We start from the raw sequence: 144,179 nt of genomic DNA on the forward strand, positions 1-144,179 counted from the left end.
AGGAGGAGGAGGAGGAGCTTTTTCTAGGTACTTACACTACTAGACCCCTCTTCCAGAGAGCAGACTGGGACAATTATAGTCTCTAACTCCCTGATGGTTGAGATCATTCAAAGCAAAATGGGCCATGGGACGCTGGCTGCTGAGGCTTCTGCTCACACTGCTGCCCATGAGCTGACATTCAGAGCAAGCCTCGCAATTGCCCACAACTGCAAAGGGATGCAAAAGACACAACTCTGATGAAATGTTGGAAGGGCAAGAAGCCATCTGAGAGCAGCAAAGACAGCAGGAAACTATAAAATTCTCTATGCCAGTTGATGTTACTGAGCCAGGATGCACTGCCCGCCGCCATCTTCTCTCTCCTTTATGAAGAAGCTCCTCGCATCCAGAACATCCCTAATGCTAAGAAAGCTGGTGTGCAGACCTCTCTCTACACGTTTCATCGCCTCAAGGATCCACTCCCACACGGTGTCTTCGAATTTCACACTCCACCCCACTGGCTCTCACTGTGAGTTTTCACGTCCCAATCAATGCTCGTTGAGGTGGTGTAGAGCGCGTCGTCGGAGAGAGTCACTTCACAGCTGACTCATCATGTTGTGTGCCTGGATCCGTGGCTCAACAACAGATCACGGGCAGTACAGAAAACTATACCTTAAGTTGTCACAAATTGCTTACCTGGGTAGCTTTTCTTTATCTGGATGAAAATACCATCTGTCGCTTCCTCAGCACCTGTGATGTGGACCGCATCATCTCCTACCCTGACGGCAGTTCTCTGAGAAATGGAGATTGTGACAGGAGCTTCTAGAGTGATACAGGACACTTAAGCAGCTTGTCAGAGCCACTAAGTGGGTGGCAGAAGTCCCCCTTGCTCCAGTGCCACCATGCGCCCTTTCACCTTTCGCTGGGCAGCAGACTCAGCTCTCTGTCTTCATCAAGAGGATCCCTGGCACTAAGTGCATTTCCATCACTGGCTCCCCTTCAAGGGCACACTTATCCTCTGTCATAAAACTGTGCGTGCCACTGAGTGTACGGACAGCATGGGATAAGTTCCACAGACCCTGAGACGTAAATCTGCACCATGAGGAAGATGCAAATTACTTTGCAGTGTGCAAGCCTTTGACGTCTGTGTCGATAAACCAAACCATGACTGCAAAACGCACAAAGCAGAACTACCCATTCAGCCCCAGGCCAAGCCAATGCCCACTGTGGAGGGGGAAAAAAGTCTCAGGTGTGAATGCTGTGTTATTTCTTACTGGCCTCACAGCTACATAACATGAGGCCTTTGCTGTTCAGTCCCGTGTGAGCTAATAGGGACCCTGGAGGCAGTCTACCCTGCTCAGCTAGAAGGGAAATCATCACACAGAAGATTCAGCTCCACCTGTCAATTCTGGTTCCAAAGACAGACAGCCCTTTCTTTCCCCTCTGCTCAGTGGCAAAGCCTCTCTATGCAACAGTTTTTGAGAGATGGATTAAGACTGACATCCTAAGCACGAAAGCAGAGGGGGTTACAAGACAGGAAAGTAAAGAAAAGCAGATTCAACATGGGAAAAACACAAATTACCATGTTTCTAAAAATAAGTTAACAAGCAGGGGCTGGGAGAGAGTCAGTGAAGTGCCTGCTGCATGGAGACCTGAGTTCTGATGGCACCAGTGACCCCAGCACTGGAGGGTGGAGCCAGGTGGATCCCTGGAGCTCATTGGCCAGCCAGTCTAGCAGGATGGGTGAGCTCCAGGTTCAGTGAGCAACCAACCGTGTCTCAAGAAGCAAAGTGGAAAGTCGTAGTGGAAAAAAATGTCAACCACTGGCCCCTATATGCACATGTACTCATGCACACCTGTGTGTGAGCATACACATGCATGCAAACACACACACATATGCAGAGAGAGAGAGAGCGCGCGCGCAAAGGATAAGCTAAATGGAGAACTATTTGCAGTTTAGGCAATAGTATGTCAATAACATTCACATAGATGGACTCATACACATGATCTCCAACACACATCTCTTCATAAAGGGAAAAAGCCTTCACTTAACAACCAGCCATGGGACAATCCTAAAATGATGGCCTTGACTGGTAATCACAAATACAAATTAAAATTAAAATTAGGGAGCCATTGTTTTCACCTAGTAGATCCTTTGGGGGATTTGGGGAGGGGATTTGGTGGGGGAGTTGCTATGTGGCATCCTGGAAGCACTGTGCTGGTGCTGGTGTGGAAGGGGAAATTCCAGGAACACAACTTGCAAGAGATACCCAAAGCCCTGACACCATCTTCTGCCATCCTACCACTCACTTCTGGGACGCTGTCCTAGAAAAAGCATCAGAAGTACAGAATAAGAGACTTACTCCAGAATATTTCATATTATAGACAAAAGAGAACAGGAAACATTGGGCTAAATAAGATATGAGGGGGTGATATGATAGAGTATTAATTACCCTATTTTCAGGAATAATTGATGATATCAGAAAATGCTCATGCCGATCAAAAAAGTCTCTGATAGTACTGACAGCTTAGGCTGTCTATAACTTTGACAGCTTGGCAGCATCAGACAACTAGATCTTTCTGCAAAGCTACAGCCAATTTGTTGGCTTGTTTTTAAGAAAATGTTCTAAATATGAAAGTTTAAGTAAGTCATAAAAGTTCAAATATGGGCCTAGAAAAGTTCTGAGGACATGAAAGTCTATGCAAGTTTTGAGGGTCTAAGAATGTTTTAAAACATATAAAGATCTGAGTATATGAAGGCTTATAAGCATTGAGGATCTCAGAAAATGATTTAAGATATAAATCCAAGTTGTGAAGATACAAATAAATGATTTAGATTACGAGAAATGTTTCAGATTGCTCTACCCTTCTATGATATAAAAATTCAGAGCTTACATTTAATAGGGTTCTGATAAGCTGGTAGAGCAGTGACCACCTACTGTTCAGTCACAAGCTCAACATTTAGATTTATTTTGGTTGTCATTTAAATATATAAACTTAAAAATGATTCTCATCCAGCCAAAAAAATTCTCTGTCCAATTTAAACCTGGCTCTCTGGACAGAAGGAAAATGCACATGCTTTTAACATAAATCTGTAGTTCTTGCTAGGACTCAAAAGAAAGGTATGGGTTCACTTCTGCTGCTTTACAAAAACCCATCACCTGCTTTATCTATGATATGGATTTCAGTACAGATTGATAATACTAATGTGTGTAATTTTGTAAGATAATTCATATAGGCCTCAAAGAATTAAAATAGTCATAAAACCTGGATCTACTTCACAAAGGTCAGGAGGACTCCAGATAAGTACAGCTTAATTTTTCCCCACTTGTCTATTCTGAAAGATGATATTTTTTCTCTCTCCTGGTCTTGGGACTCCTGCTCTTCCCAATTATTACTAAGAATATGGGCCTAAAGATTCCATAAATTCTTAGCTTCTATTCCCAGTTTAAGTATATCTCAACAAGCTTCCACTTGCCTGGCAGACACCTCCAAGCTTCAGTGGCTGACTACACTGCTCTGGATAGCTATGAGCTCCACACTTACTAAATGCTGATGTGGACCAGCCCAATCAATGTGTCCGTTCCCCATCTCTACAGCAGGGCCAAATAGCCACATGCTTCTGATGAATCCCCATTGCCCAGCTGTTGACTAGCCTTTCAGGATTTTGGGAGCCCTGACAACAATACCCCAATGCCAGCTCGAAGCAGTTCCAGAAGAGAATACATTGTCCCATGATCCCTACCCAGAATAGGCTGAAATGCTGGGTCAAAAAAGAAACTCCCAGGCATAGGGAACAAAACAGTTAACTATAATGCCCGTTGACATACCAGAAAAATAGATTCAGAGTTGTCAATCGACCCAAAGATCAGAACTACGGAGCCTTGAGAATGGCAATAGATACAGATGTCGCTACCCTAGAAAAATTTGTTACCTAACAGTTCTTAGGTCCCAATACCCTTAACCCTCTGGGAAGACAAGACTCATGACTGAGTCCTGTCATTGGTACTTGTGAAGAGGGGGATGTGGAGGAACTCAAAACAGCTTGACCACACAGCTGCCATGACAGGCAGGGAGGCCCAGACAGAGCTTCTGGCAGGCAACCCTTGGACCCAGGAAAAGCACAAGCTGACCCCACCCAGAGAGGCCTGCATCTAAGAGGAAATACCTAACATTCCAAACATTCTCTATACCCCTAGATAAATGTCAGCCAATCAGGGTCCTGAACCCTGGAAATCCCCTCACCCCAACCTCTCCTGTGATTAAAAAAAAAAAAAAAACCCCACCCTGCCTGGGCTCTGGGCTCTGGGCTCTCACTGCTTTGTCAAACAGGGAGTCCAAGCTCCAGGCTTGAAAATAAAGGCTCTTTGCTTTGACATATGGGATTCATTCAGTCTCAATGGTGGTCTTTTGGGGGTCCCCACAATCTGGACATAACAATTTTCCTCCCTTGTTTTCGGAAGACAGGGTAGCTCACTGGCCTGGGACTTGCCAAGTAGGCAAGACTGGTTACCCAGTGAACCCCACTGATCTGACTCTTTCTGCTTACCCCAGTGCTGGTATTAGAAGCAAGAGCTACCCTGCCCTGCTTCCTATCATGTGAGTTCTGGGTCTAAAACATAGTTCCTTGTCTTTCCTGACTGATCCATCTCCTAAATCTCAAAGATACTTTCTTATACTATGGCTACCATGTTTCTGGAAAGTCTGGCCTTAAGTACCAGCCATAGTCCTGATAATACCTAACTCCTTAGGCTGAAGAGTGTCCCATGGGGGCCATCACAGGACACCTGCACAACAAAACAGCCGCCCAAATTGGATAGCTGAAGAGCCAGCAAAGTTAAATTATCATGGGTAGTCAGTCCATCTGTGGTCAGGAAGAGAAAAGGCAAGACAGCACTGTGCTTTCCAAGAGACCTGGCCCTAGGGAAAATCGCATCTGAAGATAAGACTCATCTCCCTGCTGGGCAAAGCTCTCCTTATTTCGAAGTCACAACAAAGAGATCAGAGCAGGTTTCTGTCTGCAGGAGCGCTTCAGGCTCTGGGGTTAAGGGAGAGAGCGGACATAGAGAGTGTGGGATACAGGCCAGCTCTCTGAATGTCTTTCCTCCTCCTCAGCCAGAAAGAACCTGGAGAGGAGGCAGCCAGGGAACAAACAATTGGGAAAGGTCTAAAGCAACTGGGGTCCGCGGTGCAAAGCCAGGAAGCAACCAATGAGCCATTCACAGAAGACAAAGAGAAGAGGTCAGCAGAGCCCTCCAACCCTGCTCCGGAGCACACATCATTCAGTTCGATCTTCCAGGAATCTGCTGACACACACAAAGTGTTTTTCCATGACTTTCCATGAAGGAGAGGAAGGGGCTGAAAAGCAGAGCAAACCACAGGAAGTCAGGGCCTCCGTTCCCACGGGAGTGCTGGGCGCCATCTGCTGGTCGGCACAGGAACCACACACGCCTTTTGAAGGAGGAGGAGGCTGTTTCTAAGAAGTGGGCGTGTATGCAGAGAGGGAAACGGAACCCTACTTATCGCGGGGATCCAGCTCTGCCACCCATGAACGTGGTATCCCCGCTATGTAGGAATCATTCTGCAATGAGAATCGGAAATCCAAAGGGGATGGTTAATGCGCCAAGAGCAAGAATGTATGTACTGGTTGCCACAGCGATTACCTCTCCTCGTTCTGAATTCAGCAGCTGGAAGAGTCCCTGGAACATCAATTGCTGAATGAGTGGCTGAATAGGGCTTGAGCAACTGGTCCCTTTGTCATCGGTCTGCAGGAATCCAACAGAGTAGGAAAACGTAAATGCAGAGATGTGAACAGTAGCACAGTGGCAGACGACACGACGGCCATCCCTCCTCCTTTTTCATCTACAACGTGACAAGCACTTCAAAGCTCGGGGTTGATTTCACTCCTTTCTGACCCCTGCCCATCACTCAACTGTCCTAGAAGAACTACAGAAGGGAGAGAGAACAGATCAAGCTAGCTAGGCAGGTGTCATACTTCAAAGATTCTTGAAAGCAGTCTGAGGTGACTGGGGACAGGCCACCGCCGAAGGTTGTGAAGTGGCTTTGAGAATGTAATACTTTACACCAGCTGCCACATTGTCTCCCGGCTTGGAGGAGGACACTTGTTGTCTCAAAAGTCCTGTGATAGCGCAGCACACCTAGCCTTTGTTGGGTTGTATTAACCCTTCCACCAAACCTCTCCCCAAATGCCTTCCCCAACCCAGAGCCTGTCTGCACGTTGGTCCTTCTGCACACAGACAAAACTGCAGCCACTGCCTTGGCTGTGGTGTCTCTTCACATCAATAGAATGGTGACTAAGACACCTGCCCATCCCAATTAGCAATCAAGACAATCCTCCAAAGATATGCCCATGGACCAAGTGCTCCAGTACCTGATCTCAATAATTTTCTCATTAATACCTCTTCCTGGGTGGTTCTAGGTTGTGTAATATTGACAAAAGTAACTAGCCGACTATGGACCTGAGATTTTTCTCCTCTGTCCTAAGACTCTAAGTCCTGCATTGCAATGTCCCCTCCAGGAAGGGAAGGGGACATCAAACATTGCCGAGCATCAGCAGTACACCTATGGCTTTACCTGGACTACTCTGCTCCTGGGCAAACATTTGCATTCTTTGCTGACAGAGAAAGAAAGAAGCTCCCAGAAGGAAGGCCAGTGGCCCAAGAACACATGGCGGCCAATAGGCTCTCTCCAGACTTGTGGGTCAATGGCCCTGCCCCCTGACTGCTCTACTCCCTGAGGACTGGAGGTGAAGACCATAGGCTGAGCCTCTTCTTGGAAGCTTGCTCTTTAAATGACTCCTTTCCAACCCCTAGTTACATGGGGAATGACATTAACTCTGTTGAGGGTTTGTGGGTACTTCTGCCTGTTCAAAAGCATATGGTAGAGAGGAAGGCTGCGTATCTATTGTTATGCACTCAGTGATAACACATGCTGTGTGCCCTGCAGGACCATGAGACTCTGCCTGTTTTATGCTAGGCACATCACAAGGGACAGGGGACAGGGGACAGTGCTGCCTGCACCTGGACCAGAAGGCAGTTAAGGCTGGTGGTTAAGTATGCTGCTAGTTTTAATAGAGCTCAGAAAAGACATAAAGGCAAGACTGCATTCTGCCACCTGTGAGACCAAGTTTCAGCCTAGCGAGCTCTTGCTCTGCCTTCCCGGCCAGCTCTGTCACGGTCCTCACAGAAATGCCTTATGCTATTAGTCTGAAGACTCCTGGGACTACAGGGACCTAGGAGAGTCCTGGGGCATGATTCTCAACAGAACACACAGTCCAGCCACACAGCAGGAACACCCAACCCCAGAACAAAATCCCAGCTGTAGTAGAGACATTGGCACCTGTACTTTTCAGAGTATTTATCCAGTACAAAGAATCAGGCACTGGAACTCCAGCAGAAACAACAGGGATAAAGTTACCTGGCCACAGGTAACTTATTCGGCCAGGGAGAAAACAGACAAAGTAGAAGGAAGGATGGATGGATGGATGGATGGATGGATGGATGGATGGATGGATGGATGGATAGATAGATAGATAGATAGATAGATAGATAGATAGATAGATAGATATAGACAGACAGACAGATGATAGATAGATAATGACAGACAAACTGAGGAAGAAAAGCCATCAGTGGCATCAACCACTAGTGAACCCTGAAGGCTACAAGACCAACCTGCCAGGCAAGATGTGCCCACGGGAGCAACAACAACGTGAAAGCTAGGGGGTCAACAAACTACTTTCTGTTTGGATCTGAGCCTGCTACAGAGGAAGGAATTCATGCCTGCTCCTGCAAACATGGTCAAAAGCCCATGGCTTGGGAGGTCACAGGCCCTGAGAAGGAACCCACTACTATTGTCACTGAGTGTACACGGTATCAAACTTCCCTGTCCTATTTATATGTGTGCCCTTAGAGAGATGGATGAGTGTTGCTCTCAACCTCGGCCAGAGAAGCATCTTCTACAGAGGGCATCTGTTAAATGCAGAGTCAGATTTGGCTAAATCACTGAGAATTACGTCCTCATCCATATACGGGACATCTATTCCCACACCGTACCCCACCCAAGACAAGACTCAGCAACACTGCAGAAGAGATGATGTAAAGAATGCAGGAGCCAGAGAATAAGGAGTGCTGTGAAATGCTGCCTTCCAGACACGATACAGCTATTGCTTCTATGACCTCACTCCATCTAGGGTTACCTTCACGAGAAAGACTGTACAAGATCAAGCCAGCAGCATCAGTCAACATTCCATCAGGCCGCACTAGTTGGGCTCAGTGGGTTAAAAAAAAAATATATATATATATGGGGAGAGATATGATATGAAGACAGTGGGAGGCAGGCATGTTGTGAGGTGGTTTTCTCGGAGGAATGAGAGGGAGTTTGGGAAGTAGATGTGATCAATGTATACACATTCAAAATTGTCAAAGACTCAATAAGAGGTTTTCAAAGAAAAAGAAAAATGACAGGCAGTCTCTAAGACTCAATGGCACCAAAGCCATGTGCATTTGACAGAAATGGACTTGGACTTGTGAATTTTTTTTTTTTTTTTTTTTTTTTTTTTTTTTTTTTTTTTTTTGCGTGTGAGATGCAATAGGAAGCACTCTCCATGCTGGGCAGGGGCCGTGATCCACAGTTCCAAGTCAACCCTGAGATCATGAGGAAAGCACTTGTTCAACAGTAGACTGGATGACTGGTACTCTGAAGGTTGGAGACATTTCATACATTCCCCTTCATCTTAGGACATTTTCAACCAACAGTTGTATAAAGATGAAACACACTATAAACTGAGAATCATCTGTATATATGATATAAGTCTCCAAGTCTTATGGAAAAGTCACATTGCCTACAGAGGGGCAAGAAGTGTGGCTGCTACAGAGTGAGATGCTGAGAATACAGCCACTCCAGGACAGGTTTCCAGTCCCCTCTGAGGAGCTCAGGCTCATCTGCAAAGCAGTGTCAGGTGATGGATGTCCTCACTGGAGCCTACGTGGGAGAGGGAACAGGTGCTGCAGAGAGAGGGGCTCCATATTCTCCCTTCCCCATGGGCGGGCCCTGAAGGAAGTGTCAGCCAACAGACCACTTGGGCCAGGTCATTTCAGGCAGTAATCAAAGGTCCAGTGCCCAGGGAGATACTAGACTTTAAGAGATGGGCTGGCCCTGTATGCCAAGTTTCTAGGGCTACAACATACTAGAGATTAAACAACAGAAGCTCCGCATGTCTTGGTTAACATCCACATCAAGGTGTTGTCAATCTGGCTTCTTCTGAGCCCTCTCTTGCTGCCCTTCAATAGTTAGCATCTCACTGACGTAGGTGGAAGTGTCTCAGAACCTACCTGCCCCTTGTGGTCAGGACAAATCTCTCATACCTGTGGTGCGCAGCCACTTATAAAATAATCACACAGAGGCTTATATATTAATCACAAACTGTATGGCCTATGGCTTTAGCTTATATTAGCTAGCTCTTTCAACTTAACTCAACCCATTCCTGTCAATCAAAATGTTGCCATGTGGCCGTGGCATTACTGGTCTGCAGGCATCTTGTTGTTCCTTCAGTGGCAGCTGGAGTCTCTCCTGACTCCGCCCTCCTTATCTCTGTATCTCTGCTTCAATTTCCTGCCTTGCTGTAAGCTTTCTTGCCATAGGCCAAAACAGCTTTATTTACTATCCAATGGGGACCCCCCCCCCATATTCATAGCATACAGAAAGACATCCCCCAGCACACTGCATCTTCTCATGGTCTTTCCTTTGCACACTCATCTGCCATCATCCATATTTCTTCTTACAAGGACACTTGTCCATTCAGACTAGAGCCACATGAAGGGCCTTCTTAGCCCATCCCTTTTGTAAAGGCGGTGTCTACAAAGGCATTCACACCCAGAGGTGTCAGGGAGCTGAGAGTTTTGAGGAGACACAATTCAGCCACACCACCTGCCATCCGATCGTGGGGTTCAAGTGCAGTCCTTGGCACAGATCACATACTCAGACCAGTTGACCCTGGGGGGTCTATGACTGACAGGCTGAATCTCTTCCATCTAATTAAATCACTCCCCACCATCCCTGAGCCCATTTCTCCACCTGTAAGATAGAGACAACATTACCTCAAGAAATGTGAAGAGATACCACAACCATAGGAACTCTTATAAAGGAAAACATTTAATTGGGGTCCAGTTAAATACAGTCCAGAGGTTTAGTCCATTGTCATCATAGTAGGAAGCATCACAGCACACAGGCAGACATTTGTGCTGGAGAAGCAGCTGAAAGTTCTACATCTGGATCCACAGGCAGCAGGAAGAGACTGCCACACTGGGCCCAGCTTGAGCATCTGAAACCTCAAAGCCCGCCCCCAGTGACACACTTCCTCCAACAAGGCCACACCTCCTAATAGTGCCACTCCCTATGACCAAGCATTTAAACACATGACTATAGCCTATATCACACTTTCTTTCTAGAATTTTTCATGAGTTACAGATCACTTCCTAAGTACCAGTGATCATCACATGCCTTGAGGTAGCAAAGAAAATCTATAAAATGAAGAACACTTCTGCAGTGGGAACATGTGTCATGGTTTGAATAGGAAATATCCATGAGGGCTCATGTGCTGAGGGCTCGGTCCCCAGTTGGTGATGCTCTTTGGAGTGATGGTGGAACCTTAAGGAAGTGGGAACTAGCTTGAGGAAACAGATCCCTGGAAGGGCAACTTTTAAGGGTGTACCCTGACCCACCCTTTCCTGTCTCCTTCTCTTTGCTCTACTGATAGCTTCCACATGTGGTTCTGACTCACCACAGGCCCAAAAGCAATGGCGCTAACAACCCTAGACTGGAGCCTTTGAAAACCTGAGCCAAAGGGAGGCCCATCCTCACTCCATTTCATTTGCTTTTCTTGGAGATTTGTCAAAGGGAAAAAAAAAAAAAAAGGTCTAACTACCACAAATCTTAGTAACACCAAACCCTCACCTAAAGTCTCAAATTGTCAGCATCTCAGGAGCCACCCAGTAACACACCAGTGGGTGCATCGGGGAACATCCACATTCTCAGAGAATGCCATTGCATGGCACTGGGGGCTAAAAGGAGTAGGTTGGGGATGGTGAGAATTCAGACACCATGGCCCTTGACCAGGGACAGTTTCTTCTGGACCACCCTCAAATTCAGCCCCTCCAAGAACAGAGGGACAGGCTTTGGTGGCACTCACTCATCCAAACATCCATAGAGGCGCAATGAGGCCGAGCCATTTTCTTGTTGGTAACAGTAGGCATGCTGGCCTACTCCCTTGAGCCTAAGCTTCCACATCTATAAAGAAAAAAAAAGATATAATTTAAATTTCAAGATGGAACTGTGAAGACTGTGACAGATAGAACAATTAAATGGGATAACTAAAGAGACAAGTTAATTACAAATCGACACACACCAACATGCAAGAGCTGTTAAGAGTTGCACACTTTGTTAGCTCCTTCCTCACCAAAATAAAACACCTGAGACACAACTGTAGTGAGGAGGTGTATACAGAGACACAACTGTGGTGAGGAGTGTGTACAGTACTGGGGATCAGTCCACCATGGCAGACAAGCCAGGCCTGCTGCGGTGGTTCCTCTGAGGTGTTGGATGCACAGGGCAGCAGCTGTTTACATCTTGACAGACCATGAAGCCGCACACAGGATGGGAGCAGAACCCTGCCCATAGCCTCCAAAGGCCTGGCCCTAAGAGCCTACCTCCTCCAGGCCAACATCCCAGACCTCCTAAAGCAGCAGCACCTCCAGTGGGGGCCAGGCATTCAAACACGTGGGCCTGCCCTGGAGGATATTTCAGACTCAGACCATAAAACACTCAATATTCCATAAATGAAACCAAATTTCATAACATGACTCTATCACGTATTTCTTGTATGGCTTTAGTTGGGACATGGAGGGTGGGCTTGATTTTCATCTGAAAGCTACACACAGATCTTTTGGGGGTTGGGGGTTGAGACAGGGTTTCTCTCTACTTTGAGAGGTCAGTTCCATAGTTTGTCACACACAGATCTTAACAGCAGTCCCATCATGGCTGCCAGACCACATCAGAGATATGACACCATCTAGCCGCCATGTGGCGCTCTTCCAACACAATGTCGACCTCCTGTTATCTCTCTCCCACAAGACTGGGGGGTGCTGAAATAGAGGAGACTATGTGATGGCCTCTCACGGCAGCCCCAGGGAGCAACCAAAGCAGTGTTAAGAATGACCCAACAAAGTTCAAATGACTACCCCCTGATAGATGCTACATCCATGAGCCAGACCAGGAGCCAAGTCTTAGGGCCCAAGATAACTGTTTGCTGGCTCAGTGGGCCAGCCCAGAAAGCAGACCTTCCCAGCTACAAACCTGTCAACGGGAGCTGGGAATGCTTCCCACGGGAACAGATCGCCCTTCTCAGGCCATAGGCACAGTCCCAGCAGAGCTGGGCACAGAGCGCAGCTGGAGGCCTGCTGAGCCAGCACACACTTACCCAATTGTGTCAGGAACCAATGGAGAAACTGTATCTGCTCGGAGAGGCTCCACGCTGCCACCCACCCTGCTTTCCAGGTGCTGCCCCGGGGGAGCCTTTCCAGGGACTGTTCAAGACAAGGACATCTCTTCAGGGACGTCGGGACCTTCCCACGGGTCTCCTGTCAGCTTTGCTGAGGGAAAAAAAAAATGTGGGAATGTAATCTAAGTAACACCATACCCTGTGAAGCCTTGAAGGGATCTCCAGGGTGATTGTGTGTGTTTTGTTTTCTCTGGGTAAGGTCGGTCGGTCTGTCTGTCTCTCTGTCTCTGTCTCTGTCTGTCTCTCTGTCTCTCTGTCTCTCTCTCTCTCTGTCTCTCTCTCTCTCTCTCTCATCCCTTCCTCTCTTCCCTCCCTCTCCCTTCCTCCTCTTCTCCCTCCCTCCCCTTCTCCTTCCCTTTTTCTCCCTCTCCCTCCCTTTCTCCCCTCCGTTCTCCCCCTCTCCTTCCCTCTCTCCCCTCCGTTCTCCCCCTCTCCTTCCCTCCTCCTCCATTCTCCCTCTCTCTCATCCATGGGCATCCCACATGTCAAGACAATAAGCATAATATGTTCCTTTCAAAGGGGCCTTAGCATTCATTTTAACCAGGACTCAAACTTTAGACTCTCAGGAACTCTCACTTCCCCGGACATAGTAAAACACAGCTGCCGTGTGCTCTGGTGCAGGGATTCTGAATTGCATTTCTAGAGAGTTCCCAGGTGAGGGTCAGCGTTCGCTCAAGGTCACTCTATTGGCACCACGCAGAGAGAGGGTAAGGAGGCCTGAACTGAGATCTCCTGCTGCACGGGTGAGGTCTGAACTCAGTCAACTGTGGTTCAGCTAACTGTCACCGTGACTACATGCTGCCTGTGGCTCTCTGTAGATTCCCACCAAGAGACAAGAATGAGCTGGAAGACAGGGCAAGGATTGCCAAGGACCTGCCCCAGTGCGTCCCAAACGTCTCATTAGAACAAAGAGCATGTGCAGTGCTGAGGACCAGGCTACAGTCCTTCCGACGAGAGGGGAGCAGCAGGGACCAAGGCGAGCTGCCTTTAGAGACTCTGCAGAAAATGGGAAACAGCAGGATCCTGGGGACTCAGGCTTTGCACGCTGGAGAAGTACAAGCACAGTCGGGGTGCTTCGAGCCAGGACAAATAGACGGGGTGCATCAGAAACAAGAGTCCTCCCAAACACCTGGCCCGGAGTAGATGCTTCAGGACATAAAGTACTTCACCACCCACACCTCCCACAAGCTAGAAACCACACCCAGCTACCAACAGAGCCCATCCAGTTAGGGTAGGGACCATCCCACATCTGTGTGGCTCTTTCTGACCAGTGGGTCCTCTTGGCCACGTAGCAGTATGAACATCTGCTCCAGGAGCCGCAACATCTGCAGGGCATCCTCCACCCACCACAGGGCACCAGCACGTGGGAAGGAGCAGCCCACCATGCCGTGCTTCTTCCTGTGTTCAGTCTGTCTGCAGGTCAGAGACTGCAAAGGGCTGGTCCCCTCTCCAGGGACAATACCTGGTGCCTGCCTTCCATTCAGATCCCTGGTCCCTTGGACACAGGGCCTCCATTCCCCTACCTGGAGAGCAGTTTGAAGAACATGATTATAACAGAAAGTGACTGTTAGTTGCTCAGCAAACACACACTCGCTGTCAGTCATGACATCACCCTGGCCCAAGGTTGGCACTGCCCCCTCTGCACTTTCTGCAGGAATGGGTGATACTTGGGCAAGTGTCTCAAATGTTGAGACAAGTTCATGCTAGTACTTCTAGAGTCAGATGAGAATGCCAAGCCATGCCACCCACGATCCTACATGGAGCAAATGGTGACAGTACCATTGCTCTTCCTGGATACAGCACCCTCATATCCATTCCATGCCAGTTAAAACCTAAAAGCCTATATGCAATGTGTCCACTGTGACCCCCACCCCCATTGAAGCCAACCACCCATCCCAGTGGTTATGAACACACAACTATAGCCAGAATTAAAGAGTCTATAGGAATCCTAGGCTCTCCGCCGTGTATAGAGTTTAAACCTGTAAGATGAACATGCCAATCAACATTCTAGCATGGAGGGGGGGAGGAGTTTGCAAGCCCCCATCCCTAACTGAGGACCTTTGGACAGTTGATGGTTCTGAGTGAAGGAGAGCCAGTTTCTTTAAGGACGTGGCCCCCTGATCAGTCACCCAGACTCCATCATCCAGGGGATGACCGCACACCCAGGAGTATGCACAGTGCAAATTGGATTCGTGGACTATTAATAAAAAAAAAAATAGGACATGAAATTGGGTACGGTATGAAGATGGGTCTTGGAGGAATGGGGGTCAATATGATCAAAACTATATTGTATGAATTTCTCAAAGAATAAAATTTTTTAAAAAGCTGAAATGAGGCTGAAGGAGCTAACTCTCAGAGATAGATTCAGACACTGTCTGCCTCAGAAGGGCATTTCCTAATATCAGAAAGGCTACAAATAAGAACATAGAGTTTGGTAGACCACCCAGGTACACCGCGGGTTCCTCAGATGCACAGATGAGAGATGTTTAAGTTGTTCACATGCTACTATAACCTTTTGGAGGGAACATGGGTGAGTATAAAGTTAATTTGTACCTAAGTGTGGTCTAATCATTTAGACTACAGCAAATGGGTGTGGACTTTGTTTTTCCCTAACTTGGCTTTTATCTGTGCTTGGTCATGCCACAAAATAGTAACAGCAAGTACTTAGCACTGTATTCAAGTGTGTCCAAACTTCTTCAGCCGGCACCACAACTGACAGGCATCAACTCTTGCGTAGAAAGAACTGAGAGGCACACAGTGTGCTCACAGGCCACACCCTTGGCCCCCAGGTCACTGCTATCAAACGCTGTCTGCCCTCCCTAAGGATGCCCTCCAGAGTTCTCAGGACCGGCTGTCACAGAAAACCATAATTAATGCTTTCCTTGTTGGTCTCTCTCCCAACACCCATGCCCAAAGCCTGGGAGGCGTTCACTGCATGCTCACTAGCTATGCATTAGCTTAGCATGTGCCCAGTACAGCAAGCCTTCCCCACATGTCAAATAAACAAATGCATGAAGAAAGGTTTGCTAAGAATAAATCCAGAGGTCAAAATAAAATAAAGAGGAAGGAGTTCTACTATTGAGTGTGTGTGTGTGTGTGTGTGTGTGTGTGTGTGTGTGTGTGTGTGTCTGCATATGCGTACATACATATTCAGCCTAAGGAAAATATACATGTATATATAAGATCATTTTTAATCCCCAAGATAAACCAATGAAGAGACACCTGCTCCACTTCACAGATGAAACTGAGATTAAGCAACAAACACAAGGCTATTTATAACTTCATATTCACCAATATTTGTTTTAATGTGAAAGATTTTGAAGTGGGAAAAACTACATTCGTGGGTATTTTTCGTAGAGAATTCTCCCAGGTTATCTGTCTTTCTGGGTATCTCTCGGCTGTCCACTTACTCTGTCAGTTCTAGAAAGTGGACAGTAGGGTGAGTAAGCCTTGTCTATGGAAATGAACTTTGGCTAGTGGATAAGCAGTCGGTTACATGTAGACGTCCCTTGTTTTGCATGTATCTGCAAATTCCTGCCCAATTCCTGATTGCCTATATTTGTATTACTGTTTGAATTCTGCATAGAACAGAATTCATTTTTGCATTTTCCTCGTTTCCCTGTTAACACAAAGCACCCTTGGCATGCATTAATTAAACACTTTCCCAAAGTCATGGTTTTACCTTTATCTTCATTGTAACAGCACTTAGGATTCAAACTCAAGGTTATTGGTTCTTTCTGATTAATTAATTATACACACACACACACACACCCATACTGATCACAAGTTCTTTATCATTAAATTCTCTATCAAAGACAAGCAAGCTAACCTTGGTTTAAAAATAATAATAACCTTGAAAACAGGTTAAGGGTATAGCTCAGCATTAGAGCATGAGCTTGGCATGCTTAAAAATCTGGGCTCAATTCCCAGTGCAAACACACACACACACACACACACACACACACACACACACACACACTACACGAATTCAAAAGATCTTTTAAAAATTATATTTTTCTGTCTTTGAGAAAGGCTGACTTCAAACTTGCCATGTAGCTGAGGGTGACTTTTGACCTTTGAACCCTCCCTCCTCCACTTCCCAAATGCTGGGATTACAGGTGTGTGCCACCACATCTAGGTTATACCAAGCTGGAGATTGAACCCAGGGGTCCTGTGCCTATTACACAGGCACTCTGACAACTGGGGTGCAGCTCCAGCTCCCCAAAACTGTATTTTTTAAACACTGCCTAGCAAGAAGTAAATCAGAAAGCATCCCGAATGATGCGGTGGGTCAGTCATTTGTGACAGCCTTGGATTCCCGGGAGAGCATGCGTCGTAGTCTTTGTTTTATTTTGAAGATCTTTTCTGTGCTTGCCTGCCTGCACCTCTGCCAGATCCAAGAGGGCCTGAGTCCTCCATCTTCAGCTGCTTTTCAGAGCAGGCTGCCACATGGGCAGGGCAGAACAACATGTCAGATTGAGCTGGGTTAAAGTGAACAAAACCTGAGTTTAGCCGCGGATGTCTATCCAGGAACGAAAAAGAACATGCCTCCCCATATATGGGACCCAGGAGATGGTCTTTCAGAGGCACACTGTGCAAAGGCCTGGAGAAATCCTTGAAGATCTTCCCTGTGAAGACAATAGGGGCTCTCTAAAGCGGGAAAGACTGCAGCTGAAGTTAGTTGACCCTGAGCTAATAGCCCCAGTCTCAGTCTCTCTCTCCTCTCTCTCTCTCTCTCTCTCTCTCTCTCTCTCTCTCTCTCTCTCTCTCTCTCTCACACACACACACACACACACACACACACACACACACATGAGCACGCACACACGGGCACATGCATGCATACATATGCACACACACACAGGCACATGCATGCACACTCACACACACACACATACACACTCACAACACGAACACAGGTGCACACACACACATGCATACCAAGACCTTGGGTTTGATCGACAGATAGCTTCTGTGACCATGAACCCCTCAGTGAAAGCCCCAGATAACAGCTCCTAATACTTTTCTGAGGTTCTACTTAACCATCTCTCCTGGTTAACTTTACACATCACTTTGAATTAACTATGATATCCAGATGTGCATTTTGGCACCCATGTAGATGTCGCAGTGAAAGTAGTTGTCAGTGTGACTTGAATTGGCCAGGTGCCATGATGCACTCCCATCATGCCACCAGTCAGGAGGCAGAGGCAGGTGGATCACTGAGAGTTCATGGCCAACTTGGTCTATGTAGCGATTTCCAGGCCAGCCAGAGGCATATAGAAACACCCATTCTCAAAACAAAGCAAGCATCCCAGTTGGTAGACTTGGAATGTAGCTGGGGGCCCTCCCCCAATCAACTGAAAGTCTTAAGAAACACCAATGGAGAAGGAATCCTGTCATCAGAAATCTCTGGACTGAGGGGAAACATCAGCTCTGCCCTGGGTCTCTAGCTGATCCAGACATCAGATTTACATCCATCAGAGAAGTCGGGAGCCGTCTATAGAATTGGATTTGCTGGGATGCCAAGGATCAACAGAAACGTCATTGCTCATGTTCAGCACAAACCTCTCTGGGGAGGCTCCCACCTTGCAGATGAAGGAGGGGCATCAGAGGCAGCTGCAGTGAGGGGCCTCTTCTACTCTGGGCTAAGTAGCTCTTTTACTTCCAAAATTATCGGCATCTTCAACTAAATAAATAAGAAACCTTCCAACCTTAAAGTGGCCGTTGGGGTACAACCTTGTAAGCCCCCTAGAATGTGACAAAACTAAAAAGAATTAAAGATAACCCACTACAACTCTTTACAAAGACTAATGAAGAGAACAGGATTTTAGCTTGTGCTAGAATAACGCCGACCACAGACTCCCAGGCCACCCATTTTGATCAAATACAGACCAGAATCTCTCACCAGCTTCTGGACAGCAGATTCAATTGTACACGTGTGCCTATGAGCTCAGCTGTCCCCTCAGGAAAGGACATCAGCTGTGAAGTCCCTTTTAACTCTAATACTTTATGTGTGTCAACAAAGGCTCCAAAAAAAAAAAAAAAAAAGGACAGGATATTAATTTAATTAACTCCAAGGTCACACTGAACCCCATGCTGAATACTCACTCCCATTTTCTTCACCCTATAAAAATAGTTCAGCCACATAGTCTAAAACAGCCCTATGGTAATTTCCCAACGGTAGTACATACTGCTCTCAACCATAACACCAGAAACTCCCCATTTATTGACTTCCACGTAAGAACAAGCCACATAAGCTGAAGTCTAGAATGCCTTGTTTATTGTATTCATCGTTAAGAGGCTCATGGCGCCCATAGCTCTCAGGTGGGTCTCTTGGAGCTCTGGCTTCCTGCCCACCTTCAGAGGAAAGATACCGTTCCTTCCTTCGGCACTTGAGGGGCAGCACAAACCCACTGCCAAGTCCCATGGGTCCCACTTCCCCTGACAGCCTCTAGGGTCATGGAGTTATCTCACAAAAGTTAGAAACTTTAAAAAACAAAAAACAAAAAAAACATCACCCGGCCAAATGATGGTGGCAGGAAAAATTCCTAGTTGACTTCAGCCCCCAGACAAACCATGGAACAGGCATCCATGGAACAGGGGAGGAAGAAATGGCATGAAACAAGTTAAACAGTCGTGATCTCAGCCTCAATGCCAGCATGTCTGGCCAGCTATTGGGTCCGTGCTTCTGTAGACATCAATTGAGCCGGAAAACTAACCCTCCAGGTAGACCACGGAGACAGTGGCCAGGCCATTGCTCTCCAAACACTGGCTGTCCTCCTCATGACAGCCTGAAGTTGACATCCCTGCATTCTACAAGACACTCCTGTCTGTCTCTTCAAATAAGTCTCTTCATTTCTGACCCCCTCAGCATTCTTGGCACCCCCACGCACAACCCAAGTATTGGATCTGTCTCCACTCCCTCCTGTTGGCCAAGCACAACATGTTTATTTTTAGCTTTCCGTTTCCTGATAATTCCATTTTTATTTTCTGATGGACTTGCCCTAAGTCCCTTCCCCAACCCACAAAGGTCTCTATCTTTCTGTAGATAAAAATCCATCATACAGCTGTGGTTAAACCCACAGTCTGGGTCTTTCAGATCCATAATGACAAACAGGGGTTTCTGCTAGAAGTATAATCCAGCAAGAACTGAGGGCAGGAACCTTGAGCAGAGACCAGTCAGTACTGGCTTGCTTGCTTCCAGACTCAAGTTGAGCTACCAAGAATTTATACACCCCCCAGGTCCACCTACCTAGGAATGGCACCACCCACAGTAGACTAGTCCCCACTACATCAATCGGCAGTCAAGAAATTGCCCCCACAGACATGCCCATGGGCCACTCTGACAGAGGCAATTCTTCAATTGAGATTCCCTCATCGTGGGTGTCAAATTGACAGCCCCAATTAGCCATCAAACCAATTTTGGCTAATTCTGGCAGTGCCTTTGGCTGTCTCTGTTTACCAGGCCCTGCAAAAACACCCCCTTGCACCCCAATGTCTGTGTGGGAAGCCTGGAGATGACACAAATTCCTCCTACTTGTAGTAACAACAATTTCTTCATGCCCAAATCGCTGCCTCCACTCCAGCCCTCAACCTCCCCGTTTCTGAGCTGCCTGGTAGCCTCCAAGTAAACATCCTTAACCATTTCCAACACTCCTCTGTACCCCTACTCAATCATGAGAGATGGTAGCTAGAGTTAAGAGCACTAGCTGCTCTTCCAGAGGTCCTGAGTTCAATTCCCAGCAACCATATGGTGGCTCGCAACCATCTGTATTGGGACCTGCCTCCCTCTTCTGGCACATAGGGAGTCAGAGCACTCCATACATAATAGATAGATACATAAATCTGGAAAGGAACAGACTATCTGGCTATCACTCAGAGCTGTGGTCCCTGTGCCCAGCTGACATCCATCTCCAGTGATCTCAGATAACCCCATGCATAGGTCTCATCTCCACACTGTGTCGTTCTTCTCCTGGGTACAAAATACCCACTCATCACTCCAGACTCAATCCAAGTGGCCCCTCTCAGGGTCAGTTTTCTTTCCCGTGTTCCCCACCCTCAGATAAATGTGTCCTCCTTCTGTGGTACCTCCCAGCATACAGGGGTTCTGGTTGCTACTCTTGACATACCTTCTGTCCTTAGAACTGCCATGGTCATGACACACAGCAGGCCTTCGAGGCAGGTTTCCCCTTTCAAATGTCTCCTTTATTGTCAAGTGTAACTCTAAAGCATCAAACACCACGCAAATCAGCATCAGGGTGATTATTTAGCACTCCTTACAGGTGTTCTCAAAGTTGGCCACCACACTGACTAAAGGTGCTCATCCTGTAGGATGACCAGTGGACGATAATACCTTCACAACCTGGTTCGCGTGGAAACAGGACCCTAGTGACCTCTGCCCACCTCCCCACGTTTCTCTCCTGCCTCTGACATCTCTTTCCTCCCCAACCTCCTTTTTGTTGTTTTCTTCCTTGATCCTTTTATTCCGTTGGCTTCTTCTAAGAGCTGTTAATCTGCCATTTTCCCTAACCCTAAATAACAGAGTCACGTAGTTCTCCAAGAGGAAGAAGTTTATCTGAAGGCATGTGGTAGAGATCCCACCTGGTCCTCTACACTCTTGCACTGCTCCCTGGGGACAGTCTTCCCCTGCCCCCATCTCTGAGCCATTGATTCTGCACTTGTTTCTGAGTAGTGTAAACACACTATCACATTTTAGTAGCCAAGTGTAGGCATCCTGTCCTATGACAAAGGAAGTTCTGTCGTACATGCTCCTTATTCATCCCCCAGCCTCCCACTATAGAAATGCCCGCTGTGCTTCTATGATTGCCATTTCCCAAGGCTTACTATTTTTCCAAAGTATTGCTGATTTCTTCCCTATCCCCCAAAAAGTGCAAAAAAAAATTAACAACAACGAAAGAATCTTAGTGTCTGTCTTAGATTTTCTATTGCCAAACACCATGACCACAAGGGCTTACACTTCTGCATCACTGTTCATCATTGGAGGAGGTCGGGACAGGAAATCAAACAGGGTAGGAACATGGAGGCAGGCACTGATGCAGAGGCCATGGAGGGGTGCTGCTTACTGGCTTGCTCTCTATGACTTGCTCAGCCTGCTTTCTTAGAGAAGCCAGGACCACCAGTCCAGGAATGACAATACCCACAAGGGGCTGGGCCTGCCTCCATCAATCCCTATGTTAAAAAATGACCTACAGCTGGATCTTATGGGGGCATTTTCTCAATTGAGGCCCCCTCCTCTCAGATGACTCTAGCTCGTGTCAAGTTGACAAAACAGCATTTCTGACATCATCAAATATATTTCACCTCCCTTTTGTTCCTGGAAATCTTCCCACTGTGGGGCCAACTTGGGTCTTGATGCTGTCTTTCTGGGCCTCTTCTCTGTCTTCTGCTTTGAGCAGAGACCCGTTTCCCAGACTGGTCCAGGTGCACCGTCCTGATCCCCTGGTGGTATTTTATAACAACGCTCACTTCTCACCTCACAAACATACTATTCTACCCTTCTGAAGACATCAGCCATGATGTCTATGATATTTTCTGGTTCCTGATCTCAATAATAATGATGGTAATCCCCTCAGTGCTGCTTGCTTTGATCCCTGTTGGGAGACTTCCTTTAAGCATTCAGTAACGCCTCAGGGCCTCCTGTGTGTTTGTACATAAGAGAGTTAAGCTAAAATGTTGAGGTGCATGTCTGTGGATGTGAGTCTATGTGTATAGAGGATGGATGTGGGAATGTACATGTGTGTTTATGTCTGAGTGTCTATATTGTGTGCAGTGGTAGATCTGTGTGTATGTGTTGTGGGTGGTATGTCTCGGGAGTGTACATCTCTGTATGAATATGTACATGTGTCTCTGCTCCTCCAGACCCTCTCACAGTATCTCTGCAACCCTAAAATCCTGAGGGCCTTGGGGCTTGATCCTGAGCCCCTGTTTTCACCCATCACCCTTCCCCAGCCAGCTCTGGCCTCCCCTAATCTCACAGCACTAATCACTATCTTCTACTGGCTGCTCTCAGTGTCTGCCTGTGGTCCAGACTTCTCCCCTCAAGTTCAGACCTATCTACCTAACTGATTGCTCAACATCTCCTCCATGTCTAATCATTCTCTCAAGTTTACTACATTCCAAAGAAGTCTCGACACTCCTCCCTGCCCCATAATCCATTTCTTTGATTGTCTACAAGGCCTTACCCAGTCAAGGTCCCGATTCCCTGAACCACCTATGCCCTAGGTGTGCCCACCACTCCTCAGCTCCCCCCCTCTATGGCCACCTTGGTAAACAGGCTGCCCCAGTGCCCTATGGGAAGTGGGATGCTCACACATCCCTGCAGCCAGCCTACTTCCTCGTGAGTCACAGCCCTTATCGCCACAGGATGCACTGTTTATTGATTCATGTCCCAACACAATAGAACACTCTGAAGACAGACAGAGGTTTTATCTGGTCTGTTGATTTCATTGTTGGTTAATCCCCAGTACCTAGGACTACCCTTAGCATGCAGAATGTTCATGAAAACACTCTAGATTGAAACTTTTCACATCTCAAGTTAGGTTTGCAAGGTGTATGTCAGGGGTTCCAATGACATATATAATACCTCATGCCTTTCTGTATGCCCAGGTTATACACACACACACACACACACACACCTACTGGTCAGCACCTACCGATGACAGCGTGGCTTCAGTTGACTAAGTACTCAGAAGGAGGATTTGCTCCTCCTGGCTCACGGCTCACGGCTCTGCCTCTTTTAGGAACCCTGCTTCTGAAAGGCCGTCATCACTGTGTGTTACTGACTTGGGCCTGTCCTAGCTGCCAGCTCTGGGTCCAGAAGACCAGCTACCAGAGAGAATGCAGAGCAAGCATCACCTGACATAAACCTGTGTGGTGGTGCTTCCTGTAACCACCCAGGGACAGAGGCTAGTACCAAATGCCTCAGTAGGACCTGTGGCCCACTTAAAGGCAGAGCTGACAGCCCAAGAGTGGAAATGGGGATGGCTGAGACTGGGACAGACCATTGTGGACATGGTCAGTAACCTGCCTAGGGAAGCTAGAAGTGACAGATTTTCAGTCTAAATTTTCAAAGCTCTTTACAGTCTAAATATCATACACAGCTGAGTGTCTGGAGCGGTGGTGGTTCTCAACCTTCCCAATCATTAACACAGTTCCTCATGCTGAGGTGACCCCTAGCCATAAAATTACTTTCATTGCTGCTTCCTAACTGTAGTTTTGCTACTGTTAGGAATTGTAATGTAAATATCTGATATGCAGGATATCTGATAAGAGACCTCTCCCTCCCCCTCAGAGAGGTCGCGACCCACTGTTAGAGAATCACTGGTCTACAGCCTCCTAGGGCAAGTGTCGAACCTAAGTGTCTACATTTCACCTGCAAAGTTGCGATCCACGCAAGGACTAAACGCTGCTCGGAGACTCAGCCTGCCAGGAACATCTGCCCTTGAGCCCAAATCACCATCACCTAAAATGCCTTCTCCCCTCAGATCAGGAATTCCCCTTCCCTCCCCATCATACTCCGATGGAGTTAGCATGTCCAGGTAGATGAGTCCCTGCTGGATGTGGACTGTTGATGGTGATCGGTTGTTGGGAACAGAGATGCTGGTCATCTCCTGAAGACTGTGGTCCTGCCTGCAGACCTCCCACCCACCCCCCTTTGTGCTCCCCAAGATACCCCAGACCAGACACAAAGATTTGAGGATGTCAAAAGAGAACCGCAAACAAAGAGAGATGGAACTCCAGGTAGAATACACCTGTGGCTGTGGACATGAAAGGGTTGGCGCCTGAGATGGGTCTGTTCTCCCATCTAGATCCTTCTCCTTTCTTCAGTTCTCTCCTGCTTCAGCCAAGAAAGGCCAGCAGCTGTCAGCAGCAAAGCTCTGAATGTCAGAGCACCTAGCCACCCTGGGAGCTGACTACCCATGAAACGCTGTCTTCCCCAGGACCAGAGTCCCTTCCATCTTGTGGCTCTGCCCTTACAGACCTTTGTTTCTAGTTAATGAATAAAGATGGAGATGGGGGATGTTCAAAACTACACCTGTTTACTGCTTAAGCCCAGAAGAAAAGCAAGTCACCACTGCTCATGTTCCCACTGGCCAAAGGCAGTGGCTGGGCCTGGAATCAAAGGACAGGGCTGGGAAATCCAGTCCCCACAGCAGCGGCTTCTTAGCAGCAACTGTACATCACGGAAGGAGAGCAGGCACTAAGTGGTTCAACCAGCCATTTCAAGCATACCACCCAGGCTCAGGGTCTCTGAACTCCATCTCTGTCCCCTGGCCCAAATGCCCCTGCCTTCAAATGTTTAACCACTGGGTATCAGAACCTGAATGCATCCTTTGTACTGTTACTCTACTTAACACATCAGTCACAGGAAACAAAAGGCAGAAGAGGGGAATGGCGTTCTGTCCTTGCCCGGGCTCACACTCTAGTGTGTCCAATTGGCTGGTCTGGTTTGTGGCTCTCTGGCTCAGCATCTTCCAGGAGTGTGTATGTGCCATGGGGCGTTCCCATTGCCTGGACTCTGCTCTCCACCCAAACATAGTTGGGCTCTTACAGATACTGTGGAGACAAAATGGGTGAGCTCTGCCTGCTGAGAGGAGCCAGGTCTGGTTCACATTTGCTCCTGGTCAAAACAGGAAGTGCTTACCCCGGTTTCCAAACTGCACATCTCTCAAACAGCGTTTTTGAAAATCAGATGCACTGCGGTTAGCACAGTGATTCAGCCCTGAGCACTATGCGAGCGAGCAATGCTTCTAGCATTTCTCACAGCCTATTGACCTCTCGTTGACCCCACTGCAAGATGCTTCCTGCAGGTCACAGGCAGTGTGGCCGCCACGCCGGTACAGCCCAGTTCACCCCCATTATCATGGTGGCTGCACATCCACTCCTCTAAGGGCCTGGAAAAGCCATGCTTCGCCTGCAGTCGGGGCACGACTCTCCAAGACAGACACTGAAGACAGCTTTGCTTCTGATGCCTGCTCTTTCCAAAGTTCACAGTGCTGCATGCTATACAGAGGCAACCCTAAACCCACCAAGTTTCAACTGCCAGGCATTAGTTTCCCACTGCTGTAAAAAAATAAAAAATAAATAAAAATAAAAAAATTAATAAAAATAAAAAAATTCTGATGACAGACACTGCTGCTCCCCCAGGGACAAACACAGGTAGGCCTCCCATGAGGTCAAAGTCAAAGCTGTTGCCGGTTTCCTCTTCTCCACAGATGTCCCTTTTCCCCACAGTGGGTTTGAGCTTTCTGAGCAGCTTGGTGTCACAGAGGGAGGAGGTGAAACTGATACCACCTGAGGTCCCCACTCATCACAAGACCTCTCCTTCGGGGACCTCGGTGAATCATGATAGATCTTGTCTTAGGGTTCATGCCACCATGACTATAGCAACTTGTAGGGGAAACAGTTTATTCAGCTTACACTTCCATATCAGTGTACATCAGAGGAAGTCAGGACAGGAACTCAGACAGAGCTGGAACCTGGAGGAGGGAGCTGGGACAGAGAGGCCATGGAGGGGTGCTCCCCATGGCTTGCTCAGCCTGCTTTCCTATAAAACCCAGGACCACCAGCCCACAGATGGCCCCACCCACATAATCTTCAATCAAGAAAATATACCATAGGCTTGCCTACTAGCCAATCTGATTATGGTATTTTCTCTTCCAAAATGACTGTAACTTATTTCAAGTTGACATAAAATAATAATAATAAAAAAACTAGCCTGCACAGACCTGAAGAATTTGAGGCTGCTTAGCTATCACACAATTCCTGCTACAGATATCCATGGGAATGAAAGGTAACCAGGTTAGGTTCCCCCATTCCCAGAGAAAACTGCCATCCATCATTTCAGGATCCACTAGTGCCTGTAAGATTCTTCACTGGTACTCACTAGATGGCTCTTGGATCAGGTAAAAAAAAAAAAAAAAGAAAGAAAGAAAGAAAGAAAAAAAAAGAAAGAAAGAAAAAGGGCAAGTTAAAGCTATCTGTGGATCCCCAAAGATGGAACAGCCTACACATCTCTTTTGTTCTTTCCGGCAGTGTGGAGATGAAACCCAGGACCTATGAACGCAAGGCAAGTGATCTACCAAGGACGGTCTCCAGGCCCTACTCAGTCCCTTTAACCGATTAGACAGTCTACCTTCAGCGGGCGTCAGCAGCTGCGCCTGTCCTTGGGAGGTGGAACTCTCCCTCGGTGGGAGCACTCAGTTTTGGCCCACAGGATCTGGGTGCAGGTCCACTTGGCATGGAAGGAGCTGCCCACTCCTAGGTACCAATACCATTACAGGCTGTGTCCTAGCTTCCTTTCTGTTACCATGAAAGAGACATTCTGACCAAAAGAAGCTCAGGGGAGGAAAGGGCTTACTGGGCTTACACTTCCAGGTCATAGTTCATCACTGAGGGAAGTCGGGGAAGGAACCCGAAACAGGAACTTGAAACAGATGCCACAGAGGGAGGCTGATTAGCTCTCCACTTCACTCGGGCTCATGCTCAGCTAGATTTCTTTTTCCATTTTGAAAGACATAGTTTCACCCAGGCATGGTGGTGTATATATGCCTTTAATCCCAGCACTCGGGAGGCAGAGGCAGGCAGATCTCTGGGAGTTCAAGGCCAGGCTAGTCTACAGAGTGAGTTCCAGATACAGTCTCACAAACAGAAATAAATGAATAAAAAATAAAATCACTCCAACTGGCCTGGAGCTTGCTATGTAGACCAGACTGACCTCAGAAATTACAAAGATCTGCCTGCTTCTGCCTCCTGAGTGCTGAGATGAAGGCATATGCCACCATGCCCGGCTCTCAGCTATTGGTTTACAACCCAGGCCCACCTGCCTAGGCTTGGGGCTGCCCACAAGGGACTGGGTCCTCCTTCATCAATTAATAATAAGGACAGTCCCCCACAGACATGCTCACAAGCCAAGCTGTTCCTCCCAGAGGACTCCAGGCTATGTCAAGTTGACAATCAAAGCTACTTTAGAGTAACTGGCAAGCCCCTCTCTCCTCATCACGGTGTCAGGGAGAGAAGGAAGTCTCCATCTTTGGTGGTAAAAGGAGATATCTAAGAGTCCCAGTTCAACTTCAGAGAGAAGCCAGTTCAACAGGAAAGTCAGGATTCGGGGTCCTGTTTAGCTCCCATTATTGCCCCATCCATCTGTTAATCCTGAAGAGGAGGAAGAGGCACAGACAGTCCAATCAAACCCCTCGGCAGGCAGGTGGTTGAAGTGAGCATCTATAAAGCCAGCACTCCTACAGTGAGGTGGGGGCTGGCAGGCCAGCTCGCCTGGGTGCAAACAAGGGACAAACAAGATGGGAGGTGAGGACCTGCACCCCAGGTTGTCCTAGAACCTACACACACACACACACACACATCATGGCTGATGCACATACCACAATCACACACATGAACACGTGTATACACAATCACATAGATGAATACATGTTCACACACGACACATGCATACACAATCACACACATGAACGTGAGTGTACCCACACAATCACATATGTGAATACACATGCACCCACAATCACATACATGAACACATGTGCACAATCACAACATCACATGCATAAACATACAAAAAAAAAAAAGACCTTTTTTTTAAGTCCATTATCAAAACCGGTGCCATATTCACCCACTTACCCTGGAATGACCAAGCTGAGGAAAAGGCTCAGTGAAAGAACACTGGCCTCACATACACAAGGCCTGGGTTCCGTCCCTAGCAGCAGAGGAAAGAAACCATGACTGTTCATCAATAGCAGAGCATCCACACAAACAGGGAGTGAGACTGTCCATCCGAAGTCTTGTAAAGGTTGGTGTTTAACGAGGACAATGACTTACATGACGGCCCACCCTACACCGAAACTGAAGAACCAAGCGAGAAAGGAAACATCAAATGCATCTCTTATAACCCCAAATTTAGCATCATTTCTCAGGCCCTCGTCTACTTTTCAAAACGTCACATTAATGCCAATTGCGACTCTGACCACTATAGTCTTCTCTGCTCTTGATTTTAAATGCATTTGGGATTTATTATTGTGCACAAAAAGAATGAGAGCAAAAAACATTTTGAAGTTGGGGGTGCAGCTCACGTGTTAGGGTCCTTGCCTACCATGCATGAAGCCCTGAGTTAGATTCCCAGCTCCACGTATGTTGGATGTGATGATCTACGCCTGTCATGGAGGCGAAGGCAAAGCCATCTTCATGCACATACCAAGTTCCAGTTGCAGACCAGCCCGGGCTCCATGAAACCCCATCTAAAAATAACAGTAATCATCTGAGCTGGAGATATGACAGCAGTTGCAGAGGACACCAGCTTGATTCCCACTGTTCACGTTGCACCGCTCACAATCACTTGTGACTCCAGTTCCAGGGGGATCCAGTCCCCTCTTCTGCCCTCCACAGGCACCAGGTACTTACATACAAGCAATCAAAACACTCATACACATAAAATAAAATCTTTAACAATAGTGGTGATGATGGTAATTTGATTCAACTCTTCAAACTTAAGGGGAGGCAAGAAACGGCTCCTTAGTATTTACCCACTTAACCCCATACTGGCTTATCCTAAGAAATGCATGCACGCAGGGCCCATGAACTGACTGCTGGGGAAGGTCCAGGTGAAATACACTTTGTTATTTAATCAGTTCTATGAGCATCCTTCTTTCTGCGCTGCTGTAGTGAGAACCCAAACTTTGGTCCAGTTCACTCAACTAGGGGATGAATCAACCCAATCAACTAGCACTGCGGGTTGTTGTTGTTGTTGCTGATAACCCTGAAAAACAGATCAAGGAGACAGAGAGTTCTAGACGGAAAGGACAAAGTCCTGAAACGAATGTGTGACTTGAAAATGTAAACCATTTTCTTCTCAGCTTGGCTCTGCAGACCATCTCGGAAAAGGATGTTTTTACACTCCGAGCAGCAACGAGACAGGCTGTGCCTCCATTTACATATCTTTGTTGCAAAATGAATGTGACTTGTTGGGGTTCCAGCCTCACGGAGAAAGCGGTGGGCTGCGGTGCTGGTGGTTACTTTCCGAGGTGAAACTTCAAACCATCGCTCTCTGGCGCACAAAAGGCAGAATGAGTCACAGGAAGAGGCCACTCGCTTGCAAAACGCATTAAAAGTAATGCAGGCTGAATGGACTTCCTGCACCAGTGAACAGATTGCTGGCAGCGGGACAGGATCCTCCAGGTTCCCAACCATTTCAGGGAGGAAGGGACCATTAGAAACCCGGGCACATCCACCTCTGCCCTGTTCCCTGTGCTCCCGCTCTGCCCAGGCTGCCAAGCCAGTTGTCTCCTCCCACGCCTGTGGCTCTCATCTGAGATTCCCCAGGAAGGCAGAACTGACTGGATGCCTCCTACCGTAACAGGTCACAAGGACACCTCGTGACTTAAGCGAGTACCTGTGGCTGAGTCTCCAGGGACCTTAATAAGAAAAGGTGAGCTGTTCTTTGCAGAGCCTTCTCCAGCTTGAGCAGGGTGGGGTGGAGCCGACGTGAGGCCTGGGTGGACAGCATTCCTGAGGTAGCCAGATGAAAGGCAGATGTGAGCACAGGCCTGGGCCGCGTGATCCACAGCATGTGCATGCATCCAAAACCCCATAAGGACTTATTAAATTGTATCTCAGAGGCCCATGCCCAGTTAGGGTCACCAGGACTAGGTAAGATCCCCAACATTCACGTTTTTAACAAACCCCCCTCATCCTCTGGGGCCAAACTAGACCTAGAGAACTACAAAAAACGGATTTTAAATCTAAACAGACAGACTGTTCGGCCTCCAAAGCCCACTAGGATTTGGGCCTCAGGTTGAAGACATCAGTACTCAAACAGCCCCCTGAAGTAACTCCCCTGTCTCTGTACAAGTCCAGTTCACAACCTGGCTGCTCTCCAACCTACATGTAAGGGAGGGGCCTTTTTGTCAGAGCGGATGCTTCTTTGCAAGGCTGTTTGGCCAAACCAGGACCAACTGTGCCCCCCGGTGGCCACGGGCTTCCACTGACTTTCAGGGTCATTGCCATACTCCGCTTTCCTTGGGGACCAAGCCTGGCTCGCACCACAAGTGACGGCAACTGTCATCTTTGATGCGACAGGGTTGAAAGAGGAGTTGCAGATGGAAAGGCCTTGCTGGGGATGTAGAGCAAAAGAAAGAGTGTGCTTGTGTAGCATGCCTGACGCCCTGGGTTCAATTCCCGACACCAGAGAAGCCAGCCATAGTGGTACATACCTGTGATCCCAGCCCGTGAAGGCTGGAGGGACAATGATCAAAGTCATCCCTGGCTAAAAACAGAGTGCCAGGCCATCCTCATGGCACCTCATCTTTAAAATAAATGGATGCGGAGACGACAGCTCCGTGGAGAAGCACTTGGCTCACACGTGAGAGGAGCAGCGTTCAGATCCTCAGAACCCACACAAAATCCAGGCGGAGGTGGTGGCCACCTGTAACCCCTGCAATTCACAAGGCAGAAATGGGATCCTGGTGCAAACTGACTAGAAAAGGGAGACATTCCAGGGTGTGGGAGCCCATCTTTAGGTTCCTTGTGGCTTTACCCAGCAGGTCTGCATAGAGAGGATGATTGGACCACGGGCCTGAGTGCAGGTGTCTGAGATGGTCCGCACTTGGCTGTGCTGGGGGGGGGGGGGGGGGGGTCTTTTGCTCCACCCCTTGGCCTCTCTATAAATACCCTGGGGCAGAGACAGTCAGGGCCCATTGGAAAAGGTTCTAGACCCTCTTGAGTCTATCCTTTATTTTCTGTTTATCTTCACACTATAAATCCTCTTATCTAATATTTCCTGCTGCTCTCCCTCAGAAAACTCTGGGGAGCTGTGGGGTTGGTGGCTAAATGCCCCCACACCAGGGGGCTTTCACCTCTCCTAAGGTCAAGGAAATGGGGCTCAGGGTTTTCCCACTTCACAGCCATGACAGAAAATGCAGAGGGACCAAGTGAAGTGGGTGAGTGGGGGGTACAGGACTCAGCTCTGACACTGGGACATCAGTTCTTCTGAGGCACACTTAGTCCCGGAACTTGTTTCAAACTGGGCCTCCTTAACTTCCGTCTATGACAATTCCAGTCCAGGTCTGCACATTATCTTCCACAAAAGGGCACTTTGTGCCCCAAAGCTGATGGCTAAGACCTGTCACCAATGTTCTTGGCCCCTGATGCAAAACAGAGGCCTGTTACTCTTTGAAACCAAAACATCAAGCACTTCAAATGCGCAGGTGATCTCAGCTTGTCACTGGGAAAGCCGAGGCAAGCATCCGGAAATAGTTCTGCCTGCACAGGGGTGTGAGCTGTGGGACACAGGAGAGCCTCGGGTGCCTCTGTGGGGTGAGGTGTCAAAGGGCAAAGAACACATATGAGTGTCTTACAAATTTATCCTGGTTTCTACTCCAGGTAAGAGCGTAGATGCTGCAGTCAGGTAGAGCGGATGTGTGGAGATGTTCGAGGGTTTATTCTGCTGTGTAAGATGCATTGAGTCTACAGGCACTCAAGGGGCTGCTGGGATTTGGACTTCATGAGGCAGCCTTGGCTTTTATTCAGCAGGACCTTTAACACTTAGGGATATACTTTTCCATCCACTCCATGAACACTAAAGGCAAAGCAGCAATTTCTAGGAAGCCTCCGGCTGTTACTAGTGCACGATGTTAACTATGGATAACATAGGATATGGATAACATAACTAGGATATGACCGTCTTCAGCTTAAACAATCGAACTAATCAAGGGCTTTGATGGATCCCTTCAAAACGAAAAACAAACTAAGGACAAGTGTCTGAAAGAGGAGAGCAGTGGGTGTGAGATCAGGACATTCCACATGGAAACAGTGACTAGGGGGCCAGGACCTGCAAGGCTCTACATACTGAATCTTCTGTGCCTCCTTCCAGGCCGGGAGAGAGCCTGCTTCTGCCCAACAGGCCTCTCAACTTTACAATCCAATGCAGATTGTGCAAGAATTGTCTTCTTTTGTGGGAAGAACACATCCATATCTCTCCTACCCATCTCAGGGATAAACAGGGTTGGTAATGATAACCCGCATGAACGCAAACAACAGAAAAAGCGCTGATTCCCAAAGTGAAGGGTTTGTAACCCTCAGGATTGTTTGTGTGTGTGTCCCCGTCCATTTGTGTGCAGGCCCTTGGATGGGTGTGCATGCACTTGTACAGTCATGCATTGAGAAGCCAGGATCTCAGGTATTGTTCCTCCTCAGGGACAGTCCACCATGCTTATTGAGACAGGGTCTCTCACTGGGATCTGGGGCTTACGGATTCCTCTAGGCTGTCTGTCCAGCCAGTGCCAGGGATCCACCCATCCTCACCTCCCCCAGCACTGAGATTACAAGTGCACACTTCCTCATCTGGCTTCATCCATGGATGCTGGGGAGAGAACTTGGATGCTCACGCTTGCATGGCCAGCCATCTCCCTGGCCCACAACAAGGGCTGTTTCCAAGTTAAGGACTAAGTACTGTAAATGAGGACACACCAGGACAAAAAAAAAAAAAAAAAAAGTAAAAGCACCTTAAGAATATAAAAAAAAAAGATTTAAAATTCATATGCCTGATTTTCAGAAGTCTTTCATCCATCTCATTTATTACAGAAATTTCTAGTTCTGCATCAAGCACAACACAGTGAAATATTACATTGATTTTCATCATTGCTCCGGCATTCACAAACACACAGCCAATGTTATAAATAAAATATATTGAAGTAGTGATCAAACCTGAAACCCAAAGGGGAATCTTCTGTGAAAACAGAAGTACGTCTCTGCAATGTGCCAGGGTCATTCTCCTTCATCGTGTGTGATCAACATCTGAGGACCTATCACTGTGAAGTGAGTCACTCATTCCCACGAGCAATTCTGAAATGTGTGGTACTAATACAGTATTCTAGCATGTGACCGTGGGGCCCCTGGGTTATAGTGCATGTGCAGATAAGCCAAGGGGAGCGAGCCCGGGGGCAGCTCACATTCGGATCTCAGGTGGGCACCTCACTGCGGGTGTTCCTTCACACCACTGCCTGGACGGGGCTCAGGAAGAATGTCAGAGATCTTAAGTGTGGTTTTTGTGTAAGCTGTGCTCTGTTTCAGGGAAGAGTGATTCAAAACCAGATCCCAAGCCAGGTGTGGTAGCTGTGGAGGCAGGAGGGAGGATTGCTGTGTGTTTTGAGACCGGGTTGCAGACCAGCCTGGGTTATAGAAACAGATCCCGGCTCAAGCTGGCGTCGCTTGCTCTCAGAATGCCACTTGGAACAGAGGACGGCAGGGGGCTCCTGTGCAGGCTGCCGGAGCTCCTCCACAGTCCACGGCAATCAAAAGACACTCCAAACACCCCAGGGGCAGGGTTGACACGGCCTCTGAAGACCACTAGAGAACAAGCCACACGCTGCCTAGGGCGGGACTATGCCTAATTGCTCTCCTCAGTGCCAGAGGGAGCCTGCACACTCCAGTCCGTGGTCCTCCATCGTCTGCGGTCCACAGCAGATGCGCTCCCACTTCGCTGTCCATTCCTGTGAACTGTGACCACATCCGACCCTCACAGAACCCAACAACTACAACGAGAGCAGTGACTCCAGGGTCTCTTTCACAGAAAGAGTAAAGGTCCGTTGTTTTGTTTGTTTGTTTTTTCACCCTCTTTTTTTTTCTTTATCTTTTCTTTTTTCTTTTTTTTTTTTTTTTTTTTGTCTCCTCTGACTCAAACAATGAAATTTAAATAGGAAGATCTTTCAGGAGTAAAACACTCTTTAAAAAAATAAAACTTCCAAAAGTAAAGCAAAATCTTTTTATCAAAATACTTCTTTCATTTTTCACATTGTTCTCTGAGACGGTTCAACAACTACCCTCTATCAGCTTAAAGAACATCACTCAAATTACTCTTTTTCCCCCTTAGACCGAGTGGAAAAAGCTAAGTTAAACGAATGATTCGGACATTCCAGAAGATCGGTGTGTGACATACACAGAATAAGGCTCTTTGGATTGTCTAGCACACTTGACTTTTAATGTGCTCCTGACAGCTGCATTCCTAAGGATCTGGCTAGGACGCTCACAACAGCAGCGAAATAAAGTTATTTCTGCAAAGAAAATCATTTAACCTCTGGAAACCGCGTTTCTTAAAATCACTGGTTTCTTTAGCGGCATCATTCCTGTTTGGCCTAAGTGCCGTTCCAGTCCTCCTTAGCGGTGCTCCCTGGCTGGCGGTGGCACGCAGATGGAGGACACCACAGACGCTGCCCTAGGGACTACCATTTTAATGTAAGGCATGGCAGTCAGGAGAACTAGACAGTGCGCTCCAAGCAAATGGCTGCTGCAGATGTGTTAAGGCATAAATAGCCCAGCCTTGAGCTGTGAGGATGGGAGGAGATGCGCCAGGGGCACTGGCCACCTTTAACCAAAGCAGTTCAAGAGCTCATCACCTACAGTGAGACTAAGCCAGCCATGCTGCAAGGGACTGTCTATAAAGTCAAAGCCTGAGGGCCGGGACCCAGCAAGGCCCAGGTTCCTTCCCTCTGGAGCACTCAGACTCAGAGAGGAGCCCATCCCTGTGTGTGGAAGGCGGCACAGATGTCACTGTCAATGGGAATGTGCCCCTTATGCTACCAACAGCTGTGCACATCCGAGTTCCTAGGGCACACTGATCCTGAGACAGCTGGCCGCCTCTGCTAAGGGGTCAACACCCATCCTGCACATTAACTAGTTGCTGGCCCAGGCTGGAGAGTGCAGCCCTATGTATGTTAAACCAGACAGAGGACTGCCTTGCACACTACTAGTGCAACCAACCCTCATGCAGCACACGTATGGGATGAGTTGCAGCCTCCATCCACCCTCCACGCTTAGAAATGTCACCCAGGGCGGGCGGGTCAAGGGAGACATGCTCCTCTCTTGGGCGGATGGCCGCACACCAGCCTTCCCAGCAGCTCCAGGGTCCCCACAACCTAGCCTTTAATGCTTGCTCGCATCAGGCTGAGGCTGAATGTACGTCCTGGTTTTCAAAGGGTGGCAGTGGTTCTCTCCAAAAGGTGAAGTTACTGAAAGTGTCGGAACAGGGGAAGTCAGAGGAATGGCTTCTCTTCAGCAACGGGAAGACGTGGTCAACCACTTCACAGAGCCTCACGTAGCTGCAAGGTAAAAAAGGCAGGAGGATCACTACCCCTGGAGCCACGGCAGCTACCTGAGGGCAGTGCCAGGGCTACACTGCAGGCTGGGGAGGATCCACGACCCCAACTCCAGTGAGGAGCGTAGAGCCAGTCTAGCCTTATGAATTAACTGAAGGGAGAGGGGGAGACAGAACATCCAGAGAAGAGATGGCTCCCAGGAGGAGACAGCCTGACTATGCATGAAGAACAGACAACAGGAGCGGAGGTGTGGGGATGTACAGAGGGAGATCAGCATGGTCAGGGGCATCTATCTGCCTGCAACCGAGACCATGTGTGGCTGCCTGCCATGGAAGCCACAGGTAGGGGTGCCTGCCACGGAGGCCACAGATGGGGTGCCTGCCACGGAGGCCACAGGTGGGGGTGCCTGCCAGAGGCCACAGGTGGGGGTGCCTGCCACGGAAGCCAAAGGTGGGGGTGCCTGCCAGAAGCCACAGGTGGGGGTGCCTGCCACAGAGGCCACATGTGGGGGGTGCCTGTCACGGAGGCCATATGTGGGATATTGGGGAGGAACCACAGACAAAGCACATCTTTAGAACAGCAGAGACACCACAGCCACAGTGAAAAGATTCAGGGTCCCGGGCTTCTCAGGATGCTGATTTGGCATCACTCCTGCCCCGTTCCAGCTGGGTGATCTCAGGCAAAGGCTCTGAAGTCTCTGCACCCTGACTCCCTCTACCATGAAGGAAGGAGAGCATCACAAACAGGACACAGGCAGGGATTCGGTAGTGTGTACTGGAAACCCATTCAAAGGCAGATCACCTCCACTTCACGAAGAAGTCCCTGGCCATGGCCTTACTTACTGTGTGACTCTGGGCAAGTGTCTTGCCCTCCCTGAGCTTCCAGCCCTTCTTCCTCAGTGTGTGGGACTGGACCACACAGGAGTCTCCAGCACTCCCTACCTCAGGGCACTTCCCCTGTCCCCAGGAAGATGCTGCCTACCACAACCTACTGCAGAAAGAAAGCAGTTCCACGTATGGACCTGGAAGCCCTCCAGGCTCCTCCACACAGTGATTCTGACATGCCCAACCCTCTCCCACACAGCCCCTCTCCACTCCCTCGTGCCAAGAATGAAAAGGTGCTTTCGAAATCCGAACTCCTGGAGTTAGCATGTTCTGAGGCATGAAATGACTTATTCAATAAGGCTGCGTGTGTGTTTAATAAAGGGCCTCCAACGGACTCGTGAGAAACAGTGTGCCTGCACAACGCAGGGAACCTCTCTTAGTATTATGCTAAGAATTATGTCTTTCCTGGGGATTAAAACAAACAAACAAATTGTTAAAATACCTCCTGACTTGAAGGCCTATTAGCCTGAGGTTTGTGGCTATGGGGGTGGGGGGGCTCCCCGCAGGGAGCTGTCCCCTGCCAGGCTGCAGAAGCCACCAGCGTCAAGCTGGCAAGGTTCCCACGCCCTGGCAGCTGCGCCTGCTCGGTCTGGGTGGCCGTTCCACCCTCCAGGCACGGGGTTCCCTGGAGCAAGGACAGTACATTCCCTGACTGCGAAGGAGGGGAGTTCTGACCTCGGTACTCCACCCAGGGGGGCTCTATCACTTCAAGACGGTCCACAAGGTCATCCCAGCCTCCAAGGCACAAGCACCTGTGTGGCTAGAACTGGTCATACCCAAGGGCCTGCAAGATGGCGCAGCAGGTAAAGAAGGGCTTGCCTCAACAGTCTGGCAGCCTAAAGCCAAACCCTGGAGCCCACAGAAAGGTGGAAGTAGCAAACAGCCTCCACAGAAGTTGTCCCGTGACTGTCACATGTACACTGTGGCACATGCATGTACTTGTCTGAGCATGCATGCGCGTGTGCACACACACACACACACACAAACATGCACACACATACACACATAAACATGCACACACATACACACACAAACATGCACACACACACACAAACATGCACTCACATGCACACACACAAGCTCACACATACACATACACAAACATACACACACATACACACACAAACATGCACACATACACACACAAACATGCATACACATACACACAAACATGCACATACACACACACAAACATGCACACACATGCACACACACAAGCTCACACATACACATACACAAACATACACACACAAACATGCATACACATACACACAAACATGCACACACATACACACACAAATTAATAATAATGAAAAGGAAACATCATACCAAGTTCTGGACCTTGGTATACATGCTTCCTAAAGATGAAAGAATCATCTCAGAGAACATGTCTCACCCAACAACACATCTGACCTGCTACAGGATAGGAGGGTGTGGGCTCCATCTTCTCCTCTCCCCACACCTAGAGAGCTGCTTGAGGACCTGGCCTGTCTAGGAAGCCAGGAAACCAGGAAGCCAGGGCTCCCTCACATCTGGAACTGTTCTAGTCAAGCTGGACTCTAGTCCAGCTGGAAAAAGAAAAAGAAGGACCATCTCCAAAGTGAGAAGTGCCCTGGCGGTCTGTCTCCCTCCCAAATCCAGACTGGCCTGGAACTCACGACAGACACAGCCCACAGCAATTCTCCTGCCTCTGCTTTCCCAGGGTGCTGGGATTACAGTGTGAGTCATAACCATGCCCAGCTCAAAAAGCATGGGAGGCACTCGCAAACACCAGGAGGAACCTCGCAGCCCACTCCTCAGATCCACGGCTCCAGCTCACGTCAGTGCTGTGCCGCTCACGCCAGAGGCTGTTTTCCAGGTTAGCACAGATCACATGAAAAGACACAAAGCCATGGACGAGGCAGAGTGGTGGTGCCTGCCTAGGCTGACATACCCAGTAGGGCTGACATGAGAGACCCATGTGAGATGAGGCAGAGCCAAGAGTGATGTTACATGTACCACACTGCCTCACTCAACACAGCAAACCAGCCAGGTGTGGCGGCGCGCCCTGTGATCCCAGTACTGGGGAGAATTGCAACGTTCAAAGCCAGCCTGGACTCCATGGCAAGATCCTGTCTCGAACAAAGCCAACAAGAGTGACCCAGGGACTGAGAAGGGCACCTCTGTGCTCATGTGGCGTGCCCAAGGCCTGGGCTCCAACCCCAGTACCATGGGGAAGACACCCAACGACTCACTTGGGTTACGTTCCAAACTGACATTCGAACTCGGCCAACTGAAGGTCTAGTTTCTGAACTCATTCAATTCCGTTACCCAGATGACTCCAGCCTCTAGTTTAGGCTTTACACTCTGAGGGGTCTGACTTCGCTCTATTGTCCAAAAACTAAACTGGAGACAGAAGACGAGGAGTTGAACTCCATTTGGGGGGAATTAAAGATTAAAACAGGCTGGGGAGATGGCTCAGTTAATAAACTGCCTTCCTTCATGAGAACTTGATCCACATAAAAAGTCAGGTGTCATACATGCCTGCCACCTCAGGGCTGGGGCGTTGGACACAGGAAGGTCCCTGAAGCTCACTGGCCAGCCAGACTAGCCAATGGGTAAGCCCCAAGTTCAATGAGAAACTATGTCTCCAAAAATAAGGTCAAAGTGATTGAGAAAGACACATGACACTGACCTCTGACCTCCACATATATGAACACATACAACGGTATGCTGCATGCATGTGTCCACACACACATACACATGCAAAGATTAAAACAGAGACAGCCATGGATAAAAAGGTCTGCAATGGACGGGGATACCGGCTCCAGGACAGTGGGGGAGGGAGGGGTCCAGTTCCTGGGGAACAGATAATACTCACGAGCTGATGTTGGTCTTGGCGTGTTCCTGCACCAGCTCGCCCTTGGGGTTGACAGTGAAGATCCTGTTCAGGGACACTCCCACTTGCTTGTAGGAATACACATCCTATGTTTAGAAAAGGTGATTTAATATGTCGGGAGGGCAGAGTTCACTGCACAAACAAGCACACACCGTGACCTTTCATTGAATGTCGCATTACCAATTTTCACTAACTGGTGCTTCATCTCAGGGGACTGGGGACCCAGTCGGCTAGTTTTCTTCCCTGGGCCTCAGTTCCTTCAACTCCTCAGGAGCTGACCTAACCTGCCACGGCCCCTGCAGTACTGGCCGGCGTTCCTCAGGTTTATTTTCTAACCTATTTTCTCATTCCGAAATAATCTGCTACAGGTTTCAAAAGCAGAAATTTCCAGTTGAGTAGTTAATACCCAGCTATATAATATAGAATACAGAACCTTCTAGCAAGAGTGAATCCACCTACATAGCATCTCCACACATTTCCTCCACCCTATGAGTCTTTGCTGCAGACTTCAAACTGAACCTTCCAAAAGCTTGGGTCACACACACCATCCCCACACCTTCCTTCAGCCAGGGAGCTCTCACTGCATGCTTCGGGCATCGGGCAGGGCTGGCACGGTCGTCTCATCTCTCAGGAAGGACCCGGTACCTTCGGTGCCCTTGTTTTACTAACTTGATGAGGAGTAATGTACAATTGCAAGTTTGTGGCCCAGGTCGCCAGCTTCAGAGGCCTTCAAAGAAGACCAGAGGCCCTGTCTGACATGCTGTTAGCCTCTTTGCCTTAGAGGATGCTCACTTAACATGCACCCCTCAGCCAGGCCTTTGTGAAAGCTGCCAGCACCAAGCACAATGCCTTGAGGCTCCCCTCAGCCCTTGGGTACTTACGGCAGGGCGGTTTCCAAAAGCAGCGTAGAAGGGTTCTGTGTTCGGGAAGAACAGGTTTTTGATGTCGGTCAAACACTGGACTTTGAACTTTTCTGGCTTCTTTTCAATCACTTCTCTATTAAAACACACAAACACTTAACTGGTCAGCATGGGGGGGGGGGGGCTTCGGTTTGCATTAAAGTGGTGTGAGGACCATCAAAGCTGCTTCATGGGTAAGGAGACTCGCTGCCGAGTCTGACACCCGAGTGTGTGCCCCACAACCCACTTTAGAAGGAGGGAGCTGACCTTTGACTTACACACACACACACACACACACACACACACACACAAAGTTAAGAAGTCATTTTAAAATTTAAAATTGGTCTTCAATGTGCAAGCTATAAACTCGGCCCAGCAGCCCAGAGAAACAAACTCAGAATGAACCACACTCTCACCACAAGAAAAATGCAAAGCACCAGCCCCAGCAGAGGGGTGACCTCGGGAACAAAAGTCTGTGTTAGCATGGGCCAAGCTCACTGGTGAACACAGGGGCAAAGTCCCAAGGACATCTATAAATGCAAAGGCAGGCAGGGTAGAGAAGCAGGGTCATGACAGGAAAGCAGGAGTCATGTGACATTTAAAACCGATCCCGGTAACGATCTCTCACATATAATGAGATTAAGAAAAAGGAGATCACCTGGGATACAAAGACACTGGCCACTGGCCAACATCTCGTTAGGACGAAAACTTTTGAAATTTATTGTTATTTGTATGTATGTGTGTCCATGTGTCAAGTGGGTGTAGGCAGCCTGTACAGGCCAAGAGATGATGTCCATTCCCCTGCGGCTGGAGTTACAGGTGTCCAGCATGGGTGCTGGGAATCAAACTCTGGTCCTCTCCAAGAGCAGAACATGCTCTTAACTGCTGAGCCATCTCTCTAGCCTCAGGATAAAAATTCTTACATCAAAAATAGAAAGAAAAAATAAAAAGAAAAACCTACTACAAAAAGCTGGTTTGGGTGGCAAACACCTGTAATCCCAGAGGGAGGGAGGGAGAGGCACGGAGATGGCCGAAAATGCAGGGGTCGGCATGGTCTACCTACTGAGTCCCAGGCCAAAACAGGGCTCCGTGCTCAGACCCTTCCATAAGGCCCTACGGCTAACATGGGGGGGGGGGGGGCGGAGCACAGCAATGGCCTCCAGCCAAACAACATAGGAAAAGGTAATAAAAGCTATAAAACTTAGAATTTAGGGGTCAAAAAGATATGATGGACTTCTTGGTTAAAACTATAAAAACTCGACAGGCGGTGGTGGCGCACACCTGTAATCCCAGCACTCGGGAGGCAGAGGCAAGTGGATCTCTGTGAGTTCGAGGCCAGCCTGGTCTACAGAGCTAGTCCAGGACAGGCTCCAAAGCTACAGAGAAACCTTGTCTTAAAAAAAAAAAAATTCAGAGCTGGAGAGATGACTCATTGGATAAGCGCACTGGCTGCTCTTCCAGGGGACCTGGGTTCAATTCCCAGCACTCACACGGCAGCTCATAAATAACTGCCTGTAACTCCAAGATCTGACACCCTCACACAGACATACATGCAGACAAAACATGAATTCACATGAAATAAAAAAGTAAATCAATTGTGAAAAAAAATATTAAAAACTCACTGAGACACAATAGAGAAGAAAAACCTAAATAAAACAGACAGACCAGTTTCTTGAACTGGATGCTTCGATATTATATTGAGCTATTAATCCTCTCTAAACTGGCCTCTGGATTCACTGCATGTTCATTCAAATCACAGCAGACTTTTGGATGCGTCAAGGAAACTTGGTTCTGAAAGCCGCTGGGCAGAGCAGTGGGCGCAACACAGCTGGACACTGCTGAGCTTGGGAAGCAAGCACCCGGACCATGGATACTGGTCAGAAGAGGTCCGCTGAGAGGCATGCGTGCATGTGTGTGTGTGTGTGTGTCTGTCTGTCTGTCTGTCTGTCTGTGTCTGTGTATCTCTGTGTGTTGTGCATGTGCGTGCGTGCGTGTGTGTGTGTGTGTCTGTCTGTCTGTCTGTGTATCTCTGTGAGTTGTGTCTGTGTGTGCATCTGTGTGGGTGCATGCTCAAGTGCAGGGACCAGAGGTCGGTCTTGGGTATCATTCCTCAGGTGCTGTCCCCTCCTCTGTTTCTCAGACAAGGTTTCTCACTGGTCTAGAACTCACCAAATAGGTGAGGCTGAGGACAGTGAGGCCCAGGGATCCACCACATCCATTGTGTCCTGAGAGACTGGAACCTTTGCTGGACCTCACAGTCAGAGCTACAAATACATCGTGAGGTCACAAGACTGAAGACTGCCGTCCTACTGTGTGCTCAAGCCTGTTTGTCTGACCTGCTTTTAAGAGAACAATGTAACCATCAACCTTAATTGCCTTGGAGTTCCCATGTGATCAGTGTTTACAACCTAAGCTAATGGATAGCTGTAACCTTAATTTAGGTCCTCTTCCATGCCACTGACCCAGAGTAACCCAGAGCATGTATGTTTGTGTGTTGTGATAATTATTTACTGAAAGAAGCAAAAACAGAGGTTAGAAGCAATCTTTTGTTGTTGTTTGGTTTTGTTTTTGGTTTTTTGTTTTGTTTTGTTATTGAGCTGAGGATCGAACCCAGGGCCTCGTGCTTGCTAAGCAAGCACTCTACCACTGAGCTAAATCCCCAACCCCAGAAGCAATCTTATAAACAAACATCCACAATAAATGTTGAGCACAACATTTGGATATTGCGTGGTAAGCAATGGTGTTTGTCATCCGGGTCAGTCAGGGTCAGCTGGAGTTAGTGACTTCAGCCCTTGTCAAACTGTTAAAGATTTCTGAAAGCATCCTCCACCCCATCCTCAGGTGATACTTTCTCTTTGGTCCACCAAACACAAAGTCGAAGCCCTTTGTTAGGAAGAGAGGCACACGTACACACAGGGACACACAGACATGGGGACAGATTCACAAGTCAGGCAGGCACGGACTCAGAGACACAGCGGACAGACAGGAGGACAGAGCACACATGGAGAAGGACATTGAGAATTCAAACCCGGGTTCACTCTTGGTTAGAGGACATCAAGGAGAAGTGTCACACCAAGGGGGAAGTCCTTCATTAATGTGATACTGATGCATTATTGGTGACTCGTTTATTATTAATGCATTCAAAGCAACTGTATTTTGATGCCTGGTCGGCTACCAGGGCGGTACCTGTGTAAGGCATGGGGTGGGCTATCAGGACAGTACCTATGTAAGGTATGGGGTGGGCTATCAGGACAGTACCTGTGTAAGGCATGGGGTGGGCTATCAGGACAGTACCTGTGTAAGGCATGGGGTGGGCTATCAGGACAGTACCTGGTAAGGTATGGGGTGGGCTCTCAGGACAGTACCTGTGTAAGGCATAGGGTGGGCTATCAGGACAGTACCTGTGTAAGGCATGGGGTGGGCTATCAGGACAGTACCTGTGTAAGGCATGGGGTGGGCTATCAGGGCGGTACCTGTGTAAGGCATGGGGTGGGCTATCAGGGCGGTACCTGTGTAAGGCATGGGGTGGGCTATCAGGGCGGTACCTGTGTAAGGCATGGGGTGGGCTATCAGGGCAGTACCTGTGTAAGGCAGAGAAGAGGCTGCTTGGGCTGAGCAGAAGGGGCCCCTGCGGCAGCACAGTGCCCCTCTCATTGACCCAGTGCAGGTAACCCCTCGTCATGTCTGCCATCCCAATAGCACGTGCCGAACAGTAGAGAAACTTGTAGCCGTTCCTGAAAGACACAACGCATCCACCTTGAGCAGCACCGTGGCATGGAACTTTTCGGCATCCCAAGCCCTTATCTCCATCTGCTCGCTCTATGAAGAAAGGGTGGTTGCAAGTGGCGCCCAGGTGAAAGTCTGTGTTCTGTAAAATGTTATTGCCAGTTGAGAACGAGCCACACCACCTCTCACGGCATCGTAGACTAGCACTCTGAGTCCTACCTAGAGGAGCCTTCCCCTGGGATAGGCCACCATTCGCCTCTTCTGCACACCAGGCCACACCATGCTCCCCACAGCTGGGCAGTGGTTGCTGAACCCTTGGTAAGCACAAGAATGAGGGACACTCCTCGATGTGGGGTCGGGTGGTAAGACTTGGCCACCACTGAGAAGGGAAACAGCACAGACCGTCCTGCCCAGGTCTCTGCACAGGCTGAGGCTCTCCTCGTCATCCCTGAGCCACATGCTCTGAGCCCTCCACGCAGCCCAAGATGGCCAGAGATGCCCGCGGGACTCAGCACGGCCCTGCCCTCAAAGAGGATGGGGGCAAAACAGCCTCCACCCAGATATCCAGGAGACTGTGGGCAGGCTCTGACAATTATGAGACACAGCATCCCGGCTTCCACCCACCCGGTGCCCATAGCACACAGTAATCATGACAATCAAAAATGCCTTGAAGCATGGTTGGTCACTTGTGCCTGAAATCCTAGCCCTTGGGAGGCAAAAGCAGAGACTGTGAGTTCCAGGCCAGTCTGGACTACACAGCAAAAGACCCTGTCTCAAAATTAAGTCTCTAGACACTACTGTATATTAAATAGTTGAGGGCCACTGTTGTGGAGAGATGGAACTCTGGTCTCATTTGTAATCCCGGGCTGAAGGACAATCTTCCCTGCCACCCTAAGGAAGCAAGTTCTACGTCCTTGTAAGTCACCCCATGCTCGGAGCGGGAGGGTCTGTATACAGAGTGGGGGTCACAAACTGGCAGTTATAAGACAGGAATCGGTGCTCTGTACTTACTGGCTTACTTTATGATACAGCTTTGCAATGCCCTGGTGGGTCCAATCCTTTCCCAGCGTGGGCAAAATATGACCAAGAGTATCCGATCTAAATAAAAATGAAAAATACATATATAAGCTAAAGGTTACTGTAAGAGGAGAAGAAAAAAATGCCTGTTTGACTTTGAGGCACTACTCACGCCCCATAAAAATAGTATGAATGAGGGCTGGCAAGACGGCTCAGAAGATAAAGGTGCTCGCTGCCTTGGTTCCCAGGCACCACCCGGCAGAAGAAAACAGACTGCCCCCAAGCTGACCCCTGAGGTCCATGCTCATGCACATGTATGTGCACCCACAAAAAAAAAAAAAAATGTGTTTAAAAAAGAAACTGAAAGAAACAGAGGCATGAGTAAGAGCCGTGGCTTCCTTAGCATAAAGCCCAGGCTACAGAATCAAGTGAGGACATTAGGAAAGGCTCTGGTGAGCCACCGTGCTGAGGACTGCCTTGCCAGTCCCAAGTGAGGGCCTGCTAACCATTCCAGAACGGCATTCTTCAAAACCAGGTTGGAGAGAGGATACCCAGGCAGAAAGAAGCCAACAGGCCCTAGTGGCAGCTACTGAGGCCAAGGTGCTGCCCTATCTGTGCAGTTCCAAATGCACAGGAAACTGTACGCTCCAGCTCCCACGATGCTACCCAGGGTGAGGTGGAAGCCAGCTCCAGACCATGATGCAGCCAGACCCACCTGGTGATGGTCCCATCGATATCCGAGATGATCACTTTATCGTCCCAGTTCCAGAGGTAGATGGTGCCTTCACAGCGACAGGTGCCCTGGTACTGTGTGGTGACGCTAAAAACCACATCGTTGGGGCCATTCTTCAACTTCAAGCTTTTCTGAAAAACACGAACCATTTGTGTGCCTCATGGGGAGGTCCAGATTCAGGGGTTGTCTGGCCTCTGCAGGCTTTAAAAAATCAAGCCTGGCTTCCCCAGGCCACTGCGAAGTTCTCTCCTCTGTTCCCAGCTCTAGTTCTGTCCAGGGCTGGGCAGGCAGCCTAAGTCAGACCCAGCTCTCCCTGGCCCCACTCACGAAATAGTCACCCACTCTTTACAAATCATTCTGCTTCTAAAAGCAGTGCTGACCTGATCCAGTCCTTAGAGAGCAGGTACACAGAGTTCAGACTGGCTGCATGCTTCACCCAAGTCACACCGTTACACAGGAAGTGTGAAGGGTCCCAGTGTGAGAACACAAATGTAAGACAGGCAAAAGTGTTTCCCTCAATAGTGTGTTTTTATTGATTTCTATAATGACACAGACTGGAGAGAGAGGCCTTGAATCCATAAAAACATAGAGCAGGCCCAAGCACATCATACCAAATTCAGAAACCACACTCCTTCGGTTGGTCTTCGGTCTTTGCTGGTATACTCTGAGACACAGCAGCTGGCCACACAGACCCACAAGGTCGGCTCTAAGTGTCCCCCCCACCCCCGGGTCCTACAAGTGGTTAACATGGGGTCATCTTTTCCCATTTAATACCATCCTGTCAAAACCTGCTCCCCATAAATTCTTACATTAGATACACAGACTTTAATGTAGAAAAGCAGAGATGCCTGCTCACTGGATGGCCTTGATTTGAAGGAAGTTCAGTGTTGGAAAGGCCTCATTAAAACTATTCACACACACATACACACACACACACACACACACACACACACACACACACACACACACACCCACCAGAGAAGGGGGACCCTTTGCTTCCTAAAATTCTCTAAACTCCATCACGCCTGCTTGATTTCCACCAATTTTGTAGATGCATTTGCGTTAACAAGCATCTCTCTCAAAGCAAACACACTCAAGAGAGACATTCCAAAGTCTCTCGGCCACAGGTAATGAGGATAAACGGGCTCAGGCAAAGCTGCCTCCTCCTCCTTCTAGGTCAGAAAAAAAGCAACTCAGAGTGCCAAGTCATGTAGCTGGTCCATGTGAACAGACACAAAGTCAGGGTGCAAACACAAGGCACTGAAGTGAGGGTGTGAGGTCACTAACAGGCACGCTGGCACAGGAAAGGTTCTGGGAAGAGCTGAGGGAGTAAAAAAGGAGAAGAACCCCCAGACCTTCAGAAAAGCCCTCAAACTATTTGCCCACTACCTGACAACTAGGAACACCGCTGTACTAGGAACACAGGACTCACCAACTGCTCCGACGTGAGCCGCAGGGTCTTTTTGTAGCTGACGTTGGACAGGAGAGAGAGATGGCTTGAGGTTGATGGCTTGGCGGCTGCGTGCTCTTCATCACTGGAGGATGACTCATGCTTTGTTCTGGAACACATGGGGAAGTAATTAGGAAACGCATCTGGGTACCCATTAAAAACGCATTAGGCCTGAATCAATGACTCAGTCAATTGGGTCTCCTGGGTGGTCATTTGCCATATGGCTTTAGATTTATCAATGAACTCTCCTATATCCCCATTCATACACAGCTTCACCGTTGAGGGGGAAGGGGCTGCCTCTCTTCATTCACTCCGGTTTACCAACTCTCATCACTCACTTTTAACTAGTGTGACTCCACTCCTGATGGGCAGGGCTACACCCATCCTGCCCAGAAAGCCACAAGCCCACATACTCTTCGGCCTCTTTTCTCTCCACTGAAGGCTGTGGGCCAAGCCTTAAGAGTCCAAATGTCTACAGTCCAAACACCATCAGTTCTCTCATAGCCAATTCCATCAATTCCACATATTCAATTCCAAACAATTAGAGCACTTCCTGGACCTACCAAGATTTGCCACCTCTAGCCCCAAGACTCCTGAAGTCACTATGCACCAAGAAAACACTGCCTCTGCCGGTACAGAATCCACAGACTAATTCTCCAGCTCGTCTAGTGGCTTCTCCAGGCTGGGGCTGGGAGGCAGGGTTAAGACTCAGGCCCAACGTCTTTAAGTGCCTCACAGAAAGCAAGTTGGTAAATTAGTTGCTCCCTAAGGTCAATTCTATCCTCCAACCTAATGAGGTTTGTCTGCCTCCCAAGTGACTTAGCACCCTGCAAAGTACTTAACAATGGGCTTGGAAAAGCCAAGTGTCCCCAAAGCAGGCATGCCCCTGATGGTCTTTCTATTGCTGTGATAAACACCATGACCAGAAGCAATTTGGGAAGGAAAAGGTTTATTTCAGTTTATCACTGATAGAAGCCAGGGCAGGAACCTGGAGGCAGGAGCTGAAGCAGAGACCGTGGAGGGGTGCTGCTTACTTGCTTGCTCCTGGTGGATTTATTCAGCCTGATTTCTTGTGTAACAACCCAGGGCCACCTGCCCAGGAATAAATGCCGCTGCTTCTGGTGAACTGGGCCCTCCCACATCCATCACTAAATAGGGCAATACCTTACAGACTTGCCCATAGGCCAATCTTGTGGAGGCATTTTCTCAATTAAGATTCCCTCCTCCCAGGTATGCCTGGGCTTGTGACAAGTTGACAAAAATAAATAAATCAACCCGCACACCAACTTTCACATCCCTTTATACAAGACAACTGGCACACAGATCTCGGTCGTCTTTACCTCAGGACTGCTCCCCTCTCCTTCCAACCTGTCCCTGCCTCCATTTCCACTGGCCTGCCTTGTGGTCACCCAGATAGCCTCCCATACAAGCCTTTCCACCATGGCTACTCATTCAAGAAGTGGTTTACACAGCCTGATGCTGCCTGGGACCGAGGGGTCATCATGGGGGGCACTCTCACAGCGCACCCCCACTTCTGTGTGGAGCCAGATATTGCAAACAGCGGACAACAGCCCAGTCATCCCTGCTGTCTTCCGGCTTTTGCCTAATAAACCAATTACAGCACAGCCATCGGGGCTGGAGAAGCGCCTTGGCCATCACAAAGCTTGTCAAGAAGTTCTGGGATCAGTGACCATGTCAAAGGAGACAGGCTATGTACAGGCTGGGATTCCAGTTTTCTGAGGCAGACCTGAGCTCTGTGTGAGTCAGAGTGCCAACAGCAGCTGTGATCTGGAAACCCAAGGTTGCCCGCTCAAGGAAACGCACATTGTCCGACTTAAGATGAATTTCTCCCTGCCTTTCAGCCGGTTTCCTTCATTCTAAGTCCAGGACACACTGAATTCCACCCCACCAAACCTCAGGATGTGGCGGCGACTCTGGGGAGAACCAGACAGACACCTCCGTCCAGTGCCAACTGACTCCCCTCTGCACCTCAGGCAGCTCTCGCATAAAACGCTCAGCAGGAGTCCCTTCCTGTTCCAGTATCTGCAGATCCCATGAGGAGCTCTCATCCTCCTGAACCGACATCCTAGAGGTTTCGGGACGGGGCAAACCCAGTCCTGCGGCCTGAGCCACCTGACAAGGGCCCAGACAAAGACCCTCTCATCAAGCGGGATGAGGCTGGAGGCCCCTCGCTGAAGAGGAAGCCTTCATGCTCCAAGCAGTCTAGAGCACAATGAGATCCCAACAGAATTGCACCTCTTAGTAACAACAGATTGATGTGTGCCTCAGTGTGTGTGTGGGGGGGGGGGGGTAGGAGCGTGCAAGTGGCAAGAGCTCTGATTTCCATCTGCCGCCTAGGAGAGGAACAGCCCACTAAATCCATGCTGAAGGAGTCGGAAGGGAAACAGACTCGAAAACAAAAATGGGAGTTGTACAGTTGGCTGCCGGCGGCTCTCGGGTGGGCATGTGGACAGCCACAGAGGCTGCCACCTTCCGGATCTCGCCCCCCTGAGAGGAACGGGGTGCTCCTCGGCAGCGCGCCCACAGCACTCCTGCCGTGGTCCCCTACAGCGGCTGCAGACAGCAACAAAAGGCCCCGAGTCATCTGAAAGTCTGTGTCCTGATGAGGAACTGTGAGCAGCACTCAAGTCAGCGCTTGTCACAGTGCACTCTTTTCAAATGGCATTTTAATTATTTGTATGGTGACAAGCTGTTTGCTCAGTTGTGGGACGTTGGGGACTATTCTGTCAATCAAGTCTGCCAATTAGGAAAACATTTGGATGCCAATTTTTCTAAAGGCATCTATGTGACTCTGATATGCCGGGGAGTCACGGGCCCCGCCATAAATGACGAGATTTACATTCCTCAAGAGAACCTCCACACATTTCAGAATCTCAGTTCCATCACACATGAGCCAATTTATGATTTTTCAGGTTTGATAAGTGTGATTTAGAAGGGGGAGGACGGGGGCTGTTTCTCCGTATCAGCAAAAGCACCTCTCCACGGTCCAGATGGAAAGAAAACCCATCAGAGCACATGAACTCCAAGAGCCGTGCTCAACTCAGGAGGGTTCCTGGATAGTGTCCTGCTGTCCCTCCACCCTCAGCCCGTCCCTGTGTCCCCGAGCCCCTGCATGGCCAGAAACAGGAAGAACGAAAGTGATAAGACAGGGTGGCGCCATGTGCTCTGTGTCCCGCCCCTCGGCCAAAGTGTCACAGCCCATGCTTTCTAGCAGCTCCCTGGGCCTCAGACCCTCTCTTCCAGTCTAGGCCTGGTCTGTGGCAGCAGTGGAGGTTTGGAAGACACCCGGCACCTGGCCCATGTAACAGGTCTTCAAATCGTTTAAAATGCCCAGTGTAGGATGATGACATGTCCTTCAGGAGACTGTGGTCTGATCACCTTGTCCCAGGGTCACTGTGAGCATCAGTGAGGTGGGAGGGGAAAAGAGATGCCAGCGTGTCTCTCATCTTGTGTCACAGATGGCGACACAGAGGGGCCATCCGCCACCACCCCTGCCCCGCCCCTGCAGAGAGACAGAACTCCTGAGCAGAATGCCAGGAAGACAGTGTTGAGGTTCACACTGCTGGACAGCTCACCCATTCCAGGAATGGGCACAGGAGAGCACGGGACAGCAGGGTCAGGAGAAAGGGCCACCGCCTGGACACCAGCGGCAAAAACAGGAAGCCTCCTGCTTCAAGAACATCCCAGCTGAGAAACAGCCCATCCGTACAGAACATGCTGAACTCCCCAGTCTTCAGTTCTTCCTCACGCCACCCCCAACTAGTCTCCAACAAAGCAGGCTCTTCCTTGCCAACGGCACAAGTTCCTACTTTCAACAGAGAGTTCTAGAAATACCATAGTCTAAGGTACAGAGCTGTGGCTAGGAGCCAGGAGCCATGAAATCTAAGCCAGCTTCCCCTATAAATGAGCCAGCAAACAGGGAAGCCCTCATCAGCTCAGGAAGAGTCCCGTGTTGACCTCTGACCTCCACATGTGCACTCCCAGGTGTACACACATGTACTTGTGTATGAGCATACCCACACACACAGAGACACATACCAGATGCCAGGACTATGAGAGACATTCTAGCCAAGTAGCTCCCTGGAGCCTCACATTGACCTCAAGCCTTCGCTATGGGAGAGAGAAGCTGCAGATGCTGGATAAATGGGAAGACCATCTAAATACAGTGCTCCTGATCTCAGCCACCTAATGACTCCAGGGCCAGCCGGAACCGAGGCCTAAGAAACGAGCCGCTGACTGACCTCATCAGTGTCCAGTGGGCCTGCACACGACCCTAACTCAGCCCAACAAAGGGGTGGCATCACTGCCAGAGGGACGCCCCGCCCCCATACCTGGGGGCCAGGCCAAGCTGGGAAAGCTGTTCTTCTGTACCGTGGCCCGTCCCTGGCAGGCACTGCTCAGGCTTGCTTTCCTGGAGGAAAAGAAAAGAAGCCATCAGAGAAGGAGGAAGGAGAAAGGATGTTCCCAAAAGCTTGGGTCCCACCACAGGCTCCCTAAGGCCCAGGGCAGGGCAGCAAAGGCACACACCCAGGAAGAGGACCTGGACCCAGGAGGCTCTGGGAGGTGCATGTTTTGGCAGGTGCCCATTCCTTCCCTGCCTAGAAATATCGTAAGATTAAGCTGAGAAACATTTTTGACAGAAACGAGTCTGTTAGTTATCTGTAAGTGTTCCTGGTACCCAACCAAACACCATCGACCCTGTCACAGGGGCACATGCTTGAATGGGGGTTGCCTGGATTCCTGAGGGGTTTCACAGTATTTTCTTCTAATTGCCAATAGAAATGTTCAAAAATATTTGCATGCCATATTTTTCTCGAGGAAAATGAGAAAGCATTTCTCTCTTCTAATGCTGCATAATCCTAACGAGAAATATAACTTGGGCATCCTGAGAGAGCCTGGTGTGACTAAGAGAACTCTAGGCCCAGGCCCACTGCTCTCGCCTGGGAACCCTAGGAGCAGCACACTACTGTTCAGAGCTACGTCTCCCCACTTCTCACCCACTTCTCAAATGGAATGAGGATGCCGATCCATCATTGCTGATCCACCAAACAGAAAGCCTGACACACAGTGGAGAGGGGAGGGGAGGGAGAAGGGGGAGAGGAGCAGAGGGGAAGGGAGCAGAGGGGAGGGAGGGAGTGAGGGAACAGGACAGACCACTGAGTCAGAAGAGGCCAGAGACCATGTCAAGGGATGAAGGAGACAGAGTGAAATCACTTTGTGTGTGCCCTTTCCTAGGCATGGTGGCTCATGCCTATAATCTCAGGGGAAGTTGAGGAAGGAGGACAGCTGCAAGTCCAAGGTAAATGGGGCTCTATACAGAGTCTGTCTCAAGGGGGGGTGGACATAAATCAACACAACAGTCACAATCCTAAAGTATGAGTGCTGGAAACTAGTCGGAACCATGCCCTCAGCTGTTGGTTAGACGCAGGTCTTGCTATGTAAGGTCCTGGCTGGCCTGACACTCACTGTGTACCTGGGCTGGCCCCTGACTTGGGGCAATTCTCCTGTCTTTTACTTCGGGTTTTTTTGTTTGTTTGTTTGTTTGTTTGCTTTGGGGATCTTGATTGGGGTTTTGTTTGTTCTGATTGTTTGGGGTTTTGTGTGTTTTGTTTTGTTTTGGAGACAGGACTTCACTACACAGCCTTGGCTGGTCTTGAACTCACAGAAATGCACCTGCCTCTGACTCCTGAGTACTGGGATTAAAAGGCCTATACCACCATGTCCAGCTGTTGCTTGCTTTTATAAATACAAAAGCAGTTGATGTAACCATTCATTTATTACTGACTGAATGATTAAACTATGTGGCTTGGCTACCACAGTTAACAACTTTTCACTCAACTAATTCAGAAAAACAGATCTATCTGAATAGTTGTATTTCCATTCTTTAGAGAAATACTTAAATGCATCAACACTCCTTACTTCACACTGGCATTCTCCTTAATTCCAACTGCTGAGACTCTAGATACCCTACAAATAAGAGGTCTTTGAAATATAATTCTGCCTAAAATTCTAGAACCTTCTGCCCTCTGAAAAACAAACTGGACAGCCCTTTATGCTGGAAGTCCCCTGCAGGAAAGCGTGCATGTTTGTCCTGACTCGCTCAGACCCTTGCCGGTAACGCAGCAGGTGGCAATCACAGACATGTTAGCAGCATGCCAAAGAACAATTAGACCTGCACACAGTGCTGCACGGCTCCTCCTCCCTTTGACCTCACAGAATCCGATGAGGCCAGTCATGGCTCTGGTAGTGTTTACATAGCCTCCTGGTTTTCCATACTGCCTCGGGAAGCAGTCGTTCAATAAACACACACCACGTCCCTACGCCAGCTCCACAGCCAACAGAGCTGTAAGCGGTTTCCACTTCAGGGAGCTCAGGGTGTGAGGAGGTGGGAAATGTTAGTCAAGCAGTGAGTGTGCAATTATAAATCCTGACAAAGTGCACGAGGGAAAAGGTCATGGCCCGTGAGAGCGGAGCCAGCAGACCAGGTTAATCTGGCATGAAAGGAGGAGTCGAGCTGCTGGTTAATTGAGGGGATCAAAGGGATCCTGACAGCACTAGGCGGCAGAAACAGCATGTGCAAAGGCCCTGGGGTAGACTCTGTTTTGATCGATTATGCTGAAGTGTAGAGGGAAAAACAAGACAGGACAAGCAAGGGAGGTCAGAGCTAGAACACACAAGTGCTGTAGGATGCTGAGGACCTTCACCATCACTGTAGGAACCCTGGGAAGCTGCTACAGAGGTTGAGCAGGGGCTGAAGACATGAGGCTCTGAGTGAGCTCTCAGCACCCGCGTAAAAGCTAGGCACAGTTATGCGAGCCCGTAACTCCAGAGCCGTGGCAGGTGGAGGCAGGGGGCTCCCCAGAGCTCGCTGGCTGAAAGTCTAGTTCCAGGTTCAGTGGGAGACATGGTCTCAAGGAAATAAGGAGAAAAGTAATAGAGCAGGACACCCAATGCCCTCCCCTGGCCTCCTCAAGCATACATGCACATGCATGCGCACACATACCCGTACACATTACCACATACACATACATACATACATGCATACATATATACATACATATATATACACACACACACACACACACACACACACACACACACACACAACCAATAACTAGGAGGGGGTTTAAGCAAGGGGCAACATAAATCAGGACCCACCTTAGACAGGCCAGTCCAACTACAATACAGAGAACGAGAAGGAGGGGACAATGATGGACTCAATACCCAGCTTGAAGGAGCCAGGGAGAGGGGAAGGTGGTCTGGAGCGGAGAAGAGCTGAGGGGCAATGTTCTAATCAGGGCGACACTCTGCAGCCTCACAGGCCTCCGTGGATGAGTCTGAGAGGGCCATGTCTGGCCACAGAGGGACGTGGAGCCTTTTCCTACCCTCTGCTTCAACAGAGGAAAACCCTAGTGTGCCAAGAGCAACTCTGACTCCATGACCTGACGCTTGCGCTTCGCTGGCTTAGTGACAAACGGGTGTGGGGTGCAAACGGTCATCTGGCTTGTCTGGTTTGGAAATAAGAACGGAGTCATCCTAAAGGCCATGTGTGGGTGACCAGAGAAAACCAGGAGGTGAAAGTCAGATGCACTGAGGGGCTGGCCGGAGGAGGGGCAGTTAAGAGAGGGGAGAAAAACCAGAACACTGAGGCCACACGCAGGGAAAGTGCTCAGGACAGAGGCGGAGAGATGGAGAGAGGCCCAACAAATCAGGGCCTTTCAGAGGTCGCAAGCAAATTCTCATGTATCGACCCGACCCTGCAGAGCCCTGACCAAAGAGGCTTCGCTGACAGCCATGGTAAGACTCGCTGGCGTTATCCTCACCAACGTAACTTAGTACTTTAAAACATAGGTTATGGTGAAACCCTTCTGTGCTGGTTACCATTGCCAAGGTGACAAGATCTGGGCTATGTTCCTTAATCCGGCGAGACCCACCCTAAATGCGGGCTGAGGAGAGAGCCAGCTGAGCACCAGTCTACCTCTCTGCCTCCTGTGGACAGAATGTGACCGGCTGCCTCATGCTCCTGCGCCCTTCATGTCTGCACCATCAGGGGCCACGCTCTCTAGCTGGGAGAGCCGTTTTTTGTCAGGCACTCGGTCCCAGCAACTAGACATGCACCTCGTACGTCTTCTTTTTATTGATAAAGAAACCTCAGCATGGAAAACAGCTTGACCGGGGTCTGCAGGCCAGAGGGTGGCAAAGCCAGGCTCTGTTGGCCCCTCCTCCTCCTCCTCCTCCTCCTCCTCCTCCTCCTTCTCCTCCTCCTGCTCTTGGCCCCTCTCCAGGAGGGCCAGCTCACAGAAACCCAGCATTATGGTGTTCATTTCACTCACAAAACCAAATGCACTCAGGGCACCTGCCAGGCCACGCTCCCCCGCTTACCTCCTTGATTGTGGCGTTCCTTCCCCTCCAGGAAAACCACCATCTGCCGCCTTTTTTGGGCATCTTATCCCTCATGATGGATTCCACAGTGGCCTGTTTTAAATGGATGGTAACATAAATGATGGAACCAAAATAAATAAATAAATAATAAAAAATAAAAATCAACTTAGCACACTTGAAACAAACTAAAATGTACTTGCAAATCAAAGGAGATGGAAGAAATAAATAAACAAAACATAACTCAACATACTGTAGGTGGACTGAAAATTTTAGAAAGGCAAAACCTAATGGCGTCCAAAATCACGTGAAGGTAGCTGAGGCACGAAGACTTAAGAGGATGGGAAAAGAACCAACAACAGCAAACAGAACACAACACGACAACAGGGGAGAGAGAGCGGGAGATCGTTAGTGGTTAGTAGGTCTGCCGTGGTCGGTTAAAATGGCTGACTGGTTACGATGCTATCAGTCTCAAATGATTACAAAATAAGACTGGAAAGAAATAATGATCACTATGGTACAGGATCCAACAGCTCTAGACAAAAGTCAAAATATGCAGGCTTTTTTTAGTAAATATGTTTCCAAAGCTTAACTTGATTTAAAAATCAAGAGTTAAAAATAAAATTTAAATGGATACCTTGAATACGTCAAAGTTTGATGGGGGAGATTAAATATGAAATAATGATTTTATAAGTATTTCCAAAGAACAACGTCTGTCTTAAGGCTATTTTGGGGCCCAGGCAAATGTTATCCCATTTTCCTTCCTCCTTTTAGACTGATTATAAGTAGCTCTTCCTTAGCTAGTGGGGAAAGACTCAAATCTTTCAACCTAACAGGTACAGCTAGTAGACAAATCATTCACAGGTTTAGCCTCAAGTGTGCAATTCCTACTTCAAAGCTCCTCAGCTCACACAGAAGACAGACCAAGCCCGCTCAACTGCAAACCGTGCATACGATGTCCAGGGACCACACGCTCCCCAAACCTACTGTCCGCTTCCCCCGGAATCCATCCACACATGACAAGCCCCAGATGGAGTCTACGGCTCTTTTGAAGAATCCACGAACAAAAACAGCACAGGAAGCCCTCAGACGGCACCACAGTAGGGAGCTGCCAGTCCTGCTGGGTGCTTCAAAGCTACAGCAGTCTACAAACTCAGTGCTGGTTCATGAGCAAACACATCACGGGAACAGAAAATCTAAAGATGAAGACATGAGCCTAAATGTACAGCTAAATGGGACCACCAGCACCAGCCATCAAGAAGGCCACCTCACCAGGGACACCAGGGCGATCCTGAGGTGATTCTGAACTGTTTGGGACCCTGTAGGTCGAGCACCTGCCTCCCTCCAAGCTGTGGTCCGGAACCAGGCAGCAACGTGTTCAGGGATACTCTCAGGGGAAGGTGGACCCAGCTCCAGAAACAAAACCCCACTTTGGCTGTTCCATTCATGATCACCCCGTGGCTCTGCCAGAACCGATTCAGAAGCGGTCAAACTTTGGGCAATGAGACATGAAGAATCTGTCTTGTACAGGCACCCCAAATCATAGAGCATTCTTTCAGCCTGCCAACCATTGTCACGGAAGATACTAAATCCTTAACAGTTAAGCTACTGATATGTTCTCCAGCAGAAAGGATCCTGACTCGGTAACCATCTGGAGCGGGAGGGATTTGAGTCCCCAAATCTCCCTCAATTACTCTCAAGATAAAATACTGATGGATAAAGATTGAAAGTAAAAGGAAGGACTAGAAGAAAATGTGGGTTATTTTACCAACGAAGAGGTAAGAGCATTTTAATGTGCTGGCTATGTATGATACAGAGTAAATGCTACATAGAAAATCACTTCCATGCTAGAGAAACACCGTCAGCAGAGCCCCAGCCCCTAGGCCACCGGCTCACAGCCCTCAAGGAGCCCTCCGAGCCTCGCCTGCCTCCTCCTCTGTAAGCTCCACATCTGCTGCAGGGCTCTCCTTCTTAATACTTTTCAACCCTTGAAACCAAATCCTGGGCTGTGGATACAACCTGGCAGGGACATAACTAAAGTCCCTTTACAGAACACGCCTAGTCCAGTCCCCAAATACGGAAAAGGGTCACCAAATACAAGCTCACCACCCCAAACTAGGGTACACACACACAACCTTCCAGAGGCCAGCCCAGACTAAACAAAGTGAGATTGCACCTCCCAGAACCTCAGACTCTGCAATCACCGGACAGACTGCAACAGTCGGGGGTCACCAGGCACAAACTGCCTGAAACTCCGCAGCCCACGAAGGAAGATACAACGAAGACACGAGCCACTCCAGGCAAGCCGAGGAGATGAGCACTCCATGGCTGGGGGTCTGACTTCCTCATTCAGCTCTGCCTTGTAGCCACCCCCTGTTCTCACAGGCAGGTGCTGAGCTAAAGTCACATCCTTACCCCTGCCTCCCCATCCTCATCCCTGCCTCCCCCGTCCACACCCCTGCCTCCCTCGTCCTCACCCCTGCCTCCCCATCCTCATCCCTGCCTCCCCATCCTCACCCCCTGCCTCCCCGTCCTCATCCCTGCCTCCCCATCCTCACCCCTGCCTATCCCATCCTCACCCCTGCCTCCCCATCCTCACCCCTGTCTATCCCATCCTCACCCCTGCCTCCCCATCCTCACCCCTGCCTCCCCATCCTCACCCCTGCCTATCCCATCCTCACCCCTGCCTCCCCATCCTCACCCCTGCCTATCCCATCCTCACCCCTGCCTCCCCACCCTCATCCCTGCCTATCCCATCCTCATCCCTGCCTCCCCATCTTCACCCCTGCCTCCCCATCCTCACCCCTGCCTATCCCATCCTCACCCCTGCCTCCCCACCCTCACCCCTGCCTCCCCATCCTCACCCCTGCTTCCCCATCCTCACCCCTGCCTCCCCACCCTCACCCCTGCCTCCCCATCCTCACCCCTGCCTCCCCACCCTCACCCCTGCCTCCCTACCCTCACCCCTGCCTCCCCATCCTCACTCGGCCTCAGTGAACCAAGCACAGGGCTGGATTCTTAACAAGGCCTGCTGACAGTGGCGGCTTCTGCATCTGACCCAGTGCCCGCTTCCAGCCTTCCACGGCTAAACTTTCTCTCCTCGGCCTCACTTAGCTCTGCACTCTGGTGTCTGCCACTCTGCCCACTTGTAATCCCGGCCTAGGAGGCATTGGGAGTAGGATCGTGGGCCTACAACGCCATAATTTTGGAGGCTTGCCCTGGTGAGGAAGGGAAGCATGATCAATGTGCGAGGGAGATCTGAAACACTGACATGGGTCCTCGTGAGCAGCATCAAGACACCACGGCCTCAGGCTTCTAAAGTCAAACAGCGACTCTCCCAAACCTGTCCCTCCTCTTCATCCTGTTGGCGCTCACCTTTGGCAAAGGTTTCTGGAAAGCCTGCATCGCCAGAAGTAGAGGAGCTGCTGTTGTCCAGTTGTAATACCTAACAAGATGAGGAGACCGTGTCAGAAGATGGGGGGGGGGGGGGCAGAGAGCCTTTCTACTGTCATGTGGAGCGTCGTGGGACCCCAGTGAGGTCCTTTAACAAACTTCCCGGCCCTCCACATGGACCCTCTCTACACACCGACTCCCTTCCCAGCCCTCCACACAGACCCTGTCTACACACTGACTCCCTTCCCAGCCCTCCACACAGACCCTGTCTACAACTGACTCCCTTCCCAGCCCTCCACACAGACCCTGTCTACAACTGACTCCCTTCCCAGCCCTCCACACAGACCCTGTCTACAACTGACTCCCTTCCCAGCCCTCCACATGGACCCTGTCTACACACCGACTCCCTTCCCAGCCCTCCACATGGACCCTGTCTACACACCGACTCCCTTCCCAGCCCTCCACATGGACCCTGTCTACACACCGACTCCCTTCCCAGCCCTCCACACAGACCCTGTCTATACACTGACTCCCTTCCCAGCCCTCCACACAGACCATGTCTACACACCGACTCCCTTCCCAGCCCTCCACATGGACCCTGTCTACACACTGACTCCCTTCCCAGCCCTCCACATGGACCCTGTCTACACACCGACTCCCTTCCCAGCCCTCCACATGGACCCTCTCTACAACTGACTCCCTTCCCAGCCCTCCACATGGACCCTCTCTACAACTGACTCCCTTCCCAGCCCTCCACATGGACCCTCTCTACAACTGACTCCCTTCCCAGCCCTCCACATGGACCCTCTCTACAACTGACTCCCTTCCCAGCCCTCCACATGGATCCTGTCTACACACCGACTCCCTTCCCAGCCCTCCACACAGACCCTGTCTACACACCGACTCCCTTCCCAGCCCTCCACACAGACCCTGTCTACACACTGACTCCCTTCCCAGCCCTCCACACAGACCGTCTACACACCGACTCCCTTCCCAGCCCTCCACACGGACCCTGTCTACACACCGACTCCCTTCCCAGCCCTCCACACGGACCCTATCTACACACTGACTCCCTTCCCAGCCCTCCACCCAGACCCTGTCTACACACCGACTCCCTTCCCAGCCCTCCACATGGACCCTGTCTACACGCCGACTCCCTTCCCAGCCCTCCACATGGACCCTGTCTACACACTGACTCCCTTTCTCCTGTTCACCTCACAGCCACGGTGAAGGTGAAGGGTCAGCAGCAGGTAAGGCAGCAGGGTGAACATATGAACATGCCACTAGCAGCTAGTGACTAGCTGGACAGCAGCCAAGTCCCCTGGGCGGTCCCTGCTCCAAGCCATGTCCTACTGAACTTCATGGAAAGGGGACAGATAACTCTGAAACCTCCTAAGTCAATATATAAAACACTTGCAACTTCCTCTCGGTGGGAAAAGTCCGCCAATAGTCTGCAGAACCTACTGCACACCACAGACTGAGCTTAGATGGTTATGTCTCTATGCTAAAGAGCAGCTGTGCCCTTAGACCTAGGACTACATAGGGTTGGAGTCCCACAGTCCCACACCATGCCTGACATGGTCGATTTCAAGATCTATACAGACACGTGTTAAAATCCACGGGCGGGGCTGGGGAGCCAGCTCAGTAGATACAGTGCCTGCCATCATGAAAACATAAGAAACTGCTGGGCAGTAGTGGAGCACGCCTTTAATCCCAGCACTCGGGAGGCAGAGGCAGGTGGATCTCTGTGAGTTCGAGGCCAGCCTGGTCTACAAAGCTAGTCCAGGACAGGCTCCAAAGCTACAGAGAAACCCTGTCTCAAAAAAACAAACAAAAAAAAAAAAAAGCTTAAGAAACCAGTTCCAGATCCCCAGCACCCACACGGGAAAGCCAGGCCTGATGGCACAGACCTATAGTCTAGTACTGGGGAGGTGAAGACAGGAGGATACCTAGAGCTTGCCTGCCTACCAATTAAGCCAAACCAGCAAATTCCAGGTGGAGTAGGACACCCTGTCTCCAAAACTAAGGTAGAAGGCCAGGCAATGTAGGAAATGCCTTTAATCCCAGCCACTAGAGAGGTAGAGACAGGCAGATCTCAGTGAGTTTGAAGCCAACATGTTCTACATAGTTCCAGGACAGCCAGGGCTGCACAGGAAGACCCCACCTCAAAAAGCCAAACCAAACCAAACCAAACAACAACAACAAAAATACAAAAGGTAGAGTGATCAAAGACAATGTGGACCTCTGGCCTCCACATGCATACATACACACATGCATACACACCATGTACCCACACCTCACATGTACACTTACACTGAACACACACACACACACACACACACACACACACACACACTCAAGACTCTTAATGATCTCAGTCTAGCAGCTGCATGGGAACATAGGGACATGGAATTTTACAAATAAAAAAAGACAGTAATTAAGTTCAAAAAGACTTCATTAAGGCTCGACAGGAACACCACCGTTCCACACCAAAGGGCTGCCAGCAGGAACTTACTTATTACCAATCTTGACCACGAGGTTGGGGTCATCGATGATAGCGGGGTTGTCGGCAAACTGCTGATACGACACAGCTTGTTCCAAAAATGCATCTGTGGCAGCAGCCGTAGGACAGAGGGGGAAAAAATCACAGAGTGTGTTTTTTAAAGAAACAGACCAGTTTCAGCTTGCTCAGTCTTGTGTGTTTGTCTGAGAGTTTACAAACTACAGTTCATCAGGCAGTCCTGCAAATCCTACAAAATGCCTTGTAAAGAGGGAGCTTGAGCTTGGCTTGTTGTTGTTGTTGGGGTTTTTGCTGCTGTTCTTTTCTTTTTTGCAGGCTGGGGTGGGGTTGGATTCTCTTAAGACATCAACAAATGTGAGGGGTAGGGCATGGAGTCTGCATGCAGAAGCAGAGTCACGTTTACCAGGGACACCAGCCTGAGTCACTTGTGTTGCTGAGGCCTGAGACAAAAGACTGGACTCAAACCTCAGTGATCTCCCCACTAGCATAAGCATGATGCCCATGGCCACTTTCCGGGGTCCTGAAGATGGGAGAGGACGGCAGTCAGCATCCTGCCCAAAGTGAGGGCTTCATCGGCATTGGCAGCTGCAATGCCGGTTACCGACATATCTACGCAGGGGGTGGAAGCCAGGTGGGGCATGGCCGGTTGCTGACCATGCTCATCCTCGATCCCCTCATCTTGGAGAGGGCAGCCTCACCCAGCTCAGCGCAGGCCTTCCAGGCAGGAAGGCTGTAGGGTCAGAAGGCCCCATCCTCAGCCCTGGACCAGAGATGAGGTCTCTGGCCAATGACACTGACTTCCCTCAGCTTCCCGACTCAGCTGGGCCATGCAGTGGCCTCGGACTGGAGCTCACTGACCCCAATCCATACACACTGGTGAATCCTAAAGTTCTAGGTGGAACCAAGACCCAGAAGACAGCAGACCAAGAGGATCACCCCTGTCAGGGAGAAAAGTACCCCTTGGCCTCCAGAGGAATCCTCAGAATCCTAATGGAGGCCCAAAGTCCTCTCTAGAGCCTCCAGCCACATCTGAGACACAAGACCACTGCCACCCACTGTGCACATACAGGGAGGGAATGTCCATAAGTTACCAGCCTCCCAACATCTCTAGCGGTGAAGGAGCAAGCTGCCTCATCACAGCTCAGGAATATAACAGACCCAAGTGGTCAGAGCTGTGGTCTTAGAGGATACCAAGGACAAAAAGAACGAGCTGCCAGGAAGGGCTGGTGACACCCAGGCCGGAGTAAGAGGACCCAGTCTGTGCATAAGGATCTGCGAAGCCTAGGAGGGACTTCACCATGGTCACTGGAGCAGGAAGAGGAAGAAGTGTGGTCACTAAGAGCATGACCACCTCCTGCTAGGAACGGATAAAGCCGTGGTGGAGAGGGGGGGAGGGACGGAGGGATATTAGGTCTGGTTCAAGAATTCAACAGCCAATAGCTGCTGCTCCACCAGCGAGGGTTCTGAGGCATGACTCGCCATGGACCCATCACTTTCCAGTACGGCACATGGCTATGTGTAAGTCACCAAGGCCTACCAGCATGGCAGCTTCTGGAACCCAGTGGGGAAACATTTCCAGAATCCCCCAAACTGGCTCAACCTGCCTTCCCTCCTCTACAAGCCCTGGATTTCACACACACACACACACCCAATGCTCTGTTACAGGAAGACTGATGTGCCTAGTCTCCCACCCCCCATCTCCACCCCCGCAACCCCTGCCGGGGTCCCACCCCACTCCCCACACCTGCAGGCTCACGGTGAACATTTTTCAGGGCTGGCCCTGGGCACGGGGACACTCAATTGTGCTCAACGATCACCTCTGAAGATAAGTGCCCCCAACAGCCTTCTTGCTGCCTGAAGACCCTTGCACCCTGTCCTTGCACTGTGAGGACAGCCAACTGCAACAGTGAACCTCTGCCCTCTCACCCACCACAAACAGGAACTAGAGAACGGATCCAAGATGCCTCAGCTCCCGACCCTTCTGACCAGCGGCCACTAGAGGGTGCTGTCCCATGCAGCCTAGTAGTACCTTTGGTGATGTCTCTGTGGTCGCTGAGGCCACCGCAGAGGGAGATGGCAATGGAGGGCAGGTCCCTCAGACCATCCGAGGTGCTCTCCACACCGCTGTCGATGCCCGAACTGCCCACAGACTGTGGGGACTGGTTGGCTGACCGGGCTCCATTGTCGCAGGCTTGTTTGGGGAGCCCCGCAGGATCACCACTGAAAGGAGGGGAGAGAGAAGCTGCTCTGAGCACCCTGCTGTCATCACCTCTACTGTTCTATTAAATGACCCTCCAGAAAGCCGCACCACCTCAGAGAAGCAACTCTGTCACCTCGGGGCAGCTTTGCCATCAAAACATCGGTACAGGCAGCAAGGTCACGTGATCCACCTCAGGCAGGCCTGTCACAGTCTCCTGCGACACTCCAAACCCATCGGAAGTAAACCTCAGAGAGACTGTGTGCCTGGGAAGACACTGCTACCCCCTTGGCCCTCCCTGTATCTCAAGGGAGCTAAGGCTGCACCCCCCAGGACTGAATGTGAATCCCTCCAGGGAGGACCATACAAAGGGCTCTCTCACTGGGATCGCGGGTCACTGATAGCCATGAGCCCACATTCCTATAAAGAGGGTAGAGGACAGTCGCCTGTCTGTCCATCCACCTCAGCCTCCCAACCCCTAACCCCCCTCCACCCACCCCCACACACACACGCAGAGTCTCACGCAGCACACAGAGCCCAGGCTGTGCCCAGGTTAAGTGTGAGCCCTCAATGTCCCTGCTTCCTCTCTGATGGGCCAAGGCAAAATGGGCTCCTCTCAGACTGCAGAAAATGTTATCAAGGCCAGATGTGATGGCTCAACCCTGCAATCCCAGCAACCAACTGAGAAGCTGAGGCAGGGGGACCACCACCAATTCAAGGGTACCCTAGACTACATAGTGGGACCCTATCTCACAAACCAAAACAAAGTAGTCTGAGTAATGAAAGGATTTTTACTTCTTGGGGAAATACAGGGCTGCCACTTCGGGGTCCATGTCTGTGAGGTCATCCAGATAAACGCCATCAGCTCCCAGGTGTCGACTCCGCTTATCTGAAAGAGTAAATGGAGTGGGTCAGAAACCAACTCACAAGTAGCCATCTCCGGGAAGAGCATCTGAGCCCAAAGTGCAGATCTGCTCCCCGGTGGCATGGCTGCCCCTGGCCCAAGAGCCACACAGTGAGAAGCCGGCAAGCACATCACTGCAGAACTAGCAGGCTCGGGCACTCCCTTCCTCCTGGCCCAGAGGAAATCAAGCACTTAGCCTCAGCCCTCATCCGCAGAGGACCTGACAGGTTCAAAGCCCTCCACACTGAAGCTATGATTCCCATAATTACTGGCTGTGGATGACAAATCCTTTCCTGAATACTTCCCTGCTGACACTCTAAGGCACAGTACCCTGACAGCTGCATGAGTCCCTGTGCGCCATGCCCATGGACTTCCTCTCTGCTAAGAACTGTGTGGCTGGTTCACACAGACCCAGAGTGTTCACACCAAGCTATCTGGCTAGCCAGGGCGGGCTCAGCATCATCACTTGTCAGCATGGATGGTGAGCTGATAGGGCTACGCTGTCACTGACATGGTCAGGGAAACATAGAAAGATCTCTAACAATGCTAAACGTGTCTGGCCCCACACTAGACAAGGGACACGCAATCTCCTCACTTGGCAAAAGAGCACAGATTAAAGATTCAACACAATGGATGCCATGGATGTGGGTCTTCTTTGCATGAAGCTGCAGTGTCTGTGGTGTGAGCAGCGTGCCTGGCGGTGAGCAGGGAGCCCCAGGCTCAGCCCCATACCTTTCTTCCTGGACGGGGAGTCTGTCTTGCTTGCTGCCTGTGCTGTGCAGGCAGCTGGGGGCTTCAGCTCTTCGGCCACGGGTAAAGGTGGGGCCGCGGCTCCTAAGGCCTCAAGATCCTCCTCATTCTCAAACTGCATTTCCGTCTGAGCCTTGCTCTGCTGTACCAGCGGCCCCTGGGCCAGGGTCGGTGACTGGTCACTAAAAGTGTCTGAAGACTCACTATGGATGGCCTGGAAGTGGATTTTATCAGGGATCTTCCGGCTCCCTAAGGGACTGGAGTCCTTCATCTTGTGTGGAGAAGAAGTCTAGAAGAGAGAAGGGAGTGTTAAAAGCCAGGCAAAGAGCAAAGCCGAGGTCAGTCAAGGATCTGTGGCAGACTCGTCAATCCCAGGGACTGCCTGATGAGCCCCACGCCTGCCTAGAGAAGCCAAGAGCAGCAAACGTGCTTCCAGAGAAAACACCACAGCCCTGGTATCCTACTTCACCCATGGCAAAAGCTGCACCAAACACACCCTGTCCCGGTTCTTCCCCTACGTTGCCAAGACTGGAGGAGACAGCATGGCATTGTGGGAGCTGTGGATACTTAGGGTCCAGAATCAAAGGCATTGTGGGAGCTGTGGACACTCAGGGTCCAGAATCAAAGGCATTGTGGGAGCTGTAGACACTCAGGGTCCAGAATCAAAGGCATTGTGGGAGCTGTGGACACTCAGGGTCCGGAATCAAAGGCATTGTGGGAGCTGTGGATACTCAGGGTCCGGAATCAAAGGCATTGTGGGAGCTGTGGATACTCAGGGTCCGGAATCAAAGGCATTGTGGGAGCTGTGGATACTCAGGGTCCAGAATCAAAGGCATTGTGGGAGCTGTGGATACTCAGGGTCCGGAATCAAAGGCATTGTGAGAGTGTGGACACTCAGGGTCCAGAATCAAAGGCATTGTGGGAGCTGTGGACACTCAGGGTCCGGAATCAAAGGCACTGTGAGAGTGTGGACACTCAGGGTCCAGAATCAAAGGCATTGTGGGAGCTGTGGATACTCAGGGTCCGGAATCAGAGGCATTGTGGGAGCTGTGGACACTCAGGGTCCGGAATCAAAGGCATTGTGGGAGCTGTGGACACCATGGCTGGCTGTGACAACTCCGACACATCTAACTCACGTGCACCTTCACCAGGCCATGCCTGCTGTGCTGAGGAGCACCCCGCCCCCACCCCATGCTCGCCATCTCCCAGGAGCTCTGTGCAGTCCCTGCAGCTCTTTGGTCTCCCTATTTTCCTCATTCTCCTCCGAGTCTAGGCACACCTCAGTTACATTTACGGCTACGAGTACAAATTACATATGCACAAGGAAGGAAAAAGGAACCGCGCCAAGGAGGCGTGAGAGAAGCGGCGAGGTGAGTGAGCGTCAGGCCCCAAGTCCAGCAGCCCCAGGGCGCTCAGCAGAACGGGAAGGAAACTTCACGGTGGGCTTCTCTACAGCAGTGAGAATAAACGCATCCCGGGGCACCCCGCAAAAGCAGCCCCTGTGCCTACAGGACAAGCAGGTGGCAGTCAGTGTGGGCGGCCACTGAAAGGGGAAGGCTCTCCATGCTGCTGGCCACCCACAGCCTCGCTGGGACCTGGGATCGGGCTAATAAACACACACACAGTGTGAAAATACAGAGTCGCATACTTCAGACCTGTATCTCTCTAGATACGTGTATCTGATTTCAATAAAGTTTCTCCCCGAAACCGCAACTCAAGAGGCCTGGTGGTGACGGGAAATTTACCACACAGGGGTCTGCAGTCACAGAAAGTGTAGGCAAACAAAAGCTGGCACATACCGGCAGGCCCCTCCCTATCTGATATCCCTGGGTCCCTCACAAATGAAGACAGGTCACAGGAGGTTCGAGGTCTGCAGTTAGAGCCACCTAGCCACAAGTGACTGGTCCGCACTTGGACATGCAGTCGTGATCCACAGTCTAAGTTCACATCATGCAAACACACACACACACACACACACACACACACACACACACACACACACACGTTCACTGAGTCACGGCTGGGGTACTAACTCCACACAGCTGGATCCACACAGCTGGAGCTAACTCGGAAACCCTCAGCGGACCGCAGGACTGAGACGAGAAGGCTCACCTTTGCAGCCTGCGGCAACTCGCCCCAAAGCCAGAGCATTTCCAGGTTACTCTTCGGTGTCGACCTGTCCGCCGACTTACTCACCAACTCAGAATCGCTCTTTGGTGTTGAGGGGCGGGAGCCTGAAGGGCTTAAGAAAACACAAAGCCGTCGTTTGAGGGAGAAAAGAAAAACCTTTGTTTTTGTCCCACTGTCCTGGTTCTAGCAACCCAGAAAACAGAGCTCTGCTGCCATCCCCTTGTGACAATCCCTCCTTTGGCCACCAGAGGGCAGTGTGCACCACCACCCCCAACCAGGCGGCCAGCCTTGGAGCCAAATTAAGAAACAGGAGCTATCATTTGGGGGAGCAGGGGGATAGAGTCAGAACTTGAAACTCTCCGAGAACTAATTAAAAAAGGAGAAGGGGAGGAGGAGGAAGAATCAGAGAGGCAAAGAGACAGGAAGGCGGGGGAGGGGCTCTGGTACAAACTGCTGTCCTGTCCAGTCCCTGCGCTCCCATTTTCCTATCAAGCATCTCAGCTTTCAGAGGCGTGCAGAAGGTCCTGGCAGGTGACCCTGTATCCCAGGTAAACATTGGCTTTAAGAACAGGGAAAACACCTGGTTGCCAACTTCATCACACTGGATCATGAGGCTGCCATCTCCAGGAATGCATCAGAATTGGCTTTTTGCCAAGCCACCACATCTAAGTGATGGTGATACATCTCACCTCCACATTGCACATTTTTACTTCTAACACTAGAACCAAGTCCTGTGTCCATTCAGTCAACTGAGGTCCACCTTCTCAGACACTGAGCTGAGAGGCGGTTTCCTTTCTTGGTATTCTCACACCACTTCCTCAAGAGGAACACAGCAGCCTTTTTACAGAAGCAGGAAACGGCCTCTCCACAGACCCTATCTGTGTCCATCCATCGCCCTCCCCCAACTGCACTGAGTCTTGCTTATCTAAGTCAGCTTCCACCTCCAACTCAAGATGGCGTTTCCTGTTGGCACAAGTGGAGACCGCTTGGTAGTGCACACAAAATCATGGCCATGTGTAACTAGCCTGGCCCTGACGCTTCCTAGAAGCCAGACTATGGGCTATTTGAACCTCATTTCATAGTGATGTACAGAATTCCTTTCCTTTGGCGCCTGCTGACCACCGATCTTTCCAAAGAAAGCATAGTGCCATAGGGCAACCTTCATGTTCTAGCCCTGTCTGTAGGGAGGAGGCTCCTGGTACACCATACTGTGAGAAGTTCTACAATGGAACCCTACCACACCACACACACACACACACACACACACACACACACACACACACACACAACAATAAAAGCAGTTTTAAACCACCAGACACGGCAGCACACATCTTTAACCCCAGTATTCAAAAGATCTCTTTGAATTCTAAGTCAGCCTGGTCTACAAAGCAAGGTCTAGGTGAGCCAGGGCTGTATTAGTGAGATCCTGTTTCAAGACAAACAAAATCCATGGGGCTTTTTGGGGGCAGGGGAAGGAATCAATAAATGTAATTGTGAAATTAAATTTTAAATTTTAAATCAAATGAAGTTGTAAAAGTTATGTTTCCCAGACAGAAATTAATCAATGCTCACTTTGGTAATAAAGTTTCAAAAGTAGACGAGGAAGTTTCAAAAGTAGATAAGCAAATACTGGGGAACCAGAGGAGCAATCTCAGACACCTGATCCTAATAAAAACCCACACCCTAAGACACTTCCTATGCACTCTTCTAAATTCCGTTCTAGAAATGCTGGGAAGAGTGTCTGAATCCATTATACAGACGGCCTAATAGGCTGTTTAAATATTTATAGTAAGTGGTTTGACTTCTCTACTAAAGTGGCATTCTAAAAATAGCTTGTAGACTTGTCTGTCAATATGACCCACACAGGAAAGGCTGCACCTCAGGCCCAAGTTCCTTGTCCTGGTTTTCAAGGCCACCCGGAGAGTCAGGCAGCAGGATGGGAGAGACCAGTAGAGGGTTTTAAGCAAGTCGCTTTGGGACTCAGCAGCACATGCTGCTCTTCCAGAGGACCCAGCTTAAATCCCCAGCACCCACAAGGCAGCTCACAATCCCTTGTAACGCTAGTTCCAGGGGATCCATCGCCCTCTTCTGGCCTCCTTGGACACTGCATGCATGTGGTGCATGAACTGCATGCGGGTGCACGTTCACACCCATGAAAGTAAATAATCTTTAAAATAAACTAGACGAGTCTGATCGCCCACTTACAGCTTACAATGAAAGGAGGGAGGTATTGTTCATAAGTAAGTTGGTTAGTGAGTAAACCTGATTTTGAGTGTTAGAGCGACATTTCTGTTTCATATCTGTCAGTGAGTTTCTTCACAAGTCACTGGGTTAAGGTACGACACAGAGGTTAGATGACACGTCTGTAAGAACTGGTCTACCTTTCCGGAGGACGGAAGTGGGAAGGCTGTGGAGGGTAAGAGCTAGAAAGAACTCCCTCGGCCACCACCGCGAGGTGAGGGGGAGTCCTCTGGCAATCTACCAGGCTGCTGGAGGCAGGAAAGACCACAAGGAAAAGAAAGAAGAAAAAAAAACACAGGTCAGTTCAATGCAATGTCCCATCGCCGCCGCATCAGCTGCTCTCGGCAATAACAATTCTAAGAAGGGAGACATTTGGCTGTTAAACAGCAAAATGTGAGTCTGCTGAAATCAGCAGGCATCAACACAAACTGTCTTTGAGACAGCTCTGTTACCCAGGCTGGCCTCAAACTGGCTATGTGGCTGAGGATGGCCTTGAACTCCTGTTCCCGAGTGCTGTGGTTACAGGCATGGACCACTATGCCTGGTTTTATCTGTGATGGGGAGCAGAGCCAGGACTTCACTATGCTAGGCAAGCACTCCGCTAACCCGAGCTACTGCCCCAGCCATTGGCATCACTATCTGGGCCACAAAGACGGGAAGCTGCCAAAAGATCCATTGGCTTCCCATTTCATCCTGTGCCCTTGGCCAAGACAAGATGGCCCGTGTCTGGTTGAAGCTGGGTGCTGAACCAAACTACGAGATCTGAAGACTTGAACGTGGGTTCTGTCTATTGTCTCCTCAATAAAAACACATCATTCTGAGTGTGGGCGTAAGTGTCTATGTAACCCAATGTGTAATCCATTTGACAACAGTCACACACTCTGATGCCATCAGTATCCTGGACTCGGGAAGCAAACAAGACAGACAGACAGACACAGTTTGTGCTGTTTGAAAACCTTCCTTTTTCATTCTTCAGCCTAACGAATAGGTTTTTCAATTGATGAGCAGTTTCTAAATACCCTGCATTGTTTTCTTCCTAAATCACTAGGTTTCCTCTTTGTAGGGGTCTTCTCCCCTGAACCAGGACAAGGACACATGAGGTTCCAGGCATCTTAGGGATGTCCTGTCCTGTACAGTGAGCCACTGCTCATGGGCAGCCATGAAACTGACATGCTCCAGGTACAAAGAATGAGTCACTGACCTTAAAGACTTACTATAAACATCCTGTTAATGGTTTTGTTTTTGTTTGTTTAGGGTTGCTTTGTTTTGTTTTGTTTTGTGAGACAGAGTTTCTCTGTATAGACCTGGCTGTCCTGGAACTCATTCTGTGGAGCAGTCGAGCCTCGAACTCACAGAGATCCTCCTGCCCCAGCCTCCTGAGTGCCGGAATTTGTGCACCAGCACCACCCAGCTTGAAAGATTTTGTTAATGTTTTTAAGTGGATTATTCTACAAAATATGGGGCAAATAAAATCTACTTTTGAAATTATTTTCATGTTTTTATGAAGGTTTATTTTATCTGTGTGTGTGGTGTGTGTGTGTGTGTGTGTGTGTGTGTGTGTGTGTGTGTGTGTAGGTGTCCACAGAGACCAGAAGGCATAGGATCCCTGAAGCAGGAGCTACAGGAAGTTGTGAAGCACGCACAGTGTGTTCTGGGAACCAAACTCAGGACCTCTGGAAGAACAAGAAGTGTTCTTCACCTCTGAGCCATCTCTCTGGCCCCAATTACACCAATTCAAAAAACTAACAATCTTTTAAGTACATGTGGTGGTTAAGTGTTAACTGCCAGCTTATCAGAATCTATAATGACCTGGGAGATGGCCCCTGGACATGATGTGGAGGATTATTTTGATTTGGTTAATTGGGATGGGAAGACTCGCCTACTGTGGGCAGCACTGTTCCCTGTGGGATCCTGGACTCTGATTGGAGAGAGGGGGCTGAGTAATGGCATCCATTCATCTCTCCCTGCTTCCCAATGGTGGATGTCACATGACCTCAAGCCTCAAGCTTTGCCTTGACATCTCTGTTATCACAGACCAGACCCTTGAACTGTGAACCAAAATGAACTGTCTTCTCCTTAAATTTCTTTTGTCGGGGTATTTTATGAGAGCAAAAGGAAAAGAAATTAAAACAGCATGTCTAGCAGAAAATGTTTAAACTACATCATGTAGCTAGGCATCAGGTACCTAACGGAAGGGCTGATCTAGAAGCAGGCAGACCCCTATTCTTGGTAAGCCAGCACTTCCTGTCAGTCCGAGCTGGAATCAGGTATGGGGCACATTCCACCTAGGCCCCACTGCTGACTGCTGCTGTCTGGTTCTCATGATGATGCTAGGCAAACTGGAACCAACGGGGTTGCTTTGACAAGGCTGGCAGCCCATGTCACAGTCCCAGGGTGCCCCCACTTCCATTCTAAACTACAAGTGAGCCTACAGCATCAGGAAGAACAGCCCAAGGACGCCACAGCCATTGCCTCTCGGCCTCTTTGTGACTCTCTCCACATCCCCGAGCATCCTGAGCAGGTTAACCACCTGTCTGCCACCCGCCATAGCAGTCAAAGCTACAAACCACTATCATGCCCAGGGTTTGTCTGCCACCCAAGAACCAACCAGTTTTCACCCTAGCAAGGGTGAGCCTGTCCCATGGTGAACACGGGACTTAGATCCACATCCTTGCCAGGTTCTGGGCAGAACCACTCGGCAGGCCGTCCTGCTCTCAAAGGTCCCATGGCTCTGAAAGCTTCTGGAGTCTAGGGAAGGGCACTTGTGCTCTGTGTGCAGCTGCAGCTCGGTTCTCAGGTTCACGGGGGCACAGCAGGACAAGTGGAAAGGGCATTTCAGGGAAGCCTGCGGTCCTGACCCAGCAGTGTGGATTAGCTGTAGGCCGGCAAGCCCTCGACAGTCCTTGGCGACGTCAGAGGCTCCCTGCTGCAATGTCCCTACATTTGAACTTCACATCAAGGCTAAGGCCCACAGCCAGGTTGGCCATGCTGCCCTCCCCTGCCGCCAATGGGCACCGGGTAATTCAGCAGGGTTTGTTTTTCTCCTGTATGCCTCCCCCACAGAACTTTGCAAACATGTCTTCAGACGGAGTCTAAATTCAAGTCTGAGATTTGCTCACCTTCCATATTTAATCCTAATCTGTACCTCCCCCCGCCACACACACACACACACACACACACACACACACACACACACACACACTGGAGATATTCTGATCCTAATTATTTTCAGTTTTAATTTCTAATTCACTCTTTTCTTACACATGTCTCCTATACCTGACTTCTAAGTCCTCTGGACCAGAAAAGGCAACTTACCTGGGGCTGGGGGACCACTCTCTGTCGGAATTGGGGTATGATGCTGACTGGGGGTACGGTGATATTGAGAGGAGGTTCTCCTTGGGAATATCGTCTTGGAATGGTGGTACATCATTAGGAAGAGTTCTGGGGAGATTTTAAAAGAAAGTGAAAAAACTACCAAGGGCAGATCCATAATAAAATGACGTTTCTTCTTGATTACATCTAAGGGCTTCATTAATCAGCATGACCCCTGTCACACTCAGGCACATTCTAGAAAGGGAAGATGGAAAAGGTAAAATGTCAGCACATATAAACGTGTGTTTGTGCATCTGCCTTGGGTGGACTGTAAACCTATAATGATTTCACCAGAGCATGAACATGATGAGCAGACCAGTGAAGTACCACTGATCTTCAAACATGTGTGTGCATACGTGCGTGCGTGCGTGCGTGCGTGCGTGCGTGCGTGCGTGTATGTGTGTGTGTGTGTGTGTTGCTGGGGATGGAACCCAGGACTCACAGTAGACAAGCACTCTTACCACTGAGCTAACTGAGCTATTACCTAGTTTGCATATTTAAAGATAGAGTCTCCCTAAGTCACCCAGGCTGGCGATCCTCCTGCCTCAGTCTCCCCAGTTCTGGGCTTCCTGGTGTGTGCTAGCACACCTATAGCATCTTTCTGTCACCTTTCACATTCCCCTCACCAGAGTCTGAGAGGCAGGCCAACTGGAACTGGGTCCAGCTGTTCCAGAACATTCCCATATACAGGCGGAGTGCCATTTAAATAAATAAGCCCATACAGAACATGTCTTATGTCTAGCCAGAAAAATACATGGCATCAATCATGTCTCTCTCTGAACTGAACATGTAAAACTCCCTAGCCTCAGATGGGAGAGCAGACATCACAACACACGGTTCACAATCCCACTCCGACAGCCATCCGTCTGTACTTCTGACGCTCCTGAAGGACCTGTGGCCAGTCTGGAACGGAAAGCTGCAAAGGAAAAGCCGTGACAACCAGCCCGAGCCTACCAGCCCCAGTACCCACTTTAGCTAGAGGCCACAGTCAGCGAAGGCCGTGACGCCAGCCAAGATCTAGTTTAAGCCATAAAAAGACACATTTGAAGACTGAGGGGTGAGGCTCCCACGGCTTGTTTGCTTAGCATGCACAGAGCCCTAAATTCAATCCCAGCACACAAAAAACGGAATGTGGTGGCTTAGGTCTACACCAGCCTTTGGGAGGTGGAGCAGGAGGATCAGAAGTTCAAGGTCATCCTCAGCCACGCAGGACCCTGACTTAAAAAATAAAAACTAGTTTACTCTGAACAATGAATGGGGGGGCGGGCATTCTGTCCCTGGTGTTCTTTATGCCTTGTTTATGTTAACGAGACATAAAATTTATCAAAACATGGGATTATATAAAAATCTGAAACAGCAAACATTCTTTAAAAATTTAGTTTTTAAAATTTGGCTTTTTGACGGGCGGAGATGGTGCACGCCTTTAATCCCAGCACTCGGGAGGCAGAGCCAGGCGGATCTCTGTGAGTTCAAGGCCAGCCTGGTCTACCAAGCAAGATCCAGGAAAGGCGCAAAGCTACACAAAGAAACCCTGTCTTGAAAAAAAAAAAAAAAAAAAAAAAAAAAACTTGGCTTTTTGCACCAAAATACATACTTACAAACAGAGCTTTGTGACAGTCTTAGAAGCAAAGGAAAATCAAAAGGAGACAAGATCATTAAATTTGGTCATAATTCAAAGCAGGATGGAAAGGTTTCCTCCACATAAAGTGACTGTAGGCTCCAGTCCCTTACAGCACTGAGCTGACCACACACCCTCCCAACCTAAAGATCTGCCTCAAGGCCGCAGGCAGAGATGGGGCTCAGGGAAGAACAGTGAGGGCAGAAAATGAGGGAGTGAAGGGTGGGACTCAGGGACACAGAGATGGATTAACACACACAGTGCCACAGGCTTGATCCCCAGCAGCAGCAGATGCATCTGAAGTCCTGAGAAAACAGTTCAGTTCATGGAATACTCATCTGCCGATTCTTGTCTCTCGACTCTATTTCAGGCAGCTGAAGTTATCAGCCACAGAGGAATGACGTGGCCAACTGTGTCTTAGGTTAAAAAACCAGACCGAGGCTTTATTCCTCTCTATGTTGGGTCCGCTACCTGACTGCAAAAATTCAGTCTAGGATGCCTAACAGAAACACAAAAAGGTTTTTTATAAATGTATGAAAATCATCTTTATAAACTAACTCATTTAGGACCAGAGATACAGTCCAGTTGGTACTTGCCTAGCATGCATAAAGCCCAGGTTCAAATCCCGCCCCATTTAAGAGAGCATGGTGGTGTGTGCCTATGATCCTAGCATTTGAGAGTGAGAGGTGATCCTCAGCTACAGATTCAGTTCAATTTGTCAAAGAAAGAAACTACCTCCTCCTTCTCCAACACAGACCCCGTCTTTCCTCAGTTTACCTGCCTCCTCCATCCATCGGGGCTGCGTCCTCATCGGAGCTCATCTCTATGGGAAACATGTCCTCATCCTCAGATGTGTGGACGTTCTCATCTCTTTTGAGATTGTCCAACTGAGACTTCCTCCTCCTTTTCCTTCTCTTCTTCCCCAGAGAACCAGCGGATGGAGTGTCGCTGGAGGGCAGGCCCTGGGCAGCCGTGGTGGGATCCAAGCACCTGATTCTGTCCACGGAGTTCCTTTTCAGCTGGCTTTCCATGCGAGAAGCTCCTTCCGACAGGATGGGGGACGTGGCCAGGTACATGGGGATGACTTCCTACAAGGCAGGTATTCAAGAGTCCCATTAACACAGGTGATGGAGAAGGGCCATGACAAAGGGAGAGAGCCACAGCAGGACAACCTGGCATCCCCCAGCCAGGGGGAGACGTCAGACAGAGGGTGGGGTTCGTGAACTCCTCAAATACTGTTTTGTACTCAATACAGCCTTCACAGAATCATAACAGAGTCAGGCCGTCACCAGTGACTTCAAACCATCAAAACTCATCTAAACACCCAGGGGCAGAGAAAAATGATGGCCGAGTCAGGACACTGTTGCTGGGACCTGGGCACACTTTTACATTTTGTATTGAGGATCAGAGTAAGTGTGAATGGGCTTCAACAGGTGAGTGGGTAGGTGTGCATATGTGTGTGTTCTCACATTCCAACATGAGGCCCAGTCTCATTTAAAACAAAATAAAAATCCAGATGATGACAAGCCTGCCCACTCCAGAGCATATCCGAGTGTGTACCCAGGAGACGGGGACCCCTCAGAGAGAAGTGTAGTCAGGGAGAGCTGGCACAAGAAGAAGAGGGCAGTCGGTGATACGGTGTGCAGGTCTCAGCTTCCAGCCGGCTCCCAGGCAGCCACAAATGCTGAGCTAGCAGACTACTACACAGCCCCAAAGGACTCCTCAACTCCTAGAGCCTAAAATGGGCCTCAGCCAGAAGCAATAGGAGGCTATAATAATCTCAGCTAGTACAATCAGGGCTCCTCATTTAGACACGAGTTGCCTGGAGGCTGTGGGTCTGCAGCAGACAGTGGGGTGCGGCCCTTGGCTTCCAGCCCAGAAGCTGTTCCCTCAGGTAGATAACAGGGAGGCACTAGCCTGGGGCAGTCTAAATGGCAGATGCTGGTTTTAGTGTTTGAGGATGCAGGGAGCTTCCTTCCCAGGAAGGAACCAGCTTTAGTTTAGCTTAAGGAACCCCTGCGTAAGACTGCTTCACAGGAGCCCCACACGGGCTGCTGAGTATCTTCCCCTGTCGCTCTCCACCCTAGGGCATTAAGACACAGTCTCTCTCACTGAACCTGAAGCCGGCCATTTCAGCTAGACTGGCTGGCCAGCCAGCAAGTTCTCTGGACCTGCCTGTCTCTGCCCTGCTCAGGGCTGGAGTCACAGGCAGGAACTGAGCTTTTCTTAACTTGGGTGCTCAAGATCCAAACCCAGGTCCTCAAACTTGCAGAACAAACACTCTTAAACCACCCAGTCATCTGCTCAAGCCCAGACCCTCAGAGTATTAAACGTGAAGTTAACACACAACCCAGCAATTTCACTTCTAGGCATATACTGGGGAAACCTGATTATGAATGTGCACAATACTCACACTAGCCACAAGGTGGCAACAACCCTAGAGTCCCTCAGGAGACACTAGGTAAATGGAATGTGGTATACCAAACCACTGAGCCACTGATAACACTAACAGTTGGAGCCAAAATCTGGCTCAGTTGGTAAGGCACCTGCTGTGAAGCCTGACCATTCAAGTTCTGGGTCTGGGATGCACACAGTGGGAGGAGAGAACCGCTCTGGAAGGGGCTTTGATGTTTCCCACATCTCAGTCCACTTCCTGCTGCCTTCTGATCAAGACGTAGCCAATATCTTGTCTGCCATGTTCCACTCTAGGCTCCCCACCATGATAATGGACTGAACCTCTGAAAATGTCAGCCTCCACCTCAGTGAAATGTTTTCCTTATAAGAGCTGCCACGGTCATGGTGTCTCTTCACAGCAAAAGAAACCCTAACTAAGATATACCACATACACACAGTAACTGTAATACTAGAAAATGAAAAGGATTTGGTCCCCTGCTAAGTCATTTCAGATTTGTCGTGCCAGCACACAGTTTGGCCTGTGTGTGATATCAGCCCCTCTGTCTCCTGGAAAAGGCAAGTTAGTTGAAGCAGGCCAGGGCTGGGTCTCTGTGGCCTCAGCACGCACTCGGCTTGCCTGGCTCTGTTCCTGCGAAGGTAAGCAAGTCCTCTGATGCCAGCATGTACCCAACAAAGGACCCAGAATTCCTTCTCCTCGTGTCTGCCTGCTGTGTCTCCACACCCCGGGGTGACTCGGACACCCAGTGCCCCTCACCTGATCATTGTCAGTCTCTTGGACAAAAAATGCTTCTCCATTGTCTCCCAACTTCATGTGCAAATCCACAGACTCCCCGTTGATCTCTATGTCCACCTGAAGAGAGAACCAGAGAAGCACGTGAGAGTCCCGGAAAGCTCCTCAGGTATCAGTGGGTGTCCCTCATCCAGGCACACCTGGGAAGGAGGGAGGGAGGGAGGGAAGGAAGGAGGGAGAGAAGGAACTTGGGTTTCCAAACATGGCTACACTGGTCCTTTTTAACACCTCCATGCTGTTCTAGAACCTTCCACTCCCCACCAATATGCACACTTCCCCCCTCTTCCTAGAGGACGAGAGAGGCTTGTGACTGACACCAACCAGTAGACTACAACAGAAGTAACTCCAGGGGACTTCCGAAACAAGGTCATAACACCACCACGTCCACCTTGTCTCTCATGAGCAGCCACCATGCTTAAGTAAGGGAACCAGACCGCATGGAAGGGCTCTGCCCAGTAATCTCACTGAGAGCACAGAGCCCCCCCCCCCCCCCCCCCCCCCCCCCCCCCCCCCCCCCCCCCCACCCCACCCCCGGCCTGCCCTGCCCTGCCGGCTTTCTGCCTTCTGAGCCACCGACCTGATAAGCAGTGGGTGTGCCTGACATCTTGGAGTAACTAACTGCCCCTGCCCTAGGAACTGGAACAATGGGGTCCTTGGTGAGCATTCGATTGTGCAATGCAGCATTCGCAATGGTGAGTCTGAGAGCTCCCGGCAGGGGGCAGCGCCCTCACACGGCTGCTCTCTGTGGAGAGGGGTGCCCGGGCACGCTCACCACTTTCTCCCGGGAACGCAGGACGCCCATCTTCCCGAAGCGGACATGGAATGGGGAGCACTGCAGGCTGCCATTGGGCTGGCGGACCACGATGATGTCGATGCATCCCGACAGCGTAGCAGGGTTCAGTCCCTTGTAGAGCTCCTTCACCGTCACAAACACCTGGCCAGCCAACTGCCCCACGTAATTCATCGTCTGAACCTGAGAGATGAGACAGATCACACCAGTGAGTTCACCAGGGCAGTGAGCGCGGCACGGCCACCCAGAGCCGCCAGCTCAACACTCCTCCATGCCAACGACGTAGAGTGCACAGGCTTTCACACTTTGCCCACATCATTTGTTTCTGGAATGTTCTCCACAACACCCCTGCGACGGCCCATTTCTCCATTCCATCAAGAAGCCCACCCACTGCCCAGGAATCCTAAGGCAGGGTACCACTGGGCTCAGACCATGCATCCCAGGGTGACTATGAACGTGACCTAACACGTTGTGTTTGGCGATGCTGTCTTGATGTCAAACACAGACAGCTTCACTTGCGTGGCTAGCAGGAGGGAGTACCTCACAAGGACCTGGGCAACATGACAACACGGATAACTGTTTTTGTATGCCTCCTCATTCTTCCATTCCCACAGTCCTCCCACGCCCTCTTCCATGGCGTTCCCTGGGCCTCAGAGAGGGTGACGGCTGTGTCCCAGTTAGTGCCAAGCACTCAGCACTCACTTACTCCCAACACTCTGACGAGTTATGTTATGAGCACCCCCCCTTCCCAATATTGACCAGTGCTTACTGCTGAAGGAGGTCCCTCACCGAGTCTGAGAGCGGCATTTGCCTGTGTGGGTAAACACGAACTGTTCAGAGGCTGGCAAGATGGCTCCGCTCATAAGGACACCTGCCAACAAGCCTGGAAACCCGAGTTCATTCCCCAGGACCCACATGGAGGAATGGGAACCAATTCCCACAGATTAGGGAACCACTCTGACCGCCATACCTTCACAGTGGCATACACCCCCACACACATTAATGTCGTGAACATGACTAGTTAGGAGGCAGTTTGGCAAAACCTCAGTAGCGGATTTCCCCACAGAGCCTGTGACCTCCCTAGCCATAAGCTCTTGACCAGTTCTACAGCATTAGACGCGCACTCTCTCCCATGGAGCCGACTTCAGATCAAATCAGGAGGCAGTTGGTTTCCTCACAAGCATGACACCACTGCGTCATGGGCAGAGCTTACAAGGCAGTTGGGGTCTGTGGCCCAGTGTGACAGCTGGTGACTTTTCTCCTCCATCAGTCAGCCTGCCCGGCATTCTAACACTATGAATGCTAGGCAACAGGGAGACAATGGCACTTATCCGTCTCTGCCCCGTCTCTGCCCGCCCAGCTATTCTCTGACAACTCCAGGGGACACGTATGTTAAGTCATTCGAACAACCAGCCAGCCACTCTCCATCCTCAGCAAACCATTGGGACGTCTACCCTACGGGGCTTGGCACTACAGTGCGTAGAAAAGACAGTCCCTGGCATAGGCTTGTGAGAGAGAATTAATGCACCTGTGACCAAAATATAAACCAGTGATAACACATCGCTATAATCCCAACACATAGAAGATGGAGGCCGAGGGATCAGGTTTTCATGTAGCCAGCCTGTGCTACATAAGATCCTGCCTCAGAAAACAAAATAAAACAACAAGAGCAGCAGTCCCCGCAAAAGACCTGCCATTTAAAAATGCACAACGCTGCAATCCTCACGTTCCTCCGATGAGCGTCACCCTCCACAATAAACTGGAGATTTGAACTTCTGCTGTGTCTAGCAGAGGAGGAAAACTTCCAGCTCTGCAGCCTTTGGGGGCATTTTAAAGGCGTTTTTTTGCACAATTTCTGCCATGCCTCATATCCCTGTGCCTCTCACAGTAACCCTGTGGTAGGAGGCCTTTCACAGGAGGAAACGGAAAAGTAGGTCCCAGCGACACAAAGCCGATGCCTAAAATCACAGGCTTGGCATCAGGCTGCCAGACCAGAAGCAGGCTCGCTGGATTCTGAATCAACTCTATTCTAGTTCACCATGGCATCCCCTAATTCCACCCTGCTCCAACAGGGTCTGTGCTTGTCACTGAGCAACAGACCAAGCTCTCTGGCAGGGAAGGCCCAGCCCAGGCCCGCTCAGCTAAGGCCCACCTTGATACTTCCCATGCGGGGGAATAAACACAGCTCTCAATTCAAAGGGAGTAAGAGATGGTTTATTCTAAAGCAAACACAGGTGAGCATTTCCTGAAAACAGATTCCGACGGCCCTAAGACTGTGTGCTACCATGAGAACAGTTCCATGAGATTGTATTAGTCACAGGACAAGGAAAGTCATAATAACTGGTGGGGACCACATAAGCATGATACTCAGTAAAGAGAGAAAACTCTGCTGCAGGTTTCAAGTGTTATCTAATGACACTCCTAACTTCTGAACCAGCAGAAGCCGGGAGAACACATTTGCAAAGAACTGATAGTCAAAAGGAAGTTAGAACAGTGTGGTGGTTTGCATGAGAAATCTCCCCCATAGTCTGGGCATTTGAGCATGGTCAGCAGCTGGTGGCCCTGTTTTGGAGAGTTTTAAGTGATGGAGTCATGGTAGAAGTACGTTCCTGGGGGTGGACTTTGAGGTTGAAAAGCCTCCTTGTCACTACCAGTTCACTCTCTCTGCTTCCGGCTTGCTTTTGACAATGTGAACTCTCAGCTTCCTGTTCCGGCCACCATACCTGCAGCTTGCTGCCATACTCCATACCATGAGGACTCTGTCTTCCTTCTGCATATTATTTTGGTCATGGTGTTTTGTCACAGCAGCGGTAAGGTAACTGATACAGTCAGACAAAGGTGTGGACAATGAATAGTTAATAAGAAAACTAAAAGCAGCCCCAGATAATTCAGTTCTGGATCAACGAGATTCTAACTCTCCACAATCAGTTAACAGTTTAGCCTTCTAGAACCTTTAATACTGGTGTGTCTCTTGAGGAGGGGGAGGGGGTTCAGTTTACACTGTGTAGGAAAGAAAAGGGTTCTGAGAGTGGGGGAGCAGTTAGCAGATCTCAGCATTCCAGTTTCCCAGGTTCAAATGCGTGAGCACAGGGTCCCAGATGCCTGCAAGGCCCAATTCTAGTTCTAACTGGTCAGGAATAAAGGGCATTTTCCCACTCTGTTTAGCATCCCAAGAGGCATCCTTCATCACTGACGGGCATGGCTGCTCTGCCCTTTTGACTTCAAGAAAGCAGCCCGCCCAGGCACAGGAATTGTAGAACAGGACACTCACTTTGCTGCTCCAACAGGTTCTTTTTAATTGAAAAAACCATAGAAATGGGAAATGTGAGGCTGAGTTCTCCTGAGGATTCACACACACACACACACACACACACACACACACACACACACACCAGTAACCGTCTGCTGTGTGAGCAAAGGGCTTGGCTGGTGTATTTTCTTACTTCAAATAGCCAGAAGCAGCTGACTGCTGGGAGCCTCCACAGATGTAAAAAGGTCTCTATGTAGACATAGGGACACTGTTCACAAGCCCCACCAGACGAAAATCTTCTTGAAATTATCCTTGACATCAAGATCCAGGGGCTGCCTAGACAACCCTGCACTAAGCTTTTTTCTTAAAAAAAAGAACACATTGCCTCCACAAACTCATGAAGATGACTATTAACTGGAATATAGGAAGTTCTGTCAAGTAGGTGGTGAAACTGAGGCCTTGTGTGCCATTTGTAGCAAGGGAAAATGGTGCAGGTACCTGGAAACCAGTGCCACAATTCCTTGAAAATGAAAAATAAAATTACCCTACAACACAGCAATTCAACGTCAATGTGTCTCTTCTGAAGAGCTGGAACCAGGGTCTTGAGAAGGTATTTGCACACTCATGCTCACAACATAAAAAGGAAGAATCACCCAGCATCGGCAGCGCAGCATCTGTCTGGCATCCAGACATCCATCTACAGAGCGACAAGAACGTGTGGGATGATGGGAAATTATTCAACCTCCCAAAAGAGGGAAACATGGAGACTGAGGAAATGGCTCAGGGCATGAAGCGCTTGCTGGGCTGGAGTGCAGAGTAGAACTCAGATCCATCCCACCCCACCCCACATGGCAGTCAGTTAGGTGTGGCGGTACACCCCTAACAAGTCCTGAGGAGGTAGAGAAGGGGATCCCCAAGGCAAGTGGGCTAGCTAGACTCGCCCCCTCAGTGAGCTCTGGGTTCAGCCAGAGAACCTGACCTCGGTCCACAACGTGGAGAGAGGAAGACACCCAACATCCACTCTAGGCCTCTATGTACATGCACGCACGCACGCACGCACGCACGCACGCACGCACGCACGCACACGCACGCACGCAAGAAAAGGAGGGGAGGAGATTCTTCAAGCTGCCCCAGCACAGGAAAGAAAAGTCAGGAGGGCCATGAGGGTGTGAAAGAGGTCATCAAAACAGGACAAATGCTGCAGGATCACCATAGGAGCTACCTAGAGAAAACAGCAGCTTCCGGGGGGGGGGGGGGGGGGACAGAAATGTGGAATGGCCTCTGGAAAGGGTTTCCATTCTGGAGGAACGCAATGATGGCTGCACTGAGCTGCACGCTTTAAATGACTGGAGATGCAGCTGAGCTGGTGCAGCATTTGCCTGGCAGGCACAAAGCCCTGGGTTTGATCCCCAGCACTGGGTAAAACCAGGTACAGAGGTGTGCAGCCTGCCATCCCAGGACTGGAGAGGTAAAGACAGGAAAATCAGAACTTCAGAGTCATCCTAGGTTTGAGGCCAGCCTGGGCTACATGAGATCTCGCCTCAAAAATGTAAGTAAAAGACTCGAGGTGCACCCCCAGGAGGCATGTGACCCACAATGGCCTTTAACAAGCCAATGTAAGCCAGGTCCTCTCAGGCACCTGCTGGGCTGAAGTCAGGCAAGGAAAGGGCTCTTTCTCTGCCCCCATTGGAGGCTCTCTTCTCAATAAGCCTTGCGTGAATTTTTCTTTAAATGTTCTACACAATCAAACCACCACCGGACGTAAAGTCCCAAATTTCACTTCCTTCAGCTGCACTGGCATAGTTAAAAAGCCCAAGGAAGCCGCTAATTCAATTAGCCTGGAGATAAGCCGCCAGAACAACCTTGCCGGGGCAGAGGTGCCTCCCACCGGGCCATAATCCCATCCCTCTGCCGTGTTTCAGTCTTTGGCTTCCTTGAAAGCACGTGAGGAGGCAGAAAGGGAGAGGTCTGGTTTGAAGGAGAAAGTGTCTGGGAAACTCGGGGTGAGGGAAGATCAAAGGAAGCAAAGAGAACAAAACAAAACGCTGACGTCCCCGGCGGACCTGCGGGAAGACACTGGCCACCAGACTGCTTTCCAGTCTGCTGGGTTTTTTCTTGAAATCTGGCAAGATATTGCACCTGGCAGGGCTGAACACGCTGGAGAAAGAAAGGATTCTGCAGTTCCTGGCTCCAATGTATTTTTGAAGGAGAACTTGACCGGGTCTTAGAGGCTCCTCAGGCGGGCCTGGAATTCGCTAGAGCAGCGGTTCTCAACCTTCCTGATGCTGTGAGCCTCTAATACACTTCCTCATGTTGTGGTGGGTGACCCCCAACCATACAATTATTTCTGTTGCTACTGCACAACTGTAACTTTGCTACTGTTATGAGTCATACTGTAAATGTCTGATATGCAGGATATCTGATATGCCACCCCTCTGAAAGTGTTGTTTGACCACCCAAGGGGGTTATGGCCCACAGGTTGAGAACCACTGCTCTAAAGCAAACCAGGACCTTGTGGATCTGTGGATCACGAAATACACAGACTTTTTTTTTTTTTCTTTGATTGCAGCTGCTTCTGGGCTGGCATTCTGAACCAACACTAAGTTCTCTAAAATGCCATTTCCAGGTAAGATCTTCCTAGATAAATGGGGAACTCATTCGGGGAAGAGAACCCCACTTCAAGGCCCCAACCTGCAACTGGAGGACACACACCCTCCCGAATCAATCCTAGTATTCAGCAGGTGCTTGGCCTAGCCACCACCCCAGCCTCAGACTCCCAGACATGGCCGAGGGACTTCATCAAGAAGTACCCCAAGTCTCATGACTTCCCATCTAGAAAAGTCTACATTTAGCCCCAAATTGGCAGGATCCATCAGCAGGCTTTATGAACTGCCAAGAAATGCTGCTTCCCTGCCCCCTACCTGTTTTTTTTAATCTGCCAAAATTCCAAAGCTCTCCTAACCCCACCATTGTATTAATGCCATTTCCCCACCAAGAACAGTAACATATTTGAGGGTGGCCTCAGGTCAACTCCATTGAAAACTTGTCACGATAACATAAGGGGCTCACAAGACAATAGAGGACACAAGCATAATTATGTATGAGGAGTTCATCAACCCAGATTCACACAGATACGAAAATCAAAAGAGGGATGGCTCAGTCCATAAAGTCTCAAAAGCCAGAGGACCTGAGTTTAATCCCAGCATCCACATAAAAGCCAGGCACGAGCCACTGGGGAGGAGACAGTGAAATCCCAAGTCAGCCAATCCAACTGGACCAGTAGCAACAAGTCTACTTGGAGATCCTGGCTCAAAAGATAAGGTGGACCTTCCTTAGGGCCCCACATGTGCACATATACACACCCACCTACACACACACACACCTCTACCCACATACACCTGCACACACACACACACACGCACACCCATGTACACACACAAGCCTGCACACACATACACACATACCTACACACACACACACACACACACATACACACACATCTGCAAACACACACACACACACACACACACACACACACACACATTCCCACCTGCACACACACAGAGACACTCCCACTTACACATACACACACCCCCGAACACACATGTATAAAATAATTTTTAAGGCCTTTCAGAAGGCCCCACATCAAACCATTCCATAAAAACTCCAATAATAACAGTAGAATCACAGACCATACACTCAATGCTCTGGTCATTATCCCGACAAAGTCCCAGGAAGAACTACCCATCTGGCACATCTGAGCAGACCCCAGCAATCCCACCACAAAAAACTGATCCTACAGATAAAAAGATCGTGGTTTTAGTGTGTGTGTTTGCACAGGGTTTTAGTGTGTGTGTTTGCACAGGGTTCTAGTGTGTGTGTTACAGCACATAAGTGGACCTCAGAAGATAATCAGTGGAAGTCAGCTCTTACTTTCCACAGAACAAGTCAGAGTTTGTTCTTTTTTTTTCCAGGAATGTGGGTTCCAGAAACTGAACTCCAGTCATCCTGGTTGGCAGCAGGCACCCTTACCTGCTGAGCCATCTCGCCAGTCCCCAGAAACAACACAGTATTTTTGGGTGGCACTAACCACAGACCTGACTGTGATAGGGAGAAGCAGGAATCACTTTGAGGTCAACGAGACCCTGGATTAATAAATTATTGACCACCCACATTATGTACAGAATAGTACAAGCCTATTAAAAGTGGAAGGGAGCTGTGGGCTCTATAAATACCCACACTCACAGGGGTGGGGAGGAGACCTTGGCTTTTCCGTCTACACAAGTATTTCTTTCACATCAGTTTTTCATGGGAAGTCTGAAAACTCCTGTACACGTGGTCTCGGGGTCTCCATGTCAATGAAAACTACTCAGCAGAAAAGGGACATGTAGGGGCTGAGGAGACGCTTCCTGGGAAAGGTGCCTGCTGCCAAGCCTAAGAGCCTGGCTCAACTCCTGGAGCCTGTGGGGGTAAAGGGCTGAGAAGAGATTCTATGAAGTCATCCTCTGACCTCCACACTCATGCTTGTGACATGCACAGACACACACACACACACACACACACACACACACACACACAATTGAATATTGCTTCTGATAAGGTTGTCCAAATGGCAGGGTCAGCTAGGACATGGTCCCTGCTCTGGCAACAAGGGGGTATTATTATAATCCCAGGTTATAAGAGTCCTCAGGTCCCTGCCATCAGGAGGGGGACACATAGAAGACACAATATGGCCCCTATACCCTGGGACACTGCCCTGGGTTGGGACTCAGAACCTCAGCCCTTAACCGTTAGCTCCCTTGCAGGGCACAGGACCTTTGTTCCCCCTTGGAAGTGCCAAGTGTCCTCTCACACACTTGGGAGAGCCCTCTAGCCAGCTGCACATCTTGGTCAAGAATGCTCTGTTCCTGGGACCTCTGTTCGTCACTGCACCTCCCCCTCCAATCCTGTCCCAGTCATGGTCATGTGTCCCCTGCCTGTCCAAGAGAACTGTGGCTCGTTCTGAACCTGTGAGATGGGTGATTTAAACAGCACCCACCACCCAGAGATACTAGGAAACAGCCTGTAGTCCTTCCCACGTCCACACTTCAGGTAAAAACTGATACTGACCCAATGGCGGCAAACAGCTCCAAAAAAAATAAATAAATAAATACTGAACTAAGTCCCTTACAGCAGAGTACTTTGTATGTATTTAAATTTAAAGTATCCAGATTGTGCCTATACACAAAAAAAGGCAGAGCAAGGAACATTTCGATCAGATGAATACTGGGGTACTGAAAGAGTATTCCACAATAAACATGGCTTCAGGCAGGGTGTCCAGGGGCACTTGTCTCTGATTCCAACATCCATCAAGGAGGCTGAGGCAGGATGATCCTGAGTTCCAGGCTAGCCTGGGCAACACAGGTCAAGAACAGCCTGGGCTACATAGCAAGTTCCAGGCCAGTCCAAGCTACAACAGCTCCACGTTCACATATGAGGATGTCCCAGTATAGCCGGATCACCTACCATCCTGTATCACTCCATCCTGGTTGTTTTTCAAATAAGACTCCAAAGGCCAGGGCTGTTAGTGCACAGGACACCAACCCCACAGCCAGCCATCCTAGAACAAGGTACCTATCACACCTACATACTTGCTAAAATCAATTCACATCATTATTGGACCCTTTCAGACCGTGAACCTAAGACAGAGAAGACACCAGAAAAATGGATTTACAATCTAAGGTGGGGTAGTAGGGGTGAGCCAAGGAAGCTCAGGGATGGACCAGAAGCTAGCATGGGCCGGCCAGGACGAGCCCAGCTCTGCAAAGGGCCCCCAGTAGTACCCTGAGCTCCCCACTTAGAGTGACAGTCTGAAGTTGCTCTGAAGCACCTCAATTCATTTGGGCAACAATCTGGTAAATGGAGTGTGGTTTTTCCACTCCGTCTAGATAGGGAAACTGATAACCAGGCTCCAGAAGTGACTTCTCGGGCCCATGGATCTCCAGCTATCAGTGGTCAGCTGCCTTGCCATCCCCTGACCTTTCCCTCTCTCTAGCCCGAAGCCCTGAGAGCAAGAGATAAGCAAAAGGCCTGCCTGGCCCAGCCCCACCAGCTGAGACCTCCCCACTCAGGACAGCCACCAAGGGTCCCATCTCCCTCATCTGAACCCCAAGTCATCACCCAGGCAACAAGACCGGGCATGTTGTCCCTTGCACCACCGCCCGCTTTCCAAAGTGACAAGCATCCTAAAGAAAGTTGGCGACTGCCACCTAAAGAGGGGAGAAGTCACGCGGGGTGGCGCGGCCACCAAGACAGCACCAAGCACAGGACCCAGGCTTCCCAACCCAACCACCAGGCCCTACAACAAGCAGGGATAAGGGCCAAACACACACACCCACACACACACACACACAAAACCCGTGACAGCAGAAGCGATGTCAGCAAACAGGAAGCGCGGTCAACATGGGGGACCGAACACAACGGGGATCTTTCAGCCTTTCTGGGGCCACGGAAAAGTTCCCTGACTGGGGTACTTATCAGTCCTGAATTATTACGCATTCCTAAACTGCTTTCATCCATAACACGCGTATTAAGGAACAGGGGGTGGGTAGCACGTCTGAATCCTCATGGGTTCATCCACTCCTCTAAGAACCGCTACAGGCTCACCTTCCCCACAACGTCGCTACCCTGTGGGAAGCCGCTGTGTCCCACGGTCCCCAGTCCAGCCCTGCCCACCCACGGCTCTCACCTTCTTGCTTCCTGCCAAGGAGGGTGAGTATCTCAGCAACTACTGGCCACCCAAATGATCAGCCAGCCACCCTGACTCTAACCCCCTTTTGCTGAAGATGACTTCCAGAGCGTTGCTTTTCGCTCTATATTCCCCGGGCCTTCCCCCAGGTAAACCTGTCCCTAGCCCGGGCTGGGGGAACCGCAGGCCCAGCGCCCACCACACGGCAGAGCAGCAGGGAGGCCTGGCCGGGTAACCTGAGGATCTGCGTTCCAGGATCGCTGCCACCCAGCGGAGGTGTGCCCTTGGGCACCGGAGGTCAACCTCCCAGTCTGGCCTCAGTATCCCCGGCTGCAAAGCCTGAATCCTAAGCCCCTTGGGATGAGTCTCATCCGGGTCCCAGCCCCGTCGGGCCCCCTGCAAGCTCGGGCGCGTCATGGGAAGGGCCGGGGGGGATGCGACGCGGGCCCGCATGGACTCCTTGCGGGTCCCCACATCCCAAGAACTTGCCTGGGGGTGTGAGCTGGGCCCCAGGTCCCCGCTGCTACTCACCAAGCGGACCTGCGCGCGTAAAGCCGCCTTTGTATGCAAACACCAGGCCTGAAGCTGCTGTCAGTTTACAGCACGGGGAGGGGCGGGGCCCGGGCGGGGGCGGGGCCTCCGGGGCGGCGCCAGGGGGCCTCCGGAGGAGCGGTGGAGCTGGGACGCTTTCAGGGCCCACTGACCTCCTCTCCACCCCCCCCCCCCACATCCCACCCCACCCCTCCGTAGACAGGACTGTCTGCCTTGACTTTGCCCGGAGTAGGGACGCTCAGTCTCCTCCCCGCGCGCCAAAAGTCTTCAATTTCAACAACCTGACCCCCACTTGACCTTATTGCCACAAGGCAGCCGTCAACCCCTACTCTGAGCGCCGCCCACACCCGACCTATCCTGGCTTACCATTCACCACCAGGGAGCAAAAACCAAGAAAGAATAAGCATTGGATAACACCAAGTCTGGTGGTGGAAAGGGCCAAGTCAGGGCAAGCCACTCTCAAGGGTCACTGAGACCCCAAAGGACAATAAATCATGTCTTGCTTTGTTTTGGAGACAGGGACTCCTATATCCCAGGCTGGCCTCAAACTTTCTATGTAGCCCAGGATGACCCTGAACTTCTGATCTGCCGTTCACCTCCCAAGCCTTGAGATTCCAGGCAACCCTCTCCACTATGCCTAGATTATGCGTGCTGGGGATGGAGCCCAGGGCTTCAGATGTGCTTGGCATGCACTCTACCAACTGAGTCACATCCCCAGTCATAAACATCAAGTTATATGTATATACATAGACCCTCCAAAGAGGCGGTGCTTTCTAGGGAACCACAGCCTGGAGACACAACCCTAAGGTCTTGTAGGGGCACAGAGAGAGTCAGAGTACCATTTAGATGTTATCCCAGGAAGGAAAATCTATAAGGGGGCTGGTATGGCAGGAATGGATGCCATCCCACAGCATTCCCGGAGACCAGAAAGGAGGTGATGGAAAGAGAGGATTTTACTCCATCTGGGGAAAAAAAATAGCTTTTTATGAAGGGAGGGAGTGTTGTGTATCCCAGGTTGGTCTCAAATTCTATATATCTAAGGATGACCTTGAACTTCTGATCCTTCAGACCTCCAGAATGCTGAGATCACAGAGGTGCACCCCCACACTGGGTCTATGTATTGGAGTTTGTGCATAATTGGGTTATGCAGGCCAGGCGAGTGCTCTGCCAACCAAGCTGTGCTCCCCTGACCCACCCTCGCCCCAGTCAAAGCCCGGATCCCTTTTGAGGTCCAGAGTAGACCTGCAGGGGAACTGAGGCAGGCTGGGCAGGCTCCACCCAGGAGCTCGGGAGACAGCTTCGGTGTGCAGTGACAGAGATCATCATAGGCCAGGTTGGCTCTGCACCAAGCCAGGTGTGGAATTACTCCAGCTGTGCTTGGGGCAACCCTCAGCCAGCCACAAGGATTGTCTCCACTGCCCACGAATTCCTGAGGTTCTGGGCCCCAGCATGAAGGCAGCCTGCCCCCTCCCCTTCCCCTCCAGGCTTTCCAGAAAGCAAGTACTACATTCTGCCATTTACATGAAGCCTTAATTTTTTTTTCTTTTAATCATTCAGCTCTATAGACAGGAAGATTCCGAACGCATAAAATTCAACCCAAAGCCCTTATCCCACAAGTGAACCTGGGGATTGGTGCATACACACACAAACACACACACACACACACACACACACACACACACACACACACACACACACAGTCACTTTTTTCAGAAACATTCACCAAGTCACTATACTGAAAACTGGATTCTCTGAAGCCCAGGAGCCTAGCGCAGCACTGTCTGGAGCCTCCCTGGTGGGGCCCCAGGCTATGTTGTCTGCAGCCACACTGGTGGCTGGGTGGTGACTCAGCCTTGGAGCTGAGGTGATCCCCTGAGCCAATCCCTGCACCTGCAGCGTTCAGCCCAAGTCGGAAGAGGGGAAATAACCTAATGACTCTGGTTAGAGGAGGAAGAAGCCAGACCTGGGCTGAGCAACACAGCATCCTAGATTCCAGACTCAGTTTCACAATCCAGGAAGTGGGTGGAGGTGTTGGAGAAGCAGGCCCATTCTGAGGCTGGAAAAGGAACCTGTTGGGTTCAGGGCTATGTGGCTGACTAGACTTTCAATTCTAAAATCCAGTACTCTTGAGGAGCAGGGATTCCATAAGGACCTGGTGGCTGTTCCGCCCAGTGGCTGCGACTCCCTGGTCCCTCAGAGAGGACAGGCATCATGAACTGGTCCCTGACCCGACAATGAGAATATGAAACTCCCCCTTCTCATTGACAACCCACCTCCTCCCTCTCCGGCAGTGACAATAACTGTTAAGTCCTTGGATTCTGTTTTCCTGACAGACTACTCCATTGCTAACAGCTCTGACCCAGGGTGCCCGGGGCAGGTGTGGGCAAAAGGGTGAGCTGCCCTCTGCATGAGAACCCACCCCACACCCGCCCCAGTCAGGCCACATGGACAGACAACTGACTGACCTCTCCACTCCAGAGGTCAGTTCTGCAAAATCCCAGCAGAAAAGATCCCTGAGGCACCTAAGGCTTCTGGGAATGAGGAGGTTCTTTGGGGTCTAACGCTAGCCCTTAGTGGAGCTCCCCCACCTGCCCCACCCCACCCCACCCCGTAAGGTACCCAAAGGAGACTCTGCGGGCCTTCTCTATGAGACAATGGACCTCAAGAAATTGGGACTTCCCTAGGACCCCGTGCTGGGAGGAGACAATGGCTGGAGCCTGCTGTCCGCCTGGGAGGATACTTGTCTCCCAGGAAGAGAGGTTTCACATGGGACTTGTGAAGATTCCTCTTCCCAATGGGGCCACACTGAATGCATTTCCTTTCTCTGTTTTTCCCCATTACCTGTCTAACTGTCCTGTTGAAGACAGGTAGCAGAGCCTAGCTTGTCAGGGTGCTAGGACCCCAACAAACTCAGGGACACAATGGGGCAACTTCTCCATGGGGACTTCCTCAATCGGGTCCCCCCAACACAAGGTGGGAACCACTGGCCACCTGGTGCTACTTCACTGAGGAGGAGGAAGGACAGAGGACAGAGCCGTGGGAACACCCAGCAGAGACAGAATGTAGCCTGTGGCACTATGGCTGACCTGCGAGAATTTCTGGGGAGGGAGTGGATATAAATGGCCCAGGTTCCAAAGGCAGAGGAGGAAGGAAAAGAGGAGGAGGAGGAGGAGGAGGAGGAGGAGGAGGAGGAGGAGGAGGAGGGAGGTAATCCAGGACCAGCAGAAGGCGGGAGCAAAAGCTTCAGGGACAGAAGACTTTAGAAGATCACCAGGGACATCTTAATTAGGGTGGTGCTCCAGGAGGGTAAAGGAAGTGCCAATGACATATAGGGAAAACACCTAGTTGGCGGCAAGTGGGCATCTCGGAGCTTGTGCTACTCCAGTCCATCCCCCGCATCGTGCCAGGAAGTAAATAGCACTCAGGCTCCCCGGGGACCCTGGCACACATCACTGCAGCCAACACAGCCGGCCTCAGGGCCAACCCACGTGGGGCCACACCCACACTGTGGCCATGCTCCAGAGTCCCACTCCCCCATTCAGCACAGTGGCCTCTGTGGCAGGTGCCCAGGCTGCACGGGGGGGGGGGGGGGGGGGGGGGGGGGGGGGGGGGTACCTGTCCTCAGTGGGCACACAGTCTCAAGTAGTGATCACATGTTGGGTGCTGCTATGGACCCGAGGGTTGCCCACCGATGAAGGGTTTTGGAAACCTAGTCTCCACGCAAGAGGGTTCCGCCCACTTTGGAATCCCGTGTGGGCAATCCCTTCTAGGCAAATCCGGGCCAGATGGAGGAGCTAAGTGCGGGGGACAGCCAACAGCATCTGCACCAGGGCTGACAGAGGCCGTGGCTGGCCTCAGGTGGGCAGGGACAGTGATAGCTACTAGGTAACATGTCTCTCTCTCCCCAAGGAAAAGCGAGAGAGGGGCCAGGATACCCTTTGCACTGTGGTCACCTGGGAAAGAATCATCATAAGAAGCCAGGTAGAGCAGAAGGTAAAAGACAACACAGGACCAGAGGTACCAAGGTGCTGAGGGAGACGCCAGGAGTCAGCATCAGCAGGAATGGAGGAATGAATTCCATGACTTAGGAACAGGGGCTGCCGCTCTGGGAAGCTACTGACTGCTCTACTTGGTTCTGGTCCTAGGAACAAACAAGACAGTCTCTGTCCTCAGGGAGTCACCTGTGACCTTGTCAGGCAAATGTCACAGGGGCAGCAGTCCTGAGAGCTGTGTGTCTCCAGTCTCACATTTCCCAGCTAAGAAACCAGCTGCCCAAGAAAGGAGATCAAGGGGGGTAGGGATGCAGAGGGACCTCAAGAGTTTCAAGTTGGGGGTGACTATGGTCAGAGTATTTGACATGCTTGAAAGGAAACAGGTCCGTGAAAGCCATCGCTGTGTACGACGAGTATAAGCCAATCCTTCAAAAAGTAAGTTTAAAAGCAAGAAGAGTTCCCCTGTATAGAGAGGCAGCCAATGTGATAAAACACAGACAGTTGTGGCTAGCATTTAGAGACCATTTACAAACCAGACCCAGTTCTGGACTGCATGCTGAGTTTCTTCTTCAAGTCCCTGGGATAGATAACACCGGCTGACCCAGACCCTTAAGGAGGAAAGTAAGGCACCATCGAGGGATGGCTGAGGTGACATGCCCGGGTGGCAGTCACGTGGCAATTAGCAGAAATTAGACCTCGTGGCACACGCTTATCCAGTGTGCTATCTGACCCTAGATCTTTCCCTGGAGTCTCTTTAACCTGAGTGCTCCCTGGCCAGTAGACTTTCCTGTCTCCTTTTTCAGGCTAGCCCTGCCGGCGTGAGGCTCTTGCTTTGGCCCATGACGACTCAGTGACATGCCATATTTGTGATCCTCCCACACCCTGGCACACTAACCAGCCTACAGAAGCCATTGATCTTTCATCTGAAACCCACAAGCACACTGCTGTCTCCCTTGAGGGAACGATCTTCGTTGACAACCTCTAGGGAGCAATAGGCAACCAGGGTGGATATACAATGTCTAGGGCCTAAAATGGTGTGGGCCTGAGTTCCAAGCCCAGCCCAGCCATGGGGCAGGTGTGACTTAACCTCAATTCCCTTGGCTATTTGTGGTGATATTTTATTTGTGCTCTAAAAAACAAAGCTTGCCTGGAGATCAGGGAAAAGACAGCTATTATATTAAACAGAAGTCAGGCAATGATAGAGTACCTTTAATCTGTCACTTGGCAGGCAGGGATCTGTCTGGATCTCTGTGAGTTCAAGGCCACACTGGAACAGAGCCAGGCATGGTGGCACATGCCTTAAATGCCAACACTAACCACGGAGGTCTGGAGGTCTGTACAGACAGACAGGAAGTGACAGAACTGGGCAGGAAAAAGTGATGTATATGGACAGAGAGAGCAAATCAGATTGCAGAACAGCAAGGCATATAGGCCTGGGTAGACAGGAAGTCTTTGGAAGCTGCAGAGTTGGTGAGGTGAGGTTAGCTGTGGCTTTCCCTATTTCCCTGATCTCTCCGGTTTCCACCCCTATATCTGGCTCCATGTTTATTTCATAAGACCATTTAGAAATTCGTCTACAGCTCTTCACCATGAGTGACCAGCCTCAACTCAATGTGTTGGGGCAATCAGGTGGGTGGACACGGATGTCAAGTAAAATTCTTGTCGCTGGTCCAGCCTTAGCTCTCACTCAGCATTCACAAAGACACGATGCCGATGGGTGAATGCCGAGTACTAAAGAAACATCTACTGTTCATTTTGCCAACCTGTCACTCACAGCAGGTCAGGACACCTCAGCAGATAGCAACACTCTTGACACAGTGACATGGTGCCAAAAAGGTGGGAGTCAACTAAGAAAACGATCATCTCCCTCTGACACCCATGGGAGGTTCCAAGGCCAGACCCACCCTCATGCTCGACGATGTCTGTGACATCTGATGTCTCGAAGGCCTCTGCCCTGTGACCAGACCGTGCACTGAGCTCATGGCCAAGGGAGATTGGGGAACATCTCCCCTCTTGGGAGTTCTAGCCCTGGGTCTTGCTGAGTTTGCATTGATTGTTTCTAACAACCAGCTTAGCTGAGTTCCGAACCACCTAGACAGCTGGTAGAGTCCTCATCTCTTTGGCTTTTTTCTTTTTTTCCTTCTGGATACATCCCTGGGGGTGTTTCTGAGGAAGAATGGTATCTGAATCAATGGGTTGAGTAAGAGAGATTCTCCATCAATGTGACAGTCCCCATCCCTCAGCTGAAGGTCTCAACAAATAAGTAAATGTATCTTAGCATAAGTATGAAACAGCCTCCACAGATTCGTGTGTTTCAAAACTAGTTCCCCAGCCAGTAGCTACAAGTGGTTGTGTGACCTCTGAGATACAGAACCTGGTAGCCAGGTTGACATAGACCAATAGACTTGAGGATTGTAATTCTACCCATTTCCCATTCCACTCACTCTTCCCTGGTACTGCAGAACTGTGGTAAGTCACCTCCACATGCCCCCACGGCCGTAGGCACGCCTTTCCCACCACGGTGGGCTGGACCTTTTGGAACTCCAAATCAAAGACCATTTCTCCCCTCCTTTCGGCTGCTTCTGCTGGCTGTTGGTCACAGCAAACACAATTCCTGAGTGGTTTCTCTCCAGACTGCAGTAACACTGCTCCTGCTTCTTTGAACACCCCATGTTTTTGCAAGGGCATTTTGCCTTGTTGTTGACCGGGTTCTGTTACATCCCTTTAAGCTTTATTGGCCTTTGCTCTGAGATGCAGGTAAGACACTAGAGATTAGTTGAATCCTTCTGAGGCAGGACTTCAAGCCCGGCTCCTGCCAATCTGGCACAACCCTCTTGCTGGGACCCATCTGTCACTAATGCTGCAGGACTTCCTTCCTGATCCCCCTGCCCAGTGATCTGCTTTGTAGGGAATCCTCCCATCCTGGATGGTTATCTGATGCTGCCTCAAAACTAGCAGTGTTAGCCAGTGGACAGCTCTTCTCTCATCAAGATCTGAGGAGCAGCCCGACAGGGCAATCTTTGGAAATCAAACTGTCACCTCTGGAAGGGTCATAGTCGTGATGACTGGGGCTAGGACCTGCTTGCAAAAGAACGTGCTTGCCTGGTAAGGGTCTTTTCCATGGGGACCTTCCCCATAGGGTGGCTGGAGTGACATAGCTTGGCCCTGCCCCTGGCCCCGCCCCCCAGTGAAGGGTCTAAGAGAGCACAAGGTGGAAGCCAGAATACTTTCTAAGACCTAGTTGCTGAAGTCACCCCCCCCACCCTCTCTGCCACCACAGTCTGTTCCTGGGAACTACATGAGTAAGTAAATCCAGCCACACTCAGTGGAGGGGAAGTGGGGTCAGACTCCTCACCAAAGAATCTGCAGGCCTCTTAGGAAGTTGCCACCAACCCAGATTATTCCAGGCCTGACTCATCTCTGGAGACTGTCCCAACCATAAGAAGCCACTTTTGTGGGTGGCTTCAACCAATCCTATGCAGAGTGAGGCTCAGTCAAAAGCAAGGGAGCCCCTCTGCTGACCTCTCTGGGGCTCCTTCCTCTCTACACTCTGCCCTGAAAACTCTAGCATCCTCAACTCCAAACACTTTTTTTCTTGGGGAGCCCTTGGGCACTATTTAGGGCACCTCGTACCCTCTGAGCTTGTGCATGTCTGGTTTTTAAAGGTGTGTGTGTGTGTGTGTGTGTGAGAGAGAGAGAGAGAGAGAGAGAGAGAGAGAGAGAGAGAGAGAGAGAGAGAGACGACAGACAGACAGACAGACAGACATATGTGTAAATTTCCAAGGAGGCCAGAAGAGGTCATTAGATCTATTGGAGGTGGTGTGCTGAGCCACCCAACGTGGGTGCTGGCAATCAAACGCTGATCTCTGGAAGAACAGCAAGCTATTTGCTAAAGATCTCCTGTTTGCATCTCTGCTCCCACGCCCTGGCCTCCAATGACTGCTGGTTCAAACATCTGTCCCCTTTTCCGGCTGTTTGAGACAGTGGGGCAAGCTTGTCCCCACTGCCCTGTCAGTACTGCAAGTGGCCATTCCGGTAGCTGCAGTGACCTGGAATGAAGCACTGGAGGGGGACACATGTTCTCACCTCCAGCCAGATGTCACCTTCTCCTCTCCCTGGTCCACTTCTAGGCCTGCAGTGCTCATGACAGCATCGGCACTACCATCTAATAAGCGATCCCTTGGGATACTTCAGAGCAGAACGTGGGCATCGGGCTCTGCAGGCTTCTCCCTTCCCAGCGTCCCTCTCGGTTCAGATTATCTTGAATGACATATGTACCAGCCAATCACAACAGGTGTTAGCCATAGCAGTACTGCAGTCCGCAAGGTTGCAGAGCAGGTTGAAAGAGGCCTCGTCCAGGCCCTTGTCCCTTCTCTTGGAGACCTGAGGCAATGCCTACAACTCATATTTCTAAGGTTTAATTGCTGCCAAAGCTGTATCAAATATATACTAGGCCAATCTACTCGTTTTTTTTCTATTTGGTTAAGGCAGGGTCTCATACAGCCTAGACTAGCTTCTAGCTTGCTATGTAGCCAAGACATGGACCACTATACTCAGTTTTATACAACGTTGGAGAGCAAACCCATGGTTTTGTGTATGCTAGGCAAGCATTCTACTAACTCAGCTCTATCCCCAGCCCCTATGTGAATTCACTCTGGAGCAGGGGCTGAAGAGACGACTCAGATGTTAAGAGCTGCCCCTTCCCAGCACCCAGTGGATCTGAGGCCCTTGTCTGACCTCTGTGGGCACAGAAAAAAAAAAAATATTTGGAATAATTTTTTTAGCCGCAATGAAAAGAAGTAACTGCTGTTAACTCGATGTTTATACCTCCTCCAAATTAATGCATTGACATGCTCCCCTATTATAGGATAATACCAGGGTCAAGGGTGGATTAGCTTAGAGCCCTTCTGAGACCAGAGGAAGCCAGCCCTCACCAGAACTACAACATGCTGGCTCCATCATCTTGGACTTCCAGCCTGCGCCGGAATGGTGAAAAGTGAATTTGTGCTCAGACCAGAACAGAAGCTCATATGAATGAATGAATGAATGAATGAATGAATGAGTAAATCAGTCAATCAATCAATCAATCAGCAATCCCAGGTGGCTCAAAATCTGCAAAGCCTGCCTGTGCAGAAGGCATTGCTGAGGCCTGTCATTCAGTCTAGCAAGCCAGGGAACCTGAGCCACAGCCAGGGTGTCAGTCAGTAAGCTGACCAGCCTCTGGCCTCATTGAGGGAAGCTGGCTTCCAGATAAAACCAGGTTTCTATGCAGCCCAGTCTGCAGTGATAAGACATCCATGCCACCCCTGGAATAATTTGTTCAGCTACTGGGAGGTGGTTCAGTGGATCAACCTTTGCACCACTTAAGATAAAAATCTCCAAAGCCCAGGGACAGGATCATTAAGTGTCTCTAAAGAAGCAACAAAGAAACTGTAAAGGGATGGAGTTTGCCAACAAATGATAAGCGTTTCAAAGTTGCCCGTGTAAGCTGCAGCTGCCGGCTGGCTGCCCGGACACCTGTCACGGTTGACCTAGAACCTGGGCTTGGTGGGGAGAGAGACTTCTTGCTTTTCCCCCCATCCCCCCAGGGGCAGCTGGGTGCTGGGCCCACAGGCTTAATGAATGACCCATGAAAGACGCTGGAGGCCTAGGAGATTTAGGACTCCTTTGTCTGTAGAAAGGCGGCATGAAATTCAAGGTAAAACATAGACTTAATGTATACAAATATCGTACCATACATATGAAAGGAGAGAGAGAAAAAAAAAAACACTAGGCAGACATTATCCTCCACTTCCGCAGCCTGGGAACACTCTCTCAGCCTTCTGGCCAGCATCTCCCGGACCCTCCACCCGTCTGTTTTGTGAATAGAGCTGTGAGGTGGTGGCTCAGTGTTCCGACCTTCCTTTATCCCGGTGCATCAAGGGAAAGAGACTGCCTTTCCTGTTTTCCATGGGGTATTTGTGGCAACTGTTTAAAAATTCTTTCCACACCCCTTTGAGAGGCTGGCGTGCACACACACACGCTTGTGTGTGTGTGTGTGTGTGTGTGTGTGTGTGTGTGTGTGTATGCAGGAACATGAGGCCAGAGGTCAACATTAGCTATCTCCTTGCCTTGTCTTCTACATTTGGGGGTGGGGGGCTGGAGCTCGGCATTTAGGCTGCTCTCTCTAGTTTGTGGTCACACACACACACACACACACACACACACACACACACACAATGTCTTTTGCCTGTGTAGAACTGTTGAGTGCCGTACGGGAAAGCACAGAAGATTTAAAGATCAGAGACGCCAGCCTTACCTCCTGCCCTGCCTCTTATCAGCTGTGTGGCTTCTGCCAAGGGACATCTGAACTTCAATGTGATCGTGCCTTTAAAAGGACATCACCCGGGTCCTCCTGCATTCTTATTTTTGATAAAATGGAACTTGGAGTGCTTACATGGGTTCCTAAGGAGCGTCACACAGGCTGTGCCCATCCACTCACTGGAAAGAGAAGGCAGCTAGAGAGTGACATAGAAGTTCGGTTACAGCGGGGGAGGGAGAGTCCTGGTTTGTGATTGTGTGGGCCAAGCCTGCATATATGAATGTGTGTGTGTGTGTGTGTGTGTGTGTGTGTGTGTGTGTGTGTGTGTGTTGCCACATTAAAGCCAGAGTCACCAGAGCAGCTGCCAGGCTCTGGTCTATGTGAGCTACTTCCAAGCTCCCTGGAAATGCAGGAAAGACAGAGGAAAACTAGTGACCACAATTTTGCTTGGGAATAATGCTCTACAGAGCTAAAGAAGCAACTCTGCCAAGCTCTGGGGATGGGGGGGGGGGGGGACCCACAGGGAATCCGCCCAGATGACTCTAAGTGACTGTGGAACTGAAGGAAGGTGGGTGAGAGTTTTGATGGAGAATGTGCAGCTGAGGAGTGAAATCCTTAAGGATAAAGTGGAGGAGCTGAATGTCACAGACGGTCATCTGCCCTAGTTCATGAACATCTGTCTTAGCGATGTTCTACTGCCTAGCGATGTTCTGCTGTGACAAGACAGCAAGACCAAAGCAGCTCATAAAAGGAACCATTTAGTTGGGGTCTTGCTTACAGTTTCAGAGGGTGAGTCCGTGATCATCATGGTGGGGAGCATGGCAAAAGGCAGGCATAGCAAGCAGGCAGGCGTGGTGCCGGAGCAGCAGCTGAGAGCTTACATCTGATCCAATAGTTGGAGGCAGATAGAATGAGACTGGGCCTACCATGGGCTTTTGAAACCTCCGAGCCCACCCCCAATGGTCTACTTTCTCCAACAAGATGGCGCCTCCTAATCCTTCCCAAACAGTCCACCAATGGGAATCAGACATTCAGATATATGAGCCTATGGGGACCATTCTCATGCAAACCACCATAGTGTGCAGTGTCTGTTTTCCTTCCCGGTAAACAATGAAATATTGATCACAGAGGCCCACAAGGGTGGGGTTGGCTACTGTATGCAACAGACACACATATATGTGCAGGCACAGACTAGCATGTACACACACCCACACACACGTACACACCCCCCCCCACACACACACACACACACACACATCATTCTGGTGACTGTCTTTAAAACAGTTCACTTTGAAATTCAAGTTCTGCATAAGCAGAACAGTAACTTGTCTTTTGCATTTCTTTGACTATGTTTTTAAGGGACTGTATACGGTATATATCCCCTCAAAAGTTATGGTTCACCAGAACACATTTTGCCACAAGACACAGATCCTGTTTTCCATTGTGGAAGCAGAATACCTGAGGCTAGTGCTTGATAAAGGAATTCATACGGGTCACAGTTTGGGAGATTGGAAGCAATGAAAGATGGCCCCTTCAGCTAGCACCCAGCGACAGCCTCCTTGGCTGGGTCACAACATGGCAAAGGATCAGAAAGAAATACGGGCACACAGGCATGGGATATCCTTGCTTTACAACAACCCCTTCTCATCAGAACTAACTCTCCCAAGTCAGTCAGCATCGACATCTTCCCTCCAGTGACCTAAGGATCTCTAACTAGGCATTGCAGGTATGCCTTTGCGTGCTGAACTATGCAAGGGCAGAGAAGAAAGGAAGGAAGGAAAAAGACAGAGAGGTCTATATTAAAAGTCCAGAGGACACCAATTAACAGGGTGTGAAATGTGACACTCCAAAAGCCTCGATGCAGAGTTCTAGTTTCCTCAAATTCTCTTACCGTTCTCCTCTTGAGTTCCTGTCTTGGAAGCCGGTGGCAGAAAACTATGACATCTAAAGAGCTACTGAGCATCTAGGGAGATGGCTCTGTGCGTCCAAGTGCTTGATGAGCAAGCCAGAGAACCCGAGTTCAAATCCTCAGCACCCATGTAAAGTAAGTCAAGCATGTCTGCACCAACAGCTATATCCCCAAGTCTAGTGTCGGGAGAGTAGGGATAAGGGGCTCTCTGGGGCTTTCTGGCTGCCACCCTAGCTCCAGATTCAGTGAGGTCCTGTCACAAGGTGGAGAGTGATAGAAGAGACACCCAGCAGCCCCATCTGGCCTCCGTTCCAGCACAGAGGCACCTACACCCTTGCACATACACATAAAACATACACATGTATCGCCACGCACAAATTTAAAAGAAAAAAAAAGAAAAAGAAAAGAGCCACTGAAGCCTCATGACCCTCTCCCCTCCCTGGTGCCGTGTACCTTAGTTGCGTGAAGGAAGTTTATCCTCCCACCCCTGGAGAAGAGGCTGTGAGGACCCCATCTGTCTTCCATCAACCTCACAGGAAGCTCCCTGCTTGCGAGCTCTTTGGTAGCCCAGTGGTGGGTTGTTCTTTTTTTCTCACTGCCCCGTAGGTCTCAGTCTGCTAGTGCAACCCTCTGTGGTTGTGGTTAGGGGAGGCATGACTGGCTCCCCGAGACCCCCTATTCATGTTCTTCCCTCCCCATTCCCCCTCCCTAATCCCCCCCACTAACTGTCTCCCCTTCTCCGGCTTTCGTTCATGACCATGCTCTGCTAAGGCTCCAGGTTCATATGTGAATGTCAGCATTATGATGTCACCACTGGGGCTGTGACATCAGCATCTGATGGAGGAGCTTTGAGCTCAGTGAATCTGAAGCAGATGTCTAGAGAGGGAGGGATCCCCCTGGGCGATGCTAGAGGCAGGTGGGTGGGTCCTGATCCTTCCATGAGATTGGAGTTCTCCACTGCTTTGGAAATCACAGAGCTCCTAATCCAGCGAGTGGCATCCAACAAGCAGAAAATGTCAAGGAAGCAGACGCCCACTGCCCACTCCCATTTTCCTTAACAGAACACGGGCAATTGGTGTTTAGCAACTCTCATAAAGGATGTTGGATGGAAAAAAAAAAAAAAGCACTGATTCCAGGAAATGTGACCTCTCAGAAATGCCTAAAGCACTTTAGGCTGGGGGGGATGACTCAGATAGTGACTAGCTGGCCTTGCATCTACCTTTTCAGAAAAATGGAGGATGTGATAGCATGGGTTTGTAATCTCAGAATGGTGGAAACAGGAGGAACTCTGGAGCTCACTGGCCAAGGATATTTGGCCAAACTGGTTAGTTCCAAGTCACTGAGAGACTGTCTCAAGGGAGGTAGACAGCCTTCCTGAATATGGCATCTGAGGTTTTCATCTGACCCACATACACACAAGTAAGCGCAAGCGCACACACACACACACACAAAGAGAAATACCTAAAACCGGAGAGCCATGAAGAATCCCAGAATACAAGTGTTGCATTACTGTCCAGGTCACTACAAACACAAGTTTTTGAATGGCTGTAAAGCTGGAGAGCTATTACACAGAACAGAGTCCCTTAAATGGTGGCAGGGCTAACACACAAACACACACACACACACACACACACACACACACACACACACACACACACTCACACATCAGAAGTCCTCCAGGATATCACACTAGGTTCCCAGGCTCTTCACTGAGAGTCTCGAGGCACACCCTGGCTCCTTTCTTCCTGCCCCGTGTGGAGACCGACCATCTAAGCTCGTGATCAGCTGCCTGGTGGCGAGTGTTCCACAACAGAAGTGAAGGAGAAACCTGGAAGCCTTGGACAGAGCCTGACTATGCACAGAGTCTGACTGTGTGCAGAACCTGTCTGCCCTGTCCCACATGGGTTTTGGTTGGTGCTCCTGAACCGTGAAAAGAAAGCTTCATTTGGAAGACCAGTTCTTACAGGGAAGACTTGTAAGAACTTGTCCACACTTTGGACTGACCAGTGGCTCCACAGCGCATGCGCCACTGTTCAGAGTTGGGCAGAAAGGTATGGAAACCACGGAGGATCTCTGCCTCATTTGTTGGCTTGTCCTTATGGGACGGCCCCTCTTGGCAAGTCACGTGCAAATCCAGCACCTGGAGCTGTCCTCCAAGAGAAGGTGATTGTGCCTAAAACATCTACAAAGGCTGGGCGATGATGGCGCATGCCTTTAATCCCAGCACTAGGGAGGCAGAGGCAGGCGGATCTCTGTGAGTTCGAGGCGGGCCTGGTCTACAAAGTGAGTTCCAGGAAAGGCACAAAACTACACAGAGAAACCCTGTCTCGAAAAACCAAAAAAAAAAAAAAAAAAAAAAAAAAAAACTACGAAGAATTCCTACTGAGGACCAGACTCTTCTACTGTAACTACAGACTGTGACAGTCCTTCTATACCAAAATTTGGGGGATTCAAATTATTCATCTCCACCTGAAGTTACAGTTCCTGTCTTCAAAGGTACAAACTGTTTTCTTGAGACCAGAGAGAAAGCTCACTTGCCAGTATCATCTTTGAGCCACAAGAATGAGATCGCATAGTTTGTGTTTTCCTAACTCTCCGATCTTGCGCTACAAATCCCTGACAGTCTAAAACAAAGGAAGTAATGTTTTATTTTGGTCTGGTCTGGTTTGGGTTTCAAAGCCCAGGTTGGCCACCTTGAGGTTCTATACTTGGTCATAGTCAAAAGGCCAAGGAGCGATTTGCCTTGAAAGCCTCCTGATTCTCCTGCTGAGGAAGTGCTCTCTGCTGGTCCTCTCCTGAGGTCGGGTCACACTCACTGTGGCTGTCACACTGCAGTCACCACAATGCTGGCTCACTCTTTGGAAGAGCATGGCCCAGTGAGAAACGGGACCATAAGTCATGATCTAAGCACAGTGGTCCAAGTCATTTAACCCAGTGTGGGGACGGGAAATGGAGAGGCAATGAAGACCTGCAAGTGTGGATTTGTGGTCACTAAAACAAAGGAGTCGGGAATGAGCTGAAATCTCTCTCTCTCTCTCTCTCTCTCTCTCTCTCTCTCTCTCTCTCTTCCTCCTCCTCCTCCTCCTCTCCTCTCCTCTCCTCTCCTCTCCTCTTTTCTCTCTTTAATGGTCCTGCCTGGCATGATTCAATGAACTAGTCTCTCTCTCTCTCTCCCTCTCTCCCTCTCCCCCTCTCCCCCTCTCCCTCTCCCTCTCCCCCTCTGTCTCCCTTCTTTCCTCCCTTTTTTCTGCCCTCCAAAGTGAGCTGCTGGGTCCTTTGTCAGAGTAGTCTGAAAAGCCCATGGGAAACTGTCTTGTTCCTCATCCGAGCAGACAGGTGGAGCTGGAGGAGGCCGACGGAGCAGAGCCAGCTTCTGAAGGCAGCTGTGATTGCCCCAGTGAGCGTTAGTGGCTTTCCTCCCCTCCCGTCCCCAGCAAGGATGGGGAAGCTCCATGCTGGGCATTCATGAAGAGGGGACCACAGTTTCACCCCATGAGTCAAGAGGGCACAAGAAAACTTGCTTTGTCCTTGCGCCAGATCACATGCCCCAACTGCAGGCTGCCCAAATCCCTGTAGGGACAGTGCTTAGGGGATCACAGCACTGAGTCTGTCCTGAGACCCAGCCAAATCTGTCTTGTGTTATTTTGTCCCTCCACACCCCCCACCAAAGTCAGGTCCAGTGAACAACGACAAACAAAAGATCTCAGAACCTTCTAGAGTTTTGGCTGTCCTGAGGACAGTGAGTCAGCAGAACAGGAGAACTGGGCTCCAGTTTGTTCTCTGCCATTACCAGGTGACTCTGCATGTCACCTGAGGACCCCAGGCTCCCTACTAGAAAGCATCAGTAAACAGAACCTTCCTCCTCCGACCTAGCATCTAAACCAGGACTTCTTAAACTTCCACCCATGACAGCTTTTCAACCAGGAAAGCTTGTTGGGACCCTGAGTACACAGGTGTGTAAAACGGGTATACAGATCACACAATTTCTGCTAATAACTCAGAAAAATTATTAGTACAGTTCTTTGGGGAACATAGAGATGGCTCGGTGATTGAGAGCCCTGGCTGTTCTTGCAAAGGGCTTGGGTTCAGTTCCCAGCACCCACATGGTGGCTCACAATTTATCTGACTCCAGTTCTGGAAGGCCAGATGCCTCTTCCGGCCCTCCATGGCCACTGCTTATACACGGTACACTTATATAAATACATATAAAACACTCATACACATAAAATTAAAATAGAGTAAACCTTTAAAATCATAGTTTGACACACATAGAATTTCATAATTAAAGACTATAGCAAATTTGCATACTAATGAGATGCATGCTTTTGTTTGGCTAACACGATATAAAGACATGCTAATTTGATATTTACGTGCTGAGGACTAACGGTAAAAAATATTGAAAATCTTTGTTTTCTGTAATTAAGCCATTACATTTCTATTAACGTGATAGCAGAAAAATTTGTACATACTGTAAAAACAAAAACAAAAAACAAAAGCAAAAAAAACAAAAAAAACACTGTAATTCAGAAGACAATAGCTGTGAACCTGAGCTGAGGGGTTTTAGGCTGCATTGGCTGAACCCGCATTGAACGATGACACAAGCCATGCAAAGCATGCACATTGTGTGTGTGCTGAACCAAGGCTGCAGTGACATCCCTTGATGCTATAAACACCTTGGGTTCGATACACATTTGATTTTTTTAAATTCATTTCTGGTGGTCGCAAGTTCAGAAACCTTTACTTGTCAAACATCCGTGACTCCCACATCCAGCGTCACGGTTATGATCCACAGGTTAAGAAGCTTGGATGTAAGTACCTCTGCTGGGACACCTATCCTGCATCCTCCTCTCACATAAACACGCCGGCCACGCGTGTCCTTCCCAGCAACTGTCACCTGCCGAGCTATCTCTGACCATCTTTCTCCTCTGGCCTCTCTCCCTGAGTCACTCGTACTGAGCTGAGGAGGGTTTGAGCCTGTCCTTAGAGCCCTCCCTTTAATTCTCCTCTCTTAGATTTGCTTTGCGGAGTCTACTGTGGCACCGTGTGAACCAGCTCAGCCACTGCTCCCACTCTGCTGCAGTCAGGAGCCCCGGGGCTACACCGGCCCATGAGAGCACGTGGCTCAGAGAGACGCTTCTGTCTGCATCAAATGTCTGTCCACCAAGCAGAAGCCGCCACTGCCCGGGCTTCACCATTTCCCCACCAGCTCTAGGCTCAAGCCCTCTTGGGTTTTCATTCCTCACACCCGTCAGGTTCCTTCTTGTCACGTCCCTTCACGCCTCTCTCTGTGCTGGTAAATTGTTCCACGGCAGTGCTTGGGGAAGGCAGACCCTGGGGATGAGGAGGGCCTCGTCTCAGACTTGAGCATGGTTATATCAAGTGTCCTCTAAGACACCCTGTCCTGGGACAGGTGCCCTGGTCCTGAAAACAGGGAAGCAGGGAAGCAGCAAAGAGCTGAGGGTGTCCACACTCTTGAGAATAGCTGGAGGGGAGAGCATTTCCAACTAGGGTCACCGTGTTTATCCTGAGGTATAAAAAACGCCTGTGGTGGGAACCAGAAGCTGGAGGCTCACCCACAGAGAGACCACTCGACTCTCCCCAGGAATTTCCAATCGGGACCTCCCTCATGACCTCAGCAACTCGTCCCCAGTCATCTCTGCTAGATGTCATGAGCCCCCTGACTGGATGATGTTTTGCCATCCTGCTGCTGCTGAAGTCTGTCTGTCTGCTACTCGCCATTTGTGCTTTTACTTTTGGGCACTGCATACTTAATAAATTCCCCCATTCGAAACCGAAAGCATGGGTGTCATGGAGCGTTCCCTTTTCAGAGCAACCCTGGGCAAAGAGTCTTCTCCCTCTTCACCTTCTTCAACCTTACTTTGAACATCACTACCTGCGCCCCCTGCAAACTACGCTGGATCTGTTAGAGACTCGCACTGCGCTGCGCGTCTGAATTCCACGTGCAATGTTCCATTTGTAAACACGATCATTGAGAACCATTCTCTAGTAGGCAGCTACAGCAAGATGATAAAAACTATTGAGTTTTACGTATCTAACACCACGCCTGACTTCCAGGTCTCAACAAATATTGTCTGAATGAATGCCTAATTAAAACATCATGGAGGACCATTCCTGCTTACAAATAGGCTCGCTGTAACTACAAATAAAGGTATGACGAAAATATGCTCACCACGCTAAAAATAAATGAATGAGCCCTGCCGTGGTATGGAAGGTGTCACCGCCCTTGTTAGAGGCCATCCTGATGCTTGCAACATGCCAGGTCCAGTTGTAAGTAAGTAAACAGGAGATGGCTCAGCCCTCAGGGGAGTGAAGAGCCAGCAGATCCCCAGGCCTCTGGCAAGAGACAGCAATTAGAGCCCAGAGCAAGGTGCTCCCTGGGGTGGGAGAAGAGATGGGAGAGGTGGAGGGCTATAAACAGAAACAGCAAACTGAGCTGTCACCACAGTGGGGCCATAAACAGATGAAGCAGTGCCTCGGGGCATCTCTAGAAAACCCAAGAAGCCACGGAAGAAAACGAAAGTTCTGTGCAGAGTGAGGACTCTAACCAGTTCTTGTTGTAACTGACTGTGCTGGTGCCTGTCGCTAACCAACATCCCCACAAACTGATATTAAGAAAATACAGCAGTAGGCTCTGAGAGCCACACCGTGTGAGTCTAGATCAGAGTGCCCGCCTATCACCAGGCACCTGAGAGGACTCCACTCCCAATGCTCGGCAAGGAGAAAGCCACAGAGCAGGAAGCAGAAGGACATGTGCTGTGTTCCCTTTACTTCAAATGGTATGTCTTAGGGTAGCTATCGCTGTGATGAAACACCATGACCAAAGTAACGTGGGGAGGAAAGGGTCTGTTTCACACACACTTCCATATCGCAGTACATCATCAAAAGCAGTGGCTCGCTCAGCCTGCTTTCTTATAGAACCCAGGACCACCAGCCTAGGGATGGCTCCACCCACCATGGGCTGGGCCCTCCCCCCATCAATCACTAATTAAGAAAATGCCCTACAGGCTTGCCTATAGCCTGATCTTATGGAGGCATTTTGTGAATTGAGGTTCCTCCTTTCTGATGACTCTAGCTTGTGTCAAGTTGATATAAAACCAGCCAATACAAGGTGCAAGTTTTTAGAACTTAAAAAAGAAAAAAGAAAAGTCACTATTGGGAACAGGAAGAGCGTCTTCGCCTGTTTTCTAGTTTCACATCTGGCTGCTGTCGTAAAAGACCCTGACCAAAACAACCGAGAAGAAAAAGTCTTCGCTTTGGCTTACAGCCTCAGGTGACAGTCCATCACTGTGGAGAAGTCACGCCGGAAGCAACTAGTCACACCCACAATCGAGAGCAGAGAGAGAGAGAGAGAGAGAGAGAGAGAGAGAGAATGAACGTGTGCATGTTTCGTACTCAGCTCACTTCCTCTACTCTCACACAGTCCAGGACCCCTAACTAGGGAATGATGTCACCCATAGTGGGCTGGGGCTTCCTGCATCAGTTAACATTAGTCATCAAAGAAATCTTTAACTGAGACTCTCAGGTGACTCTAGGTCCTCAGTAATCAGATTTGGAGGCAAATGGAGAGTTGAGGTAAACACACCAGTGTCAATGGGATAAATACTGGGTCCTGTTGTCCCTCGTTATCAATGAAGTCTCTAGAAGATGAGATAAGTCCTCCTGGTCACCAGCATGGGCTCCTGCCACCTTCTCCACTTCTCTCTGTATCCCCAATGATTCCCCTTTCCAGCCCTGTTTCCCTGGGCCGTTTCTTACCCCATGCTCAGCCAACCTTTAGAGCTTTTCCATTGCTCCCCAGAAGACTCCGCTCCTAAACCTTCTCCACCCGCCTCAGACAAGCTGTTACCACCCCTATTTCTCTCCTGCTGCAGAGGCTTGCGGTAGAGAGCAAGCCCTAATGTGTGGGACTGAGCAAGTGCCTACTGTGCACAGTAATGACTGTTCTGTTAGGCATCTCACTCAGTGTCTCTTACATACTGCATGTGGTGGAGCAACAGCCAAACATTTGGATTTTCATGCTCTGCCATAAGTGATAAAGATGTCCTATGTCTCCTGATTTGTTAGGATGAGTTAGTTCTGGGAAGGGTGGGGCTAGTGGGCTGTTTCCCTCACCTGACTCTCCTGTGAACCATAACCACTGGCCTGCATTTGGGGCCAGAGGTGAGCTGGAAACCTGGTAGCCATGACTTCTACCCCCAGGGTCTGCAGAATAGGGAGTTGGCCACAGGAAGCAACGTGGGGCTACTTCCGTGACCACCAGCCTATTCAACCCCCCACAGAAATAGGCACTGCTTACCCGGAAACTTCCTGCCCCTTCTCACAGAACATTGGCTCTGCATTCTGGGCTCAACTGCCACTAACGGCCCCCTCCTCAGACTTCCTGGCCTCTCACTGGGCCCATTCCGGTCTACAACTTAGATATAGAACGCCATCCCTCACAGAGTTCCTGGAGCTCTGTCTTCCTCACTCGCTCCACTGGGGCCTCCAGATCAATGCAAGAATAAATTCCTTGCTTGGGCGGGCACTTTGCTAGGCCTCCAAGGTCCTATGCAAGCCTCAGGCTCCACCTTTCTCCTGAGCCCCTCCAGCCGCTGAGATCTTCAAAGGCAGAGCCAAGGTGCTACTTTCGTTTAATGACCTCAAGATAAGGAAGAAGCCACAGCAAAGTCAAATAAGCCTTCGTAATTGACTCTGCCTTGGACTACCCCAAGAGCCTCCCTACCTCAAATCCTAAGAACCATGGACTGCACTGTGCTGTAGGATCTATTGAAACTTAAGCTAAGCACCAAGACAAAGGGGTTATATGCTAAGAAAAAAGATTTGGGAGGTAGCAGGACCATTCCCAGAGCAGAGGCTCATAGCACGACATAAGGAGAAAGTCCAAGAGGCCTTGAGTGGGCAAGAGAGTCAGAGGACGGGATGGGCATCAGGCTCTTGAATTTGGGCTCAACTGGGAGATCCACAGAGACAGGCTCCAGGGTCAGACAGAACAAGGGCAGGGTATAATCCTAGAGATGACAGGGAGGGATGGGACCCAAGGCTTGGACCAGCTGCAAGGAGGAAGGAATCCACAGCAGGACTGAGAGGAAGCTGTGAAGGGCTCGGATGTAGCTACCCAGGCTCTTATTAGACATTTCTGACTATGGCCAGGGACAGCTGTGAGCAACCAAGGGCATGAGTGTTAGTGTGGACCTGCTTCCACTACACCAGGAGCCTTTGGATGGTTTTTAACTGGGAAGATGGTAAGATTCCACCTGTGTCTGGAGGGTGGTGGACTAGGAGGAGAGATCAGAAATGAGGTAAATGGTTAGCTGCCTAGGCAGAGCTTATGAAACACAGCGCTCTGGAAGCGTCCACAGAATGGATTCCCGATTTGAAGACTGTTTGCCCATAGCAGGAAGCTGCACTATGACAGGATTTTATCTTGACATATGAGACCCCAAGAACTCCTTCTAACTACCGCACTCACGTTAATGTTGGAAGGCCACACGTTTCGAATCCACCCAGGGTCTCTCATGATTGGAATCTGAAAAACAAAAACATTAGAAGTTAATTTAGAGACATAAGGTAAGCCAGTCATGACCTGGGCCCTGTTTATAAGTCAGTCTTTATGTTTTTAAGGACTGAGAATAAACTGGGGGGGGGGGGGGGGGGGATATGACTCAGTTAGCAAAGTGCTTGCTGACAACCACGGGGACCTGAGTTTGATCTCTAGAACCCACATCATAAAATTGAGCATGAGAGCATAAGTCTGTAATCCCAGCGCTGGGATTACAGCCAGTAATCCAAATCCAAATCCAGCCAGTCTAGCCAAAGCGTTTACAATCCAGGCTAAGGAGAGAGACCCTATCTCAAAAACCCAAGATGGGGTCTAGGGAGACGGTTCAGTGGGTAAGATCATTTGCTGTGCAAGCTGAGGACCTGAGTTTGAGTCCCTAGCACTCACTTAAAAAATAAGGGGAGCATGGCAGTGTGTATGTATAATCCCAACACTGGGGGTGTGGGAAAGGCAGCTACCAGGGGATCACTGGCAAGCTGAAGCAGTGAGTCGGTCTCAGGGCAACAGAGGGGAGAGTGATGGAGGAAGACACCAGATCTTCTCCTCTGGACTCTGCATATGCATTGATGGGCATTCACACACGCGCACACACGCACAGAGACAGAGACAGAGGGAGACACAGAGAGAGACTGAGAGAGAGAGAGAACAAAAACCATATGTGATGTCTCACATCTGTAATCCCCATCTCTCAGAAAGCTGAAGCAGGAGGATGACAGTTGTTTGTGGCCCGCTTAGGCTCCATAGTAAATAAATTCCAGGCCAGCCTGGACTATAGTATGAGTGAGATCCAACCTCAAAAAACAAAACTGTTAGCAACAAAAAAGGGTTTTTTAAAGAGTCAATAGGAACACTCTAGAATTGGCCAGTAGTGGTGCTCAGGAGCCAGTGACTGTGCTGAAATCCACAGGATGGAGCACTCTAGCAGAGAGAATTCCAGCTCAGCCTAAAACAAGAATTCAGCACTAAGCAGCATATGGTGACTTCCCTTGGCACTCAGGAAAGTGATGTGGTCATAAACCCCATTCCTTCCCCCCTCTCTCTACCCCATCATCAGGAAACACACACAACCTATGGGTGAAGCCACAGGTCAGGCAGGGAGAAAGCAAGGGGACCAGAAGTCAGGACAGTGTGCCTCAGTGCAGCCACACCTGGTTCTTAGGTGTGTGTCACGGCACCCGGCCAGCTTGATCACCTCTAAAAGGGGATCCTCCGGGTATTGTGTGAATGGAGTCCACGGAGACTGAAGGGCAAAACCCAGTTCCCTAGTTCAGCTGCCAGTACTCCAGGTGCAGTGTGCCCACCCGAAAAGAGACCACACCCTCTCAGAGTGTATCACCATGTGGGTTAGCTCAGCTTTCTAAAGGACATGCCAGCTCTCCAAGACCTTTCATTAATTGCATCCCAATTTTTCTCAGAACATGCCTTTCTGAGCCTAGGGAATGGTCTCACCCATAGTGGGAAGGTTTTCCCACCTCAGCTAACACAACTGAGATAGTCTCCCCCCCATCACCAACTTGATCTAGACAATCTCTCATTGAGACGCCCTTAGAAACTGACTCTAGAATCTTCCTGGACTGTGTAATCATACAAAAAACACTAGCATACATGCCTTCATTGCCCTCTGCTCTTGGCCAATGATGTAACATGACCAGCTGCTTCAAGTTCCTCCTGCCTCAGTTTCCCCATAATGATGGACTGTAACCCAGAATTGTGAGCCAAATAAACCTTTTGACCCTCAAGTTGCTTTCGTTGGGTATTTTATCACTGAAAAGGAGATGAAGATACCCAGGGAATAGTGAAGGCACAGAACAGAAAGCCAGCCAGCCACCTACCTCCAGACTTAGACTGGAGAAAGCTCCACACCATGAGCAAAAGACACTATCTGTTGTTGCTTATGCTTTTGGGGAGCCAGCCACCCAGTTCCCAAATAAATCACATGCAGAGGCTTATTCTTAATTATAATGTCTGGCCTTAGCTTGGCTTGTTTCTAACCAGTTTTTCTTAATTTACCTTATCCCGTCTACCTTTTGCCTCTGGACTTTTTCCTTTCTTACTTTTGTATATGTTACTTTTACTCTTACTCCATGGCTGCTTGGCTGGCCCCTAGCGACCTCACTGAGCTACACATCTGAACTCCACATGCAATGTTCCAATTGTAAACACAATCATTGTGAACCATTCTCCAGTAGGTAGCTACAGCAAGATGATAAAGACTACTGATTTTTACATATCTAACACCATTGCCTGACTTTCAAGTCTCAACAAATATTATCTGAATGAATGCCTAATTATCACATCATGGAGTACCGTGTCTAGTTACAAATGGGCTCTTCTTCCAGATTTCTCCTCTATATTCTCTCTGCCTGCCAGCCCCACCTATCCTTTCTCCTGCCTTGCTATTGGCTGTTCAGTTCTTTATTAGACCATCAGGTGTTTTTATACAGGCACAGTAACAGAGCTTCACAGAGTTAAATAAATAATATTCTACACCACCATCTGGCACACCTCCTAAGGCTGAGTATCTCCCAGGGAGAAGCAAAAAGACAAATCTTCGATAAGCATGGAAGGGGCTACTCAAAGAACAGAAGCCCCAGCCCCCAGGGGGCCCTGTGGGTGTAGAAACCTGCAGCATGCCCAGGAGCGAATGGGACAGGCAGCTTCTAGAGTGAGGATCCAGAAGTGTTCAGACTTCTGCGGGCCCTGACTTCAGCATCTTAAGAACATGTTTCTCAAAAGAGACCCTTCCAGAAGACTATTGTGTAAACCGACAGAGAGGAAACCACTCAGATCAAGTCTGGAGGAGGCCTCAGGATTCCCCATCTTGTCTAGAGAAAATCTCTGGACCATGAAACAAGAGAAATGAGGGGTTGAGAGGTGTGGGTCTCAAAGGAGTTCTGGATCGTTTGGGCTGTCACATGAGTGCTCAGAACCAAACCAGGGTGCTCTGGAAGAGCAACAGTGCATTTGTTTTGGTTTTTTTGAGACCGGGTTTCTCTGTGTAGCTTTGCACCTTTCCTGGAACTCACTCTGTAGCCCAGGTTGGCCTCCAACTCACAGATCCACCTGGTTCTGCCTCCTGAGTGCTGGGATTAAAGGCGTGCGCCGCCGCCGCCGCCGCCGCCGCCGCCGCCGCCGCCGGCCACCATCAGCACAACAAGTGCTTTTAACCCATGAATCATCTCTCTAGCCCCCTGATTTCTGAATAATGCTCAATAATGCATAGTCATGAATGAGCCTGATCATACCACAGTGGGTCCTTGTCTCCAGTTACAAACTGAGGTTCTGGGCTGGTAAGAGCAAGCTGTCATGGATGGTGTACACTAAACCACCCTGGAAAAAATCTCCCTACTTGAAGGTCAAGGGGAGTAACCTTCCTTCCATCTCATTCCCTGTCTTTACGCCACACTCTAGCTCATTCAGCTTCCAAAGCACAGCCTTGCCCAGTGCTTCACACGGGCCGGGCCTTCCTCCCAGGATACTGCCCAGTGTGTCAGCTCCTCAGCAGAGCTGACCTTGGCCTCCTCAACTTGATTTCAGAGGGTTGTGCCTTCTCGGCACCTGCATGGTTCCCCCATAGCGCTCAGCACAGCTTGCAGATGTATATTTGTCTGCACAAGCATCCAGCTAATGATGGCCTCCTCCGTAAGGAACATGGTCTATTCTTGTCATCTAATTCCCTGAAGCCTCTGGCCACGGCACATAGTCATTAAATATTGCTGAATGGAAGAACAGAGGTATAATTTTCTCAACATTCAGAGGAAGACGCTGGAGCCCAGAGGGTCAAGAGAATTAGTTAGCCCAAGTTACACAACCAGCAGATTGGGGTGGGTGAGCTGGGATTTGTCCCAGGTTCCAGTAACTTCAAAGCCGGGATGCCATCTGTATTCCAAGCTGATGGCTGTGGGATTGGCTAGCACAGCCTTATTCTTACACCTTCCCTAAAGGGGAGGAGACCTCCAGCTCCTTCAGCAACTGTCTGCAGCTCTCTGTGCCTCTGCCTTGGCTCCGGTTTTCCTCTACTCCTTATCACACCCTCATGGAGAGCTGAAGTCCCAGACCTCACCTAATGTGCACATAAATGAGTGACTTCTGCAGGATCTTCTGCAGGTGGGAGGCCAGGCTGAGCACCCTCCACAGAACAGACCCAGTGAATGTCACCGCAAAGGAGGGCCCCAGACTGAGGGGTTCAGGTGTGAGATGCAGAGCAGATCCACCAAGGACTTGGCCTCCGTGTCCTGGAGTGCAGTGAGGAGCATAGTGTTAGCTATCCACACGTTCTCTGACTCCAGTGAGTACACACAACGTGACTGACAGTTCCAGACCTTGTGGATACTGTGTACTGGGCACACCAGATGTCTGTGGATTTAGCGAGGGAAGCAGAAGATGATGGATTTAAGTCCCAGGGCAGAAATCACTGTTCAGAGGTTCATGAGGACCTGGGACAGACGCTTAGAGGGAGGCTGTGAGCTCTTAGCTCTGCCACAACAGGGTCATCCCAGGACCTGCTGCTTCCAGCCTAATTGTACCCCAAAAGTATGCTGGCCAAGGAAGGCAGGCTCAAACTTGGATGAGCTCTGCAGACTCTGTGTGTAAGAGAGAGAGAGAGAGAGAGAGAGAATGAATTGGGGGGGGTGTGTATATAAATATGTGACAAGAGCATGTGCCTGGGTGCACACACATGCATGCATGTGTTTGCATCTATTTGTTCTAGATTAACGAGGTCCTCACATTCTTCATGAAGCAGGAATCTACAGTCCCCTCTCTAAATCTGAGCCACCTGAGTGACTGCCTTAATAACAAGAAGGACCCATGACAACCTTCTCAGTAGCCAGGATGTGCGAGTCCTCCCGGCATCCTCCTCTGCCTCTTTCTTGAAGTGCTCTGAGAGAAGGGCCCAGCTCTGAGGTGCCACCCCTCAGGAGCTTGTGTGTGACTCCTGTCCACAGTCCCCACTGTGCTGGGCCTCCAGCTCCCTCCTCCCACAGGCGTAGACGGGTTCCTCCAAACCAGCTCTTCTAGCCAATAGGTACCACTGAGTCAGTCAACGGGGGGGGGGGGGGGGGGGGGGGGGGTCATTGAGCTGACTCCCACGCACATTCCAGACCTGAAATGTCCCCTATAATGACGGTAGTGACTTAAGCCAGAAAATTTTCTTTTCTTTTAAAAAAAAAATATTTTGTGCCTGTCTTATTTAACTAACATTACTTAATGTTTTCTTAGCATACATTAAGTATACAAAGTAAGTTTCATTGTAACATCTTAATACACGTAGATAGCGTATTTTGATCCTATTCACCACCAGCTCACGACTCTCTTGTTCCCCCCCCCCCCCCCCATTGGTTCTGGTTCTCTTCCACACTAGTCTTCCTTCTTCTTCCACGTCTTCTTTTTCTAGTGGCCCAGTGAGTTCCATTAGGGTTAATTACAGGAACATGAGTGGGGGCTGATAACAGAAACGTGGACACCTTACGAGGACTATACGATTGAAGGAGACATCCCTGCTTCCCCAGCAACCACTACTTGCCTCTAAATGCTCAGCCGGAGGTGGGGCTGCACGAGTCCCCCCTCCCCTTCATAACAAGATGTCCATGGGCCCAATCCCGTGCAGGTAAAAACAGTCGCTATGAATTCAAGACTGCAGTGGCCGCGTCGGGCCCTAAAGTCAGCATTCTACACTACTCCCCACCTATGTCCCCCAGATTTTATATTTCTGTTAGCCAGTCTCACTGTGTGTGTGGCAGGCTCCCCTTGAACTCAGAGATTTGCCTGCCTTCAAAAGGCTGGGACTAAAAGCATGCACTACCATGCCCAACTCAGTTCTTACATTTTTTTTTAAACTTTTATTCAACAGTGTGTGGAGGTCAGCAGGTACCTAGCAAGACTCCTCTCTCCCCTTCATTACGTGAGCACAGGTCTTCAGCACCTAGCCATGCCACTCACCTCTCTTACATTAATCACTTCTGCCCCTTCTTCTACATGTTCCCCAAAGATTGGAGGAGGTGACATCGTCATCCCATTGAAGGATGGCATTCAGCAGTCACTTATTCTCCACACTGTGACCAGTTCAGAGTCTCCACAGTAACCACTACTCACCACAAAAAAAGAAAAAGAAAAAAAGGGTTTGTGAGCAGAGCTGAGAACAGCACCCTCGCCCATAGGCATAAACAGGGTTGTTTAGAAGGCAAGTTGGCCAGGTACATTGTGTCCATTTAGCAAAACAACAGAGCCTTCCCCAAAGACAAGCCAGCAAGTTTTGGAGCAACATGTTCCAGAAGAGTAAACAGCCAGAACAGAGCATGTGCACAGGGGCAGGAAAACAGTCTGGACTGGGCGGGCCTCTGTGTACGGTGGCATGCACGTGCCTAGAAGGTGACAGGGACAGTGACTGTCCCTGTCTGGGCAAGAATGTCTGTTTTGTCTGTGCAGACAGTTTTGGCTTCTGTGTGATTCCACTCCCAATCCCCTCCCCCGTGGTGTGTGTGTGTGTGTGTGTGTGTGTGTGTGTGTGTGTGTGTGTGTTTACAGCTAAATGACACTCTCTCCCAAGTAAATCCCACAGCTCACTCACCCTCCCGGCTATTTACAAAAAGTACCATGAAGAATCCACGTGTTTGCATGCGTAGATGCTTCTGTGTGGGGTCAGGTTGACTGGGAAACTGGCCAAGCCTAGGATCCAGAGCTAGCAGGCAACTATCCCAGCTTCCTTGGCCTCCCTGAAGGCCTGATCTCCAAGCCTGGAGACAAGCCCAAGAGTGTTGGCTCAGAGCCACCCACCCCCCCCCCCACCCCCACCCTGCTCCAGTTGCGCGTGAGCGCGCGCACGCGCGCACGGGCACACACACACACACACACACACACACACACACACACACACACCAGCAGGGAGACATTCCCAGAGGGTTTTTCACAGTACTTGAGTCAGCTTTAGGAAACATCAACTCCATGGTGGGTCACAGAAGTGTAGTCAGAATGAATCGTTATCTGGATGAGAGGTCTGTGCCATAGTGACATGGGGAGAGAGACAGACAGACAGAGATGATAGCTACAAAGCTAGCAAGGTGGAGCAGTAGGGACAGACAGATGAGACAGACAGATGAAGTCATAGATTAAGAAGAGACAGAAGTAGACAGAGAATCAGAGAGACAGAGACAGAAAAACAGTCATGGCAAGACGGGTAGAGATAGAGGAACAGGGTTAGAGAGACAGAGTCAGAGAACCAGGGGAGAAGAGAGGGAAGCAGGGACATACAAAGACAGAGATACTGGAGAGAGAGATGCTGGATGTGGTGGGCAGAGGGACAGAAGGGAACTGAGGGAAGGGAAGGCTCACTGCAGCCTTCCTCCGAGCCACCCACATACTCTTTGTGGGTTCCTATTGCACACAGCCCCGTCCTAGCAAGAACACGCCATGGAGGGCAAGGTTTATCTCTCTTGAGACTACAAGTGGGAGCTTGAACCATGTCTCCTTCAAATTTATTTATTTGGGGATTCTTTGAGATAGGATTTTGCTATTCAACCCTGTTGTCTTGAAACTTGGAGTAATTCTCCTGCCTCAGCCTCCAAGGTGCTAGGATGATAGGCCCGTGCCACTACACCCTGCAAAATCCTACATGCTGTGCGTTTCAATCTATTTGAAAAGTTTTTGGGTTTTGAGGCACTAGGGACAGAAGGTGGGACCTCGCACATGCTAGACACATGCACCACCACTGAGCTGCATCCTCAGCTCTCCTGTCTGCTTACATTTTGCTGCACTGATGTCCTTTCAGGACTGGCCCTGATTTTTTTTTCAGAGCTGAGGACCGAACCCAGGGCCTTGCACTTGTTAGGCAAGCGCTCTACCACTGAGCTAAATCCCCAACCCGGGCCCTGATTGTGAGGCAGCTTTTTACAAGCAAACCAAGCAAGTCAGAACCTAGGCCCCAACTGCTACTACCTCTCTGGGCTTTCATGCCCTTGGGCCTCCAACCACCTGTCTGTCTTTTCACGTCCAGACTGAGCATCACATGATGAGGTCAACTTCTTTGTCCCAGATGATTCAGGATGGCTGGTTCCAGCCTGGGTGCCTGGCCTTAGCCCTTCTCTACCATAGAGGCACCATCGTGTACTTACCTGGCTTGCAATGCCTCCCGAGCAGCCCCTGCTTTCCTGACAGCCCTTTCTGATACTCCAGGCCCCTTCTTCCCAGGGTGTCACCACCCTTCCTGATTCATGACACTTATTTCCATGTCTACATGTCGAATACACCTCGTTAAAGCAAATTCCAAATAACTTCCGAACTCCTGGCTTCCTGGAGCCCGTGCCTAGAAGGTGAAACTCAGTGGAGACAGGCAGAGTGGCATGGGTGTACTGATAACCAGACACTGCACCGGCTTCCTCGGCAGGACAGCATGAGTGACGGCCTAGCCAAACAGACATCTGCCAGCCACCACAGACACATCGGGCCTGGATTCCCCCAGACATGACACAGGCTGCTTGCTATCCTGTAGAAGACCCGAGTGTCCAGCCAACAGAGCTCAACCCTAACCCATCACACACATTCTTTTCTCTACTGTAAGAGAGATGATGACACACAGGTGATGTAAGCATTAAATGACAACAAAATCAGAGAACTAAGTCCAAAAACTAGTATACTGTCTGGTTTTGACAACTCTCAGATGTTTATTGTTTGGCTGTCGTTATTAAAGCATATCGCTAAACAATAACAGGACAGGGCAGTGACTCTTTAGTACGACAATCCTCCACAGGTGCCATCTGGGCCCTGTGCTGGGAACAAGTCCAAGAGCTTGTGGTAATCAAAGCAGAAGGACTGGAGACCGGGTCAGTCAAGTCCACTCACACAGGGACTGGGCACCTGCTGTGAGCCATGCCTGTGGTAAGTAATGAGATCACAATGGGGTGATTTCTATGAGGACAGAGACAGGATGCTTGGATCGCTCACGGTATCTGACATTGGCCACAGGTACTTCAGATTTCACGCTAAGCCTTCTGCTCACAAAATGCAAAGCTTTGACCTTGTTCGGGGCACCACAGGTTCCAGGTGAGCAGACTTGCTCACACATACGGAGATCCCCTTTGGGAGGCCAGCCCAGGATTGTAGACTGCTGAAGGACACGGTGCACTTTGTAGAGTGGGAGGGAAGAATTCAGTCAGTGGTCACAGTGTGGCTGCATGGCATGGGGCCACAGACAACTGCGACATCTGACCCCAAGTCATCGACTCCAAAGCAAAGTTTATCTGTAGAAACAGCAGCCCAGAGTGTGGAGAAATCACGGTTTCTGACGACATCTGTGCCTAGACGCTGTCCCCACAGTGCCTGGACTGTTCTTGTGTTTCTTAGAAGAGGTAGATGCATGGCAGCCAGTTCTAGCAGCCACAATCAGGAGAGAAGTTCAAAATGAGTAACTTGGAGAAAGGCCTTTGGCCTCTAGAACATCCAGTTCCCCCTCGGAAAGCCTCTGGCCTCCTGGGACTGCCTTGGTGACGTTACCAAGCATTAATAAGGCTATCCAGAGTCAACTTGGTCCCTGCCAAGGCAGCCAGCAAGAGGCCCTCTCAGCCTTGGGTAGGTCTTGCTGCATATAAGGATGAACTACCTGAAAACATAGACTCCCATGTCCCAGAGAAGCTGGCGCCTGGGCATTATTCTAGCTTGAAAAGGGTTCCACGCCGGGCGGTGGTGGTGCACGCCTTTAATCCCAGCACTGGGGAGGCAGAGGCAGGCAGATCTCTGAGTTCAAAGCCAGCCTGGTCCACAGAGTGAGATCCAGGACAGGCTCCAAAGCTACATAGAGAAAACCTGTCTCAAAAAAAAAAAAAAAAAAGGTTCCATAGCTTGGGAGAAAACAATGGCATGGTCAGTGCTGCATGGAGCAACACTCCCGGAGGCCACCAGTGACCTATCATGGCTGGGAAGCCACCCAAAGCCCAGGTGTATGACAAGTCAGGCCTGTCTTCCTTCCGTTGAGATCTGTCCTCAGGAGACCCATTATTGAGCTCACTTCCCTCTGAGTAGGATGAGGCAGGGCTTGGTCCCCAGCCCGGTTAGACAGGGAGGAAAAAGCTGGGAAGAGGGCAGGGCATCTCCAGGTGCCCTCACACCGGTGAGGACTGTGGGTGCCCACACACCGGTGAGGACTGTGGATACCCACACACCGGTGAGGACTGTGGGTGCCCACACACCGGTGAGGACTGTGGGTGCCCACACACCGGTGAGGACTGTGGGTGCCCACACACCGGTGAGGACTGTGGGTGCCCACACACCGGTGAGGACTGTGGGTGCCCACACACCGGTGAGGACTGTGGGTGCCCACACACCGGTGAGGACTGTGCTGCCCACACACCGGTGAGGACTGTGGGTGCCCACACACCGGTGAGGACTGTTGTGCCCACACACCGGTGAGGACTGTGGGTCATGGAGACTAGCAGAACCACCCAAGTACATCACTGTTTTGTTTTGATTTTTTCCTCTCACATCTTACAACCTACAAAACCAAAATGACCTTTCCCAAGGCCAGCTCTGTCTCCGTCCAGGCTCCTGTAGGCCTAGGCGTTGTTCTAGAACAGTAGTAGGTCTCAACCTTCCTAATCCTTTGACCCTTTAATACAGTTCTTCATGTTGTGGTGACTCCCTACTACAAAATTATTTTTGCTGACACTATATAACTGTATTTTTGCTAGTTATGAGTCATAATGCGAATATCTGATATTTTTGATGGTCTTACTCAACCCTTGTGAAAAGACCATTCAACCCCAAAGGGGTTGTGACCCACAGGTTGAGAATCATTGCTCTCAACAGTAGAGAAGAAACAAGTTTTTTATAAGTACCTTCAAGCACCATGTTCCCTTTACAGCCAACATAAAGACACAGGCTACTCTGGATCTGAGTCATAATTCAAATGTGCCCAGCTTAAAAAATAAAATAAATAAAATAAAATAAAGTGCCATTGTCTCTGTCCCCAAAGGCAAGCCACAGGACGTGTGCCTCTAATTCCTCAAAAATACGATATAGAGATAACAGCATTTGGTGAATTAAGAACTCAGAAACCACATATATGTGTGCTGGGGGCAAAGAGTGGCCCAGAGACACACAAAGGTAAGGAGATGAGGATCTAATGGGGGAGGGAGGCCCGGGAGGGGCACTTACCCACAACAGTGCCACTCGACTTAACTGGTCCCATGTCCTTCCTGGTGTTCCACAGGAGGACTCTGAGCTGGTGATTATGTGACCAGAACAATGAGAGAGAGATAACTGAATCTTTAAGTTATGCTTCATTTAAGGAGCAGGCTAGTCAAGAAGGTGGAAGGTTAATATCCTAAATTGTGTCTTCCATTGCATCTCCAGCCAACAGGCTTGGTAGAGAGGGGCGGAAACAAAGGTAGTCCGTCAGTCCTTCCAGAGTTCAGCCTTGCCCTCTCCAGTCAGATGGCCAATCTCGTCCCTGAAGTTCATCATAGCTGTGTCTCCCTCATCTCCTACACTCCCCCCTCTTTATCTGGAGATCTGGACTCGGGGACTTTTTAAAATGTTGAATGTGGGATGAGTGAGATGGTTCTTCAGGTGTAGGCTCCTGATGGTCGGACGGAGGTCAATCCTTTACGACCCAGGAGGTGAAGGAGAACTCCAGTTCTCATAAGTTGTCCCCTGACTGCCATACATACATGCCATGCATGTACCACCCACACCCAAAATAAATACAAGAAAAACTAAAATGTTCAATATGGATAGTGTTCATCGCTATCAATGTAGCCCTCTTCCACTGAGGTTTACAGCTGTATACCCATGCAGTAGCAGTGCTCTAGCTAAAACAAGGTCACCAGGCTTGAATTCTTACAGGGTCCTAAAGGCAGGCAAGAGTTTTCCTCAGGCAGTGACCAGCAGGCTTTTTTTTTTTTTTTTAACCCAAAAGGCCAGTGGTAAAGGAGGAGGTCAACTAAGAGCTAAAATTGGTTAATATATCAGAAAAAGGGAATTTATGTGCTCAAACTATATTCCCAAAGGTTAGGTAAACGTTAGGAGTCTATAAATTAGTATAAATACCACTAAGGCTATGTAAGAAAAGGAGGGTCTGAGCTTAATTTGCCTTAGTTCTGGAGATCATTTGGCCTTGGATGCTTGATAGGTACTTCAGATAAAGTACACTGTTGTGAGTTCTTGGAAGCACACATAGTATACAAGGAAATCATTGCAGAAATCGGCTAATATATATACAAAAGCTAAAATATCACCAAGGTTTTTTTTGTTTGTTTGTTTGTTTTTGTTTTTTTCCTGAGACGGGGTTTCTCTGTGTAGCTTTGGAGCCTGTCCTGGAACTGGTTTTGTAGACCAGGCTGACCTTGAACTCACAAAGATCTGCCTGCCTCTGCCTCCCAGGTACTAGGATTAAAGGCTTACACCACCACCACCACCACCACCACCACCAGGCAAAATTCACCAAAACTCCTTAAGCCACGGCTTGACCTTTCGAAGAGTCTGGCTTCTCCGAGTAGTAGCTTTTGTGATAGCAGCTGGATTCCACTGCATTTTCCTGCGGCTTGCAATATCCACAGTCCCCTGGGCTTCGGAGTTAACTCAGAACAAGCCACTAGTACTATGTACCTGCTATGTTACTAGTGGACCTTACATGCAGATTCCTTTTTGCAGTCCACAGTACAAATGTCCCCATACAATATCAAATACAACAGTTCTCCTGTCCATCCCTGCTGGGCCCTAAAACTCCTCTATCTTGTGGTGATATACTGTGCACCCTAATAAACTTGCCTGAAGATCAGAGGACAGAGCCAGCCACTAGATTAGACATAGATATCAGGTGGTGGTGGCACACACCCTTAATCCTATCACTCGGGAGGCAGAGATCTGTCTGGATCTCTGTGAGTTCAAGGCCACACTGGAAACAGAGCCAGGCAGTGGTGGCACACACCTTTAATCCCAGGAAATGATGTCTGGGCAAAGAAAGGTATATAAGGCGTGAGGAAACAGGAACTCACTCTCTCTAGGCTGAGGATTTCATAGAGGTAAGAACTATCAGCTGGCTGTTCTGCTTTTCTGATCTTTCAGCTTTCACCCCGATAGCTGGCTCTAGGTTTTTTAGTAAAGGACTATCTAAGATTCGAACAATACTATCTGGAACACTTGTCCCCAGATTTAATGTCAGATTCTGTCCCCTTCAAGTCTTTGCATAAATGGCATCTTCCCATGAAGTCATCATCACTGTTATCTGCCCAGAACCCCAGGTCCCTGTACCCAGCTTCATTGTTTCCGCCATATAGCGCACCACAGAGTGTTTGGTTTCATTGTTAATGAACTATCCAGAATGGGAGCTCCAGAGAGGCCTGTAGTCTGGATTTGTGCTGTGTGGGCAGAATTATTCGGGAAGTCTCTAGCAGAGGAGCTGACATTTACCAGCTCTAGATAAACTTCCTGGGTTAATGAACACCAAAGCACAGCCTGGTGATTGCCTTGGACCATGGTGGGAAGATCCTGATCAGGAGCTTGAGATGTAGCCTTGAGGCAGAGTGCTGGCCAAGCATGTGTAAGGCCCTAGGTTCAAAATCCAGTGTTACAATAATAATAATAACAATTCATAATAATAAGTACCATAAGGTCTCATGTAGATGATCATTGAAATAAATCTATAGATGCTGAGAAAGTAATTCGCTGCTTCCTTCATACCTTGGGTGTATATGAAAAATTGCTTATATATTTTAAATAACAGAATTTCAAAAGCTCCGCCAGTCCTATTCCCAGTGCTTGAGCTTGGAAGCTGAGAACCATGGCCCTATCTTAGAATTGGGGGTACACTCTACCCCTAGAACACCAAGGCCAGAGTGAGAAAGCTAGACTAGAGTCCTAGAGCCACCGTGCCACACACCACGGCAGACGATCAGAGGTCACAGAGATAGGGCCGAGGGCAGAGGAGTTGCAGGAAAGCCGAAGCTCCCAGATCTGGCATCGATGCGGAATCGGAGGGCTCTTCAAACCCTGTACCCACCTCCCAGGTAGATCACACAATAGTTGTGGAGCATCCCAGCATATTGCTTAACCTCCCCTTGACTTCTTCACCCATTCAGAGCAGCTGCTCTGCACAACCTAGGAAAACCTACACTGTTTCAGTTTTGAGCCCTAAAATTCTGTGCCAAAATGACTAAGAACAAAACAGCACTTTGCTGTGACTATCCTGACGAGTCTTCTTGGACAATGACACTCTCACCTAGGCAGGGTCTTATGGAGCCTAGGCTGATTGCAAGCTCCCTATGCAGCCAAGAGTAACTGTGAACCCTTGGTCTTCCAACATTCACCTCCCAAGAGGGGGGTTTACTCATAGGACTTCTGATTCCTTAGGGACCCAGTGGTGAGGTTTGTCTCCAACTCTCCAGCGCCACCTACTGTGCACAAAGTATCCATCCTTGTAATCCACGCTGACCCAGTTCAAAGTCTCTATAATTGATGTACATGGGAAAGGCTGATTCCCTGCCCCCAAATAACTTATCTTCCTGACTTCAGCTACTCTCAGACTTGCAGTACATTCTCAAGATCTCTGGGGATGGTCAGAATCCCGTTCCTCTCTGTAGTTTGGAATTTAACAAGAGGGATTTGAGCCAAGTCTCATTCTCTGATGACTTTTATCAAAGGCAGACATCTGTAGAAAAGGAGCCTGAATGAGTCTTGTCCTACAGTCCTCTGAGATCCCATCCAGGCAACCCTAGAACCCCACGTCTCTTGGAGGGAAGTAAAGGACTCCTCCTATGAAGAACTAAGTACTGTTTGCTGAGCACTTCACAAAGTCTAACTCTGGGTTTTGTTTTTGTTTTTTCCCCTACCAGAGACAGCCAAAGGGTTGGCTAGCTAGCATTATGCATCCCCAACCCTCACTCATCAGCTACAGACAGCAGATGATCCCAAGAGAGGTAGGCAAAGCCTAGGAGATAATTCAGCCCGGAGCCATGTTTGGTTTGGGTTACACACACAAATGCATGTGCGCATGAGCGTACACACACACACACACACACACACACACACACACACACACACACATACACACACCTTATAATGCACTTGGCAACCTAATTCCTTCCCCTGCATGTACTATGCACACACTCCCTTCTCCAAATAATGTTGGATTAGGGTAGAAAGCATGTTTGTGGCCTATGGCTAAGATGATGTTATGAATCTCCACCCCCTGGCATGCAAATAGATGAAACAAAAGTGATGTCACAGGGAAGAGAAAAAAAGATACAGACCAGGCGGTGGTGGCGCACGCCTTTAATCCCAGCACTCGGGAGGCAGAGGCAGGCGGATCTCTGTGAGTTCGAGGCCAGCCTGGGCTACAGAGTGAGTTCCAGGAAAGGTGCAAAGCTACACAGAGAAACTCTGTCTCGAAAAACCAAAACAACAACAACAACAAAAACAAACAAATAAAAAACCCACAGGCTTAAACAGGGTGTTTGCAGAAACCCAAGGCAGATCAGAAACGGAGAGGGAGGGCCAGCAATATGGCTTCATGGGTAAAGGTGCTTCCTGCCAATTCTGAGGACCTGAGTTCCATCCTGACTTCCACATGTGTGCCCTGACACATGACTGCCCACCCCCCCAAAAAAAAAAACCACGCATACACAAATAAATACTTAGCTTTTAAAAATAAATGCAAAGAATTTACACTTCATAGGCCCACAGACAGTGGTTCATAACTTTCTGCGACTCCAGGCACAGCCAATTCAGTGCTCTCTTTGGGCTGCTGCAGGCACCAGGCACACACGTGGGGCCCAGGCAGACATGCAGGCAAAACCCTCATCCACACAGAATGATAAATCAAAAATTAAATTAAGAATATTTTATGGCAGGGTTTATTGGTGTGGATGTGCGCATGCCCCAGCACACCTGTGGAGGGCAGAGGACAGATGGTAGTTGTCACTTGGGTCCCAGAGACTGAAGTGAGGTCAGCAGGCTGGCGGCAAGGGTCCTTATCTGCTGAGCCATCTCCTTGCCCCCCCATTTATCCCTCCCTCCATTTCTCCATTTTTCCCTGTTTCTGTGTTTCTCTCTCTCTCTCTCTCTCTCTCTCTCTCTCTCTCTCTCTCTCTCTCTCTCTCTCTCTCTCTCTCTCTCTCTCTCTCTCACACACACACACACACACACACACACACACACACACACACACCATTGATTCTGGGAAGCACCAGCAAGTCCAAATACAAAATATAATTCTGACATTACAGACAATCAAACTTCATTTCTCACAGGTGTGATTAGAATGAACTTTTCCAGCCCTTCCCAGGGGTCACCGCCAGAGCTGGAAGAAAACAGGGATACCTGGGGCCCAGCCCCGTACATTCAGATTCTCTGTCATCGGGCAGTTCTGTGAGCAATCCTGATTGTCCAGGGCTGGCATGAGCAGACGGTACCCATGAGGCTGGACAACCATGTCCAGCCCTGAGAATAAAGCTAGACAACCAAGCAGGCCCCACCCATAGTCAACACTCATGACTTCCACGTCCCCTCCAGTCTCCTTCCACCTGGACGTTTCCAGAGAGGGGATCCCTGAAGAAATCCCTCTCCTGCTTCTCCTCACATGCATACCCCATCTAGCTGTCAGCCCTGAGAAGACTCATGCTAAAATCCGCCGGGAAACTATCATCATTTCAGCGACATCACATCTCTGACTCAGGCTGGAGATCAAGCGTCCGTGAAAGTCAGGCCCCGTCCACATGTGCAGAGAGAAGCATATGTGGTGGAGTGAACAGGGTCTTTGGACATAGATGCCCCCCAACCTCCGCTCCCCAGAAACGTCCTGCTAATAAACCTCTCTCGGGTCCTTTGTGTGTGGTCTGTCTGACCAGAAGCTAATTGTCACTGTAAGATTACCATTTCTCTATCCTTTTTTAAAATTTTTATTTACTGTTACATGATGTATGCTGGGGGTGAGGACAGAAGACAGCTTTCAGAGGTAGGTCTCCCCTTCCACCATGTGAGCCTCTGAGAAGCAAACGCAAATCCTAACACCCGGCAGCAAGTGCCTTGATGCGTGAAGCCATCTTGCCTAGCCCCACTGTGGAATTCTTAAGCAGGAATAGAGCAAATTATGGAAAATGGCAGATATGGTCTCCAACGTGAAAGTTTTTGTAGTAAACAATAAACCTAGATACCTCACTTTAAAGCACTTTGGGTTATCAAAAACCCGAGAGTGACTCATGTTTGCAAAATGCTCTTCCCCAAGTTGACTGCTTGGATTCACACTGACTCACCCTCTTTTGCTCCATGTGCTGACACCAGGGGCATTTCTAACTGGATGGAAGCTAGACACTTGATCTCAGCTCACCTCACTGTCCACTGCAAAGCGTCTGTCAAAAGGCTATTAATAAACTCGATTTCTGCTCAGGTCAAATCAGGTAAGAGCACCAACTCCCCACCCCTCTCATTCTGAACGTCTTCGAAATTTCAACCACCTCCTTCTTAGATAAAGAGAATTCATCTAAGAAGTTCAATAAAACTCTTCTATTGCTGGCTGAAGACGTTTTATGTAATAATTCATTTTCCATGTGTAAATGCTGGCCACTCCTCACGGGAGAAGGGATGAGCTCCCTGGGAGAGACCTGGCCTGAGCATCTTGTCTGATGCCACAAGCAGGATTTGGCTCTCAGCCCCGATTGCCCCTCGGTCAGTACTCTGCAGCTGTACTGTACACACAACTGTAGAAACTCAATTGCAACTCTGCCATGACCTCATTTGATAAAAGTGTCCATCACCTGATAAGAAACCGAAGCAAACAGGTGGACAGATGGAAGGAACTATACCATGCTCCTGGTGTGGGTCCTCTGCCACTCTCTTCTGCTTATTTTTCTCTACAAGCCTTCTTTGCCTCACCTGACCCATCTTTACTCAATTGTATGCCTACTGTTCCTTCCTCATCTTGAATGTAAGCACCCGGAGGGCATGGGGGTGTATGTTACACATGGGTCCATCTCCAGCACATAGAAGGCTATCTAACATATTGGTTTACTTATTTGTTGTATGCATATTTGGGTGCAAGTGTGAGCACCTAGAAGCAGGGGCCAGGGTGCCTTCCTCAATCACTCGCCACCTTCTATTTTGGACACAGATTCTCTCACTGATTCTGGAGCTCCCTGATTCAGCTGAGCTAGCTGGTCAGCAAGCCTCGGGGATCTGATGGTCTCCGTCCCCTGTCCTGTCCACTGGGATGATAGGCACACACTACCATGCCGGGCTTTTTGGCTCTTTGTTTATTTGGGTTTCTGGTATTTTTGTTTTGTTCTGTTTTTCTTTCTTTTGTGAGACAGGCTCTCACTATGTGGCCTTGGCCAGCCTAGACCTCACTATGTAGGCTTGCCCATGCTGGAACTCATACAAATCTGCCTGCCTCTGCTTCCTGAGTGCTGAGATGAAAAGTGTGTATGGATGCTGGGGATCCACACTCAGGTCCTCATGCTTGACCGGCTGGCACTTTACCAACTAAGCCAACTCCCTCCCTCCCTGGCCCTCCTACTGAAAGACAATCATCTATTTTGTTTCAGGTCAACATGAAATTATCCACTTTTAATCTTAGAGAAGAATGGGGAGGGAAGGAGGGAGGGAAGGGAGGGGGGAGGAGGGGAGGAAGGAGGGAGGGAGGGGAAGAAGGAGGGAGGGAGGGGAGGAAGGAGGGAGGGAGGGAGGGAGGGAGGGAGGAAGGGAGGACCCATCTACTGAGATAATCTCACAAAGGAAAGAGACTTCCACTCCCCAGATGTGTTACTTTTCCCATCACTGAAACAGAACACCAGACCAAAAACTCAAAGGGAGGAATTTTTTACATCATCTCACACTTTCAGAGGGCTCAACCCATGGTAACGTGGCTCCTTGCACTTGGGCAGAACATCCTGAACAGTGGCAGGGGGTGTCATTTCCTTATGGCTGACAGGAAGCAGAGAGCAAAGTAAAGACCAGGGACCAGTTACAACCTCCAAATGCACCCTACCAGTGGCCCACTTCCCCCAGGTAGGCCCTGCCTCCTGACGTCCCCAGAACATCCATGTCCCAGTTAGGGTTTCCATTGCTGTGATGGAACACCATGACCAAAAGTAACTTGAGGAAGGAAAGGGCTTCCTTTCCTTTGGCTTACACTGCCATATCATAGCCTGTCATTGAAGGAAGTCAGGACAGAAACTCAAGCAGGGCAGGAACCTGGAGGCAGGAGCTGATGCAGAGGCCATGGAGGGGTGATGCTTACTAGCTTGCTTTCCCTGACCTTCTCAGCCTGCTTTCTTATAGAATCCAGGACCACCAGCCCAGGGGTAGCACCACCCACCATAGGCTGAGACCCACCACATCAACCACTAATTTAAAAAATGCCCTGCAGGCTCACCTATAGCCCAGTCCTATGGAGGCACTTTCTAAATTGAGGCTTCCTCCTCTCTGATGACTCTAGCTTGTGTCAAGTTGACATAAACCCAGTCAGGACAGTCCCCAAGTATCACCAGCAGCTAAAGACCGAATATTCAATACATAAACCAGTGCAAGACATTGCTTATTCAAACCACAACAGTCTCCCATGATGGAAAGTCCATTCTCTAATAAATATTGTCCTTTCCCAAGAAAGCTGGGTGAGCAGAGTCACTTTAAAATATACACTACACAACTCTGTCTGACGTTCTTCTTTCCCGGTACAGCACTGGAAACCTTGGCACAACCACACAACTGAGTCACTCTAGTCCCTTCTGCAAAAATTCAAAGAAAAACCATAGAAGAGCCATCCACGCCTGGCCCCTGTTTCGGTATTGTTCTTGGCACTGAGAGTGTTGGAGGCTGAAGTCCCAGCAACTGGCAGGACCCCAGGGTCACCACTCAGACCAGCATGAGACTGATGCCCACCTGGGCTCCACCAGCTGTGCGGGTCTTGTGGAACTTTTCCACTAATGCATACTCCGCCCCTCCCCCCCCCAGCTTCTTCTGATACATTTTTCATGAGGAAGAAATTTCTAGGACTTAAAAAAAAAAAACCATCTTAGTAACAATAAGACATTGCATCACCAACCTCCCCTCACCCCTGTCACAGGCTAGGAAAGCTGATTCCGAAGCCCCATGATTTCTGTTATGCTTTGTTTAGCTTTTGAGACAAGACTTCCGTATGTAGCCTGGACTGGCCTTAAACTTTGGATCCGTCTACTTCAGAATCCCAAGTGCAGGGGTTATAGGCCCCGCACCACCAAGCCCCAGTTTTAAAGACAAAGGACCAGAGACCCTGCGAACCCAAAAGCAAGTTGTGTCAAGGACAATAGCTTTGTTTATAGGCAGCAGAGCTGGAATTTCAATTCAGGGATTGTGGGTTCCAAAGCCTGGGTACCCCATGTTCTTTATCTAGACCAGTGTTTCTCAACCTGTGGGCTGTGACCCATTGAGGGATCAAACAATCTTTTCACAGGAGTCACCTAAAACTATTGGAAAACACAGATATTTACATGACAATTCATAACAGTAGCAAAATTACAGTTATGAAGTGTCAATTATTAAAAATAATTTTATGGTTGGGGGGGTCACCACAACATGAGGAACTGTATTAAAGGGTCACAGCATTAGGAAGGTTGAGAACGGCTGTTTTTCTGTATGTGATGGCAAGGTACCACCTGCAGGGGGCGCGGGAGACTCTCATGCTCACCCAACACTGGCCAGGGTGGTCCCTAAATGCTGGAGCAGGAGCCACTGTAAATGGCTGTCACTAGACATCTGTCCCGTTCCCATCTCTCCGCACATTATTTCCTGCAGTTTTTCTCTCTGACCCTCCCCCAGCCACACCCACCCAAGTGCAAAAGCTCTTGGACCAGGTGAGCGGGGGACACAAGTGTTGTTGTTTGTTTATGCTCTTTTGGGGGCCCGTCACCCAGCTCCCAAATAAATCACACACGGAGGCTTATTCTTAGTTATAAATGTCTGGCTTTAACTTGGCTTGTTTCTTGCCAGCTTTCCTTAACTTATATTATCCCATCTACCTTTACCTCTGGGCTTTTCCCATTCTCTTACTTCTGTAAATCTTACTCTTACTCCGTGGCTTGCTGTGTACCTGGGTGGCTGGGTGGCTGAACCCTTGAGTCCTCCTCTTCCTCTTGCTCTTTCTCCTCCTCCCAGATTTCTCCCTCTGTATATCCTCTCTACCTGCCATCCTCACCTATCCTTTCTCCTGCTATTGGCCATTCAGTTCTTTATTAGACCATCAGGTGTTTTAGACAGGCACAGTAACACAGCTTCACAGAGCTAAACAAATGCAACATAAACAAAAGTAACACACCTTCAAATAATATTCTCCAACACACAAGCGCTCGGCCTGCAAGGCTCTGAACAAACACAGACCTTGTTCCTGACTGCCACAGATTCTTGAAGAAAACAATCCAAGAAATCATCCTCTAGCCCCTGTCCAAGTATTTGGAAGGTGGAGGCAATCCCCTAGAGGCAGACATGCTCTGTGGTCCCTTTGCAATCCCATTAGCCAATCATCCAGGACCTGAAATAGCAGGTTGGGTCTGGGGTCCTGAAGGGTCACTGCCCTGGAGACTGCTGAAGACAAGGACATGGCCCAGTCAAAGTCACTAGGATGAAAGGAGATCACAGAGCCAAGAGTGGCTGGGGCTGGCTAAAGGTCTTGTCTGGATGAAGCCTGCGCTCAGGGTAGATGAGGAAGAGACATGGCTCCATGTGTGTATGTCCTCTTGAGAGTGTTGTATAGGCCCAATACCTAGGTGAGTGTTATAATGGGTATATATAACACATTTTTATAAATGTATATTTTTTATAAATTTTTATAAATAAATATATAATAAAATTTTATGTAGTTATGTAGTTTATAATATATAAAATTATATTTATATATATATATATATATATATATATATATATATATATAGAGAGAGAGAGAGAGAGAGAGAGAGAGAGAGAGAGAGAGAGATTCTCACGTTTCATAGCCTGACCTTCAGCTAACTGTATAGTCAAGGATGGCCTTCAACTCCTGATCCTTCTCTCTCTACCTCCCAAGGTCTGGGACTACATACCTGTACCACTATGCCCTGTTTTATGCAGTGCTTGGGATCAAACCCAGGGCTTTGTACATGCTAGGCAAACACTCTACCAACAGAGCTACATGCCCAGCCCTGAACTTTTAAAAATTTTCAAAATTTAGACTCATTCGTTTTATTTTATCAGTGAGTACTTGGCTTGCATGTACATATGTGCATCACATGGCAAAGGAGTTCAGAAGAGGACATTGGATGCCCCCAAACTAGAGCAACAAATAGATGGTTGTGAACCACCATGTGGGTGCTGGACATTGGACCTGGGTCCTCTGCAAGAGCAACAAGTGCTTTTAACCCTGGCCACCCCTGCAGCCCCCCAGCCCGAAAGTTGATTACTTGTCCCTCTCACATTTACAGCCCATAGCCACAGGCCACCCTACCCAGGCTCAGTGCTAGTGTGAAGGACAATGGCTGTCTATGGCATTTCCGTGGGTCTTCTATCATCAGCTGTTAGAAACATTGCTTTACAGATGGGGACGCTGAGGTTCCACATGCCACAGCTGGCATATGAGCGCAGGCCTTCTGGCTCCTGTCCCTTGGCCTTTTGGGTCTCATTTTTGGCCCGTGACTACTTGCTCTCTTTCAGAGGCAAAGTGCCCAGCCAAGATGAATGTCATGGTGCACGTCGCAATTGGGGGGGGGGGGGGAGAACTACCGAGAGCAGACAGCTTGGGGGTGGGGGAACACCCTGTACTCTCAAGCTGCCCCTGTGCTCAGACTCACCTCCCAGCCCAGTGGGCTCCATCCCTGTTTGCTCTTTATTGAAATCCTACCCCTCCTCTGCCTGGTTCTTAAAACAGTTCCTCACAGGCGCCTTCCTGGCCCTGCTCGGCACAATCACTCCTGAACTTGGCCCCAGGAAATCTGTGGCTGGCACGCTGCAGCCTGCCCACCCACAGTTGGCCTGACCTCCTTGAGGGACCAGGCTTAGCATCTCCCCACTCTGCTGGGCTCTGCACACACTCAGGACCCAGAACTCTGGCCTCTGAAACAGAGCCCAGAGACTCCGTGAATGTCGATCGATGGCCAACGACGCTGCAGGTGGGTGGTGCCAACTGAGCAGGTGCCTCCAGGGGTTGTATCGCTGCCAGCTGCCCTTTGCCCAGCCCCACAGTGGCTGGGCTGCTTTAACTCTTCCCAGAAGCCAGACAGCTGAGCCCGGGCCCCTGGCCAGGGCAGCTGCAGCTCCTACCTTTCCTCTGTGCTCACCAGATCTTCTGAAGCCTCCCACCAGCACCGTGGGTCCCATCAGTCCGTTTGGGCTTCTGCTTCTGCTCCTGAACTTGGTCCCAGCTCCTCTGCTTTACTAAAACCACAACCCTGGGGCACTCCCTTGTCCCACAATTCAATGCCAGAGCCTGATCCAGAGCCTGATGAAACCCCCACCATCGGAGGAAGGCATTGATTGTGCTGGGCCTGCTGGTTAGGCAGGCCATACAGCAGGTCAGATTCTTCCAGAAGGCAGAGGCCCGAGTTGAGGTCCCAAGGCCCTAGAAAATGCAACCTTAGAGCTGCCCCCACCTCTTGCAGGGAGCCAATAGCAGTGTGTCTACAGCAGCAGGAGGATGGATTCTATCACCCTCACTGTCCCCACCCCACCCCCAACAGCCAGACTATGGCGGGACAGAGGAGGGACCTGTTGCAGACTCTGCCTGTTGAATTTCTTCAGTGAATGAGCATTTTTCTAGTCCACGTGACAGTGGGAAAAGTGACATTTCAAACCCTTTTGTCCCTTTATTATAAAGAGCCCTCGAAGAACAAAGCTCAGCCTCTCCTTGCAAGTCTACACTGAGCACAGATCAAAACATAAGCATGGCGGGGGTGAAGGGTGGTTAGCCTAGTCAGCAGCGTGCTTGCCTCACAGGCATGAGGACCTGAGTTTGAGCCCCCAAGGGAAACCCATGTGGAAAATCCTGGAATGTGGTGGCACACGCTTGTGAACACAATTGTGGATGCAGAGACACAGAGGTCAATGGGGCTGGCTGGCTGCTCATCCTAGCCTCCATGGCAAGTCCCAGACCAAGGAGACACCCTGTTGCCAAAAGCAAGGTGAGTGGCACCTGAGGTTGACCTCTGTCCTAAACACACACACACACACACACACACACACACACACACACACACACACACACACACATCCCTACCTAACCACACATCTGTGCCACCTCTACCTCACACACACATAAAAGCAGAACACAGACGTTCAACCAGAGCTTCCTCAGGTTACAGAACCAATGGGTATGGACTTGGGGGCGCCAAAGAGTCTACACCACCCCCAGTTTCACAGTCAGCTTCCTCAGATGCCTGCTGCCTGAGCTGGACCAGACGTCACCATGACAATGAGGCCTGTCCCTCAGGACTACAGAGTGTCAGTCATTATGGTGGACACGGACATGTCTGGTGTGCATCCAGCCCTGCCCACAAAGGGAGAGAGAGTGTCCATCTCAACGGATACAGACGAGGATGGGTGCTACATGTAAGTGACATTCTAGGATGAAAGAGAAGAAAACAAGCTCCTTTAACCCCTGACTAACCACAAAACCAGTTCATTCCATCAGAGTGTGACTGTGATTCACCAGAACAGCATTCTCAAAGCGTGCTGTCACTCCTGTCCCCAGGGCTAGCCTGAGGTAACACTTCCCCAAGCATGGGTCCTTTCAGGATATATCTGCCCGTGGGGCTAAGTGATAAACGGGGCAGATGTACAAGCAGAATGCAGATCCGCCTCCCTCAGAATCCAGAATCAGCTCCCGTCACTGTTCTGCAGCCTGTCCCTGCACAGCAGTCCCTAGCAAACAGACCCTCTGCCCCGAGGTCAAGGTTGAGCAAACTGACAGGTGACGGGTGCTCTGAGCCACCAGCATTTAGGAGGCTGCACCCTGGGGATGCAGAGTCACAGGGGCTCTCTGCTCTCAGAGCCCTCCCTGCTGCTGGTCCAGCCCCCACATCCGGGGTCCCATCGTAGTATTAAGGGGGTGTCCAGGGGCACCATTTGAGTCAGGAGTATGAACTCACAATACGTGCACTGCACCCAAACCCACTGGCCTTTTCAGGAACAGTGAGGCCCGAATTGTAGCCCAGGTCCTAGCCTCAATACTCACTGCCACTTGGGGTGATCTCAGGCCCCCCCACTTTGAGCTTTGGGGTCTTCCGTGAACATAACTACATCTGAACAAAAGACCCTTATCCTGAGGTCTGAAACAGGCAGTCCAGAAGAGCAGAGAGCTTTGGAGTCCAAGGAGGCCATGTCATACACGGTGCTGTAAATGACCCTGCCAGATGCAATTCTCATGCCCCTGCCTTCCTCCCTGATGGGCGGGTGGGGAGGGACCTGAAAACACCCATGGTCAAAGCACACACCGAGCATTTTCCATCCAGGGCAAAGAAACCAGGTTTTAACTCCTGAATCAGCACCAACAACTTATAAACAAGCCTCCATGAGAGCCTTGGGGTGGGAGCTTGCGGGGCACTTGGATGGATACTGTGAAGGCAGGGCTCCCGAATGGACCCTCTGGACACAGAACCACATAGCTGTGCCTGGGAGCAGAGAGGCTGAGTCTACAAACAGCCACATGCAGCCTTACCCAGGACCATGCCGAATCCACAGAGCTCTTGTCCCCTGGCGCCTCCCACTTAGAGTTGCAGATATCATCCTGCTCCGCCATGGCTAGACCTGCAGGGTCTAGCCACCTCCTCATTCAGCGTCTGGAGAGAAATGACCCTCAGGGACATGAGCTCAGCAGCTGGAGGCTGGGCCTAGTGACACCAGAGTAGGCAAAGTTGCTTCCCTTCACTGAGCCCTGGCCAAGTCACAAGGCCCCAGCAAAGAGCAGGGTGTTGAATTGCAAATCCTTTCCCACCTGGGGACTGGCTGACAAACACAACACCCAGGATACAAAGATACCAGAAAAATGCCAGTTTCTGTCGGGGGGGGGGGGGGGGGGGGCGAGAGGAGGGGCTCAGCAGGGCACTTCAAATCCACCAAGTCCACTCCTGCCTTTGAGGTCTCTCTCTCAGGAGGAAGACCGAGAAACTGAGTAACTTACAAGGCTGAGAAGTCCTAAGACAGAATCAGGATTAAAACCCACATGGGGTTCCCAGAGGGAATTTGATGAGAGGAAATGTTGGCAGAGAGACTATCCCTCAGGCTTCCTGGTTAAGTATGGGAAATGATGCTTTCAAGTGACTGAAATCCACAGCCAGCGGGGGTGGGGATGGAGGGCTCAGTGGATAAAATGGCTTGTTGTGTGTCTTAGAGTTTCTATTGCTCTGATAAAATACCACGACCAAAAACAACTTGGGTAGGAAAAGAAGCTGGAGGCAGGAGCTAATGCAGAGGCCATGGAGGGGTGCTGCTTACTGGCTTGCTCCCCATGCCTTGCTTAGCCTGCTTTCTTATAGAACCCAGGACCACCAGCCCAGGGATGGCATCCCCTCCCATGGGCTGGGCCCTCCCCCATCAATTACTAATTAAGAAAATGCCCTACAGACTTGCCTATAACTTGGTCTCATGGAGGCATTTTCTTTTCTTTCTTTTTCTTTTTCCAGGTTCATAATTTATTATACAAATTGAGTATTACATGATGAGTTGACATCAGCTTCTTCAGGCATGGGACTAACAGATGAGGTCAGACATTTCAAAATCCATTTATGTTGCCTTCACAGCTGGGGATTTTTCAGGCCTTAACTTGAAGTATAAGACCAACAAAGCAATGCTTCCATATGTGGCCAGTAGACAATTCATTCTACCTTGTTTATTCCTGATCTAACACTCCAACCAGCCATTTCTTCTGAGCCTTTCTTTGTTCCTTTTATTAGAGTCTGGGCACCGAGAATGCTCTTTGCTACTATGTTGTCTTCGCTTCTGTACCCATGATAATTTAGGGGTCAAGCTTGATGCCACTCAGAAAGACCTCAAAAACACTTAGAGGTAACTGGCCTTGAAGTACCACCCTTTGGAGGGTCCCACTGGACATAACGCCACTCCGAACATGTGGCCAGAGCCTCGCTGGGCCAAAGTAGGGCATCCCACCACCAGGGCGGAAAGGGATTGCTCCCTAGGTGTGGGACTCACAGAAGAGACGCCACCAAGAGGCGGCTACACAGCGACCCCAAAGGCCTCCCACGCTAGCCTTGTGGAGGCATTTTCTTAATTGAGGCTCCCTCCTCTCAGATGACTTTAGCTTGTGCCAAGTTGACATAGAACTAACCAGCTCACTGTGTAAGCAGGAGGTCCTGAGTTTGAATCCCTAGGGCCCATGTGAAGTTGGTACCATCTGTAATCCTGGTGTACCTACAAGAAATGGGAGATGGGGAACAGAACTCCCAGAATCTGGTTGGCAGCTAGCCTGAGACACACAAGCAAAACAAGAGACTCTCTCTCAAACGAGGCAGAAGGGGAGGACCAACCCAAGCACACACACACACACACACACACACACTCATCATATACACACAAGATTATACAACAAAATGCCATGTTCTGTGTGGTCATACTCCACAGGTTTTCCACCAAATATGAGAGAACTTGCTCTCTGTGCTGCGCTGTCATGGCCTTGCTGGAGACAAGGGAGCAGGGTTCATTTCGCACATGGTTATGCAGCACACCAAATTGTGTCCCTGCACCCTTCATTTCCACTGTCCTGCTCAGTTCCACGGGTCCTTCAACAGCTCTGGGTTTGCAATGGTTCTGTACACCTTGGGAACTCTGCTGAGCACACAGTCCTGCATGATCATGTGTGTGATTTCCCACCACACGTCTAATGTTACACACAGAAAAACAGAAGCTTCAAAGCTGGCCTTGGGAAGTCACCCAGCAGGTCAGGCAACTTAAGGGACAGGGCCCTTAAGCTGATCCTTATATTCCCACAAGCCCCGGATTCTACTGGGCTCAGGTGGCCTGAAATTGCTCAGAGGGAGGCTTATCAAGACTGATTGTGGGCACAGCTGGGGTCAGGGGCCACACTGGAGGGAGTGTGCCTAACACAGCAGGGCCAAGCAAAGGAGCTCCAGAATACTGCCATTGAGCACATTGGTGGGTGAGGGAAGCCGGAGAGGAGCAAGTCAGCAAAGGCTTGGCTGCTCACCAGAACTAGATGTTATTATTGCAGGCAAGATGGCTATTGCTGAGAATGTTACATTCTGTGGTCAAAGGACATAGAGAAATCAAGCTGGAACTGAGCAGGAAGCTTCCTCATTGCTAACTAGCCCTCATAATGAGGAAAATGTTATATAGGCTGCTGGGGGATAGATGCCGGTTGTCTTACTTAGCTGTGAACTCTGCATGTAATACTTCTGACTGGTCAGGCAAGATGTGCCCACTGCTGTATAGTGGCATGACTGTTGTGGAGGTCACCAACGGCTTTCCTGTAGAATTCGATGACTACTCCACAGGAAGGAATTCACATCCAGTCCTACAAACCTAGTCAAAAGCCCATGATGGGGAGGCCATAGGCCCCAGCAAGGAAAGCTATTACTACTAGCTTGTTAAATAGACACAATACTCTTGCTGACTAGCCTTCTAAATCATTACATTTATACCCAGCTTTGGACAGAGAAGCTTCTGTAAATGCAGAGACTCATAACTGGTCGGAGTGATAAGAACAGGTGAAGAAGCATGGCCAGCCATAAGCAGGATATCCATATTAACTTTTCTAAGACTCAGGAAACATCACAGATGAAGGGACAGAAAGAAGAGTGGGAAGACGTGGGGACAAGGTGCAGAATTTTAGGTATGACATTGAACTCTTGAATTCAAGCAACTGGGATTACCTGCACAAGATCTGGGCCCTCAACACCTTGTCCTGGAGAAGGAAAAGTTCATGAGGCTCTGCCCCTCCCTGAGGACTGATAGGTGGTTAATGGTTGCTGGGGAAGGGAGAGACATTTTCTTCAGTGGTGTGGGCATAGCAAGTTACCCATGCTCCAGGAACCACCCCCACCCATGCTCCTGTAAACAATCCTAACAAAACTCATTGGGTCACATGAAAACCGAAAGGTCTCAAGTGCAAGAGAGAAAATGCCAATGCCCAGGATACTTCCTCCAGTCTGGGTCACCAATGCCCTTGCTATTTTTAATTTGCCCTGTCAAGATATTTTAAGAAGCTCATGAGTGACAGGTGATAAGATTGTGAAGAGCTGTACCTGTCAGGTTCGGCCCTGGCCCACGGTCTGATGGAAGCACCCCACCACACATGTTACACATGTGTCCAGACACTCTGCACTGTGAGGAAGGCACCGTGGGCTGCATCTTGGCCACTGTCTCTGGAGCTCCAAGCCTAGCCCAAGAGTTTTCTCACACACTGGCAGCAGAGAGTGCTCGGGTGACATCTCACTGCTGGGTCAGACAGCTGGGAGCGTGCACTAGTTGGACACTACACCAAGAATGGGGGAGTAACCACGGATGAGCTCGAAGCATGGGCTCCTTTTAGCAGGAGTTCAGCATGGAGGGGTGCAGCTACAGCCTGCCCCAGACCAGCTCTCATTTAACTCTTCTGCCCATGAAGCTGACAGGACTTAGGGGATTCCTCCACCTCCAACAGCCTTCTCTTTCCCATCTGGGAAAACAAGGATAAAAGCAGCCTCTCCCACACATGTACTGTGGCATACATCTGTAATGGAGAGACCACAGCAGGAAGATCACAAGTTCAAAGTCAGCCTGAGCTGCAGTGTGCTCAGGGCCTGTCTGAGCAACTTAGTGAGATCCTGCAAAACAATTCTTTCAAGAGGTTGTGGGAGACTTGAGGCCATGTCAGAAAGGACTCGCTGTGGTCCTTGTACATTGTAACCCGTGGAAAATGGCGACGATTCCTGTTCTTCACGGCAGCTTTGAGGTTGGCATTATGGACACCACTGTGCAGAAGCAAAAACTCTGTGTGCGTGTGTGTGTGTGTGTGTGTGTGTATGTGTGTGTGTGTGTGTGTGTGCGTGTGTGTGTGTGCGCGTGCGCGTGCATGCATGCATGTTTATGTGGGCACATGTGGATGGGTACACACGTATGCATGTGTGCAGAAGCCAGAGGAAAACTTAGCGTCATTCCTCCGACACCAGTTACGGTTTATTGGAGACAGGATCTCTCACTGCCTGAAGCTCACCAATGGGCTATGCTGGCTAGCTGCAAGCCTCAGGGACTTTCCTGCCTCCGTCTCCACAGCCCTGGGACTGTAAGAGTAATGCCATCACAGTTCACTTTCTCACGTGGGTTTAGAGGTCAAACTTGAGTCCTCACACTCAATTGGACAAGAGTGTCCCTTATTTGACAGTTAGAATGTGCTGAGGAGGGCTATCTGTGAGTCTGGGTCTCACCATCTCCACCACCATTGAGACCCCTCAGGACAGGGTCTAAGTCCTCAGCTCTAAAAGCCCGGTTCTATTTTGAGTATCATCAGTTGCTGGAGGCTCTAACTTTTGTTGTTGTTGTTGTTTGTTTGTTTGTTTTTCAAGGCAGGGTTGCTCTGTCCTGGAACTCACTCTGTAGACCAGGCTGGCCTAGAACTCACAGAGATCTGCCTGCCTCTGCCTCTCGAGTGCTGGGATTTAGGGTGTGCACCACCACCGCCCGGCAAGGCTCTAACTTTTTACAGTAGCACACTGAAGTTCCCCACCACTGCCTCAGTGATTAGGCCAGGACCTGGAGAGAGGTCCTTTGCAGATCCCAGCTGTCAGGAACCCGCAGGATGCCACCTTTGCCCTGGCAGCCACACCCACATCTGGGAGCCGCCCACAAGCTCTCAGAGCGTTTGATGCCATGACTTCACCCTTCTCTTGCTTGACTCCTACTGCCACAGCCAAGGCTTCTCCTCCATCCCGGGATGGTTTCTCCTCCTTCTGTCCCTTGAGGCAGAAGATCAGAGCTTGGGGCTGACATGACTGAGGTTGTTCTGGGAGCCACATGCTCTTCTTACATATTTCATCTCACTAACTTCCTTGGGGTTAGGCAGGGTCTTTCCAGGTGAAGAGTCAGGACATTTGAGGGCCATAATGGGTGCAACTTCAGCAGAGTCCTCACGTCCCAGTCCCGTTACTTAACACTTCAGATGTGCAAGGGAAGGTCTGTTATCTCACGTCATAACTGCCACAGCAGCCTCTCGGGTTGAGGTCCGGACTTAATCTATATTTGACATCAAAAAGCAGCAAACCGACACACAGACACTTCAAAGCGTATTTGAGTGAATAGCAATGCAGGAGTCAGCAAGCGCCCGACATCTTAATGGATCCCACAGGGGACCCAAGGAGATGAATGGCTTTTATAAGGCAAATCCAGAAGTGTTTCACGGGTTACGATCACATAGCCATAGTCTTTGATCTGATCAGTGGAAAGGTCCCCACAGTAGAAGTATAGGTAACTGGCAGCTCTGATGGGGCAGTTAGAGTTTTCCTGCCTGGCCCACAGTCAGGACAAATCTCTCTCACCCACCAGGCCCATAGACACTCAGAACCAACCAAGTAAACACACAGAAACTTACATTGCTTATAAGCTGTATGGCCGTGGCAGGCTTCTTGTTATCTACTTCTTCTATCTTAAATTAACCCATTTCTATTAATCTATACTTTGCCACGTGGCTCGTGGCTTACCATTACCTTACATCCTCCTTGTCATGGCGGTGGCTGGCAGTATCTCTCCGTCCCAGCCTTCCACCTCCCAGAATTCTCTTCTCTCTTGGCCTGCCTATACTTCCTGCCTGGCCACTGGCCAAACAGCATTTTATTTATACAGAGCGATATCCACAGCACTTCCCTTTTTCTTTTTTATTTTAAAAAGGAAGGTTTTAACTTTTACATAGTAAAATTACATATAACAAAACAATTATCAAGCAAGAATTACAGTTACATTATTAAAGAAGATATCCTATTTATCTTATATTTGTGAGTCTAAGGTTTTATATCTAACTTATCTTTTATCATAATTGAGGAAATTATAACTACCTAGTCTTCAACCACATCAAAGACCGCAGAAGGATATAATATTACCTGAGAACCGGGAGAAGGATGCAAGCAACTTTCGAGAGTCTTGTAGGGTAGACAGAGACAGCTGGCAACCCGGACAGTCACCTAATGTTCCTTTGTAAAGTTGGGGCATTTGTCTTCAGCCCACAGGGCTAGAGTCTCTTGGTCACTTTTTTCAGTGTCCTGTAGAATGCCTGGCAGTTTCCTCTGCGAAGCAGGAACCTGAAGGACCATTTTGTCAAGCAAAGTTCAGTGGTTACCTTTCTATGGGTCCTGCATGTCCAGTTGATCAAGCAGTCAAGGCAAGAACAGTTTCTTGCCCAAATGTCTATTTTTGCCAAGGTGAAGATAAAATCCATATGAAGTATCTTCAATGCCCATCCTCCTCTCTGAAGTAAATCTGGTGTTGCCTGGAGCAGACATGTCTCACTGTCCAGAAAATCTAAATTTTAAAAATATTTTAAATGCCATATTCTGTAGGTCTTTGAAGTATTTGAAGATTACCTATCTATCTGAAATATCTCTGTGTATACCTAGAAGACTTAACTAACATGGCTATGAGTATGATTATCATAGATGACTAATTATTAATCTATTTTTAATTATCCATTACAATTTTAAATGAGCTGTACAAACATAATACCTTAAACAAGAGTAGAAATATACACACAGTATAACAAAATTAACTTTAAGTTTGTATCAATAGACTAAAATCTATACCAATGTAAAACATTTTAAATGAGTTGTTGCTCTTTTAGAAGTAAGTTCATTAATCTACCCTTTCTTCCTATCATATCTATATCATATGTACTTTTTTTTAGAAAGATATCACATTTATAATCAACCTGATTTAAATAAAAATATTGGTTTTTCTCTGTTCCACACCAGAGGACTCTTCTGATTTGGGACACAAGAATTTCTTAACCTTTTCTTTTACTAATATGTCTGGGTTTAGAGAAGGAGTGAGCCAATTCCATCTCCAAAGCCAGCTTGATAATTTTGGGAATGTGGGCGTAGTTTCTCTTACTACTTCCTGCTGGAGGGGGGCACTGTATCTTATGGGGACACAAAGAAAATTTTAGGATTATGGAGTAGT

The 144,179-nt window shown here is 49.6% G+C and overlaps 1 protein-coding gene across 8 annotated transcripts; it reads right to left on the reverse strand.

Annotated features, from left to right (window-relative positions):
* Positions 1-34,247: 34,247 nt before the first annotated feature.
* On the reverse strand, positions 34,248-111,023 carry Lpin1 (lipin 1). 8 transcript variants are annotated; one of them, XM_036170744.1, is made up of 22 exons: positions 111,000-111,023; positions 78,761-78,961; positions 77,953-78,048; positions 75,561-75,871; positions 73,109-73,234; positions 69,934-70,038; positions 67,535-67,664; positions 65,405-65,711; positions 64,564-64,657; positions 63,601-63,791; positions 61,566-61,659; positions 59,033-59,102; positions 55,911-55,988; positions 55,661-55,753; positions 51,610-51,689; positions 47,240-47,366; positions 45,790-45,938; positions 45,069-45,155; positions 43,913-44,065; positions 40,314-40,428; positions 39,415-39,518; positions 34,248-35,673 (listed from the first exon to the last, which is right to left on the reverse strand). In XM_036170744.1, the coding sequence occupies exons 2-22, from the start codon at positions 78,950-78,952 to the stop codon at positions 35,514-35,516; spliced, it is 2,862 nt and encodes a 953-aa protein (XP_036026637.1). In that variant the 5' UTR covers positions 78,953-78,961; positions 111,000-111,023; the 3' UTR covers positions 34,248-35,513. The 8 variants fall into 8 exon arrangements, with proteins under 8 accessions (XP_036026637.1, XP_036026635.1, XP_036026638.1 ...); XM_036170742.1 differs by having other exon boundaries at positions 69,934-70,041; positions 111,000-111,022; XM_036170745.1 differs by lacking the exon at positions 111,000-111,023 and adding an exon at positions 89,287-89,356 and having other exon boundaries at positions 69,934-70,041.
* Positions 111,024-144,179: the final 33,156 nt, after the last annotated feature.

Source organism: Onychomys torridus, chromosome 21 (genome assembly GCF_903995425.1).
Source record: "Onychomys torridus chromosome 21, mOncTor1.1, whole genome shotgun sequence".
NCBI classification, from domain to species: domain Eukaryota; kingdom Metazoa; phylum Chordata; class Mammalia; order Rodentia; family Cricetidae; genus Onychomys; species Onychomys torridus.

Coding starts and splice junctions, on each gene's coding strand:
- Lpin1 (XM_036170742.1), bottom strand. CDS start 78,952: ATGAATTACGTGGGGCAGTTGGCTGGCCAGGTGTTTGTGACGGTGAAG. Junction 75,872..77,952: donor AAGAGACTGACAATGATCAG/GTGAGGGGCACT, acceptor CCTGCCTTGTAG/GAAGTCATCCCCATGTACCT. Junction 67,665..69,933: donor CACTTCCGTCCTCCGGAAAG/GTAGACCAGTTC, acceptor TGTTTTCTTAAG/CCCTTCAGGCTCCCGCCCCT.